At 47.3% G+C, this 135,532-nt stretch overlaps 5 protein-coding genes, 3 long non-coding RNA genes and 1 pseudogene across 15 annotated transcripts in view; 4 read left to right on the forward strand and 5 right to left on the reverse strand.

Moving 5' to 3' along the window:
- ACKR2 (atypical chemokine receptor 2) overlaps positions 1-3,031 on the reverse strand; it is a 65,490-nt gene extending 62,459 nt beyond the window's left edge. For 2 of the 4 annotated variants that reach the window (XM_054481195.2, XM_054481192.2), the window contains exon 1: positions 1,933-3,018. The gene's annotated coding sequence lies outside the window, so the exon portion shown is untranslated. Of the gene's footprint in view, positions 1-1,932 lie in introns of all 4 variants that reach the window. The other 2 variants (XM_054481193.2, XM_054481194.2) reach the window with 2 other exon arrangements.
- Positions 3,032-3,035: 4 nt separating this feature from the next.
- On the forward strand, positions 3,036-20,367 carry HIGD1A (HIG1 hypoxia inducible domain family member 1A). 2 transcript variants are annotated; one of them, XM_054481198.2, is made up of 4 exons: positions 3,036-3,175; positions 10,836-10,974; positions 18,504-18,638; positions 19,342-20,367. In XM_054481198.2, exons 2-4 carry the CDS (start codon positions 10,878-10,880, stop codon positions 19,389-19,391), a joined length of 282 nt encoding a protein of 93 aa, XP_054337173.1. In that variant the 5' UTR covers positions 3,036-3,175; positions 10,836-10,877; the 3' UTR covers positions 19,392-20,367. The 2 variants fall into 2 exon arrangements, with proteins under 2 accessions (XP_054337173.1, XP_054337174.1); XM_054481199.2 differs by having other exon boundaries at positions 3,169-3,439.
- Positions 3,448-10,829, forward strand: LOC129033136 (protein MIX23-like; annotated as a pseudogene).
- Positions 20,368-29,371: 9,004 nt separating the features above from the next.
- Positions 29,372-98,013, forward strand: CCDC13 (coiled-coil domain containing 13). Its single transcript, XM_054483342.2, has 17 exons — positions 29,372-29,492; positions 31,553-31,863; positions 46,654-46,880; positions 47,780-47,928; positions 52,286-52,428; positions 52,977-53,066; positions 57,650-57,766; positions 58,996-59,100; positions 61,853-62,014; positions 65,053-65,229; positions 68,937-69,143; positions 71,237-71,376; positions 71,875-71,958; positions 74,283-74,405; positions 91,503-91,657; positions 95,004-95,118; positions 95,666-98,013. The coding sequence occupies exons 3-17, from the start codon at positions 46,660-46,662 to the stop codon at positions 95,823-95,825; spliced, it is 2,148 nt and encodes a 715-aa protein (XP_054339317.1). The 5' UTR covers positions 29,372-29,492; positions 31,553-31,863; positions 46,654-46,659; the 3' UTR covers positions 95,826-98,013.
- LOC129034018 (uncharacterized) lies at positions 58,284-72,270 on the reverse strand. The gene is made up of 5 exons (XR_008501735.1): positions 72,187-72,270; positions 63,822-63,934; positions 61,638-61,984; positions 60,003-60,083; positions 58,284-59,128 (listed from the first exon to the last, which is right to left on the reverse strand). It is a non-coding gene; the product is annotated as an uncharacterized LOC129034018 (long non-coding RNA).
- Positions 81,562-85,234, reverse strand: LOC129034020 (uncharacterized). Of its 2 annotated transcripts, none has more exons than XR_008501737.1 (3): positions 85,203-85,234; positions 83,187-83,309; positions 81,562-82,688 (listed from the first exon to the last, which is right to left on the reverse strand). It is a non-coding gene; the product is annotated as an uncharacterized LOC129034020 (long non-coding RNA). The 2 variants fall into 2 exon arrangements; XR_008501736.1 differs by having other exon boundaries at positions 85,018-85,208.
- A 9-nt stretch (positions 98,014-98,022) lies between the features above and the next one.
- Positions 98,023-102,251, reverse strand: LOC129034023 (uncharacterized). The gene is made up of 3 exons (XR_008501738.1): positions 102,063-102,251; positions 100,574-100,657; positions 98,023-98,735 (listed from the first exon to the last, which is right to left on the reverse strand). It is a non-coding gene; the product is annotated as an uncharacterized LOC129034023 (long non-coding RNA).
- HHATL (hedgehog acyltransferase like) lies at positions 102,131-111,836 on the forward strand. Its single transcript, XM_054483347.1, has 12 exons — positions 102,131-102,213; positions 103,937-104,055; positions 104,666-104,733; positions 105,347-105,460; positions 105,590-105,784; positions 106,143-106,352; positions 106,814-106,985; positions 107,347-107,491; positions 107,615-107,650; positions 110,681-110,882; positions 111,281-111,422; positions 111,624-111,836. The coding sequence occupies exons 2-12, from the start codon at positions 103,950-103,952 to the stop codon at positions 111,746-111,748; spliced, it is 1,515 nt and encodes a 504-aa protein (XP_054339322.1). The 5' UTR covers positions 102,131-102,213; positions 103,937-103,949; the 3' UTR covers positions 111,749-111,836.
- KLHL40 (kelch like family member 40) lies at positions 111,665-120,247 on the reverse strand. 3 transcript variants are annotated; one of them, XM_054483344.1, is made up of 7 exons: positions 117,733-120,247; positions 116,205-116,365; positions 115,764-115,871; positions 115,419-115,604; positions 113,496-113,642; positions 112,033-112,620; positions 111,665-111,803 (listed from the first exon to the last, which is right to left on the reverse strand). In XM_054483344.1, the coding sequence occupies exons 1-6, from the start codon at positions 118,882-118,884 to the stop codon at positions 112,509-112,511; spliced, it is 1,866 nt and encodes a 621-aa protein (XP_054339319.1). In that variant the 5' UTR covers positions 118,885-120,247; the 3' UTR covers positions 111,665-111,803; positions 112,033-112,508. The 3 variants fall into 3 exon arrangements, with proteins under 3 accessions (XP_054339319.1, XP_054339320.1, XP_054339321.1); XM_054483345.1 differs by lacking the exon at positions 113,496-113,642 and having other exon boundaries at positions 112,033-112,100; positions 117,733-119,629; positions 120,200-120,245; XM_054483346.1 differs by lacking the exon at positions 113,496-113,642 and having other exon boundaries at positions 112,033-112,100.
- Positions 120,248-135,532: the final 15,285 nt, after the last annotated feature.

Raw genomic sequence — 135,532 nt, forward strand, 5'->3', positions numbered from 1 at the left:
AGTAATTGGCTTAAAAGGTGCTTATCCTTATAGCTTCAAGGGCAAGGTCTGACTCTTTTTGCACAGTACACAGCAAGGAATTTTTAAAGCAATAGCTAACATTTTTCATGCCAAGCATGGCGCTAACATGCTACATATATTTCCTCTTTAACCATCATTAGTGTTACCCCCCATTTTACAAGTGAAAAAAGTGACACTTTGAGAAATCAAGTCCAAGGTCATGGCTAGTATGTTGCCAACTAGTTGCTCTCTGCTGATGGGGCAGTAAATCTTATTCTCTGGAAATTAACAAGTTAGCTGACGTTAGTTTGAGGCATATACATTCCCTTCAGAAATGAATATGCTTTGGTCACTGCTGCCATTAGCCTTTGTATTTACAGAATCAAGAGACTAATGACTTCCGGTTGACCTTCATATTGAAGGCAGTGGGGTTCATCCTATAGTTCCTGACTATCCCTACTTATCTTTTAAACCCTCCAGTTATTGTAGCATTTACATCTTTCTTCATTTACCATTATTGAATTTCTATTGAGCACACAGGCAGCATTCAAGGAGATACCAGGATCATCCAGACAAAATATGTGCCTTCAAGGAGCTGAAAGCTACCATATAATCAAAGTATGAAGTTCTTTTTTTTTTTTTGATGGAGTCTCTCTCTGTCACCCAGGCTAGAGTGCAGTGGCGCGATCTTGGCTCACTACAAGCTCTACCTCCCGGGTTCACGCCATTCTCCTGCCTCAGTCTCTCCAGTAGCTGGGACTACAGGTGCACGCCACCATGCCTGGCTAATTTTTTGTATTTTTAATACAGACAGGGTTTCACTGTGTTAGCCAGGATGGTCTGGATCTCCTGACCTGGTGATCCGCCCCCCTCAGCCTCCCAAAGTGCTGGGATTACAGGCGTGAGCCACCGTGCCCAGCGAAGTATGAAGTTCTTAATCATCCATAGCATGAAATGTTTCTTCCATGCATCTTAATTATGAGACAAACGATTTTCAAAATCCTGAGCCCATGACATTTAGTTCCTATCTGTATGACAGAGCACTTGGTAGTCTGCCTAGTTTTGTAGTTATATCAAGAGACTCTAACTTAGTCCCAGATTTCTCCATGGTGCAGTTGTAGATGCTTTGCATCTGTGGACTAAGCTCTGATTTTTTTATCTTGCCCAAATTCCTATCTAAGGGGTCTGGGGAGTCATGCCCCACAAATCATAAATTATTATCAAATGGGTTTTATTTAACTCTATATATCGTGACTTACTTTCTAACTTGACTCTGGCATAACATTATGAGACAAGGAAGAAAATAAAAATATTTTACCCCAAAACATGTTTCTTTGCCATATCTTGAAATGGCCATACAAAGCTGTCCTTTGTGGGGAAAAATTCTCATCTGTAAAGAATCCCTATAACATAGCTAGATCTTTTTCTTCCAGGCCCCCCAATCCTAAAGAGATTAAAAGTCTAGCACCTTTCAAAGATCTGAATAGAAACATTTGTCATCTATTGTCTCTAAAGGCAGCCACTATAAGACTTCAAAAGAACCTTGGTCTCCACAATCTTTTATCTTAACCTGAACATTCCCTTTCTATTGATCCCAGGTCTTCAGACAAATGCAACCAATTATCAACCACAAAATGTTTAAATTTACCTATAGCCTGGAAGCCCCCTCCCCTCTCGCCTTTGAGTTGTCCCGTTTTTGGACCAAACCAATGTATTTCTTAAATGTATTTGATTGATGTCTCATGCCTCTCTAAAATCTATAAAACCAAGTGTGCCCGGACCACCTTGGGCACATGTTCTCAGGACCTCCTGAGGGCTGTGTCAGGGGCCATGGTCACTCATATTCGGTTCAGAATAAATCTCTTCAAATATCTTAGAGTTTGACTTTTTTCGTTGACCCACCAATTCGCCGGATTCTTACTCATTATTTACCTGACAAACACATTAGGAGCCCTGTCCCCGGAAGCTCTATGTCACGCGGGGCCTCTGACATCTCCTTCTTGAGAGAAAGGTCGCCTGGCCTGGGTGAGGTCGTAGTTCCCGCGATCCCGTGCTTGCAAGTACTGGCTGCCTCCTACTATAGTGTAAGCTCCAGGAAGGATCCCACGGGGGACCTGACAGCGCACGGTCCTGGACGACAACCGTCCTGGGAGCGGAATGGATGGAGCCCGCAGTCGTCCCAGCGCACTGGGCAAGCTCTGCTCCCACTATGGCAGGCCAGATCTCCATTAGCAACCAGAGCAGCTCTCACCAACGCCTCACTGTCATTCTGATGCATCTATAAGTTAAACATTGGAGAAACTGGTGCCTTAGGAGAACTGGAGACACTGGTGTCTTAGGAGAAAGGCTAGAATGTAAAGACAAGTCCATTAAGATCCCACCTGGGCTTTCTCAGCCCCTAGAGTTTAATTAAAATAATGGAGTTGTTCTTGCACACCTTGTACCAGGACCCACTTTAGATTATTTCCAAGGCTCTGAAGCAATTGTCTAGACACCTGACCCTATTAGGGTTAAAGACTGGATTGAGTGAAACACTTTGGCTTTCGACTTGTAAGTGCACTGAATGTATTTAAGCACTAGAAAAACTTGTATTAATAATTTTGAGTTGGTCTGGTGAGTTACTCCGACCTTCTCCCTGTAACCTGTTGCAGAAATAAACTCCGTTCTTTCCCAGTCTGTCTGCATCTCGTTACTGAACGGCGAGAACAAGCAGTCGGACCCGGGTGGGTCCGGGAACATCACCTCACCCGCAGCCGAAACCCCTCACCCCCATCCCTTCCCGGCCCGTGAGGCGTCCGCAGGCGGCGGCGCTCGGGACACGGCGTTCGCGGTGCTCGCCTCCGCTGCCAGAGGGGAAAAGGGCAGGAGAAATCTGAGGAGTCCCCGGGCTAGGAGCCAAAGCCCCTCAAGTGCCCGGTGGCGAACCCTGGGCGCCGAGCTCTCACGTCCGTCTCCGCCAGTACGCTAGAGCCGGGGTCGTGGGCGGGCGCTCACCGCCCCAGCTAATCCGGGACCCGCTCTGGGCTGCCCCACCCGCCGCGCACACGCACGCGTCGTTTTGCGGCCGCTGGCCTCTGATTGGCTGGGACGGCTGTGGGTGGGAGAAGCCGGGACGACTGGGTGAGCGTGCTGAGATCGGAAGCCGGTTGGCGTGTGAGAGATTTTCTCGCTCTAGGTAAGCGAAACAAGCTGGGGGACTGCGAGCCAGGGACTCGGGCCGCGGGGCGGGAAGAAGTGGGGCAGCGCTTGGCCAGGCCGAAAGGACTTTGGGGGTGGGGGCTGGGAGTCCGTGTCTGGAATGAGGGAGGAGAGGTGGAGTTGCCCGGACTCAGGCCCGGCCTCGAGCATGGGCGGATGAGAGGAGTCGGGAGCCGAGGCCTGGGGTCCTTCGGGTGAGGGGAGACGGAGCCAGCGAGGAGATGGAGCAGAAGCTTGTGGAGTGAGTTGCCGAGCGGGGAAGACTCGCTGATGGGGTGGTAATGAGAGACGGGGGCCAGGAGGGTATTGGCTGGGCCCGACGGCGGGGAGCGAGGAGCGGGAGCGTCCCCGGATCTTGGAACATTCTAAAGAGCGGGCTGAGCGGCGGGCGAGGCGGGGATAGGAGAGCGAGCGCGCTCCGGTCACGGAGTCCCGACAAGGTCACAGGAAGAGAGGCGGTGAGGAAGGTCGGGAGGTTGAGGGGAGGGCGTACTAGTAGAGGACCTTCCAGTCCTGGTCTTGCTTTTCTCCCCGACCTGGTGTTTCCTCCACCCTGGCAAAGTGATAAGGCCTAGGGCCCTGTGTAGTGCTTCTGTGACCGAATTAAATTTTTCTCCTGCCGAGCCGGCGGGTTAGAGATTACAAAGCACAACGTAAGGGCAGAATTAGGAGCAGCCGACATGATGCAGCAGTGATATTCGCCTTTGTCTTAAATTCCCGGAGTGGGAAGCAGCTATTTCCCTCTTCGGAGTAATCCCCACGACAGGGATCCCTGCTTCCGGGAAGTACAAAGGCACTTTCGAGTAAGACAGGTTTGGATGGAAAGTTCTAACAGGTTGAAGCGGTGACAACCTGGTCATGAAGCTCCAGCATGACACACATATTTGGAGTCCTGTATACTAGGAGTTCTCTTTGTGCACCAGAGTCACTTGAAGGGGCTTCTTAAAGATTCCTCCAGCTCTGCCCCAGACCACCTGAATCCGGATCTCCATGCTGGGGCCTTGGCAGCCATTTTAAACAAGCTGATGGGCGACTGATGCAAAATCAGTTTGAAGCCAGCGTTGCTTTAGATAGTAGTTCCCGTGACAAAATGACTGTGAAGAAAGATCCTTCATTCAGCCTGTTACGTCTCCTGAGGCTGGACGGCTCATCTTCCCTTAATGCCTCTTTAGGTTCCCTGTGGAAAGGTCTTCAGTCGTGTCTTACTAAGCGTACAGAATTAATTTGTGCTCTCCAAACTGACTTTAAATATCTGGTTACTGGTGCCTTTTTTAGCGTCTGTTCAACTTTCTGACAGAGATCTGGGACAACTACTGTGGGTGGATGAGAAAACGATAATGAAGGAAAGTCTGGCAGTGGGGTAGTGAAAAAAGTCTTTTCAAATCACAGTTGAAATTGTTAGATGAGTTAAGTCACTGAAGAAGATTCCGTTTAACTTAGGCATGACTTTTTCATATATTATCATTCAAAGAGAACAATGTGGGCTTCTGTTGAGTAATGGATTCTTATATTATCTAATCAGAATTCTTATCTGCAAATTTAATCTCATTTACATCAGCAGCATAAGATTGATGCTTTGGCAATATATTGTCAATCAAAAGAACCCAGGACTCTGTATCAGAAGAGCTGGATTCTAATCCTACCCCACCAGACATGTATTCCTTGTATTGAGCAATTCGTATAAGCCTCTCACAACCCTTTCCCCACCTGTAAAATAAGGCTGTTGGCTTGGATTATTCATCTGATTTGTTACTCTCAAATTATATGATTAGAACTTATTGTTCCTGATACTTAACCAGTTTTCAATTCAGGTGGCTATAAACCATGAATACTTTGGAAACTTCTACGTGGTAATTAGACAGTTATCAAAATTTTGTATTCAGAGAATACTTTAGATATGTACTATATGGGAATTATAATATTTTGACTACAGAATAACAACTGATATGTGTTGGATTTTTAATATTCATCTTTACTAATTTTATTCTGAAATGTACACATAAGGTATTCTGGAATCACAGACAGATTATCATTTGTCGTTTCAAGCAAATAATGACCATTTTGTTCCCCATACCCTGATTCTTACCGCAGGGGCTACTTTCTGAAACCCAGGTCAAATGCCCTATCCATACAAGCTTCAGAGTCTGTATCATAGATGAAGAACGGAGAAATAGATTTTCTTCTGTTCTTGATTTATATAGAGGAAAGAGACAACTAACCCCCTCCCTCCTGAAAGGAGGAAAAAAAAAACCAAAAACCTTTTGCTCCATTGACCTGTTGGAGAATTAGAGTCAACCAGATGTGAGATAATTATAAGAAAAACTACCAACTTTCTTGCTATTTTTTAAAAACCATTTATGTCCTGTTTTTGTTTGTTTGTTGGGCCCCTCAACAAGGGTTTTGCCTGTTGCCCGGGCTGGAGTGCAGTGGCTGGATCATGGCTCACCGCAACCTCCACCTTCCAGGCTCAAGCAGCCCTCCTGCCTCAGCCTCCTGAGGAGCTGGGACTACAGGTGTTCACCACCATGCCCGGCTACCAACTTTCTTGCTTTTAAAGACAATTCCCAAATGATTTTTTAGTTTAGAAATGATTCAGGCAAAAAAGGGGAAAACATGCTTTTATATCTGCAGAAGTTCCTAGTTTTTAAAAGTGGATTGTGGTATATAATAGTTTTGTCCCCTGTGTTGCAAGGAACTAAGACCTCAGGTTATTTCTGTTTTCATAGGTACAATATAAGAAACATAAAATAAATAAGCACTTAGGTACATACAGTTTGGCATTTTTCTTACTGATTAAACTCTACAAATCTGTATGATTGTTATTTTTTTCCACTCAGTATTCCTGAATAACCTAAGAATGCTTTCAGTTGTTGAGAAATGTAACTTCTAAATGTATGCAAGAAACATTTGTAGTGCACATATTATATATAGGGTATTGCACCAGCCAGTGGAGTTGGATACAAACAGAGCAGGTATTGGAGTCTGACTTCAAGGATTCTAGCAAAAGAAACAGACAAACTGGTGGTTATAAGGGTTATAAGGAAAGTACAAGGTCCTATGGGACTGCATAACCAAAGCACTTACAAACTTAAAGAGACAAAAATTTCTGAGAGGAGGTCAATTAAGATGTGAACCTGAGTCCAGTATGGTGGCGCCTAGTGGCGGTGTGAACTGTGAGGAGTTCGCCGAGTTCCAGGAATTACTCAAGGTGATGTGGACAATTGATGACAGACTAATACATTAATTAAACACTACGGTTCCAACAGCTTCCTTTGCAGGGAAAATTGATGCCAGCCAAACCTGTAAACAACTTTGAGTCTTTGATGGCAGCTCATGCCAGTAGGGACAGAGTCATAAAAAACTACATAGCCCAGACCTCAGCAGTAGTAAAAAACCTCTGAGAGGAGAGAGAAAAGAATTTGGACGATTTAATATTGTTAAAGCAACTCAGAAGAAAACAGACAAAGTTGAAATGGATGCAGTCAGAATGATAAATGACAGGAGCTGGAAGGAGTTTAATGAGTGCTGCTGAATTCACTTCAAGCCTCCAAAGAATGAATAAACAGAGATACTTTTTTTTTTTTTTTTAAAGGACCGGGTCATGTCATAAGAGCTAAGCATGACAAATGTCAACAGGGCGGGCTTCCTAGGATGAGTTCTGAGCCAATAGTCCAAGACCTTTTGTTGATTTCAGCCCCACTTAGCCAAGACCTCAAATATAAATAATTCTGATAATTATGGAGAAATCAACTGCTATTTTATACTGATTCTGTTAAAAAAAAAGTTTTGTAACTATTAAAATAATTTTCTGACTCAGTGTAAAAAAAGAAAAACCAAACCTGAAAAAAAAAATGGGAGGAGTTAGCTAGGAAAGAGTATCTGAAGGGGATGGAAAAGGAGGGAAACACTCACAAGTGGAGGAATCAGCTTGTGCAAAGGCTTGGAGGTATAGAGAGCATCTTAAAAATATTTAACGTGGTTAGAATGTGGGGTTGGGAAGGGAAATGAAAGGATTTGTGATAAACTTCCCCTTTGAGAAGGTCATGATTTTTTTTTTTTCTTTTTTAAAATTTGAGACAGGGTCTCTCTCTGTGGCCCAGGCTGGAGTGCAGTTGCACAATCTCGGCTCACTGCAACCTCTGCCTCTTGGGTTCAAACGATTCTCCTGCCTCAGCCTCCCAAGTACCTGGGATTTCAGGTGTGCACACCACCATGCCCAGTTAATTTTTGTATTTTTAGTAGAGATGGGGTTTCACCATGTTGTCCAGGCTGGTTTCGAACTCCTGACCTCAAGTGATCGCCCTCCTCGGCATCCCAAAGTGCTGGGATTACAGGCATGAGCCACTGCACCTGCCCGAGAAGTTTATGATTAGATATGAAGGCAACTAGTAAACATACTGACCTAAAATAAATACAGTGTTTAATCTCTCCATCCAGTCCATTTATGCAGTTTCTTCAAAGCCAGTCTCAAGTGTTTCTCCGTGAAACATACCAAACCTTCTTTAGCTAAAACACATCACTCTCTCTAAATTCAGACCTTGTCTGTGTTAGGCTGTTGACAATTAATCACACTGTGATTGAAACCACCGTTGCAAAATTATAACTGAGACAGTGAAAGAGATCTGACCTAGCCAAAAAAAGATGGAGCCAGGCATGATGGCTCACGTCTATAATCCTAGCACTTTGGGAGGCTGAGGCGGGCAAGTCACTTGGGGCCAGGAGTTTGAGACCAGGCTGGCCAACATGGCAAAACCCCATCTTTACTAAAAATACAAAAAAATTATCCAGGCATGGTGGTGCACGCCTGTTATCCCAGCTGTTAGGCTAAGGCACAAATCACTCAAACCTGGGAGGCAGAGGTTGCGGTGAGCCAAGATCGAGATCGTGCTCCAGCCTGGGTGACAACTAGACCCTGTCTCATAAAATAGAAATAGAAAAATAAAGCAAAGATGGTAACAGCCCTTTCCCAAAACAAACTCCCTTCTTGCTTGGGGACTAGACTGCCTTTGTAGGACTAATGAATTAGCCACAGATTAGAAATTATGGTTTAGGAGTTGTGCAGCTGGAAGTTATAAGATTCTAACCCTCCCTAAAATGCTCCTAAGATCAGTGCTTGAGATATTTTGCAGACTCTGCACTTGATAGACCAACTGGCACCACCCAGATCAATAAACTTGCTCATCTGATCTTATGTCCCCTACCTAGGAACTGACTCAGCACAAGAGGACAGCTTCAACTTACCATTTCATCTCCAACCCAACCAATCAGCACTCTATTCTCTGGCCTTCCCCCACCCACCAAATTATCCTTAAAAACTGATCCCTGAATGCTCCAAGAGACTGATTTGACTAATAATAAAACCCTGGTCTCCCACACAGCTGGCTTTGGGTGAATTGCTCTTTCTCTATTGCAATTCCCCTGTCTTGATAAATCAGCTCTGTCTAGTCAGCGGGCAAGATGAACCTGTTTGGCGGTTACATGATTTCTCTCTTTTTTTTTTTTTTTTTTAAAAACAACTAATTTTTGAACCATTAATTAATTTAGTGTTTATATTGTATTATTCAGATATATAGTGAGTATCTTGAGCCTTGAGCTTATTGAACCTTATATATAATAAAGCTCAGTGCTTAGGAGTTTATTCACTTAAGAAGTAATAGAGTACAAAAAGAAGGTCTAAGTCCAATCTAAATTTTCTTTTATTTAGCTAAGATTTTCTTCTATGTCAGATGACAGTTGTCCTCTTAATGAAGGTGAGGCTTATAGGGATGAATTCACTTTCTAAACTAAGCACACCACCCCCTCTGGAGTTGCATTTTTGTTGAGGACCTTAACTGCCACTGACTCCCCTTGAGTAGCAAGGTGTTGAATGAGAGGTACTTTTATCAAAGGGAGCATAATGCACATGAAAAACCCAGAAGTGAAAGTAAGATTTTATATGGGTGTTAGGATGGGCATAGACTTTTAAGTTTATTTTAATTGACACTAATTAGAGACTTGTATACTTGCACTATGCTTCAGCCCCTTATTTTATCTGTGAGTAAAGTTTATTGCAATTCAAAATAGTTCAGTGAAGAAAGTATACTTTGTTATTGTGGCTAAAATGAAATTGCGTTTGTTAATGCCTCATTGTGATAAAAGGGCTATTCACGGAGATGACTGTAAAGGAGGAAAGAGCCTTTGATCCCTGTGATAATGAAAATGAATCCTTTTTTTTTTTCCCCTATCCCCTTACTCATATGCTATCAGGCTAGATCTTGCCTTTGGGATACCATTTAAAGGAATTATAAAAAGAGGGTAGAGTTTTAAAGGGAAGCCTGGGGGTTATAAGGTATGTAAAGGAAGGCAGATCTGACGCTTAGAAGATAAGAAGACCCTGAGGGTAATTCAGTTTTGTGCTGCAGTGATGTTAAAAATGCTAATCATAGGGCCAGGTGTGGTAGCTCACGCCTGTAATCCCAACACTGTGGGAGGCAGGTGGATCACCTGAGGTCAGGAGTTCGAGACCAGCCTGGTCAAGATGGTGAAACCCCATCTCTACTAAAAATACAAAAAACATTAGCCAGGCATGGTGGCAGGCACTTCTAATCCCAGGTATTTGGGAGGCTGAGGCAGGAGAATCGCTTGAAGCTGGGAGGCAGAGGTTACAGTGAGCCAAGACCACGCCATTGCTCTCCAGCCTGGGCAACAAGAATGAAACTCCATCTCAAAAAAAAAAAAAGCTAATCATAAGCTGGCACAGTGGCTCACACCTGTAATCCCAGCAGTTTGGGAGGCTGAGGTGGTTGGATCACTTGAGGTCAGGAGTGAAACCCTGTCTCTAGAGAATACAAAAAAATTAGTCAGGCATGGTGGTGTGTGCCAAGTGGAGGTTGTAGTGAGCTGAGATCGTGCCACTGCACTCCACCCTGGGCAACAGAGCGAGACTCAGTCTCAAAAAAGAAAAAACTAATCATAGGTCATTAAAAAAATCTAAAAGCCTATGAAGGAGACATTTCTACCAATATTTAAAATAAAAGCTTTGTTCTTAAAATGAGTAAATAATGAGGTAGGTAGAAACTTTGGCTATTCAGAATAATCTTTTCCCCAGAGGTAACCACCATGGATAACAGATTACTGTAATAGATTGGAAACTAATCTGAAGTGAAAACTGAAGCAAGGAAGCATATTGGAATAAATAAATCAGCAGTTGAAAGCAATAAAGACTGCATTTAACTACACCAAAAAGTGCTAAGTAGGATTTCCAACGTGATATTGAAGGTTCAATAGGAGTTGTCAGTTTGGTTTGAGTAACTTAAAATGGTCAAGTTAAATAGTTGATTAAGGATGAAGATACCCAGAAAATTAGTAGCTACTATTTTAATTGATAAAAGTAACATCAATTTAAAATTTTTCACTATTTTTAATTAACATGGTGCTAAAAGTGAATGGGTTGCACGGGAGAAACGGCAAAACAATAGGGGGAATAAGTGTATACAACTCTCCCTTGAGGGTGACTATACATTAAAAATACAGTTAATTTCTAAAAATATTTTTTAACTTTAGGATTATGGATAACATGTACTAAGATTCTCATGGAAGTTAGGAATATTTTAAATACATCCAGATATTTAATAATGATCAGATGCTTTTAATTACAGAACCTCATAGAAATTCTTAGGGAGATTCTTCAAGCAATCACTATGTCAACAGACACAGGTGTTTCCCTTCCTTCATATGAGGAAGATCAGGGATCCAAACTTATTCGAAAAGCTAAAGAGGCACCATTCGTACCCGTTGGTAAGTTTGACTGACATTTTAGTAATCTTGAATATGGTAGAGCCGTGATAACTTGTTCATTGAGCGTATCCTGAAAGAATGTATTTTCCGTTTTTTTCTTATGTTGTTGAAATATGCTGAGATTGGCATGATATAAATCTCATCATAAAGATTCTTCTGTATGTATTCAGACTTTTTTTTTCTTTTTGGAGACAGGGTCTCTTTCACCTAGACTGAAATGCAGTGGGTCGATCATAGCTCACTGGCCCCACACCTCGACCTCTCAGGTTCTTGATCCTCCCACCTCAGCCTCCTAAGTAGCTGGGACCACAGGTGTGCACCACCATGCCCAGCGAATTTTTGTATTTTTGTATAGACACGGGGTTTTGCCATATTGCCTAGGCTAGTCTTGAACTTCTGGGCTCAAGCAATCCGCCCACCCTCAGCCTGGTGCTAGGATTATAGGTGTGAGCCACCACTCCAGCTCAGACTTCTTATTTTATTGAGTCTTATTTCAGTGAATAATGTTGTATTGGGGAACCTCCCAAGACCACCCTCAGGTTAGATGATTGGGCCAAGACTCATAAGACTCAAAAATGCTTGTTATAGTCATAGTTTATTACAGCAATGGGATATAGGTTAAAGTCAACAAAGACATATAGAATGAAGTCTAGGATAAACCAGACACAAAATTCTAGGTGTCTCCTTCCCAGGGAGTCCCACAGGGAGAGAGGGGGTGCATTTAATTCTTCAGTACTGATGTGATACGTGGCAATACATGCTAAGTCTTGCCATCCAGGGAAGCCCACCAAGCCTTGGTAACCAGGTTTTATTGAGGTGTCAGTAGTGACTGAAATTAGCTATTCAGTCTCCTATCCCCCAGAGGTCGGACTTGCAGGCATATTAAAATTAATTTAATATGCAGTTACAACAGATGAAAGGTGAAATTTATAATATGTAAATTAATCTTAAGAAAAAGTTCAAAAATTTTTAATTGTACAAAGAATTTTAAAATTACCTTTAATGCCACCATTTAGATATAACTATTGTTACCTTTTTGATGTACATATTTCTCCAGTTGTTTTTTCTTTTTTTATCTTCACAAATTCAGGATCATACTAAGATGCATATATGTATTACAATTTTTATCTCGTGTTTTTACCTATGTTATTCGAAACTCGACTTTTTTTTTCCCGAGAAGGAGTTTCGCTCTTGTTGCCCAGGCTGAAGTGCAGTGGCGCGATGTCGGCTCACTGCAACCTCCACCTCTTGCGTTCAAGCGATTCTTCTGCCTCAGCCTCCTGAGTAGCTAGAATTACAGGTGCCTGCCACCACACCAGCTAATTTCTTTGTGTTTTTAGTAGAGATGGGGATTTCATCATGTTGGCCAGGCTGGTCTCGAACTCCTGATCTCAGGTGATCCACCTACCTTGGCCTCCCAAAGTGCTGGGATTACAGGCGTGAGCCACCGTGTCTGGGCTAAAACTCCACTTTTTTTTTTGAAACGGAGTCTCGCTCTGTTGCCCAGGCTGGAGTGCAGTGGCAGGATCTTGGCTCACTGCAAGCTCTGCCTCCCGAGTTCACACCATTCTCCTGCCTCAGCCTCCTGAGTAGCTGGGACTACAGGTGACCGCCACCATGCCTGGCTAATTTTTTCTATCTTTTAGTAGAGACGGGGTTTCACCGTGTTAGCCAGGATGATCTCGATCTCCTGACCTCGTGATCCGCCCGCCTCAGCCTCCCAAAGTGCTGGGATTACAGGCATGAGCCACCGCGCCCGGCCAAAACTCCACTTTTAATGACTTAATTTATATGATATAAATTACTATTATATATAACATTATTATAATCCTCTTTGTAGAAATTTATGTGATTTCTAATTTTTCATTATTAACAATTAAACTACTGAGCATCCTTTTAGATGCTCTCCAAGAAGTTAAAGGACTTTGAAGTCTCTTGAAGGAATTTTTCTTCTGACCATATGATTAATAAGTTAGTTGCAAAAGTACATAAAACAGAAAGGTACCATGTCCTATGATCCCAATTCTGAAAGACAACAGCAGTCTACACAGCCTGTCAGTGTTTTCTTCTCCATGTGCTACCATAAACTATTATTTATAATTATTTTTAGGTGAAATATTTTTCTTTAGCCTTGTTCATTATCTTTTTATAACAATGCATATAGGAACATTTATATTTTTTAATAATTGAATCATTAATTTTGTAGATATACAATGTTTTGTAACAGTGATCTATAAAATTTTTTGGTTGTACATTCCCTCAGTAAAAAATAATTTGAGCACATACTTCCTGCCAGTGTGTTGTGTGTTTACCTATTTTTAAGTCATTTATAAGTACTTTTGTTCTTACACATTTGGTACATTATGAAATATGCAGAAAGACATTTCAAAAGGATAAGATACAAATATAAAATATTCTGCTCTTTAATGGGTTGTCATTTATACATATCCCGTCTTGGGAGTACATAAACCCTACACTGATTTAACCATTGCTCTATTGACGACATAGGAGTTGTTCCCATTATGTTGATTTTACAAACTGTTGGAAGAGTGTGTGTGTAAAAATTAAATATCCTTATATACTTAATTGTACCAAAACAATGATTTACACCAATAGGCTATGATGGGCTGGTTTTCTCATACTCTCAGTAGCACTAGATATTATCATTCTTTGAGCATCTTTTCATATGTATTGGTCATTCAGGCTTCTCTTCTGTGAATTAGCTTTTTTGTTTTTTTCTTTTTTGTTTTTGCTTTTGTTTCTGTTTTAACTAGATTGTCTTTTTCTAATTAAATTATAATTATGTATTTTAGGTGTTAATGTTTTCTTATATGTTGCAAGGTCTTCATGATCCTGGGATTACTTAGGTTCCTGTACTTCCTTATGTTGTCGATTTATCATTGAGATACTAATCTATCTGGAATTCATTTGTAGGTATGACATGAGGCAAAATCTAACTTTATACTTTTTCTGTATGGATACCTTAATTTTCTATCACAGTGATTTGGGTATCTGTTTTGCATTCTTTTTCCACTTATTTGAAATGTGAACTATGTCATATACTAAACATATGAGAGATTTGTTACTCAACTACTGTACGTATTTTGTTGCTTTGATCTGTCTGCTAGAAACTTAATGGTATGTTTAGATACCTCATAAGCCAGTACACTTTCACTATTCTACCTTCTCAAAAACAGCTTGCCTGTTTACTTTGAAATTAGCTTGTTAATTGCAGCTACTCAGGAGGCCAAGGCAGGAGGGTCACTTTAGCCCAGGAGTTCAGGGCTGTAGTGTATAATAGATCATGCCTGCGAATACCCACTGAACTCTAGTCTGGGAAACATAGGAAGACCCCGTGTCTAAAAAAAAAAGAGAGAAAAGAAAAAGAAATTGGCTTGCCCAATCCAAAACGGGGAAAAATGTCTCATTTTTACATTTGGATTACATTGAATTTATAAATTTGGAGAGAATGGAAATCTTAGAATGTGGTGCATCTGCTGATTTTCATTCAAACCTTTTGTGTCCTTAAATATAATTTTATTGTTTTCTCTAGGTCTAGAAGTTTAATTTCTCTAGATATGCTTTTTAATGTATTCATCAAAGTAATCTTTTTTCTTATTGGTTCTAGTTGTTTTTCTTTCTTTCTTTTGATATGGAGTCTTGCTCTGTCGCCCAGGCTGGAGTGCAGTGGCGCAATCTCAGCTTACTGCAACCTCCACCCCCCGGTTTCAAGCAATTCTTGTGCCTCAGCCTCCCGAGTAGCTAATATTACAGGCGCCTGCCACCATGCCTGGCTAATTTTTGTAGTTTTAGTAGAGACAGGGTTTTGCCATGTTGGCCAGGTTGGTCTCGAATTCCTGACCTCAAATGATCCACCTGCCTCGGCCTCCCAATGTACTGGGATTACAGGCGTGAGCCACTATGCATGGCCTCTAGTTGTGTTTCATTTGATTCTCTTGGATTTCCTATACACACAGTTAGATGATCTGCAAACCAGTAGTGTTTCTTTCTAAATTATGCCTATAGGTTTTTTTTAATGTGATTTAAAATTGTTTATGATATCCAGGCAACAACAGCAGTATTCACATGTATCCCTGTCTTATTCTGATCTTTAAAGGGAACTTTTTTTTTCTTATCTCTTTTTCATTTTTTAATAAAAAATAAGGCTGAGCACTTTGGCTCATTCCTGTAATCCCAGTGCTTTGCGGGGCTGAGGCAGGAGGATCACTTGAGCCTAGGAGTTCAAGACAGCCTGGGCAACACAGTGAGACCTGTCTCTACAAAAAAAAAATTTAAAAATTAGCTGGGCATGGTGCCACATGCCTGTAGGCCCAGCTACTTGGGAGGCTGAGATGGGAGGTTGCTTGTGCCTGGGAGGTCGAAGCTACGGTGAACCATGATCATGCCACTGCAGCCTGGGTGACAGAGCAAGACCCTGTCTCTAAATAAGTAAATAAATAGATAAAAATTAAAAATGGAATATTTTTAGTGTTTTAACACTAAGTACAATTTGTATTTGCTTTTGGTGTCTGAACTATATTCTAATTTACTTTTACTATTGAGATGTTCACATAGTTTCATCCTTCATGAATCTTAAGAGTTTTTTCTTTTTTTGTTCTTGTATGTTCTTCCAGTGAATTCTTTTTTTTTTTAATTTATTTTTTATTAACATTTTTTTTTTGTAGACACAGATCTCACTCTGTTGCCCAGGCTGGTCTCAAACCCTTGGCCTCAGGCAATCCTCCTGCCTCAGCCTCCCAAAGTGCTAGGATTACAGGGATGAGCCACTGCTCCTGGCCAGGATTTTCTTATGTAAAAGCAATGGTTAATTCCCAAAGTAGTCCAGGCATGGTGGTTCACACCTATAATCCCAGCACTTTGGGAGGCTGAGGCAGGCGGATCATGAGGTCAGGAGTTCGAGACCAGCCTGACCAATGTGGCGAAACCCCATCTCTACTAAAAATACAAAAATTAGCCGGGTGTGGTTGGCACATGCCTGTAATCCCAGCTACTCGGGAAGCTGAGGCAGGAGAATCACTTGAACTCAGGAGTTGGAGGTTGCAGTGAGCGGAGATTGCACCACTGCACTCCAGCCTGGGCGACAGAACAAGACTCCATGTCAAAAAAAAAAAAAAATCCCACAGTAAAAACCTAATGATCATGGTTGATAATATTATTCTAATACATTTTTAAAGTTGATAAGCTAGTATTTGGTTTAGGAATTTTATATCTATGTTTATAATTTATATTGCTTTGTAATTCTTTTCTCATGGCTTTTTTTTTTTTTTTTTTTTTTTTGAGACAGTCTCACTCTGTCGCCCAGGCTGGAGTGCAATGGCATGATCTCGGCTCACTGCAGCCTCTGCCTTCTGGGTTCAAGTGATTCTCCTGCCTCAGCCTCCTGAGTAGCTGGGACTACTCTCGCCACCACACCAGGCTGATTTTCGTGTTTTTAGTAGAGACGAGGTTTCACCATTTTGGCCGGGCTAGTCTTGAACTCCTGTTTTCAAGTGATTCACCTGCCTCAGCCTCCCGAAGTGCTTGGATTACAGGTGTGAGCCACCGCACCCAGCCTCTCATGTTATCTTAATTTTGTTTTGGTATCAGGGATTTGTTTTCTTGGGAAATATATTGGAAAAAAATGTATTGCTATGTTTTTAATGCCCTGGAATACTTTAAATAACATGAATTGAGAATGCCCTTATAATTTTTATTAGACCTTGTTAATGAAACTATTGGGGTCTTTATCTTTTGGGGATAAAGCATGGATTGCCCATTTAATTCTTTCTATGGTTATTGGTATAGAAAGGTTTTCTACAACTTCTTGAATCAAATTTAGGAATTTGTGTTTTCCTCGGAAATCATTCATTTCACCTAGATTTTCAAATTTAATTGGCAAAGAGCAATCATCTCTTATTTTTAAAAATCTCTTTACCACTTGTGATTATATCCACTTTCTCATTCCTAATGTCGTGTATTTATTTTCTCTTTGATCAGACTTCCTAGAGATTTTACAATTTTATTTGTTCTAAGAACCAGTACTGTTTTTATTTTTCAAATAATGTTTGATAGTTTCCTAATCTCTCAGTTTTTACTTTAATCTCCAAATCTAGTTATTGGTGCTCAGCTTCTCAGTGGTTAGAGGGCGGGTATGTGTGTGGCTGTTTTATGTTTTGACTGCTAAGTTTTGGCCTTATGGTAGTCGTCCAGGAAGAAAGCCTTTTTGGAAGTTGGAATTTTCTTCGTGGCCTAATAAATGATTGGTTTTGTCAGAGCTTCATAGACATGTGAAAGAGTGTGGGATCTCTGTTTTAAATTAAAATATTAAATTTTATTTATTTTTAAGAATTTAAGATTATTTAATGGTGCCATTCAATTCTGTAGCTTTAGTTTGGGGCTTCTTATTCTGTTGTTTTCTGAAAGAGACAGATTTTCCCATTTTGTTATCTTCTAATAGAGCTGATCTTGTGTTCCTAACAATTTTTGCTTCATTTATTTTGCTGCTATATTAGATTATTTTAAAGTTTTATGACTATTTAAAAATTTATATATATATATATATATATTTTTTTTTTTTTTTTGAGATGGAGTCTCACTCTGTCGCACAGGCTGGAGTGCAGTGGCATGATCTTGGCTCACTGCAACCTCCGCCTCCCAAGTTCAAGCATTCTCCTGCCTCAGCCTCCCGAGTAGCTGGGATTTATTTGACTGGATATTTTCCTCTAGGTTTTTGTATCAGTACCTGGGTGGCAGCTTGAGAAAGAGCCCTCCTGTAGTTCCAGTTATTAGGGAGGCTGAGCCAAGAAGATCACCTGTGCCCAGGAGTTCAAGGCTGCAGTGAGCTATGATTGTGCAGCTGCACTCCAGCCTGGGCAACAGAGCAAGACCCCATCTCTTAAAAAATAAAATAATAAATCTTAAAAAGAAAACATGTAAGGTCATGTCCTGAATGCTTTTGCCCTCAAAATGAATGAGAGTTTGGCTCTGTATAGAACTCTAGGATCATAATCCTTTTTACTGAAACTAATATTGCTCTATTCTTTTCCTTTATTTACTTCTTCCCAGTACAGTATCCCAAAGTTTGAAATATTCAGGCAATGTTTCTCAGTGGTAGTAATGTGTAGGATTGTCTCTGGTATATTAACTGATTACCTTGAGGGAGGGAAATAGGACAGAGAGGAAATGGAATAAATTCATTCTCTAGGTCAAGACCTTTGGCACACTTTTGTTCTGATAATCATAATCTAGGTTCCTGTTAATTCCCTAGCACTCTTTTAAAGGAGTTTATCTACTGGCCCCACAAACCCACATTTTTAAAGATAATCCTGACTTTCTGGATCTGCTATTGTTTGCTTAAAGATTTTTGGTTTTGACGGGGGAAAACATGAAAAACTCAATTTGTATGTTAGCTAATTAATGATCTGATAAAGAAGCCTCATAAAAATAATAGAATGTACATTCATTGATGGTAAAGTCATCTTGGTCCCTTCTCCTCATGCATCTGACATACTTGTTACTTTGTTTTACAGGAATAGCAGGTTTTGCAGCAATTGTTGCATATGGATTATACAAACTGAAGAGCAGGGGAAATACTAAAATGTCCATTCATCTGATCCACATGCGTGTGGCAGCCCAAGGCTTTGTTGTAGGAGCAATGACTGTTGGTAGGTTCCTATAGGAAATTTCAAATTTTCGTTCCTTATTGAGGTATTTCTTTACAAACAAAATAGGTAAATATTTTTAGCTGACCTTTTAGCAGTTTGAGAATATCACTTATATTCATTTTCATGTAAAAAATGAATTAATGAAGATAATTCAAGTAGTGACATAGTTTTTCTATAATATATTCTAAGATTTTAAAGAAAAAAAAATCTTGTCAATCACTGAGTTTATAATTTCTTTGAAGAGCCTAGACATGTAAATGGGGTTGGTAGTAACATCTGTTATCTGGGAGAGACATACAATTGCTATTTTATTGTATTTTTAAAGGAGAGATTCTTAAAGTGTTGGTATTACATGCTGCTTCTGTTGGCTTTATAATTCATTGACTTTATCTGGTATTATGTAGCAAGAGTGATTCCTTTCAAAGTTACCAGATAAATATTGATTGTTTTTTAAAAGAAATATTGTAACATGTGAAGTAGCCATACCAGCCCTTTGCTACTTGGGAAACTACTGTATGTAACAAGAGTTTTAGAGATTTAAGATGTTTAAGAAGGCAAGAGTATAAGCTTCCTAGGGTCTTGTTCCCCTTGTAAATATTCCATGCTAGCAGTGGTGCTACTTTCAGCTATTTTATGTACTGGTTTTTATTTTTGAATATTTAAGAAAATATTGAAATGCTTAACTAGCATTCTTTTTCTTTAGGTATGGGCTATTCCATGTATCGGGAATTCTGGGCAAAACCTAAGCCTTAGAAGAAGAGATGCTGTCTTGGTCTTGTTGGAGGAGCTTGCTTTAGTTAGACGTCTCATTATTGAAGTTACCTATTATTGTTGGAAATAAACTAATTTGTATGGGTTTAGATGGTAACGTGGCATTTTGAATATTGGCTTCCTTTCTTGCAGGCTTGATTTGCCTGGTGACCGAATTACTAGTGACTAGTTTACTAACTAGGTCATTCAGGGAAGTCAGATTAACTTAAACATGTCACCTAAATGCACTTGATAGTGTCGAAATGTCCACCTTCTTAAATTTTTAAGATGAACTTAGTTCTAAAGAAGATAACAGGCCAATCCTGAAGGTACTCCCAGTTTGCTGCAGAATCTCACATATTTTGGATGTTGTATAAGAGTCCTATTTGCCCCAGTTAATTCAACTTTTGTCTGCCTGTTTTGTGGACTGGCTGGCTCTGTTAGAACTCTGTCCAAAAAGTGCATGGAATATAACCTGTAAAGCTTCCTACAATTGACAATATATATGCATGTGTTTAAACCAAATCCAGAAAGCTTAAACAATAGAGCTGCATAATAGTAGTATTTATTAAAGAATCACAATTGTAAACATGAGAATAATTTAAGGATTCTAGTTTAGTTTTTTGTAATTGCAAAATATATTTTTGCTGCTGATATATTAGAATAATTTTTAAATGTCATCTTGAAATAGAAATATGTATTTTAAGCACTCATGCAAAGGTAAATGAACCGTCTTTAAATGTGTGTGTTGCTTATTTTTTCCATAAGAATTGTAAACATTGAACTGAACAAATTACCTGTAATGGATTTGATTAATGACTTATGAGCAAGCTGGTTTGGCCAGACAGTATACCCAAACTTTTATATAATATACAGAAGGCTATTACACTTGTGAAATTCTCTTGTCTAATCTGAATTTACAGTCCATGGCGATAACATGGTATATGTATTGTTATTAAAGTAAGTGACCCATGTCAAATGTCTTGTATTTATTTCATGAGGAAAAGCTTTCTGTAGAGGAACAAATTTGAGAACAAGTTTCAGGAAATTGTCTTTTTTGTTGTTGTTCTCTAATGTTCTGCTTTCTGTTTTGACGATTTTAAAAATATTTTACTCTATGGTGTGTTTTATTTCCTTTCCTTTTGTGGGTAATTTTTGTTCTATTGATTATCCATATAAATTTTTTTTTTTTTGAGATGGAATTATTCTCTGTCGCCTAGGCTGGAGTGCAGTGGCACAATCTTGGCTGACTGCAACTTCCACCCCCCGCGTTCCAGTGATTCTCCTGCCTCAGCCTCCCGAGTAGCTGTGATTACAGGCATGCACCAACACGCCTGGCTAATTTTTGTATATTTAGTAGAGATGAGGTTTCACCATGTTGGCCAGGCTGATCTTGAACTCCTGACCTCAGGTTATCCACCTGCCTTGGCCTCCCAAAGTGCTAGGATTACAGGCGTGAGCCACCACGCCCAGTTGATTATCCATATAATTATAACACTCTTCTATTTATTTTCAGTCACCAATAATATCTTTTGAGCAATATTTAAGCCTAGCATATTTCTTCCTTCCCTCCTCTACTAACCAGTTCTGGTCAATAATATTATTGGATTTTACTCTTATACTGTTTGTTTGTGTGTGTGTGTGTGTGTGTTTGTTTGTTTGTTTTGAGACAGAGTCTTGCTCTGTTGCTGAGGCTGGCGTACAGTGGCATGATGTGAGCTCACGGCACCCTCCACCTCCTAGCTTCAAGCGATCCTGATGCTTCAACCTCCCGAGTAGCTGGGATTACAGGCATGCGCCACCATGCCGGGCTAATTTTTGTATTTTTAGTAAAGGTGAGGTTTCACCATGTTGGGATGATCTCGAACTCCTGGCTTTGAGAGATCTGTCTGCCTCAGCCTCCCAAAGTGCTGGGATTACAGGCATAATCCACCACACCTGACCTACTTTTGATATTTCATTGAGATGTTAGAGTCCATGGCTTAATGTTGGACGTTATTGGAGTGTTGGTGTGTGTGATTGCTTCCATGCGTCTCCTCCAGTTGCCTGAGGGCATGATGGCCTTTCTCATCCAAAGCACATGGTACACATAAGTGTTCAGCGTTTGTCGAATTAATTAGAATTAAAAGGTTTGGGGCTTCTACATTCAGGATCCTGTCCCTAGAAGGTACGTATTTCTAGTTAATGAACAACAGTGACATCTGGTGGTAAGAGTTGGAATTTGACTCCACACTTAAAAGCCCCCTAAATACACTCGACTTCTGAATCACACAGACACATTTTTGGAGTGGAAGGAGTATCGGTCATGTAGGCCATGTCTCTTGCCTCACAGATGAGGAACTGCTGCTCAGTGTCAGGGACTTGAAATTTAGGCTGTATCCCCATGTACATCTATAGTTTTATCATAACTACCAGACCAGAACAACACTGAATGAACATAAAGTATTTTAAAGTTGTCGTGTCAGAGTGGAACTGCCAAATATTATTTATACACTTGGTCCCATTTGAAAGCTGTTTGAATAGAATAGGGAAATTTGAGAGAGGCAGCTGGGACATGCACCCTGACTGGTTTGCTACTTTTATCAGTGAATGATTTACCTGATACGAGTTCATGGAAGAACTAACACTGCTCATACAATCTAGTTTCCTTGCCTGCTTCCCCCTTAGTCACTGAATGAAGCAAAAGAAAGAATTTGTTTTTAGCAAGAAAAAAGTTAGAAAAATTTCCCCCTAAATTCAGCAGTAATAAGTGAGTCTACGGTGGAGGCCGGAGTCCAGTTGATCCCCTCAGAGGAACCTAAGAACAGGTCCTTGCAGTAGTATTCTGAGCTTCTTACATTGTTGGTGTTAGGTCTTCTCCTATCCTGAATGCAATTCTGAAGTGTTAGGACTGGCAAATTTTGCCATCACATCTTTTGAGTTATGGTCCTTACCTAATCTCACCTTGTCTACAAGCCTATCTATTGTCTTCCCCACAGTGCCTCTTCCTAGCTCACTCGTTTCTGTCAATGATATCCCCATCTCCCGCTGTCATCCCCTGAGCTCAAACCTCCTGGGCTCAAGCGATCTTCCCAACACAGCTCCCCAGGTAGTTGGACTACGGGCATGGGCTGCCACACCCAGCTGATACTTGTATTTTTTGTAGAGATGGGGTTTCACCATGTTGGTCAGGCTGGTCTCAACCTCCTGAGCCCAGGTGATCTGCCTGCCTCAGCCTCCCAAAGTGCTGGGGTTACAGGCGTGAGCCACTGTGCCTGGCTTATATATATGTATTTTTAAATTGAGAATGGGTCTTGCTCTGTCGCCCAGGCTGGAGTGCAGTGGCATGATCATAACTCACTGCAGCTCTGTCTCCTGAGCTCAAGCAATTCTGCCTCAGCCTCCCGAGTAGCTGGAACTATAGGCGCACACCGCCATACCTAGCTAATTGTTTCAGCCTTTATAGAAAGGAAGCTGAAGAGATTCCCACATACAAATGGTCTTTACTATGTAAGTGGTAAATTAAATACTATTAAGTGCACAAGGCATTGGGGACCTAGTTAATGAGATAAATGAATATTTACTAGGATCAGGTGACTCACCCAAATGTTTTGAAAGACTATGATGTGAGCCAAGAATGGAATTGAGAAATTTGAGGATAAAATAAATATATTAGCAACCTTGTGCTGAAGGCTTGGTGGAGAGCCAGGGTAGATCTCATCTATCAGAGAGGTCCCTTGGAGCTAAGAATTGACGAATCTTGGCAGAACACTGAGTTTTCTAATAAAGTCAACATATGATGAGTGGGACCACATCTATACAAACACATCTTAGACAAAATAGTTCCGTGGATAAAATAAGATTGACTGTAGCCAAATGGTGTTAAGCTAAACACAAAATGTGCTGGAGGACTCTGGGAGGCTAGTAGCTACCAAAGTCCAAATCCATGGCAAGTTGTACAGGCAGAACTTCCAGCACAAAGGGGTTGAACCTGGAGAAAATGAACAATTTTTATCTATGTAGGGCTCCTGATTGTGAAGTGGAATAATTTAATAAGGCTTAACCCTGGGCCAAAAATATCCTCTAAGCAGTTTGTTTCTGTTTGTTCTGAATCCATGCTCACAATATCTTTCTGATGACTCTTTTGGCTTTGTGGGTGCCTGATGCTGGGAAGGGAGAGTCTCTGGACATGGGTCCCAACCCACAGATATAAACAAGAGACTTAGTGTTCCTGGTTTATATGTCAGTTACACGTGACTGGTGTAAGTCTAGCCCCAAGAGATACTCATGGTATAATGACCAAATTGGATTTGGGGCCTGCAAAGCTGAGATCTAGAATGAGAGCTGTGAAATGGAGAGAGCCAAATGAGGCCTTGGTTTTAAGCTGTAGCAGAACTTACTTCCATTACCAGACAAAACAGCTAAATCTGTAGTAATTAATATATATGACTACTAAAATAATGAAGATAACTGAAGAGAATTTCACATTTTACAAAGCACTTTCATGACCTATTTGATTATCATGATAATAAAGGTACTATTACTGTTTTAAGAAGAAAGTTGAGGTTTGTGACCTGACTAATGTTGGAGTCAAAACTCAGGTATTCCCTCTGCCTCTGCCCCTGCCCCTGCCCCTGCCTCTGCCTCTCCCCTTTCTTTGGTCTCCCTCTACTTCTTTCTTCGGTCTCCCTCTACTTCTTTCTTCGGTCTCCCTCTGTTGCCGAGGCTGGACTGTACTGCCGTGATCTCAGCTCGCTGCAACCTCCCTGCCTCGGGCTCCTGTGATTCTCCTGCCTCGGCCTGCCGAGTGCCTGGGATTGCAGGAGCGCGCCGCCACGCCTGACTGGTTTTCGTATTTTTAGTGGAGACCGGGTTTCGCCGTGTTGACCAGGCTGGTCTCCAGCTCCTGGCCTGGAGTGATCTGCCCGCCTCAGCCTCCCTAGGTGCTGGGATTGCAGACGGAGTCTCGCTCACTCAATGCTCAGTGTTGCCCAGGCTGGAGTGCAGTGGCGTGATCTCGGCTCGCTACAACCTCCACCTCCCAGCCACCTGCCTTGGCCTCCCAAAGTGCTAAGATTACAGCCTCTGCCCGGCCGCCACCCCATCTAGGAAGTGAGGAGCGTCTCTGCCTCGCCGCCCATCATCTGGGATGTGAGGAGCCCCTCTGCCCGGCTGCCCCGTCTGGGAATTGAGGAGCGCCTCTGCCTGGCCGCCCCGTCTGGGAGGTGAGGAGCGCTTCTGCCCGGCCTCCCCGTCTGGGAGGTGAGGAGCGCCTCTGCCCGGCCGCCACCCCGTCTGGGAGGAAGTGAGGAGCGCCTCTGCCCGGCCGCCCCGTCTCGGAAGTGAGGAGCGCCTCTGCCCGGCTGCCACCCCGTCTGGGAGGTGAGGAGCGCCTCTGCCCGGCGGCCACCCCGTCTGGGAGGAAGTGAGGAGCGCCTCTGCCCGGCCGCCACGTCTGGGAAGTGAGGAGCGCCTCTGCCTGGCCGCCCCGTCTGGGAGGTGAGGAGTGCCTCTGCCCGGCCGCCCCGTCTGGCAGGTGAGGAGCGCCTCTGCCCGGCCGCCACCCCGTCTGGGAGGAAGTGAGGAGCACCTCTGCCCAGCTGCCCCGTCTGGGATGAAGTGAGGAGCGCCTCTGCCCGGCTGCCCATCGTCTGGGAAGTGAGGAGCGCCTCTGCCCGGCCGCCACCCTGTCTGGAAGGAAGTGAGGAGCGCCTCTGCCCGGCCGCCCCCATCTGGGAGGTGAGGAGCGCCTCTGCCTGGCCGCCCCGTCTGGGAGGTGAGGAGCGTCTCTGCCCGGCCGCCCCGTCTGGGAAGTGAGGAGCGCCTCTGCCCAGCTGCCCATCGTCTGGGAGGTGAGGAGCGCCTCTACCCGGCCGCCCCATCTGGGAAGTGAGGAGCGCCTCTGCCCGGCCGCCCCGTCTGGGAAGTGAGGAGCGCCTCTGCCCGGCCGCCCCGTCTGGGAAGTGAGGAGCGCCTCTGCCCGGCCGCCCCATCTGGGAAGTGAGGAGCGCCTCTGCCCGGCCGCCCCGTCTGGGAAGTGAGGAGCGCCTCTGCCCGGCCGCCTCGTCTGGGAAGTGAGGAGCGCCTCTGCCCGGCCGCCCCCGTCTGGGAAGTGAGGAGCGCCTCTGCCTGGCCGCCCCGTCTGGGAGGTGAGGAGCGTCAGTGAGGAGCGCCTCTGCCCGGCTGCCCATCGTCTGGGAGGTGAGGAGCGCCTCTGCCCGGCCGCCACCCCGTCTGGGAGGAAGTGAGGAGCGCCTCTACCCGGCCGCCCCATCTGGGAAGTGAGGAGCGCCTCTGCCCGGCTGCCCCGTCTGGGAAGTGAGGAGCGCCTCTGCCCGGCTGCCCCCGTCTGGGAGGTGAGGAGCGCCTCTGCCCGGCCGCCCGGTCTGGGAGGTGAGGATTGCCTCTGCCCGGCCGCCCCGTCTGGGAAGTGAGGAGCGTCTCTGCCCGGCCGCCCCGTCTGGGAAGTGAGGAGCGCCTCTGCCCGGCCGCCACCCCGTCTGGGAGGAAGTGAGGAGTGCCTCTGCCTGGCCGCCCATCGTCTGGGAAGTGAGGAGCGCCTCTACCCGGCCGCCCCGTCTGGGAAGTGAGGAGCGCCTCTGCCCGGCCACCCCCGTCTGGGAGGTGAGGACCGCCTCTGCCCGGCCACCCCGTCTGGGAGGTGAGGAGCGTCTCTGCCCGGCCACCCCCGTCTGGGAGGTGAGGACCGCCTCTGCCCGGCCACCCCGTCTGGGAGGTGAGGAGCGTCTCTGCCCGGCCGCCCTGTCTGGGAAGTGAGGAGCGCCTCTGCCCTGCTGCCCCGTCTGGGAGGAGAAATTCTCCTGCCTTGGAATGCTGTTGATCTATGGCCTTGCCCCCAGCCCCCTGCTCTCTGAAACATGTGCTGTGTCAACTCATGGTTAAATGGATTAAGGGCGGTGCAAGATGTGCTTTGTTAAACAGATGCTTGAAGGCAGCATGTTCGTTAAGAGTCATCACCACTCCCTAATCTCAAGTACCCAGGGACACAAACACTGCAGAAGGCTGCAGGGACCTCTGCCTAGGAAAACCAGAGACCTTTGTTCATGTGTTTATCTGCTGACCTTCTCTCCACTATTATCCTATGACCCTGCCACATCCCTCTCTCCGAGAAACACCCAAGAATGATCAATAAATACTTAAAAAACAACAACAACAACAACAACAACAAAAAACTCAGGTATTCCCACGTCTGACTTTGTTCAATTCATTTTTGTTTCTCATAGTAAGAGTAGGGCCACTGTTTATGTTATGTTTACTTATTGGTGGGAGAGAGAATTTCAGTGATGGGAAATATATTTGGTGACTATTATCATTAAGATAAATAAGCATGGGTAAAGGTCCCACTTTAAAGTTGGAACTACATGGAACTGTGGGGAGAACCTAATTTAGGGATTAGGGAAAAAAAGCCATTAGACCCACACAAGTATGCGCAGCTGATTTTTAAAACCTTTATTGTGGTAAATATACATATAAAAATTACCATTTTAACCATTTTTAAGTGTACAATACAGTGGAGCTAAGTATATTCAAAATGCTATGTAACCATCACCACCATCCACCTCTAAAGTCTTTTCATCAGCCCAAACAGAAACTCCATGCCCTTTAAGAATAACTTTTGGTTGGATGTGTTGGCTCACACCTATAGTCCTAGCACTTTGGGAGGTCAAGGCAGATCGCTCGAGCCCAGGAGTTCGAGACCAACCTGGGCAAAATGGCGAAACACCATCTCTACAAAAAATACAAAAATTAGCTCGGTGTGGTGGTGCGAGCCTGTGGTCCCAACTACTTGGGATGCTAAGGTGGGAAGATAACCTGAGCCCAGGTGGTCAAGGCTGTAGTGAGCTGTCATTGAGCCACTGCATTTCAGCCTGGGTGATAGAGTGAGACCCTGTCTCAAAAACAAAAACCCCAAAACCTCTCTACTTCCCCCGTTCTTCCAATCCCTAGCATCCTCTATTCTACTTTCTATCTCTATGAATTTGTTCATTCTAGGTACCTAATATACATGGAATCGTACAATATTTGCCATTTTGTGTCCGGCTTATTTCACTTAGCGTAATGTTTTCAAGGTTCATCCAGAATTCAGAATTTCATTCTTTTCTAACGCTGAATATTCCGTGGAGTATATATACCACCTTTTGTTTACCCATTCATCTGTTGAAGGTTGCTTGGGTTGTTTCTACCTTCTGGCTATCGTGAATAATGCTGCTATGAACATTGGCATACAATTACCTGTTTGAGTCCCTTCTTTATTTATTATTATTATTTTTTTTTTGTAGAGACGAAGTCTCGCTATGTTGACCAGGCTGGTCTCGAGTTCCTGGCCTCAAGCAGTCCACTACCTCAGCCTCCCAAAGGGCTGGGATTACAGGCATGAGCCACTGTGTCTGGCCAAGTCCCTTCTTTCAAATCTTTTGGGCATATACTTAGAAGTGGAATTGTAAATCATATGGTAATTCAATGTTTAACTTTTTGAGGAACCACCAAACTGTTTTCTACAGTGGATATACCATTTTACGTTCCCACCAGCTATACATAAGGGTTCCAAATTCTTCACATCCTGGCAAACACTAGTTATTTTCCATTTTTTGGATAATATCCATCCTAATGGGTGTGAAATGGTATCTCGTGGTTTTGGTTTGCATTTCTCTAATGGTTAGTGATGTTGGGCATGTTTTCATGTGCTTATCTGCCATTTGTATATCTTCTTTGGATTAATGTCTATTGAAGTCCTTTGCCCATTTTTGAATTGGGTTTTGTTGTTGAGATAGCTAACCTGATTTTTGACAAAGGTGCAAAAGCAATTCAATGGAGGAAGCATAGCTTTCCAACAAATGGTGCTGGGCCAACTGGACACCATAGGCAAAAAAGCAAAAAAGAACCTTGATCTAAATTTCATACCTTTATATAAAAATTACATCAAAATAAATCATGGGCATAAAACTCTAACACTTTTATAAAAATGGGGGGAAATCTTTGGGACCCAGGGCTAGGCAGAGAGTTCTTTCTTAGACTTGACATCAAAAGCACAATCCATAAAAGAAGAATTGATAAATTGGACCTAGTCAAAATCAAAGCCTTTTGTTCTGTGAAAGCCCAAGTGAAGAGGATTAAAAGATGAACTACAGATTCAGAGAAAGTATTTGCAAACTATGTATCCAGCAACAGACTAGTATATAGAATATATAAAGAATTCCTCAAAACTCGACACTTAGAAATTGGGCAAAAGACATGAACAGACATTTCACCAAAGAAAATATACAGATGACAAATAAGCACATGAAAAAGATGTTCAATATCATTATCCGTCATGTACATTAGAACCACAATGAGATATCACTACACACCTATTAAAACAACTAAAATAAAAATAGTGACAACATCAAATGCTGGCAAGGATATGAAGAAACTGGATCACTTAAACATTTCTGGTAAGAATGTAAAGTGGAAGTCACTCTGGAAAACAGGTTTGGCAATTTCTTCTAAAACTAGATATGCAATTACCACACTACACAGCAATTGCACTCTTGGGCATTTATTCCATAGGAATGAAAACTTATGTTCACACAAAAACCTATACATGAATGTTTATGGCAGCTGAATCATAATTGCTCCTAACTGGAAACAACCCAGATGTCTTTCAGTGGGTAAATGGTTAAACAAACTGGTACATTCATACTAGAACTACTCAGCAATAAAAAGGAATGGATTATTGATACACACAACAACTTGGATGAATCTCCAAGGAATTGTTCTGAGTAAAAAAAAAAAAAAAAAATCCATCCTAAAGAGTCTACATGCTGCGTTATTTCATTTACATAACATTTTTGAAATGACAAAATTTTAAAAATGGAGGACAGACTGGTGGTTGTAAAGGGTTAAGGACTAGGGCAGGAGGAGGGAGGGAAGTGTACATAGTTATAAAATCACAACAGAGAGATCCTTGTGATAGTAAGTATTTGGTATCTCTTTTTTTTTTTGAGATAGTCTCACTCTGTCGCCCAGGCTGGAGTGTAATGGCGCGATCTCAGCACACTGGCAACCTCCACTTCCTGAGTTCAAGTGATTCTCATGCTTCAGCTTCCCAAGTAGCTGGGATTACAGGTGAGCACCACTATGCCTGGCTAATTTTTGTTATTTTTAGTAGAGATAGGATTTTGCCATGTTGGCCAGGCTGGTCTTGGACTCCTGGCCTCAAGTGATCTGCCCGCCTCAGCATCCCAAAATGCTGGGATTATAGGCGTGCATGAGCCACCGTGCCTGGCCAGTATTTGGTATCTTGATGGTTGTGGTTACACAAACTGACACATGATAAATCAAAAGAAAAGTACAGTTAAATTGGAGAAATCTAAGAGGAGTAGGTTGTATCGATGTCAATATCCTGGTTGAATATTATACTAAAGTTCTGCAAAATATTATCATTGTGGGGAACTGGAAAAGTATACAGGGGATCTCTTATTTTTTACAACTGCATGTGATTCTATAATAATCTCAATATAATTTCAAATTAAAAAGCAAAATACAAAGGGCAGTGTCCTACAGATACTTCTGGTTAGAGAAACAAAGTGGGCTGGAATTAACAAACATCTGTATACTCTACATGAGGAAATACTGGTGACCCAGATTGGATTCGCCAGCTTCTTGGATGATAAAATGTCAAGCTTATAAACTAAAGAAAATTCTCAAGAGAATTTTGGGCAGAAAAAAAAATGGCATGAGAGCCTTAGTGGTGACCGTGGAAAAGTAACAAACCTAGAGGAAAATCATCCCTCTTTTTAAAAAACGGGTTACTGCAAAAATGATATCCTCGTCAAAAATAATCCTTGGATTGCTGGAGCAAATGTTACCCCCTTTCCCAAACTTTCTAATACATACATTCTAGAAAGTCAGTTCTGAAATTATCTTGCATCCTTAATTTTCTCACAGCATGTTCTTATTTTAATGAAAACCTGGCTTTCTGCTAGGAACCATGCTTTCCAGAAGCCCTCTAAGTAGACCTGGCTATTCCTTTTCCTATGCCACATAGTCCCATCGTGGTCATGAGGCAAACGAATGATACTCCTCACTACACACACCATATTTAAAAAACCCTAATCCTTTGAGGCTCACATCTACCTGAATCCTACTCTTTATCCTGTCTCTCTTTGCTGCCACCTGTATATTATAGGTCTCCCACCCTCAGCTCACCAGGCAGCAATTGGAGACCAACGGGAAAGATCCATTTTTCCTTTATCAGGAAACTTCGGGTTTATACCTGCAGTGCTGATGGCAGTCTAGTGCCCTATCTTATGTACGCATGTCTATGGGATGGGTATTCATTCACCTTATGAAGAAAAAAATAGAAAAACAACTACCAAGACTTTCAAATTACGAAGGCCTGGATAAATATTTGGGTAGGCGCTGTGGCTCACGCCTGTAATCCCGGCACTTTGGGAGGCCAAGGCGGGCGGATCACCTGAGGTCAGGAGTTCAAGACCAGCCTGGTCAACATGGTGAAACCCCGTCTCTACTAAAATTAAAAAAATTAGCCAGGTGTGGTGGCAGGTGCCCGTAATCCCAGCTACTCAGGAGGCTGAGGCAGGAGAATCGCTTGAACCTGGGAAATGGAGGTTGCAATGAGCTGAGATCGTGCCACTGCACTCCAGCCTGGGCGACACAGCGAGACTCTATCTCAAATAAATAGATAGACAGATAGATAGATAGATAGATAGATAGATAGATAGATAGATAGACAGATAGATAGAAAAACTCCCTTGAATCATCTTTCCTAGAAATTTGCCTCCCACCCCATATTGCCCTGAAATATAGTAGTGTCTTACATTGGAAGGTGCCATTTAAAAAAAAAAATACAAGTATTTTCCTTTATGAAAATAAACGATGTTCTTCATTTTAAAAATCCTCTAAAGTGTAAAAATAAAAACACAGCACTGCTATTCCACTACCCAAATACAACCACTTTTAATATTTCTATTTCGATCTTGTTTTAGTGCCTAGTTTGAAATAAACACAACTTTATTTATTTAGCATTGCTATATTGCGTCCTGCTTCCTTCACTCACCATCATAACATGGCCTTTCCCCACACCGTTTTACATTTTTCAAATATATCTGAATGGCTACTTTAAATTTCATGGTGAGATCGATCGCTTTTTAACTCCCCAACAGGAGAGCGGAATGGGCATCTCTGTGCAGAACGTTTGGTCCACAAAACTTTTTAAAATATATACTCCAGAAGATTAAAAATCTCCAGCGCACTCGAGATCATGCCCGCTTGGATCCAGCCCAGCGCGCCATCAGCGCCTCTGTCACTTTCAGAACTCTTGGCGCCCCCTCGGCCCCCGTAGAGCAGCGTTGAAAACGCTCAAGTGACGTCGCTTGTTTCCCTGGTGACGGTTGCCAGGGCAGCGCGTGCCGGCGTCCGGAGGAGGTAACCTAGCCGCGGCGGTCTTAGAAGGCAGAAGTGGAGAGAGACCGCTGTAAGTGCCGGGGAGAGCGGAAGGGCTTGGGCCAGAGCTGGGAAAGCCTGCAGCTGCCGGGGGCGCGGAACCGAGCCCGAGCGCAACCCCAGCCCGAGCGCGCTGCCACTGGCCGGGCGCTCACCGCGTGCTGGGCGCCCAGCGAGGACTCTTCCCCTTCGTCCTTTGAATCTTCACACACAGCCCTCTTCTTCCCCAGGCAGACGCTTATTTTCCATGCAGTACATGGGTTAGTGAGGCGCAGAGAGTGGGTCACCTGCCCCAAAGTCATAGCGTAGATGGCACAGTCAGAACTCGAACTCAGGTCCGCCTGACAAGCGCTGTCTGCTGGGCCTCTGCCACTGGGCCCTCTGGCACCGCACCGAGAGATGCGACCCGACGGTGTGCACTTTCCCATCTCCCAGTTCCCCTTCCAGGCCCAGCCCCCACAGGACTGGGGACTCGCAAGAGGGAGTTACCCTCCAAGCCCGGACTCCAGCCCTGAGAACCAGAGCATCACCCCGCTCCCATCCCAAACCCATCCCTAGGAAGATGCTAGCAGTGTATAGGGCGCCAAACTAGGCATCCGTCGGCGGCCTCCCCACACCTCCAGGCCCCTAGGCTGTTGTTGAGAATACTCGAAAAGAACACAGTAAAAGAAAAGAAAGAGAAGGAGAGAGGAAGAGAAAAACAATGAAAAAAGTGGCAGGCCGATGGGGCAAGGGGTCTCAGTCCTTCCTCACTGGTCTCTGTCACCTATGGTCCCACATCCTGTGGGATCTTGCTTCCTCATAGGACTCCTGAGCGGATGCCACTCTTCCCACTCCCTGGCTCTAAGTCGTACCTGAGCCAAGAGTTCTTTCCATGCAGCTCTAGCCTTTACTTTATTATTTTTTTAATTATTATTACTTTTTTTTTTTTTTTTTGACAGAGTCTCGCTCTATTGCCCAGGCTGGAGTGCAGTAGCGCGATCTCAGCTCATTGCAACCTCTGCCTCCCGGGTTCAAGCGATTCTCCTGCCTCGGGTTCTTGAGTAGCTGGGATTACAGGCGCCTGCCACCACGCCTGGCTAATTTTGGTATTTTTAGTAGAGATGGGGTTTCACCATGTTGGCCAGGCTGGTCTCGAACTCCTGACTTCAGGTAATCCACCCACCTCAGCCTCCCAAAGTCCTGGGATTACAGGCATGAGCCACCACGCCCAGCTTAGCCTTTACTTTTAAAAGAAAATTAATAGACTTAAAGCAGATTTTTGGAAGCATTAAGCAAAAAACAGTTCCTTTATACATTCCGTATTCCCATTTCCTCTGTTGTGAACATCTTACACATTGCACTGGTGTGGTACATTTGTTATCGTTGATACAACTATATTGGTATGTTATTACTAACTAAAGTCCATAGTTTACATTAGAGTTCATCTGTTGTTGTTGTTTTGAGACAGGGTCTCACTTTGTCACCCAGGCTGGAGTGCGGTGGCATGATCATGGCTCACTGTAGCCTCCAACCCCTGGGCTCAAGCAGTCCTCCCACCTCAGCCTTCTGAGTAACTGGGAACACAGGCACATGCCACCATGCCCGGCTAATTTTTTTATTTTTTGTAGAGATATGGTCTTGCTATGTTGCCCAAACTGGTCTCAAACTCCTGGCCTCAAGTGGTCCTCCCACCTTGGCTTCCTAGAGTGTTGACATTACAGCTGTGAGTCACCACACCTGGCCAGTGTTCCTTGCTTAAGGTTGCACAGGTCTACAAGTTGTGCTAAATGTGTAATGCTGTGTATCCACCATTAAAGTATACAGAACAGTTTCACCTCCCTAAAAACCCCCTAGGCTTTACTGTTCATTTTTCCTTCCTGCCAACCCCTGGAAACCACTGATATTTTTCATTTAGAAGGGATTTACAATCACTGATATCTTTTACTTCTCTGTAATTTTGCCTTTTCCAGAATATTATACAGTTTGCAATTATACAGCATGTAGCCTTTTCAGACTGGCTTCTTCACTTAACAATACACATTTAGGTTTCTTTCATGTGTTTTCATGGCTTGATAGCTCATTTCTTTTCATCACTGAATAATATTCCCCGGTATGAGTGTACCAGGTTATCTATTCACATATTGAAATACATCTTTTTTTTTTTTTACTGATTTTTGGTAATCATGAGTAAAGCCATTCTGTCCAGAATTGGTGGGTTCTTGGTCTCCCTGACTTCAAGAATGAAGCCGCGGACCCTCGCGGTGAGTGTTACAGTTCTTAAAGGTGGCGTGTCTGGAGTTTGTTTCTTCCTTCTGATGTCCAGATGTGTTTGGAGTTTCTTCCTTTTGGTGGGTTCATGGTCTCGCTGGCTCAGGAGTGAAGCTGCAGACCTTCGCGGTGAGTGTTACAGCTCTTAAGGTGGCGCATCTGGAGTTGTTCATTCCTCCTGGTGGGTTCATGGTCTCGCTGACTTCAAGAGTGAAGTTGCAGACCTTCACGGTGAGCGTTACAGCTCATAAAGGCAGTGTGGACCCAAAGAGTGAGCAGTAGCAAGATTTATTGCAAAGAGCAAAAGAACAAAGCTTCCACAGTGCAGAATGAGACCCCAGCGGGTTGCCACTGCTGGCTGGGGCAGGCTGCTTTTATTCTCTTATCTGGCCCCATCCACATCCTGCTGATTGGTCCATTTTACAGAGAGCCGATTGGTCTGTTTTACAGAGAGCTGATTGGTCCATTTTGACAGGGTGCTGATTGGTGTGTTTACAATCCTTGAGCTAGACAAAAGTTTTCCACCTCCCCACTAGATTAGCTAGATACAGAGTGTCAATTGGAGCATTTACAAACCTTGAGCTAGATACAGAGTGCCAATTGGCATATTCACGATCCCTTAGCTAGACATAAATATTCTCCAAGTCCCCACCAGATTAGCTAGATACAGAGTGCCAATTGGTGCATTCACAAACCCTGAGCTAGACATAGGGTGCTGATTGGTGTGTTTACAAACCTTGAGCTAGATACAGAGTGCTGATTGGTGCACTCACAATCCCTTAGCTAGACACAAAGGTTCTCCAAGTCCCCACTAGACTCAGGAGCCCAGCTGGCTTCACCCAGTGGATCCTGCACCAGGGCCCTAGGCGGAGCTGCCGGCCAGTCCCGCTGTGTGCCCCCGCCTCAGCCTTTGGGCGGTTGATGGGACCAGGCGCTGCAGAGCAGGGGGCTGCGCTGGTCGGGGTGGCTCGGGCGCGCAGGAGCCCACGGGGCAGGGGGAGGCTCAGGCATGGTGGGCTGTGGGTCCCCAGCCCTGCCCCGTGGGGAGGAAGCTAAGGCCCCGTGAGAAATTGAGCACAGCAGCTGCTGGACCAGGTGCTAAGCCCCTCGCTGCCCGGGGCTTGCCGGCCAGCCAGCTGCTCGGAGTGTGGGCCCATGGAGCCCATGCCCACCCAGAACTCTTACTGGCCAGCAAGCACCATGCACAGCCCCAGTTCCTGCCGGCGCCTCTCACTCCACACCTCCCCGCAAGCTGAGGGAGCCAGCTCCGGCCTTGGCCAGCCCAGAAAGGGGCTCCCACAGTGCAGCGGCAGGCTGAAGGGCTCCTCAAGCACCACCAGAGTGGGCGCCAAGGCAGAGGAGGCGCCCAGAGCGAGCGAGGGCTGCGAGGGCTGCCAGCATGCTGTCACCTCTCACTGTGAACATTTCATGTGCAAGTTTTTGTGTGGATATATTGTTAAACTCATTTAGGTAAATATGATTACTGGATCATATGGCAAGACTATGTTTAGCTTTGAAAAAGACTACCCAATTGTCTTGCGAAGTGGCTTTTCCATTTTGCATCCCCACCAGCAATAAATAGAAATTCTTGTTGCTTCACATTCTTGCCATCATTGTCAATGTTTTGGATTCTAGCCATTCTAATAGGTATGTAATGGTATCTCATTTTTGTTTTAATTTGCAATTTCCTAATTATATATGATGCTGAACATCTTTTCGTATGTCTACTTGCCATCCATATTTCTTTTTTGTTGAGGAGTTTGTTCAGATCTTTTGCCCACTTTCCTTTATTTTCTTTCTTTCTTTTTTTTTGAGATGGAGTTTCACTCTTGTTGCCCAGACTGGAGTGCAATGGCATGATCTCAGCTCACTGCAACCTCCACCTCCCAGTTCAAGCAATTCTCCTGCCTCAGCCTCCTGAGTAGCTGGGATTACAGGCTCCTGCCACCACGCCCAGCTAATTTTTATATTTTTAGTAGACACGGGGTGTTTAACCATGTTGGCCAGACTGGTCTCGAACTCCCAACCTCAGGTGATCCACCCACCTCAGCCTCCCAAAGTGCTGGGATTACAGGCATGAGCCACCATGCCCAGCCTTGCCCACTTTTTAACTGGGGTATTTTCTTATTATTAAATTATCAGAATTCTTTGTATATGTTGGATATAGTCCTTTGTCAAATATGTGTCTGGCAGGTTTTCTTCCAGTCTCTATGGCTTCTCTTTTCTTTCATTTTCTTGTTTTCTATTTTTTTTTATTTTTTGAGTCTTGCTCTGTAGCCCAGGCTGGAGTGCAGTGGAGTGATCTCAGCTTACTGCAGCCTCCACCTCCCGGGTTCAAGCGATTCTCCTGCCTCAGCCATCCGAGTAGTTGGGACTGCAGGTGCACACCAACATGCCCAGCTAATTTTTGTATTTTCAGTAGAGACAGGGTTTCACCATGTTGGCCAGGCTGGTCTCAAACTCCTGACCTCAGGTGATCCGCCTGCCTCAGCCTCCTAAAGTGCTGGGATTACAGGCATGAGCCACTGTTCCCGGCCTCTTTTCATTTTCTTAACAGTATCTTTCACAGAGTAGAAGTTTATAATTTTAATGAAGTTGAATTTATCAATTTTTTTGTTTCATGTATCATGCTTTTGGTATTGTATATGAAAACTCATAGCCAAACCCAAGGTCAGCTAGATTTTCTCCTGTATTACCTTCTAGAAGTTTTGCATTTTACATTTCAGTATATAATCCATTTTGAGTTAATATTTGTGACAGGAATAAGGTCTGTGTCTAGATTCACTTTTTTACATGTGGACATTCATTGTTCCATCACCATTGCCTTTGTTTCTTTGTCAAGGATCAGTTGACTCTATTTATGTGGGTCTATTTCTGGGCTCTTTATTTGGTTTCATTGATTCATTTGTCTGTTTCTTCACCAATACCACACTGTCTTAATTACTATCATTTTATAGTCTTTTTTTTTTTTTTTTTGAGATGGAGTTTTGCTCTTGTTGGCCAGGCTGGAGTGCAATGGCACGATCTCAGCTCACTGCAACCTCTGCCTCCCGGGTTCAAGCGATTCTCCTGCCTCAGCTTCCCAGGTAGCTGGGATTACAGGTGCCCACCACCACACCCGGCAATTTTTATATTTTTAGTAGAGATGGGGTTTTACCACGTTTGCCAGGGTCTTGAACCCCTGACCTCAGGTGATCCATCCACCCGCCTCGGCATCCCAAAGTGCTGGGATTACAGGTGTGAGCCACCATGCCTAGCCTAGTAAGTCTTAAGGTCAGGTAGTGTCAGTTTTCCACCTTTGTTCTTCTTTAATATTGTTTTGGATGTTCTGGATCTTTTGCCTCTCCACATAAACTTTGGAATCAATTTGTCGATATCCATACAGTAATTTGCTGGGATTTCTTTATTGCAATTGCATTGAATCTATAGATCAAGTTGGGAAGAACTGACATCTTAACAATATTCATTCTTCCTCTTCGTGTGCATGAGATAACTATTTGTTTAGTTCTTGATTTTATCAGAGTTTTATAGTTTATAGTCTTTTCTCAGAGTTTTATATTTCTCCTAATATAGATCTTACACATATTTTGTAAGATTTATACCTAAGTATTTCAATGTTTGTGCTAATATAAATGGCATTGCATTTTTAACTTGAATTTTCCATTGCTTATTGCTAGTATGTGGGAAACCATTTGACTTCTGTATATTAACCTTGCCTCTTGCAACCTTGCTGCAATCACTTATAAGTTCCAGGAGTTTTTTGTTCTTTTTTTTCTAATAGATTCTTTGAGATTTTCTGCATAGACAGTCATCTGCAACCAAGGCAATTTTATTTCTTCCTTTCCAAAATATATATCTTTTATTTCCTTTTCTTGGCTTATTCCATTAGGTAGAACTTCTAGTATGATGTTGAATGAGAGTAGAGAGAAGGGACATCTTGCCATGTTCCCAGTCTTAGGGGGAAAGCGTGTAGTTTCTCACTGCTAAGTATGATGGTAGCTGTATGTTTTTTGTAGATGTTCTTAATCAAATTAAAGAAGTTCCCCTCTATTCCTAGTTTACTTAGAGCTTTTATCATGAATGAGCATTGGATTTTGTCAAATGCTTTTTCTGTGTCTATTAATATGATTGTGTGACTTTTCTCCTTTAGCCTGTTGATGTGATAGGTTTATGTTAATTGATTTTCTAATGTTAAACCAGCCTTGCATACCTAAAGTAACTCCTATTTGGTCATGTGGTATAATTTTTCAAATACATCATTGGATTCAATTTGCTAATATTCTTGGAGAGGAAGTTTGTTTGTTTGTTTGGTTGGTTGGTTTTTTGTTTTTTTTTTTTTGAGACAGGGTCTCGCTCTTTTGCCCAGTCTGGAGTGCAGTGGTGCAATCATGGCTCAGTGCAGTGGGAGGAAGATCTGAGAATTACCTCCCCTCCTTTCACTTGACTGGCCCATCGAACTCTTTCTTTGCTGCAAAACTCGCTGTTTTCAGTGCATTGGTTTTCTGGACAGCAGGCAAGATGAACCTGTCAGGCTGTTACTTGCTTCCAGCTGCCTCTTCTTCCTCTTCCCTCTCCTTCCGTCTCTCCTACCTCCTCACTCTACACCTTCTCCTCATGCTGCTTTGTTCATACTCTAGGTCTCAACTACCTGAGGCTCCAGCTCAGACTTCCCTTCTGAACCCCAAAGCCACCCAGCATCTCAGTCAGCCAGCTGCCCACCCAGCATCTCAAAGTCCACCACCTTGTCTGCAGCGTGGAAAACTGCTTCTCTGTCAGGGCCTGCTATCTCCCCAATCACTCAAACCCAAACCGCCTAGGTTTCTCCCTTCTCCTTCTCTGCATAGTTGCCTTCAGTCCCTTCCATTTGGCAGCAATTCCTGTTCCCCCTTCTCCATCTCCACTGCTGCAGTTTTGATTTAGGCCCACATGGCTTCCCAGAGACCCCCTCCTAGCTAGGCCCTTTGCCTCCAGCTCTGCAGAAGGCAAAGCTGATCCTGTGTGCACCCTCTGAACATCTCCAACGCCTCAGGATAAAGTCCAGGCTCCTTAGCTGGGCAGATCAGACCCTTCTTCTGGTGCCTCCCCAAATGTGCCCTGCCCTCTGGCCATTCTGAACCCTTCGTAGTGCCCCACACTCATCACATTCTCTGCACATGCTGTTCTGGCAGGAGAGCCCGTTGCCCCCCACTCAGGCACTGTCCCTTCCCCACCCAGGTGAATTTCTTCTGCATTCAGCTTCAAATTGACTGAGATGCCTGTCTCTCCTACAGCTTCTCTCTCCCCACACAGCCTCTCAGAGTGCTTAACACCTCTCATTCTCAAACCAGCTGAACGTTAGGCTCACCTGGGAAGCTTTAAAAATACAAAAATGTTAGCTGGGCATAGTGGTGCACGACTGTAGTCCCAGCTGCTCGGGAGGCTGAGGCAGGAGAATCGCTTGAACCCAGGAGGTAGAGGTTGCTGTGAGCTGAGATCGTGCCATTGCACTCCAGCCTGGGCAACAAGAGTGAAACTCCATCTTAAAAAAATAAAAATAAAAATAGACACCCTGGCCACAGCCCAGATAATTAATTCCAAATCTCCACTGGCCTCATGAATAGCACAGATTAGATACTAATACTCTGGGGGCCTGTCTGGACCACAGGTGTCCTCTCAGTGCAGGCATTACTGTCTATCCCAGAGGCTTCGTTGGGCCAAGAGCACCACTTTTCATACAGTGATAATGATAATTATTTCCATGCATTCTTCCACTTAATCTCACAACCTCCCTGTGAAGTTCATAAAAGTATCAGAGTCCCATTTTACAAATCGGAAACGAAAGCAAAGAGGTTAAGTAATTTGCTTGGGGCACAGTGTACATTCAATGAATATCAGTTCCTCAGTGACTTCAAGTGCAAGTTGGGAGTGGAGAAAAGCTTTACAAGTTACTGTGTTCATTCATTCAGTGACAATTCTACAAACGTTAGTTGAAGGCCTTTTCTGGGCAAGATGCTGAGATTTAGCAAATGAATAAGGTATTAGGACCACTGCCCTTAAGAGGTCTCTTTGTAAAGGGAAGTAATGTAAATAAAATAATAGATAATTATAATACACTGAGGTTAAGTTTAGTGATCAAGGGGTGCCCTAGGGATTCTGGGAGTCCACAGAGTGCCCTGAGGGGAATCCTAGAGGCTAACTGGGAGTTAGTGGGAAGGTAAAGGGCTGCGATGGGGAGGCCTGGGAGGAAGGCCTCCCGGGTAGAGGAGTGGCTGAAGCCAGCCTCTGAGATGCCACTGGGCTTAATCCACAGCGGGAGCCACAAACCCAAAACATCTGCTGTGGCTGATGGGAAATAAAAGTGAATCCAGCAGGTTTAAGAGAAAGAACAACATTTATGTGCAGTGATAATGGGCAGCTGATATGCCAGCTGCAGCATCTGGAAGTGGCAGGGACAGTGGTTTAATGGAAAGAACATATTGTACACCAAAGGAACTCTCTGCATAGCAGCTGCTGTCCGTGTGGGACGATGGGCCCAGCATTGCCAGATCTGTAAACTTTTATAAAAGAAGGTGAACTATGGGCCCAGCATTGCCAGAACTGTAAACTTTTATAAAAGAAGCTGGTGTAAACCAAACATAAAATTCAGAGGCTCCCCCCATCCATCTGAATGGACTTCCTTCTCAGCCAGGGCACTCCAAAGTTAACCTGAAAGACCTGTTCAGGCCTTTCAGGGAGCAAGGGTTGGACATGCCTCATTATGCTCTCCTCCCTTTTGGAATTCAGGAAAAGTTTACCAACATGTAACATCAACACAGACCTTAAGTCTGATGAGAAACATTTACAGTCTATTCTCTCTGAAGCCTGCTACCTGGAGGCTTCATTTGCATGATCAAAACTTTGGTCTCTTTTATTCTAACCCAGACATTCCTTTCTATTTATAGTAACTCTTTCAACCAATTACCAATCAGAAAAATTTTAAATCTACTTATGACCTGGAAGCTCCCCGCTCCCAACCTTGGAATTGTCCTGCTTTTCTGGACCAAATCGGTATATATCTTAAATGTATTTCATTGATGCCTCAGGTCTGCCTGAAATGTATAAAACCAAGCTGTGCCCTGACCACCTTGGGCACGTGGTGTCAGGATCTCCTGAGGGCTGTGTCACAGGCCATGATCACTCATATTTGGCTCAGAATAAATCTCTTCAGACTGGGTGCAGTGGCTCACACCTGTGATCCCAGCACTTTGGGAGGCTGAGGCGGGTGGATCACTTGAGATCAGGAGTTCAAGACCAGCCTGGCCAACATGGTGAAACCATGTCTGTATAAAAACATACAAAAATTATCTGGGTGTGGTGGTGCATGCCTGTAGTCCCAGCAACTCAGAAGGCTGAGGCAGGAGAATTGCTTGAGCCCAGGAGGCAGAGGTTGCAGTGAGTCAAGATTGCGCCACTGTACTCCAGCCTGGGTGACAGAGCGAGACTTCATCTAAAAAAAAAAAAAAAAAGTACATCTCTTCAAATATTTTACAGAGTTTGACTGTTTTTGTTGACACTGGAAATCTGATATTGAAACTACAATTCTTTGAATGTTGGCAACAAATTCAAATCCTAACATAGTGTTCTGTAAGAGCCAAACAAAAATGTCTGTGGGATGTGTTAAACTAACTGTAGCCTAAAGCTGCCTTCTTATATATTCTAAGTTCAGCCTAAAGGTTTCTCTGTACATAGTAAACTGTAACCTAACTAGGAATTTAAACAGACTGCAGTCTACTCTTGTACCAGTCACAGAGTTTCAGCCAATCACAGGCAGCCAGCTATTCAAATTGTATTCAAAAAAGGCAAACAGCCAGCTGTAATCAGTCTAGCTGTTTCTGTACCTCACTTGTGCTTTCTGTTCATCACTTTCCTTTTTCTGTTCATAAATCTTATTCGACTAGGTGGCAGCCCTGGAGTCACTCTGAATCTGTTCTGGTTCTGGGGGCTGCTAGATTTGTGAATCATTCTTTGCTCAATTGAATTCTGTTAAATTTGATTTGTTTAAAGTTTTTCTTTTTTTATTTTGCAGACAGGGTCTGACTGTCACCCAGGCTAGAGTGCAGTGGCACGATCACAGCTCATTGTAGTCTCAACCTCCTGGGCTCAAGCTATGCCTCCACCTTGGCCTTCCAAAGTGCTGGGATTACAGGTGTGAGCCATCATGCCTGGCCTAACGTTTATCTTTTAACAGAGGATATAGCCTTTGGGCCAGCCATTATACTCACATGTATTGTTTATTGCAATGAAAGAATACAGGTCAAAATCAGCAAAGAGGCACATAGGGCAGAGTCCAGGAGACACCAGGTGCAAGCTTCCAGTTGTCTTCTCCCAGTGGAGTCATGTTGACAGTACTTACTTCTCCCAGAAACAATTTGTGGCAACTTACGTGGAGTACTGCCAGCCAGGGAAGCTCCCCTGAGTCTTGGTGTCCAGGGTTTTTATTAGGAGTTGGTTACGTAGGTACAGTTGACCTTAGTCACTTGGTCTCCAGCCCCCTGCAGCCTACCCCGCACCTGGCAATGAATCACATTGTTAATTAACATGGACTGGAATGGCCCAAGGTCCCCAGGTGAAGAAAAACACTCTCATCAGGAAGGATGGTCCAAGGGCTCAGAGATTCTCTCTTAGGAGCGGGTCAAAGGCCAAACCTGTTTTTTGGAATTTGTGGGTGTGGACAATACAGGTTTTCTGAGTTAATTCTTTATAGTTCCTCTTACTGGGCAGAGCTGCCTGGTAAGGAATTTCAACATAACACCAGCTTCTGCTTTTGTTTGACCTTTGCCAAACCCTGGGCTCAGCCCACAGCACATTAAAACCAGCTGGGCAGCAGTTATACCATCCCGTGCCTGGTCTCCACTCCAGACTAATTTAAATCAGATTCTCTAGGGGTGGGGCCTGGTTATCAGCATTTTTAGATTGTATCCTGGGGATTTGGTATTGAAGCAAGTTTAAAAGTAACTGGGTACAGGCTCTGGGACCACCCCGTGTGCGAGATGGAGATAAGTATATTGAGAAGGTACAGATAGAGCAGTTGAAGCTGTTTGGGGAGGTAGAGTATTCCTCCTGGCGGGTCAGAAAAGGACCATGCTATTCATGCTGGGTGTAGGAGGACCGGCAAGATTTAAGCCTTGGGGGGAGAAGGAGGTATAGGAACAGAGGAGCAAGTCAACACAACTAGCTAGAAGTTGGCATTGTGAAAGGGAAAACAGGCTAGAAGGACACAGAGGCCAAATCCAAAGCGCTTAATGCCATTGGACTTGGCTTTGTGGCTAAGGGGCATCTGCTGAAGCTTTTTGCACAGGAGTCTGTCAGGCTCAGAGCTGCGGTTTAGAGAAACTAGTCCCTCAGCAAATGTTATTCATTTGTTCAGCAAGTATTCATCCCATGCCTGCCATATACCAGGCCCTGCTACAGGCACTGAGGATACAGCAATGAACAACACAGTGCCTGCCATTGTGAAGCTGGTGGGGAGGGAGAGAGGCAGTCAACAAGTAAACAAATCAAAATATAATGTGTCAGATGACTCTCAGTGCCATGGAGGAAGACAAAACAGGGCAAGGGCATGGGGAGCGAGGGCAGGGATGCCTTCTACAATAGGATATGAGGAGACCTCTGTGATAAGGTGACATTTGAGAGGAAGTAGGTAAGGTAGATGTCTGGGGGAAGGACATTCCTGGAGAGGTAACAGCAAGTGCAGATATCCCAAGGTGGTTATGAGCCTGGTATCAGTGGGAATGGAGACACGGGGGCAGATTTTAGGACATTTATGGAAAATAAACAAGATTTATGATTAATTGGATGATAGGTAGATGATGTGGCTTGAGGTTGGTTTAAGGCAGGGATGCTTACCACTGGCTACACTTTAAAATCGTGAGGGGAGCATTTAATAATTCCAGTGTCTGTGCTCTATTATTTCATTTATGTGAAGTTCAAACAGACAAAACATCAAGAATGTACAAGAAACTGATCATTCAGTAACAGTGAGTGATTGTATTGTGACTGTAAATTGTATTGTCTAATACAATTTAAAAATGGGCAAAAAATGTGAATAGACACATCACAAAAGAAGATATACACATGGTCAGCAAGCACATGAAAAGATGCTCAACGTAACTAGTCAACAGAGAAATGCAAATTAAAACCACATTGAGATACCATTTTATTTTTATTTTATTTTGATTAATTTATTTATTTATGTTTTATTTATTTATTTATTTTGAGACAGAGTCTTGCTCTGTCACTCAGGTTGGAATGCAATGGCGCAATCTTGGCTCATTGCAACCTCAGCCAGGCTGGAGTGTAACGGCGCAATCTTGGCTCACTGCAACCTTGCCCAGGCTGGAGTGCAATGGCTCAATCTTGACTCACTGCAACCTCTGCCTCCCAGGTTCGAGTGATTCTCCTGCCTTAGCCTCCTGAGTAACTAGGATTACAGGCCTGTGTCACCACACCCAGCTAATTTTTGTATTTTTAGTAGAGATGGAGTTTCTCCATTTTGGCCAGGCTGGTCTCAAACTTCTGACCTCAGGTGATCCACCCACCTCAGCCTCCCAAAGTGTTGGGATTACAGGCATGAGCTACTGTGCCCTGCCTATTTATTTATTTATTTTTTAAGACAAGAGTTTTGCTCTTGTTGCCCAGGCTGGAGTGCAATGGCATGATCTCAGCTCACTGCAACCTCTGCCTCCTGGGTTCAAGCAATTCTCCTGACTCAACCTGCCAAGTAGCAGGGATTACAGGCACATGTCACCATGCCTGGCTAATTTTGTATTTTTAGTAGAGATGGGGTTTCATCATGTTGGTCAGGCTAGTCTCGAATTCCTGACCTCAGGTTATCCACCCACCTCGGCCGCCCAGAGTGATGGGATTACAGGCATGAGCCACCATGCCCGGCTGAGATACCATTTTACATACTAATGAGAAAGTCTAAAATTTAGACTGACCAGCCTAAATGCTGACAAGCATGGAGCAACTGGGACTCCCATTGCTAGTAAGAAAGTAAAATGGTACAACCACTCTGGCAAACAGTTTAGCAGTTTCTTATGAAGTTAAACATAAATTTACCATATAAGCCAGAATTTTCACTTCTACGTATTTTGCCCAAGAGCAATAAAAACATACATTCACACAAATACCTTCTTATACATGAATGTTCATAACGGCTTTATTCATAATAGCCAAAACTGGAAACAGCTCAGATGTCCAATAATAGGTGAATGTATAATCAAATTCTTGTTTATTTAAACAATGTAATATTACTCAGTAATAAAAAGGAATGAGCTTATAATGCGTGCAATGACATTGATGAATCTCAAAAAGGTAGTGCTGGGCAAAAAAGAAGCCAGACACAAAAGGCTAACTACTGTATGATTCTAGTTATATGAAATTCCAGAAAAGGCAAAACTGTAGTGAACAAAACCAGACAGGAGTTTGCCTGGGATTGGGATTGGGATTGGCGGGAAATTGACTGCAAAAGGGCACAAAGGAGGATTCTGGGGTGATGAAAATATTCTTTCATGATGATGGAGGTGGTTTACACAAGTGAATATATTTGTCAAAACTCATTTGTACACATAAAATTGGTGTTTTTTTTTTTTTTTGGAGACAAGGTCTCACTGTTACTCTCAATGGAATATAGTGGCACAATCATGGCTCACTGCAGCCTCCACTTCCTGGGCTCAAGCGATCTTGCCACCTCAGCCTCCTAAGTAGCTGGGACTACAGGCATGCACCATCACAGCCAATTTTTTGTAGAGATGGGGTTTTGCCATGTTACCCAGGCTGGTCTCAAACTCCTGGTCTCAAGCAGTCCACTCACCTTGGCCTCCCAAAGTGCTGTGATTGCAGGGCATGAGCCAGTGCACCCAACCTGGTGGATTTTATTGTACATAAATTATTCTTTGATAGACTGACTAAAAAGAAACCAGACAGAATTAATCTTAGGTGGTAGCGGTCAGAATAATGGTTACCTTGGGGGATGATTCACTGGAAGGGGCACAAAGTAGCCTGCTCAGGGACTGTAAGTGCCCTGTACCTTGATCTGGGTGGTCACCACAGAGGTATATGTCTATGGAAAGATTCACTGAGCCGTATGGTCAGGATTTATGTACTTTATTGCATGTGAATTATACCTGAATTTAAAAAGAAAAAGAAGAAATGATGGCCAAACCCCGTTCCTAGAAACTGGGATTTAGTTGGTCTGGAAATGGTCCCAAGCATTGTTATTTAGGAGTTCCTAGGGGATTTTAATGTTCAACCAGAGTTGAGAGTCATTGATTTAAGGGACAGGCAAGAGTCAAGTGTTGAGTCTGAGTGATGGAGACTATTCTGATGCCATGTGCAATCTGGTGGCGTGTTCAGGAACTGGGGAGGATGCTCAGTTCAACCTTGGCTTTCTAGTGATCTGAGGTGAGGGTGGAGCTTCCAAGCTTCTGCGTGGACGTACATGCAACGCGAAGCAGTAAACTCCAGGATTGGGGCTACAGACAGGGCGGACTGTGTGCTGAGTGCTCGGTGTGGAGTTTGCTTCAGCTCAGGCTTCTTTTCTGATGCCTAGGGCAGGATGGCAGCAGATGAAAGCTCACAGAACACTTTGCGGCTCCAGTTCAAGGCAATGCAGGAGATGCAGCACAAACGGTTACAGAAGCAGATGGAGAAAAAGAGGGAAAAAGAACTGAGCCTCAAAAGCAGAGCTGATGACCAAGAGGAGCCCTTGGAGGTTTCAGGTGGCCTCAGCCTTCTCCACGCAGGGGAGCCAAACTCAAAAAATAGCTTTGAGAAGAGGTAAATGCAAGTTTGAAATCTCTCAGGGGTGTGTGTGTGTGTGTGTGTACCACTGGAGCTATAGCAAAACTTGTAAAATGCAGCTAAAGTGATAAAAGGAAGCTTAGAGCCTTAATTATAGCTGCATTTAACAAGTTTTGATACAGCTTCTGTGGTCAATCCATTCTAAATGCTTTATAATACATATTATGATTTCTTCTTAACCCATAAATAATTTAGGAGTATAGGGTGTTTTTCTAGTTCCAAGCATATGATGAGTTTTGGGTTTTCTTGTTTTATTTCTATTTTTTATTATTGATTTCTAAAACAGTCACTTGCCATTTGAGAAAATAGTCTGTATAATGTTATTATTTAGAATTTGCTAAGATTCCCTTTATAGCCTACAATACTTTTTTTTAAGAGACAGAGTCTTGTACTGTCATCCTGGCTGGAATGCAGGATGATAGCTCACTGCAGCCTCAAGCTCCTGGGTTCAAGCAATCCTCCCACCTCAGCTTCTGGAGTCACTGGGATTACAGGTGTACACCACCATGCCTGGCTAATTTTCTTTTCTTTTCTTTTTAGAGACAGGGTCTTTCTTTGTTGCCTAGGCTAGTCACAAACTCCTGCCTTGGCTTCCCAAAGTGCTGGGATTAGAGGCATGAGCCACCACACCCAGCCCTGTAATATATTTTTATGCATGTTCCATGGATGCTTAAAAGAAATATGAATTATGAGTGGGTTTTTTTTTTATAACTCCCTATTGAAGCCAGCTAATGAACAACATTGAAATCTTTCTTCTTTCACGTGTATGTGTCTGCCTCTGCGTGTCCGTCTGTCCACCTAGGCAGTGGAGGCCTGACCCCTGCCCACCAGGGCCTTTGCCTTGGAGGAGCATTAATTCTGCCTTTGCCTTGTAGGGTGCTTGAAGATGAGATTGAACACCTTCGAAATGAGCTCAGGGAAACAGTGGATGAGAACGGGCGATTGTATAAGCTGCTGAGGGAAAGGGACTTTGAAATCAAACACCTCAAAAAGAAAATAGAAGAGGACAGATTTGCCTTCACAGGTAGCTCCACCATTGTTGTGACAGTCCTTGCCCCGCAGTCCAGGGACTTCAGATAGGGCAGACAGCAGGTTCCAGAGAGCAGGTTCCCAAGAGAGTGCCAAGAGTCAGTTGTGGTCAAGCTTGTCCAGAGGAGTCCTGGAAGTTAGGGAGAGGGTAGAGGAAAAGAGTGGCCCCAGGGAGGCCAGCCTACCAGAAAATGGGAGCACAGGGAGCAATGAGGGATTTAAAAATGGGCCAGAAGGGCCAGCAGGCAAGCATCATAGGCAATGTTGGTGACCCAGCTGGGACTAATGACAAGGGTTCGCCATCATGCTCGCAGCATGTTCAGGGGCTGGCAGGATCCTTTTCTCCTTGGTGCACTGGCTCACATGTTATGTTGTGAACATAAAAAGGCCCCAGCAGCCTGCAGTGAGCTATGATCACCCCCACTGCACTGAACCCTGGGCAGCAGAGTGAGATCCTGTCTTGAAAAAAAAAGAAAAAAAGCCCCAGTAGAGCCAGGTATGAACTCTACAGCACCTGCTGTTGCTGCTCCAGAAAGGTAGATGAGTCACCTGTTCTGGGAGGATATCATGGGACCCAACCACCAACAAGGTCTGGGCTGGGCCTTGGCCCTGTAAGTCTGGGCTAGACCTTAGCTGTTTTGGTGGAGACCTCATGGTGGCCCCATGAGTCTGGTGAGGACCTTGGCTTTGCAGGTCTGGGAATGACCTTTGATCCTGGTTGTGAGCTGGACATTGGCTCTGTGGTTATGAGTTTGACTTTCGCCCTGCTGATGTAGTGAGGACTTTGGACTTGATTGTCCTCTGTTATGTATATACCCATTGAGCAATTCCCAGATGGCTAATAAATAAGAAAGTATTATAGATGTCACCAATCACAGAGAGCAACAGGGCTGACTCAGCATCTACCAGACTATCCGTTCTTGCCTTTGAGAGTAAATGCGTTTGAGGATAGGTACGTTCATAGGACCAAAGCTCTGGTCAGTCAATGCTGAATTACAAAGCAAGGGGAATTTGGTATCCTAAAGACTCACAGTAGCCTAATGCACCTCCCTCCATTCTTTGACCTTTTCTGCCTGAAACAAAAAACACAAAGCCTGGCTAAGGAAGCCTACACTCAGCCTGGCTACAGATTCAGCTGTGGAAGGGGCCGCTTGCACTTTTGCAAGGCTGTAGAGAAGCTGATGGGCTCCAGGGGGAGCAGGAGATACATCTCCACCCAGCAGACCTGGGAAGCAGATCTGGGGTTACTCCCTCTTCCCCAGCCCCTCTCATTGTTAACTGTCTCTTGCAAGCTTTGCCAAAGCCCAGACTTGGTTGTGGTCTCATCTGACTGCCAGCCCTAAGTGTCCCTGAAAAGCACTTAAATCCAGTCTTCACTCTGAAGTCACCATTTCTGATTTCCATTCTCACGTTTTGGAGAGAAAATCTGACAAGCCCATTTATGTTTTTAATTTTTTTCTTTTTGAGACAGAGTCTTGCTGTGTTGCCCAGACTAGAGTGCAGTGGCACGATCTTGGCTCACCACAACCTCCACCTCCTGGGTTCAAGTGATTCTCCTGCCTCAGCATCCTGAGCAGCTGGGATTACAGGTGTGTGCCACCACACCCAGCTAATTTTTGTATTTTTAGTAGAGACAGGGTTTCACCATGTTGGCTAGGCTGGTCTCGAACTGCTGACCTTGTGATCTGCCCGCCTCGGCCTCCCAAAGTCCTGGGATTACAGGTGTGAGCCACCACGACTGGCCTCCATTTATGTTTTTAAACTGTGCTGCAAGTGACAGGCTACTGAGAGTTGATAGATTGGTTTCTTTTGGCTGGATTTTTAGTGATTCCTTTGGGTTTTGTTTGCTTACTATATTTTTTGTACAATTTTTTAGTGATCTAATGATTACAAAATATATATTACCTTTTCATAGTCTACATAGAACTAATATTTTACCACTTCAAATTGAATGTAGAAACTTTACCACTATTCAGGTCCCTTTACCTCTCCCTTTCTATTGCAGTTTTTATATGTATTATATCTATATATATTGAAAATCCCACCAGTCAATGTTATACTTTTTGCTCAACTATTATACATATTTTAAAGAACCCAAAGGAAGAACTATTCTATTTAGCCAGATAGTTAGCATTTCTGTGTTTGCCCATCCACTGCCACCCCCATTTATCAAGGGGTTGCAGCTTCAACAGTAGAGCTTGCCTGGAGACAGGGTTGGGAAAGAATAGGAAAAAAAAATACCCGGAGGATTTTTTCCATTCTGTCTGAGCCCCACTTCCTGCTCTTTGGACTAGAAAGACCTTCTCTTGGACCTCTTTCTGATGGCCAGTTCCAGAATTTGTGCTGATTTGAGTCCTGGGAGGAAACATACTACTGGACCATTGTAATTCTAGGTCCGGTTTCCTTCCCCAATATGCTTGCTACCATTTATGTCCGGAACCCTCAGGTAGCTGCTTCACACATCCTATCCAGGGCTTTTGGTTGTATTCAGTGAAAGAGACAGGGTAGAGTGCGCTTACTCCATCTTAACCAGAACCAGACCTCTGTTGAAATTGCATTTCTTTAACTGCTAGAGTTCATGATTTTCACAGTGATCCTTTACTATCACCACCCCCGTCACCCTCCTGACACACAACCTATTAAAGGAGCCAGGGAGCAAAGTGTACCATCTTGGTGCTGAATGGGGCCTGTCTCCCTCTAGATACTCCAGGGCTCCAGGTCTGTTCTGAGCCTTTTCTCTTGGTGTGTCCTTGTCTTCTTCAGCAGACGTGAGATTCCAAGGGCAGCTACTCCTAGTTGCCCCACTCACTGCCTCGCCCAGGCTGGCAGGAGCAAGCCTGGGCTGAGGTGATTTGAAAGCCATCAAGTGCCTGTTTGCTTTCTACCAGTTGTCACCCTTCTTCTTGTTCTGAGGCATATGATGGTCATGTTAAAAAGTAGGGCTAAAAAACAGGACTGCCAGTTACTCCCTGCTACAGTGTCAGAAGTGTTCAGGAAACTTGCAGACCGTCTGACCACATCTGCCATTGCACAGATGGGGGAGCTGCACTCCAGAGAGGGCAAGGGACTGTCAGGGCTACCCACCTAGTCAGTGACCATGCTGGACTAGCTCCCGCTGCTTGCCTTCCACACAGCTGTCATACCATGCAACTTCCCCATTCACATCCTCCAGCCACCTTCCACAGCCTCCTTCCCTTGCCCACTGCAAGTAGCCTTCCAGCTACTCTGGAGTCCTTGATGGTCCTCAGATACTCTAAGCACATTCCACCTCCAGACCTTTGTACTTGCCATTTCCTCTGCTTCGAATGTTCTTCCTAGGTGAGAGCACTCTTCATGGTTTGAGCCCTCAGTTCATTCACTCAGGTCTCTCTTCACACATCACCTCCTCAGAGAGCCTTTCCTGGCCACTCTATCTAAAATAGCATCACCTCCCTCGTTCTTACCCCCTTGCCCAGCTCCAGTGTATTTCCTAGCACTTATTCCTCCTACATATTAGAATACATATTTATTTCTTTGATATTTTAAATTATCTGTCTTCCCTACTTGAATGTAAACTCCATAAGTCTTTTTTATCCACCACTGAATCCCTAATACTAAGAGGACCCAGCACTTGGTAGAAAATAAATATTTGCTAAATGAATGTATGCCTTTCTATTGGGTAGGTGTTACCACCAAATTCTAAGAAACAACCACATAATCTCAGCAGCAGTAAGCATTTATTTAGCTTAAACATCTGGGGGTTGGTTGGGGATTGGCCGATCTAGGCCAGGCTTGGCTAGGTTGGTTCCACTTTGTTCAACATGTCTCTCTTCTATTCTTGAGACCAGCCAGCCAGGTATGTTCTTCCTGTGGAGAGGGCATAAGCAAACACAGCCAGTTTAACTGCACGAGTGCTTTTCAAGCCTCTACCTTATCTGCACCTTATCTGTTAACATGCTATTGGCCAAAGCAAGCCAAATGGTTGAGCCCAGAGTCATAGAAGGCCCAAGGGGACTACATCCTGCTCATTAGAGGGCACAACAAAATTACAGGGATATGGATATAATCCTATCACTGAGGATTACATGAAGCATCGGAGTGATAAACCTGAGTCTCACAGAATTAAAACTTTGCTTTCTGTTTTTATCATTTTCCTAGAACATACTGAACCTCTGAGTGGCTGCATTTCCACTCATTGGAGTTGGGTCCCAGGGCTGCTAGGTATATGGTGACCCTTCTAAGCTAGTGCCCCTTTATGAGCATTAATGCCAAGCAGCTTTAGCTTTTAAGACCCTGGTGCTGTTGGTGGTGGGGCATGAGTTTGATGTGTATGCCTGTGTTTTTAATTGACCTCACCATTCCTTTCATTTTAGGGACAGCCGGTGTAGCCGGAGACGTGGTCGCCACCAAAATTGTGGAGCTATCAAAAAAGAACCGGCTGTTGATGGCAGAATCAGAGGGTGCAAAAACCAGGGTGAAGCAGCTGACCAATCGCATCCAGGAGCTGGAGCGGGAAGTGAGGGGCCTTGGTCATTCTCCCTCTGGATGGGACTCCTAGCATGGGCAAGAGGGAACCTCCCTAGCTTCTCCATATGTAGCCAGGAGAGCTGAAGTTGGAAGGTTAAGAGGCTTTCTCAAGTCACGCAGTATATGGTGGTGCTGCATTTTAAATCCAATTCTGTTGCCCTCCAACAGGCTTCTTGGTGTCTCTGGCCTCATCTGTTCGCTGTAACCTGAAATCCACCATTCTTTTATGCCCCGCCTCCTAGACTATTGTTGGAACTTCAGGAGACAGATTATGAGTGTAGCATTATTGTTTATTAAGCTGTTAGTAAACCCTTGGGCTACTTTTATAGTGCGATTAGGGAATGGGTCAGACAATCAATTAAACCCTCTCCATTCCAGAGCGGTTTCTAAAAGAGAATACTGCCATTAATGATCCTAAAGTGAGCTAAAAGGACACACCACCAAGATAGGTAACCACACACACAATGGCACCAAAGTGCTTTCCTTGGGCTGCACAATCGCTGAGCAGAGTATTAAGCACGAGGTTTGCTTTTTCAGCTGCAGACAGCCCTGACCAGGCTGTCAGCCAAGGGGGCTACCGACTCAGGAGCCAAGCCACCGAGGGCCCAGATGGGAGACAGAGCATTGGTATGAATTCTCTTCTGTGCTGGGGAGTCTGTGAGGCAGCCATGAGCCTGGGCCTCCCCTCCTCCATGGGTGTGTAGGTACCTCTACCCAGGGTCCACCCCCAACCCCCAACCCCACTGCCGAGCCAGGTGCCCATTGTCTACCATTGCTGCATCCTCAGAGCAGACATCAGAGAACAGTACCGAGTGTATGGCCTGAGGCCAAGAATGCCGTGTCAGAAGCCATGGAGGGTGTAGCTCCAACTCTGTCTCCAGAAAGGAAGGCTGGGAGGAGCCTGAGAACCCTGGAACACTAGAGCCTGAGGATCAAGAGGGAAGGCCTGGTTCAACTGACCTCCCACTGTCAGCCCAGCCATCTCCTGTACAGCATCCTCACTGGGGACACATCCAGCCTCCACCTTACTTCAGGGACAGGGAGCTCACTACTGCCCAGTGGAATCCTGTTCTTTATGGGGCAGTTCATATTATGAACACTTTCCCCTTCGTGGAGCTCCAAATCTACAGAGTAAAAGTGGCTATTGGAAATGGGGACTTGTTCCCCAGAGCCCATTTTACTAAACCAGTGACAGTTCATGAAACTCAAGAGGTGGGAATTGCAGCTCCATGAAAGGAAGTCAGTCTGACCTAGTGGGTTGGTTTATCCCCAAATCAGACGGTAAATAGCATCAGAGTCTAAAGAACATTCCAGGAGGCTTTACCAAGGGTTTTCTTGGGAAGCCAGGCCAGTTGGTGAGAGAGGCAGCCAAGCCCCAGGACTCCCAATTTGGTGCTTGTTTTCTAGCCCCATCTTCCCTGCTGCCTACACCTCGGGATCAGACTGCGTGTGCCTTCCTCGAGGACAATTCAGTCCTCGCTGTGCAGTGATGGGCCCCTCAGGTTCCGGGGTGGATGGGCCCCTCAGGTTCCGGGGTGAATTTGCCTCCTCAAGAGTAGTCTTGTGTAAACCTGTCTCATTGCTGGGGAAGTAGAAGAGGGGCTCTGCCCTCTACAGGGGCTGGACTGAGTATTCTTCAGGGTCTTTGCTGGCTTCAGGGGACACTGCTAAGCTGCCCCTGGTTTATTCCATGCATTGAGCACCTCCACATTCCCAACTAGGGCTGCTCTGGATAGGAAACTGCTTGTTCAGCCTGATGGGATTTTCTAAGCCCTGTGACACAGAGAATCAAAAATAGAGCCTCGACCAGGTGAGGTGGCTCATGCCCATAATCCCAGCACTTTGGGAGGCTGAGGCTGGTGGATCACTTGAGGCCAGGAGTTCGAGACCAGCCTGGCCAACATGGTAAAGCACCATCTCTAGTAAAAATACAAAAATTAGCCAGGCATGGTGGCAAACGCCTGTAATCCCAGCTACTCAGGAGGCTGAGGCATGAGAATTGCTTGAACCTGGGAGGCAGAGTTTGCAGTGAGCTGAGATCGCGCCACTGCACTCCAGCCTGGGCGACAGAGTGAGACTGTGTCTCAAAACAAACAAACAAACAAAAAAACAAACAACAACAGCAACCACCAAAAAAAAACAGAGGCTCTGTCTATGGAGAATCCCAGAGGAGGAATGAGGAGTCATTCGAAGGCAGGATGTGGACAGGGCCTTCAGAGATGGCCCCAGTGCTCTAAGCTCACAGGGGAGTCCACCCTCCATTAAGGTTGCAGCTGGAGGGCGGGACGGAGGAGGGCGTCCCTGAGCTGGCCTTACTGGAGAAGGAAGATGGGGAAGGTGAACTGAGTGTCAGCTGGATAACATTTGACTGCAGCCCAGAGCTCACACGGGAGAAAAGGGGAATGTAAGCCAAAAAAGCTGGCGTGAAGTCACCCATAGAGGGAGCCCTTGAATGGCAGCTGGAGCAGGAGTTTTGACTTTATTCTGTGGCCACGGGGAGCCTGGGAGGTTCCAGGTTCTGAGAGAAGAGGGTGTGATGGGCTGCAGGTCTCAATTCATCAGCACCACGTGTTCTCCCTGGCATCTCCTGATCAGAGCCAGAGCAAAAGCAATGTTCCCCCTCATAGGCTGCTCAGGGTGGCCCAAGCCCGAGCCACACTCCAGAGGCCTGCAGGCTCAATCCGCATTCCAACCCTAGGCCTCCAAAGCACATTCCAGAGTGGCGCTGAACACCCTTCCCTCTGCTTGGGGCTTCAGGAGGCTGTGATGTGAGCGGCATTGGCATTATCTGCTCCCCATGGACTGCATTTTAGTTATTTTCTCAAAGAAAACAGCCTCGGGTAGGGGAGGGAGTGTACCCATACCCAGGTCCCCCACAAAGCCTGTGGAATTTCGCTCTGGGCAGAAAGAACTCTGAAATGGCTTAGAGGTAGGATTAGCTCAGCTGCCTAAGCCAGGAGGACGGGGCCTGATCCAGCCCTCTCCAGAACACCATCTAGCCCTCAGCCCATTTGCCAGCTGCCCACTCAAGCCAGGCTAGGCCTGCCAGCATTGCCCTCCATCAGGACCTGCCCCAGACAGCACCCTTGACATGTGTTGTCCTAGCAACCCTCACAGGTTCCCTGGAGATTGGCATTACATATCCCCATTTTACAGATGAGAAAATGAGGCTTGGACAGGGCATCACTGCCCAGGTTCTAGAGCCAGATCCAGTCTGTATGCTTTTTCCATGCTCTGAGCAGATCAAAGAGATGCTGCAGGGTCACTGCAGCCATATGGAAGCACATGTACTCCCACAGCTCTCAGCACCCCCACTGTCAGGGCCACTGGGGCTCATGGCACTGGAGATCTGACAGGCAGGGTGGGGCATGGCAGGGGGTGGAGGGGTGTTGCTTCCCAACCCAGGGCAGATTCAAAGCCACACATTCAACAGGAGAACAGGCAGGCACCCAACAGAGTATGCAGGGATGGCAGGCGGCCAGACAAGAGGAAGAATACAGAACAAAATATACTTTGAAAAAAAAGGATGGCCGGGCATGGTGGCTCACACCTGTAATCCCAGCACTTTGGGAGGCCAAGGCAGGTGGATTACCTGAGGTCTGGAGTTCAAGACCAGCCTGGCCAACATGGTGAAACCCCATCTCTATTAAAAAATATACAAAAATTAGCCAGGCATGGTGGCGGGCACCTGTAATCCCAGCTACTCGGGAGGCTGAGGCAGGAGAATCGCTTCAACCCGGGGGGACGGAGTTTGCAGTGAGCTGAGATTATGTTTCATGTAAGTTCCGAGTTGGCACATTCTGTTCACGTTGGCTGTTCTCTTTAGCCTGATGGTGGTGCTCTGAGGAAGCGGAACAGGAAAGTATTTGTATACCCATTCAATAGATGAGGACACTGGATGAGGCCAGAGTTTCTGGACCAGGTGTTCATGTCTAGTTTCTTTGGCCAGTGGTTTTTAGCTGGGCTTCCCAGAGCCTCTGGGGTCCATGGAACTTCCTGGACCCAGTATACTTGGATCTGTCTTTCACACTAGCATTCACAGGAGATTTTGTTTGTGCCTGCTAGAGAAAGGTCAGAAAGCCACTGTAGTACCAGCCCTGCTTCCTGAAGTTCAGCTACTCTGCCCTGTTGGGGCAGCAGCAGAGGCCTCAGCATCATTGCCTGATGGGATGCTCAGCCTGACAACCAACGTTCCTGTGGCCACAATGCCCAGCATTAGCAGCAGCTTAAATTGGAAGAGTCAGCCAGGGCAGGGGAAGGACGAGTGTTCTTTCTAATCCCACCTGTGTCGCCCCAACCAGCTGTATGCCTGAAGGCAAATTACCTCCCCTCTCTGGGCCTTATTTTCATCATTATGGAAGGGGTTTGAATGGGCTGACCTTGAAGGTCCCTTTGTCAAATATCTATGAGTCACAGGAGTGTCTATTGAAGACAGAGAAGTAGTCAGCCCATTTAAGAAAAATTTCCATCCAGATAGTTTAAATAAAACATTGGGTTAAAAAAAAAAGACATTGCTAAGAGTTTCAGCAGGCAGTTTTCATGGTTGCTGTAGTTCTTCAAGCCACAGAGATGAGCATTTGGAAATTAAAATGGGTCCTTATTTCTATTCAGTGGTCACTGCTAGGAAAGAGAGCCCAAGGCCCCTCAGCTGTCAAAAGACCAAGGCCCAAGCTGACGATTCTGGGAGAGGCAGACCCTGAATTAGGATGCCATGGCTCTCCTGCCACGCTGGGCTTGCCTTCTGGGAATAATGTGGTTTCCTCTTTATTCTGAGTGAAGATGGATTAGCTGTGATGCCAGTCTCTGAGCACAGCAGCGGGTCCACACCCAGGAAATGTCTGGGAGGCGTGGAGCCTGCCGCTTCCTCCAGATGCTTCACCTCTAGGGTAAGGCATACACCCACATGTGTGTGTGCAACGCTCTGCAAAAAGCTCAGTCCCAAAGTTAAGCTGCCAGGATTCAAATCCAGGTTCCACCTTTATTAACCAGGTAGCCCAAGTAGAGGACTTACCTTCCACCACCCTCTATTTCGCATCTATAAGGGGCTTACAAGAGAACCTACCTCACAGGGGTTTATGAGGATTAAATGAGTTCTTCCATGTCAAACACTTAGCACAGTGCCTGGCACAGACTTGGATAAATGGGGGCTATAATTACTATTCCCATGTAGGCAATAAATGACTACTTTATCTCCTGTCCTTCCCAACCAGCTGGAGACCCCAGAGGTGAAGGCCCTGCAGGACAGGCTGGCGGCCACCAACTTGAAGATGAGTGACCTCCGCAACCAGATCCAGTCTGTGAAGCAGGAGCTGCGGATGGCACAGAAGGTCTTTCAGAGCCAGGGCTTGGGACTTCTTGTGTGGCTGGGGCTGGACTTGGGAAGAGCACGGCTGGTACAGTGGATTCCATTCTGGAGCCGTGAGTGCTCAGTCCCTTGAGCACACTGCTTGCTCTGGGTCAGGCTCCAGTTCCAGTCCTTCCTCCCACCAGCCCTTGGTCCATACCCATTTGGTGGGCAGAGTCGCTGGCTACTTGAGCTTGCCACCCCCACCCCCGCAGCATACATGCCCTTGTGGTGCCTTCCCAGCTCTAGACTGAGGAGGACAGCGCTGTCCACCCAGGGAGAGTCCATTAAGCCTTCCCTGCACTACTTGTGCCCCAGTAGATCCTGGGTCTCCCCTTAATGTCACCCTTACTTAACTTGAAAGCCTGCTAACACCTGCCTTCTGCTCTGCTATCTGTAACAGAAAACGAATAGGTTACTTGTGTATTAAAGGACCCTTTCAAAGGAAAATGCTCAGACTTGGGACACAGGCCCAGCTGGTTCGTTATTTATTTTTATTTACATAGCGAATTCTCTGGCATTTGTCTTCCCTGCTGGAACCACTCAGACTGGCCAAGATTTCCAAAACAGTGTTCTATTGTGGAAACAAGCGCCAGAGACTTGGTACGCTGGATTGGGTTTCTGTGACAGGCTTCAGAGGGGCCCAGGTCACAAACTGGAGCGTATTGTTTCTGCCTCAAAGCCTTGAGGTTGGGCCTGAGTGCTACACTTCAACAACCGCAAAGCTGGGCTCTTCTTGGACCACAGCGCCCCAACTGACATTCAGTAGCCCACCTTTTGCTGCACTCAGAGGTCCACTTGTCTGTGGCTTTTCACAAGGGCCAGGGTCCTGTGGCAATGTACTTCCTATAGCCAGAATTAGCTCAGCACTAGGTGACAGGTGAGTGGGTTAAGGAAGCAGGAGTTGGTCAGTTTTGTGGTTCAGTTATCCCAGAATATGTCAAGAGCAAGGGGCCCTATCTGAGCATTGCTGGCAGTTTCTTGGCTGCTCTAAGCATTGCTAAGAAATGCCAGGGATGATGGGTTTACTACTTTCCCAGGGAGAGCTGCCCTTGGGACATGGAAAACTGACCTTTGAGGGCTATGCTCTGAGATGGGAAGAAGATTGTGTAGGTGAAGGCTGCTTCTGAATATGCTTCTAAATATGCAGCAGCATCAGGGTCTGGTGGAGCCCTCTCTTTTGGCCACACTGAAGGCCCTGCCTTATTTCAGGTTTTGGCCAGTGAGGTTGGGGAAGATGTCAATGTCCAGCAGCTGCTATCCTCACCAGGGACCTGGAGGGGTCGGGCTCAACAAATTCTTGTTTTGCAGAGCAAGGTGAGTGAGTCATCAGACTTCTCCTGGCCTGAACAAAGGATTTAAAATGCCTCAGAAAGACCTGCCCTGACCCCCTTAGAGACCTAAGCACACAGTACCCAAAAAAAGGCCTTTAGGTCTCACAGTGCACTCATGCAGGGCTGTTGTTTTACCTTCTCACCAACCAGCCTTATTTTAATTTGTTATTTAATGAACAAGCTCTTATATAACACTTACCACATGCCAGGCACTGGAGCTTAACAAATGCCAACGCCTTTGGTTTGATTTATTTTACTCCAGGCATCTTTTTTTTGTCCTAGTTTATGTAAATTTGCGTGACTGTTGTAATTGTAAGCTTTTTCCAGTTTTGTCCAGATGCTTGTAGTCTTTTGAAAGTTTTAATTACCCAATAAAAACTTAGCCTTGTCTCCCTCTTTATTGTCTGAATATTTTGGAGCATACCAAAAGCAGCTAACAGCAGGGGCTCTGGAGCCACACTGCTCAGATTCAAATCCCAGCTCTCCACTCACCAGCTGTGTGACCTTAAGCAAGTTGCTTTAGCTCTGTGCCTCAGTTTCCTGATCTGTATAACGGGGATAATAACGATGCCTACCCCACAGGATTGTTGGGAGAATTGAGTCAATACTTGTAAAGTGCTCAGCACAGGGCCTGGCATGGAGGAAGCACTGTATAAAAGTTAGGTGTGGGTTCTTTTCCCTTTGTCCCTTCAAACTGAGAAACATGTGAGAAGGTGTGTGATGTCCACTGTTTGCCAAGCATATCACCCTTGTTCCCAGGGACTTTGAGAGTCACAGTGGCATTTATCCTCAGTGTCTCCCATGGGATCCTTGAAGCCAACATAAAGGGGGAAAAACTCCAAGAAGCTAATAGATGATAGTGCATGGCCTTGGGGTTCAAGATACCTTAGTTTACGTTTGGCCACTGGTCTGCCAACTCTGACCTTGGGCAAACCCCTTCATCTTCCTATGTCTTCATCTTCACACCTGTGAAATGGGGTAACATAAAATAACATTTGTAAAGCACCTAGGACAGTGCCTGACCATAATAAGCACAAAACAACTTACTTCTTATTGTCATTAAGTTATATGTCAAATTCTTTTTTTTTGGGGACGGAGTCTCGCTCTATCGCCCAGGCTGGAATGCAGTGGTGCAATCTCGGCTCACTGCAAGCTCCGCCTCCCGGGTTCATGCCATTCTCCTGCCTCAGCCTCCCGAGTAGCTGAGACTACAGGCGCCTGCCACCACGCCCGGCTAATTTTTTGTATTTTTAGTAGAGACAGGGTTTCACTGTGTTAGTCAGGATGGTCTCGATCTCCTGACCTCGTGATCTGCCTGCCTCGGCTTCCCAAAGTACTGGGATTACAGGCATGAGCCACCACGCCCGGCCCTGTGTGTCAGATTCTTAAAGGTAACAGTGTTCTTTAATGATTAAATGGAATTGCCTCACAGCGCCACACGAGGGCACTGGTGGGTGCCTTCAAAGCTGTGTTCCTGCCCTTTGTCAGGGAGCCTAGCGAATTGTGCTTCCTTTCCTGGCTCGAGTTTACCAACGTTGTTTTGTCATTTGGTTGTGTTGACAGGGAAATCAGGGTCAGAAGGACCCTAGGAGTTGTCTGCTTCTACCCTAGCGTTATAAGGGTGATAAGGGCATTGTTCTGTGGGATGACAACTACCTGCCACTTGCTGAAGGCCCACTTGTGCCAGGCTGTGTTGACAGCTTCACCTAGACCATCTTGGGGTTTTGCAAAGTTACCTAATCCTAAAAATAACCTGTAGTATTTAAAATGCAGATTCCAAGTCCCTTCCCCTAGAACTGTAGTTTGTTGATCTGGAGTAAGCACCAAGATTTGTCAGTCCAAGAAGAACCTCGGAGGATTCTCAGGCTCAGACAACTTCACAATACTGAATCCTCATAACAGTGTTAGGCAGGGTGTACTCTTAGGCCCATCTTACAGATGAGGGAACTGAGATTCAGAGAGTTACCTGTGCGCAGTCACACAGTCTGTGAGGCTTTGAGCCAGTCTCTCTGTTTCCAAACCCTGCCTTCCCCTCTGCAGTATCTCCTGTAAGTGACTGCCATCTTTCGAGGAGCCCACCCAGTCTTAGGTGGTCTGTCTGTTAGAAAGTTCCTCCTTGCCCAGCACTTTGGGAGGCTGAGGTGGGCAGATCGCTTGAGCCCAGGAGTTCAAGACCAGCCTGGGCAACATGGTGAAACCCCGTCTCTACCAAATATATATATATATATATAAAATTATCCAGGCACAGTTGCCTGTGTCTGTGGTCCCAGCTGCTTAGGAGGCTGAGCTGGGAGGATTGCTTGAGCCCGGGAGGCAGAGGTTACAGTGAGCCATGATTGCACCACTGCACTCCAATCAGGGCAACAGAGCAAGACCCTGTCTCTAAAATAAATAAATAAATAAGAAAGTTCTTTCTTGAACTGAGACCTGCCATCCTATCCCTCCCTGGTTCCTGGGGCCACAGGTCTGCTTTCCAGCCTCAAACAGCCCCTCAGAGATAGGGTGATTTTTCTCATTCACCTTTTTTCTAAGCTGAACTTCCCTGGCGTCTTCCAATGTGTTGCTCAAGATGCCAGCTCAGATCGTCCCCCACCCCTAGTCCTCCTCAGATGGGGCTACCACAGCCATCTAGAGAGGTGGTTCCATCTTCAGTCCGTGGGGTCTTCTATCACACTTCTGAGTAGAAGAGGCTGGCTGCAGACCCATTGTGGAACGACGAGTTTTACCATCCTCAGGTTCGAGAGCTTGAGAAGCAATTGGGCCAGGCCCGGAGCCAGTCTGCGGGAACAGCCAGTGATGAGTTGTCTGTCTATCCAGACCCAAGGAAGCTGTCGGCACAGGAGAAAAACCTGCTGAGGATCCGCAGCCTGGAAAGGGAAAAACAGGAAGGCTTGGAGGTAACGTGTGCCTGAGGAGGTCAGCCGGGCATGTGGGAACGAGAGATCATGATGGTGCCTGCAAGGGCTCTGAGGCACATGTGGTCAGAAGTCTGAGCCACCCCTTCTAGGCAGGAGACACCTGAGGACCTGGATCACCTCTGCATGTTCCTCATGTCCTGTCAAACCAACCTGAGCTGCCTGACTGGGACCTCACTGTGAGCCCATTTAATGAACTTTTCGTGGCCCCATCCTAGCTGTTTTGGAGGTGCTGTACCTGAAATTCTCATTGTAAAAGGGAGAGGGAGAGGGTCACGGCCCCAGAAGTATGATAGGGTTAGATGGGGCTTAAAGGAGGAAAGTTCCAGGCTGATGAAAGAGGTGGGCAGGCTAGACTCAACACCAGGGGCCGCATCTCACTGCTGCATTGGGAGTGTCAGAACTCTAACTCTACCAGGTTTAAGCAACAAAGAGAAGTTATTGGCCCATGTAAATGAACAATCCAGAGGTGGCCTAGCTTCAGGTGCAGATTGGGGCCTTGCTCTCAGCACTTTCTCCTGGGTTGGCTTCACTCTCTTCCACAGGGACCCTGGGTAGTCCCAGCTTCTCTCCTCCAGTGCAGCCTCCACAGACAAAGGGTTTCTCTTTCCCAGTAATTCCAACAAAGTCCCAGAATTGAGTGTCTTTGGTCTAGCCTGGGTTATGTGACCATCCTTGAGCCCATCACAGTGGCCAAGAGTACAGGGTGTTTTGATTGGTCAAGCTTCAGATACCTGCCCCAAGGTTTGAGGGGATGAGTTAGCCTCCCCAAACTTGCAATGAGAGTGGGGAGTAGGGGGCCACTTTAAAGAAGGTAGCAGAAGCAGCATGAAGAGGTGCAGGCAGGCCATACAACAGGCCCATGTCGTGGCCCTGGCAGTGAGCTACCTAACAGTGAGGACTTGCCTTTTCATCTGGAGACTTTTGCCTGTGAGCACCAACTCTGGGTTAGGCCCTGTGTTAGGAATGCTGTAACCATGACCACACGGCACCTCCCAGCGCTGTAGACCATCAGCTGTGAGGAGGGAAACAGTGAGACCACAGAGGTGGGCAGGGCCTGCTGGGCTTTGTATGCCAGCCAGGACTTTTGGCCTGTATCTTGAAGGCTGTGGAGAACCACCAAACGGTTTTTGTTTTTTTTAGATGGAGTCTTGCTCTGTTGCCCAGGCTGGAGTGCAATGGTGTGATTTTGGCTCACTGCAACCTCCGCCTCCGGGGTTCAAGTGGTTCTCCTGCCTCAGCCTCCCAAGTAGCTGGGATTACAGGCACCTGCCACCACGCCCGGCTAATTTTTATATTTTTAGTAGAGACGGGGTTTCACTATGTTGGTCAGGCTGGTCTCGAATTCCTAACCTCAGGTGATCCACCTGCCTCAGCCTCCCAAAGTGCTGGGATTACAGGTGTGAGCCATTTGCCCAGCCCACCAAAGGGTTTTAAGTTGTGGAGGGAGGTGGTCAGCTGTGCATTTGGGAAAGGTCACATGGTTGGAGCAAGAGGAGGAATGGGTTGGAAGAGGAATGGAAGGCAGAATAGTAATCCTGGAGACATGACCAAGGATCTTTGCCAAGATAGTGGACTGTCATGGAAGGGCCAGACACCTGGGACAGTGAGGACAGACTTTCTAGGGCTCAAGGACTGATTGGACTTGGAAGAAAGACGAGGAGGAAGAGTTATAAAGGACTTCTAGGGAGTATAGTGGGTGGGTAAGGGAGACAGGGTGGGTTCAAGAGGAGAAAGGGAGTTGAGATTTGGAAATGTTGGGTTTGAAATGCACCTAGCTTGAACTTACATGTTAGTGCAGAACAGATTATGTTGAACAGTTGGGCTGACCATAAGCTGCAATGGCGGGTGGAAGGAAACAGCTTCCTGCATGCATTCCCTCTGCCAGGCACCCATAAGAGCCTGGAGTGTGTAGGCAGGAGAGCAACAGGTGAGTAATGGCTGCCTCCCTGCAAAGGGTTCATGTCCTATAGATTCATGTTTTACTTGTTTTGCATTTCTATAATTCACTTCATCAAGTATATGAAAATACTTTTCCAGCAAAAATTCACCCTCAGGATCAAGCAGGTGATGTCACCCACTGCCCAAGCTCCTCCTCAATGTCTCCATCTTGTCTTTATGGGTTTGCCTAATCTAGCCTCTGCCCCTTTACTCACTGTGCTCCAGCCACACACCTTCTACCCCAGGGCCTTTGCTCTTCCCCTCATCTCCTTCAGTCTCTGCTCAGATGCCACCTTTTCAGAAAGGCCTTCCCTGACCATATCCTTCTCGCTATTCCTGTTTCCTACTTTCAAATTAGCGTTTGTCACTATTTGACATTATCTGTCTCCTCCATTAGGATTATCAGCTCCTTGAGGACAAGGACTGTTTTGCTTTTTGCTGTCCCCCAGCATCTATAACAATACTAAGCCCATAGTAGGCCCTCAGGAAACACTTGAGAATGAAGGGATGAGTGAATGAGAGACTCCGAAGATGTGTGCTGCATGTGAGTTTCCAGTTGGTAGCTGACAAAGCAAGGTGCTGTCAGGGGTTGTGCCAAATGATCATGGAGGAAGTGGGAGAAAAGACCCTCCTTTCTCACTCTAGCTCCTGGTGGTGCAAGGTGCTGCAGTTGGAACCTAGCCTAGCACTCTTTTTCTAAAGTATGGCTTTTCTCTTTTCCCCTGCTTGGGGAGGGGCTTAGGGGTAGGACTGGCTGTGCTCTCTGGAGGACACACGCAGTTGGCCGGCGGCTTTCCTCTCATGTGCTAGGAAGCCTGTGTCTCAGGCTGAGGTTGGGAGTGCTGTCATCCGTTAGTGCTGTCATGTGCTAGGGCAAGGGTGGGAGGCTGCTGGCCACCTGATATCCCTGAGAGGCCTGGGCTGGGAGTCAGGGCCCTGGCTCTAGTGACTTGCTCTGTGGCATTCAACAAGCACCCCACCCCCAGCCCCGGGCCTTGCCGTTGAGTAGGAGCCAGGGAGCAGATGTGGCCAAGGTCCCACACAGCCCTGCTGCCCATGCCCTCACTTTCTAATTATAGAAACTTGCCAGTGAGCGGGATGCCCTCCACAGAGAGCTTGAAGAGCTAAAAAAGAAGTTTGAGGGCATGAAGTCTCGGAACAAGCTGCTGTCGAGTGAGATGAAGACCCTCAAGAGTCAGATGGGAACCCTGGTGGAGAAGGGTCGGCATGATGACGAGCTCATCGACGCCCTCATGGTATGGCCCCACCACTCAGGCAGGGCGAGAGCCAGGGGTGGTTCCCCAAAGGATGGGCCCCAGCCATGGCCAGAGTGAGCCCTCACTCACCCCTCAATGCCACCTGTGTAACCCCAAAGCCCATTGCGTCCAGATGGCCCCCAGCACCAAAGCCCTGCGCCAGGGACAGGAGCAGCTCAGGGAGGCTGCCTGAGGGCAGGTAGGGGGCTGTGATGGAGCAGCACCAGGCACAAGGCACTGGGCCTATGGACCCCAAAAGAGACAGAAATGTATTGGGGGAAGGAGGTGGGATTATACCCTGGGTTATTTTTCAGCAAGGAATGAAAGGGACAAGAGGAGCCAGTACCAGTTCTTATCTCTGTGGTGGCACAGAGCCCTTCTTCTTCTGGGCGTGTTATGATGCTTAGTCCCCAACATAACTTCCAGGATCATGTATTTTAATCGCACTTCACAGATGGGGAAACTAAGACTCAAATTCATTAGATAACTCATCTAAGACCATACAACTGAGTTCAAAGCAGGTTTACCTGACTATAAAAACTTCCTGGATTAAACGTATCTCAAAATAATAAGAGCTATTTATGACAAACCCACAGCCAATATCATACTGAATGGGCAAAAACTGGAAGCATTCCCTTTGAAAACCAGCACAGGACAAGGATGCCCTCTCTCACCATTCCTATTCAACATAGTGTTGGAAGTTCTGGCCAGGGCAATCAGGCAAGAGAAATAAATAAAGGGTATTCAAATGGGAAATGAGGAAGTCAAATTGTTCCTGTTTGCAGATGACATGACTGTATATTTAGAAAACCCCATCTTCTCAGCCCCAAATCTCCTTAAGCTGATGAGCAACTTCAGCAGTCTCAGGATACAAAATCAATGTGCAAAAATCCCAAGCATTCCTATACACCAATAACAGACAAACAGAGAGTCAACTCATGAGTGAACTCCCATTCACAATTGCTTCAAAGAGAATAAAATACCTAGGAATCAAACTTAAAAGGGATGTGAAGAACCTCTTCAAGGGGAACTACAAACCACTGCTCAATGAAATAAAAGAGGACACAAACAAATGGAAGAATATTCCATGCTCATGGATAGGAAGAGTCAATATCATGAAAATGGCCATACTGCCCAAAGTAATTTATAGATTCAGTGCCATCCCCATCAAGCTACCAATGACTTCCTTCAGAGAACTGGAAAAAACTACTTTAAAGTTCATATGGAATCAAAATAGAGCCCGCATTGCCAAGACAATCCTAAGCAAAAAGAACAAAGCCGGAGGGATCACAGTACCTGACTTCAAACTGTACTACAAGGCTACAGTAACCAAAACAGCATGGTACTGGTACCAAAACAGATATATAGACAAATGGAACAGAACAGAGGCCTCAGAAATAACACCACACATCTACAACCATCTGATCTTTGACAAACCTGACAAAACAAGAAATGGGGGAAGGATTCCCTGTTTAATAAATGGTGCTGGGAAAACTGGCTAGCCATATGTAGAAAGCTGAAACTGGATCCCTTCCTTACACCTTGTACAAAAATTAATTCAAGATGGATTAAAGACTTAAATTTTAGACCTAAGACCATAAAAACCCTAGAAGAAAAGCTAGGCAATACCATTCAGGACACAGGCATGGGCAAGGACTTCATGACTAAAACACCAAAAGGAATGGCAACAAAAGCCAAAATAGACAAATGGGATCTAATTAAACTAAAGAGCTTCTGCATGGCAAAAGAAACTACCATCAGAGTGAACAGGCAACCTACAGAATGGGAGAAAATTTTTGCAATCTACCCATCTGACAAAGGGCTAATATCCAGAATCTACAAAGAACTCAAACAAATTTACAAGAAAAAAACAACCCCATCAAAAAGTGGGCAAAGGATATGAACAGACGCTTCTCAAAAGAAGACATCTATGCAGCCAACAGACACATGAAAAATGCTAATCATCACTGGTCAACAGAGAAATGCAAATCAAAATCACAATGAGATACCATCTCACACCAGTTAGAATGGCAATCATTAAAAAGTCAGGAAACAACAGATGCTGGAGAGGATGTGGAGAAATAGGAATGCTTTTACACTGTTGGTGGGACTGTCAGCTAGTTCAACCACTGTGGAAGACCGTGTGGCAATTCCTCAAGGATCTAGAACTAGAAATACCATTTGATCCAGCAATCCCATTACTGGGTATATACCCAAAGGATTATAAATCATGCTACTATAAAGACGCATGCACACGTATGTTTACTGCGGCACTATCCACAATAGCAAAGACTTGAAACCAACCCAAATGTCCATCAGTGATAGACTGGATTAAGAAAATGTGGCACATATATACCATGGAATAATATGCAGCCATAAAAAGGACGAGTTCATGTCCTTTGCAGGGACATAGATGAAGCTGGAAACCATCATTCTCAGCAAACTGTCACAAGGACAGAAAACCAAACACTGCATGTTCTCACTCCTCGGTGGGAATTGAACAATGAGATCACTTGGACACAGGCCGGGGAACATCACACACCAGGGCCTGTCGGCAGGTGGGGGGCTGGGGGAGGGAGAGCATTAGGAGAAATACCTAATGTAAATGATGAGTTGATGGGTGCAGCAAACCAACATGGCATATGTATACCTATGTATCAAACCTGCACGTTGTATAAAACTTATGTATAAAACAACAACAACAACAAAAACACTTCCTTGGTTAGTAAGGCCATACTGCTTTCCTAACCCTACAGCTTGGACTTTTCTCTGTGGGACCTGAGGCACCAAAGTTTGGTGTCAGATTCCAAGTTGTGCCTGCAGGCCCGGGGGGGTGATCGTGTCTGGCTTGGCTGGGGTGTCTGGGGGGTGCTGGCTCAGGCACCTACCCATGATCATGATCATGATCACTTTACATGACAGGGTGGTGGGCGGGGCACAGAAGACCTGAAATCTAGGCCTGCCTCTGTCAGTATCTCAGTGTGTGACCATAGGCCAGTCGCATCCCCTCTCTGAGGCTCAGCAGCCAGTTTTAAAAATAAGTTGCAGGGCTGGATGTCCTCTGAGGTCCCTGCATGTCACCATTCTTTGTCATTGAAGGTGGCATGATGAGAGCTGCAAACTAGCCCATCATGCTATTCACCAGCAATATGCCCTTGGGCTTTCTGGGCCTCAGTTTCCTCCACTCTGAGGTGAAGACAACAGCCCCCACCTGTTCCAAGTCACTGACATTGTCCTTTCTGTTGGCCCCAGGCAAGAAGCCTTTGCCCAGGAGTCTCCTTGAGGGCTTTTCCTTGGGATGAGGCTTCAGTCAGGTGCTAATGGATCCCTGGCAGGGGTCCAGGTACTGCCTCCAAGGGCAGTCTCCCAGCCAAGCGGGATCAGGCTTTCCTTTTAGCTAAATATCTCCCCCACCGGGTGAGGAGTCACCATCTGATCTGCTTTCTGTTGTCTGAGAGCCCCTTGGATCTTCTTGGCCCCAAACTCAGAGAAGGAAGTTGAGGACAGGAAAAGTGCATGGTCCCCACCTGCCTGGTTCGACATCCCCTGATGGCAGGCAAGGAAGGTGTTCCTGCCTCTCGAGGGAACAGGATCCCACTGTTAGGTTCCTGCAGGCTGCTTTGGGGTGAGGGAGGCAGTCTGTTCTTGTCCTTCCCGGCCCAAAGGGCCATGGCTGACTCCACCTGCCCTCCTGCCTGGCCCCCCAGGACCAGCTGAAGCAGCTACAGGAAATCCTAGGCAGCCTGAGTCTGCAGGAAGAGAAGATGCGAGTGTCCCAGCACCACCTGGACCAGCAACTGAACAGCGAGGCTCAGCAGAGCAACAGCCTAGTCGCCCAGCTGCAGGCCATGGTGGCTGAGCGGGAGGCCAAAGTGCGGCAGCTGGAGATGGAGATCAGACAACTCAATGTGCACGTGAGTAGGGCACTGGCACAGCCCCTGAACCCATTTTCAAGCTGGGCAAGTCCATCCAGCTCCTTCCACTTCTTTCCACTTGCCTTAGCTCAGGCCAGACTTCATCCTTCCTGGCTCCACTTTGGCCACCTGTGTCTCTCTGGCTCCCCAACCCATTCTGCACACAAACCTGATTGTGTCCTTGCTCTACTTAAACTCTGTTCATGGCTTAACTGTCACCCTCCACCTCACCTGGTTCTCAAGGACCCAGGCACCTTCCAGTTTACCCTCTCCCATCCCCAGCTGTGGCCTTATCCTCAGGATTCAAGATGGTGGCACTGGCTCCAGCAGCAGGATGAGAGAAGGAAAGCCACACTTCATTCAGCTTCCAGGCACCGCGTGACTAACTCTTGCTGCCACCCCTCCTGGATCTTCTCTTCACCCCTCCCCTTTCCCCACACTCTGCTACCCAGGCACCACTCAGCTCCTCACATAGCCCTGCTTGCTCCGCACTCCCTCCCCTCCTCCCCCACGGCCTCAGTCTGGCCAGCTGCCCCTCAGCCTTTAGGTCTTACCTAGTCAGGAGCTCCTCCAGGAAGCCCCGGGACCCGTGTTCTGTGTTGTGTGCCCCTTCTAGGCACTCTCCTAACTCCCTGTGCACCCCCAAACCAAACTTCTCTCACACTGTGTAGTCATTTTCCTGTTTTCTCCCCTGCACTCTCTGTGAGGGAGCACAGACCGTGGTGCCTCAGTGCCTGGCACTGGAGCAAGCACACAGTAGATGCTCAATAAATGCTTGTCTAAGGCATGAGCTTGTAAAGATATTTTGTCTTGGAAGGTGTGTTGAGGGCACAGCTTGGGGCTGCTAGGAGTCAGGCACTTTCACCTCCCTGGGGTGGTGGTGGGGCTGGGTGGTGGCCTTGGGGAGAATTTCCTGACAGGCATGCAGGTCTCCCAGTGACAAAGGAACCTTGCAGCCTCTGGCCCACTGGGAAATTGACTGGCTCAGCCAAAGGCATGTTGCAAAGCAGCCCTGCTCTTTGTTTCTGGGGATCTGTGGTTTGTTCAGAGGTGAGAGCCCAAGAGCCCCTCGGCCCTGCCTCAGGCTGGCATTGGCTGACCAGCCTGGTTTGTCTTGTAGCCTCTATTCCCACAGGCCAGGGTAGCCTGGGGCCCCAGGATTGGCTGTGACAAAGTGCTGTGAGGCTGAAGGGGAGCCTGGGGGCACGAGGAAGTCTGGGAACAGAGCACATATGGCAGTGAGTGGGGACTCACCCTGCTCCCCATCCTGGCTCACTGGGGAGGGAAGTCTGAAGGGGTACACAGAAACATTCCAGCATCTTCACCTCACCACCACTGTCCTTTCTCCAGGCGCAAAGGAGAAGACCGTTCCTACCTCCGAGGTCACCAGCTGAATGGGGGCCAAGCATTACCCACCAGACTTAAGTCGGCACACGTTTCGAGTTTTCTCAAAATGGGTGGGGCTGGGGGACAAGCCAGGTTGTTAGGGGCTTACACCAGTTGTCCACTGTGGTGGCCTGACCTCCTGCTGGGGGTCCTCTAATGTTCCTTTCCAGTCCAGCCCCAGCAGGTATCCAGAAGAGGAAGGGGTTGAGGGAGGGGTGGGGGCCTGGCAGGCTTAGCCTCCACCCAAGGCTGCCTGCCCTCACTGAGTCCCTGCCAGCCTCTCTGGCTGCGGGTGTCTGGAAGGTCCAGGTGTTCCAGCTGAGGAAGGCAGCTTGCCTCAAGTCACACCTGGTGTTCAGCCACATGTGGGTGGGGCCGCCTGGAGAAGTGGACCCACTCAGAGACGTCAGTCTCTGACCTGTCCCACATGCGGGGCCATGCACCTCCCTCTGGAACCTGAATGTAGAACAGCTTCCTGGCCCAGTCACCGTCCTCACACCATGTAGCTTTCCTTCTGAAGAGAGGCATTATTAGATGTCATTATCATGCAAGTAGTGCCTTCACCAAACAGGCCTCGCTTTTCACTCCTGAAAAGAAGCCTCTTTCATATCCTCTGAAAGCCCCGAAATCAAGCCAAGGTCCCCTCCTGCCTTCTCTAGGCCTCTGAGCCAAAGCCCTGAGGATGGAACCCACATCTGTTCCTACAGTATCTTCAGAATAAAGGAGTGAGTGAGGGGTCCAGTGGTCACGAGGTCAGCCCTGCCTATACCCAGTTCCTGGAGGACCCAGGCCTGACCAAGTCCCCGGCCTCAGCAGGCGATCATGTTGGCAGGCTTGGATCTTCTCGGTAAGAAAACAATGGGAGGGAGGGGTTGGAAAGTGAACATTAATTATTCAGAAGAAAGGTTGTTTCTTGCTACCTCTGATGGGAAGCCACGGGTGCAATTTTAAGATGACTATGTTGTTGTTCTTCCAGTACGTGGGCCTCTCCTATGACATTAACTCTGCATCTGCAGAAATGAGCCGGTTAGGCCCAGATTTTATCACTTCAAGAGCTTGCTGGTTGCAGCTCTCTGTAAGAGCCTCTCTGAACTGGCCTCAAAAGTTTTCTGCCCCTGGCGCCCTCAAACAGATCCGTGTTGGGTTGTTCAAGGCTCTAGTGTCTCCTGTTCTGTCTCATTTTGAGCAAACAAGAGTTCTGGAAAGAAGGGCAGCAAATCCACAGGACTGCTGCAAGGGTTTCCTGGACCCCGCTGGCCACTGCTCCACCTCACATGCAGAGGTGAGGACCAGCAGGGCCTGGTCTGCCTTCCCAGGCTGATGGGCCCCTTCCGCCTTTACACAGCTCTGTGACCAGCCTGGGCCACACACTGGTGGAATCTGCTCTCACGAGGCCTTCCCTGCCCAGTCCCCACAGGACCTCACCTAGGTATGGACCCCCGACCCCCGGACTCTCACAGTTTTTTCCCATTCTTGATTGCTCAACCAGTATTGCCATCCCATTAAAAGGAGGGGAAACTGAGGCCAGGCAAAGTCCAGGGACTCTTCCAAGGTTACATAAAGACAGGGAGGATCAGGGAAGTCCTGTCCAAGATGATAGAGTAAGCAGCTTCAGAACTAGAATCTTGGCCTCTGACTCCCAGGCTAGGGTTCTTACCTGCTACCCGAGAATTAACCTGAGGAACCTTCCTGGGCCTGGCTTCTAGCACCTTCCCTCACCTTCTCTTGCTCATTGAGAATCAGCCTCTAAGGGGAGAATTTCACATGATATGGGTTCCCACTGATATCCCCTCAGCCCTCGGGTCCCCTCTTTGTTGATAGAATCAAGCCAGAGGGTGTAAATGGGCCCTTTGTTCCTACTGCCAGCCCATAGACAAAGGACAGCATTGTCCTGCCTCTAAGCCCTGTCCTGAGCCCTGCCCACTGTCCACTGGAGCCATGCTCCTGCTGTCAGCACTCCCCGCCCTGACCCCTCAGGCAGGTCAGCTCAGGTTCCAGGCAAAGCCTCCAAGTGGCCCCAGTCCCTCATCTCTGTGGCTCCAGGCAAACTGGTCCTTCTCTGGGCTGCTATCCCCGAAAAGTGGGGGACAGCATGCTGCTGACACTTGGCAGCATAGGGTCTGTGGGCCAAAGCTGCCCCACCCATCAGGCTGGGGTCACAAAGGCACTTGGGGAGAGTGGGCTGACACTGAGCCACAAGGCATGTGCCACACTCCTGAGGGTGGGAGGTCTTGTCACAGCACAGGGAGAATGGGGAGGCTCTGCCTCTCTGAGGTTTTAGTCACAGTAATGAGAGCAGGAAGATGGACAAGATGACCCCTTAGAGTCCCTTCCAGGCCGGTGTGGCTGTGACCTCTGCGCCACACAGAAATACAGGAGCTGCTGTGTGCCTTGGCTGCCCAGACTGCTGGTTCCCAGGCTTGTTTCTTCCACAACACACAAATACTTACTGAACTCAACCATGTGTGGGCCCTACCCTCATGGAGCTTACAGTCCCCTCCCACAGGTGACAGGACAGGAATTCACAGGGCAGAGTGATCCCAGAGAGTATGTCTATTCAGACTGGCATGGTTTGAACCCATTCCCTTCAGGTGACTCTGGTGGGGTGCCTGGGAGGAGGGCAGAGTGAAGAATCGGCCCTTTGCTCCTGCTCCTCCTTTTCCCACATTATAGAACTGGGGAGATGAATGGGGCTTTCCAAACTGCAGTGCACACACAGAGCCCCTGCGGATCAGCCAGGTCAAGTGCGGGTTCTGATTCAGCAGGTCTGGGGTAGAGCCTGGGATTCTGCATTTCTAACAAGCTGCTAGGAGATGCCAGAGCTACCGATTCGGAGACCACTTGTAGTAGCAAGGCCTTAGAGCATATTTAGGAGTCAAGGAGGGGTCTGCAGTTCTCGGAGCCCATCCAACCACCCCTCTCAATGTTTAGTGGGGGAACTGGGGCCAAGAGAGAGGAAGAGACCTGCGCAAGACCACAGAGAAGTCAGCCCTCAGGATCACATGCCCCAGCCCAGTTCTCAGTACACTGCCCAGCTCTGCAGCCTTCCCTATGCCCTGTACTGCTAGAAAAGTAAGCTCAGGGTCTCACTGGGAAAAGTGGGGGCACAGTGGAGAGCAGCTTGGAACTCACATGTGGGCTCTGGGGGGTTGAAGTTGAGGGGCAGAGTTTACCTCCTGTCCTGGCTCCAGCCAGCAGGTAAGGGGCTGGTAGGCAGGCCCAGTGGTAAGAGGGAAGCAGTGATGGGTTGGCTTAGGGCTGGAGAAAATTGAACAAGTCACAAAGCCAAATGCCCAGGCTCCAGGAAAGTGGGCTGGGCTTGGGGAACCAAGCCAGAAGATGCAGGAGGGCTGGGAGAGACTGGCAGGGACACAGAGACTGGGCACACCTGACACTGGGTAGGGCAGCCAGGCCCCAAAGGCCACACAGATACCCAGGGCACCCCAGGTCCCCAAGAGCCACCTGCCACAGCACCAGACTAATTCCAGGCCCCCACAGGGCTTGGATGGACAGAGGTACCAGTGTAACTCTAGTTCTGGTAGGTAGGTTCAGCTTTGGAGCCTAGGGACTTCAGCAGGACCAGGAATGGTGGGCAAAGAAGCCAGCAGGGGAGGACCTAGAGGGACTGGGTTTGCTTCCTTTGCTCTGGCTGACATTCGCCCTGAATGTCTTTCTAGTCCCTCCAACCATCACAGGGGTGTTATTTCTAGGCCTCGGATGACCTCTGCCCTCTGCCCTCCACCCTGGTCCCAGGTTCTCGGACTCCCCAGAACAAAAAGGCTGGCAGGCACAAGTGACAGAGATCAAGGCCCTCTGGCAGGCTGCCGAGGTGGAGCGTGACCGGCTCACCGAGTTTGTCACTGTCCTGCAGAAACGGTAACACATGGCACCCAGGGATCTCTCCCATAGGCCTGCATGGGGTGGGGACTGGGGCCAGGCCTCATTTATGACTGGGTCCCCCTCACCTGAGAGCTCGGCTCCCAGTGTTGGTCCAGGGCATTCCTAGCCACAACTCATGTGCCCCACAACCTTAGGGCCCTGTCATCACACTGTGTTTTGCCCTTAGGAACAGCCCCATTCTACATGCACCCAATGGGACTGTTGTATGGCATGTGGACATTGCTGGGAGTCTCGGGGGAGAGACACCCAGAAGTAAATCAGTCAAATCAATCCATCAATAATTAAAATCTGTGATGAGCCTGGCACTGTGCTTGGTGCTGCTGGAGGGTTTGGTGGGAAGAAAACACAAGCTAGACTGACATCTGGAATCGCAAAGAACAAGAGAGGTGCTGATAGCTGGGGAGGCAGGGAGGGAAGCACGAGGCCTGGGGCACTGGACCAGGAGGTATGGTTTTCTCTAAAGGGTTGTTGACAGACTTCCGTTCAGATAAATCAGTGCTCCTCGCTCAAATGATCCTTTTGGCAAGAATTGCAGGTGTCCAGGCCAACACATGGCTCAACCATGTGACCTCCACACTGAAAATATTAAGCACACCACTGAGTTTCTGCCCTAACAGGCCATATCATGTATCAGTCAGGGCTCTTTGATGACAGACAATGGAAAGCAATTCTGGCTGAATTCAGTGAAAGGCAGATTTTTGGAAGGTACTGGCAGACTCCAATGCAGAGAGCAGGAGAGGAGCCTGAGAAGGTGCAGGCATCTTGGGTAGCAGGAAACCCTGGGCAGTTCCCTGGGCCACTGAAATGGCACGGCCAAATGGCTTTTAGCTCTTGTGCCCATGTGTTCTGGGAGAGAAGGTTGAACTGGCCAGTGCTGTGCCCATGTCCACCCCACATGTGAGGGCACTCTGACTGAAGTTCCTCCGGGTGCTCACAGAATGCAGGAAGGGTAGTTTGCCAAAGGGAAAATGGGGGTACTGATAGCAAAAGAAGGAGCTAGGGGTGCAGGGAAGGACAAAACAAAGGATGCCTGCTACCTAAATAGTGAGTAGTCAGCTTTGCTTTCACATAGTACATAGAGAAGATGTGAATTTCAGACATACTCAAGTATATGAGAAAAGCAACATTGATTCTTTTTCTATAATTGGAATGTAATGGATAGTACAAGTCTTTAGCCTATCAAATAGTAGAAACATACTCAATGCAGGCTTTCTCTCTCATTTCTCTTGAGTTACATCCGAGTTTGGGAGTGTGTGAAAAAGGTGACTCAGTTAGCTATTGCTGCATAACAAACTATCCCAAACCTAGTGGCTTCAAACACAATGGTTTGTGCTTTCTCAGGATTCTGTGGCTTGGCTGGGTAGTTGTGCCCCACATAACGTCAGCTGGGGTCACTCACTGGTCTCATGCAGCTTGCACTTCAGCAAGGTTGCCTCAGTTATCCTTCATGTGGCTTCTGTCTCCATGTGAGATCTCATTTTCAGGGCCTCTCCACACAGGGCTGGGATTGGGGTGAGGCAAGCAGGGCACCTGGGGTATGAAATGTAAAGAGGTGCTCACACCCAGTCACATACATGCAACTCTCTGTCTGCGAATATGCTGGCCCTTTTTGGGTCCTTGGATTCCTCCTGCTACTCTGTGTCATTCTGGGGTGTTGGGGCTCTGTGAGGCTGTGCCAGGCCCATCAACCAAGACCTGTTGCCTTTTTTCCTTGAGGTTATTGCTAAGTCCCTGGGCTGTAACAAGAAAAGGGAACCCAGGCACCTTCTGCACTCAAATTCCCTCAAATCTATTTGGTTTAAAACTAAATGTTTTAAACTAAAACCATTTAGTTATAACTAAATTGGCCAATCATCAAAAATGATGATTCCTTTCAAAACTGATGATTGGCCAATTAAACCAAATTAACTATTTTAAATTAAAACTAAATGTTTTAACTATCCCAAAGTACAGGACCTTCCTTTCTCAGAGATCCTCAATATCTACTCCTTTCTTTATCTGCAGAGTCTGTCCCAGCCTTGCACGGGGGAGGGTAGGGGGAAGGGGTCTTTCTCTGCCTAGCTTCCCTTCTCCTCTATTCTGCCCTACAATTTCCAGCTGCCTCAGTTGCCCTCCCCCACCCAGTTCCCTAATCCTGTGTGCTCATCCCAGCAAGACTGCGGTGCTCTGCGTGCCTGCCCCCACCCCACACTGCAGTGGAAAGTGCCTCAGGCAGAAAGCCAGGACCATGAGCGAGCCGAGCTCATGGTCCTTCCTTTCCTCAAGTGTTGTATCCAGTGTGTGTCGTCCTGTTGTCCGTTGTCTGAAAACAAGTTCTTTCTTACATTTTATTAATTTTTCTAGTTACTTACAATAGGAGTTGGTTAGTCCACCATGACAAAAGTCACTAAATATGCCTCTTTTTTAAAAAGCACGTAGTTGGCTTTGTTCTTAAATTCAATCTGGGAATTTCTGTGTTTGAACAGTATCGTTTAATCCATTTTGATTTTGGTAATATTTAATCACTTTAATTAATATTTTCTATTTGCCATGATTTTTCTTTGTTCCTTTTTTTCTCCTTTCTTCCCTTATATTGGACTGATCAAGTTTTATTTCTCTTACTTCTTTACAAGTTTGGAAGTTAGACATTCTATCTCTGTTCTTTTAGTGGTCAGCCTTAACTTTTAACATCAAACTCAGCAATCTAAAGTTAGTTGGTTTTGCTACTATCACTTTAAGCAAAATAATAAATTTAGAATGTTTTAACTTTGATTTCTCCGTTTGTGCCTTTCATGTTACTGTTTCCTAATATTTCTCTTCCACATTCTTTTTTTAAACCCTGAAATTAAAGCCTCCAAAGTAAGTCTTGAATATTGAATAGTCAATATTCATTTCCTTTTGCCAACATGTTTGAAAATGTCTTCACTCACTGTTACTTCTTGCATCTCAATCTTCCTTCTAGGTTCGCTTTCCTTCTTACTGAGATGCCCTTTAGTTCAGTGAGGCCATGCAAATAGTAAACTCTCTGAGTATTTGATGATTTTTATTTTATTTATTTATTTATTTTTCTTTTCTGTTTTTGAGACCAAGTGTCTCTCTGTCACCCAGGCTGGAGTGCGGTGGCATGATCTCAGCTTACTGCAACCTCCACCTCCCAGGTTCAAGTGGTTCTAGTGCCTCAGCCTCCTGAGTAGCTGGGATTACAGGCGCCCTCCACCACGCCCAGCTAATTTTTGTATTTTTAGTAGAGATGGGGTTTCACCATGTTGGCCAGGCTGATTTCGAACTCCTGACCTCAGGTGATCCGCCTGCCTCAGCCTCCCAAAGTGCTGGGATTAAAGGCGTGAGCCACCACGCCTGGCCTGTTTATTTTTAAATGTCTTTATTTTGCCTGTCTTGAATAAGAATTTAAGAGAAATTTGGGCATAGAATTCTAAATAGATGGGTATTTTTTCTCAGCACTTTGAGGCTATCCCATTGTTTTTGTCACCTACTATTGCTAAAAAGAAATCTGCTATCAGTTTTATTGTCATTCCTTAATAGATTTGTCCTTTCTCTCCGTTGCTTCTTCAGATTGTGCTTTGTCTTTGAAGCTTTGAAATTTCACTGTGATACGTATATAAATATACGTATATACACACACACATATGTATATATGTAATATGCCCATATATTTATATATGTATATATGTGTGACTTTACATATATGTAAATATATATTTTTATATATACATGTAAATATGTGTGTATATTTTTGTATATATGTATATGTAAAGTATACATATGTAAATATAAGTAAATATGTTATATGTAATTTTATCTACTCAGAAGTTAGTGTTCTTTTTCAATCCAAGGACTTTATATATTCCCAAGGACTGCTATCCACATATTGCCTCTTCCTCACTCTCCCTATTCTTTTAATCTAAAATTCCTAGTCAATATATGTTAGGCTTTCTTATTCTTTCCTCCACATCTCTTCACCCTTACTATTTTGGGCTGAATTCTGGGTGATTTCTTCAAATCAGCCTTGTAGGTCACTAAATATCTTCAGTTGTGCTTCATCTACCATGAAACCTATTTTGATAACTGTGTTTTTCAGTAAAAGCTCCTGTTCTCAGCCAGGCACAGTGGCTCACGCCTGTAATCCCAGCACTTTGGGAGGCCGAGGTGGGTGAATCACCTGAGGTCAGGAGTTTAAGACCACCCTTGCCAACGTGGTGAAACCCCATCTCTACTAAAAATCCAAAAATTAGCCAGGCGTGGTGGCAGGCACCTGTAATCCCAGCTACTCGGGAGGCTGAAGCAGAATTGCTTGAAGCCGGGAGGCAGGGGTTGCAGTGAGCTGAGATCACACCATTCTACTCCAGCCTGGGCAAAAAGGGCAAAACACCCCCGTCTCAAAAACAAAACAACAACAACAAAACCCTCTTGTTCTCTTATAGCATTTGTTCTTTCATTACAATTTTGCTTTCTCCTTTTAATAATTTTGAACTTATTCCCTTTAGAGTTTTCTACCATCTTCATTAATTAGGATCCTAAGTAATATCTGTCGGCTCTCCCCTTGTAGTAAATTATTTCCTTGTGTGGTTTCAATTTTTGTGATTTTATGAGCTTATCTTCAGTGGGGCTTTCTTTCTTGTAGGAGTTCTTAGGTGATGATAGTGTTTCTGTGGAGGTGTTCTGCATTTGTTTCTGTGAAGCTTTTAGGGTTTCAGTGGTCTCTGATTGGTACTTTATGTGAATTTATTGGCTTAGATTTCCTGAACACATGAATGCTGCCCTTGTGTTTCAATTTCACATGATTGGTGCTTCCTCCCCTCCTCCCCATTTCCCAAGGCCCTGATAGACTACAGGCTTCCTTACTACTTTCCTGAACTTGTAGATGGATATTATCTTAGTCCTCTTTTTTTTTTTTTTGAGACAGGGTCTCACTCTGTCACCCAGGCTGGAGTGCAGTGGTGTGATCACAGCTCACTGCAGCCTCAACTTCCCGGGCTCCAGTGATCCTCCCACCTCAGCCTCTGGAGTAGCTGGGACCACAGGCACATGCCGACATGCCTGGCTAATTTTTGTATTTTTATAGACTTACATTAAATGCATCTTTACATTTTTATGGGAGTATATCTGTATCACAAATTCCTAAAAAAGAAATGGCTGAATCAAAGAATATGCACATTTAAAATGTTCACAAATCATGACAAATTGCCTTTTAAAATGAATCAATTTATATTCTTACCAATAATGTGAACTGTTTTCCCCCATACCCTCACAGTTACTATGTTTTATTAATCTTTAACATTTTTGCCAAACTAACAAGGAAATGCTAATATCTTATTGTTTTTATCTGTTTTGCTATGACCAAAAGTGAGGATAAGTATATTTTCCACATAACTTTTATGTGTTTTTCTTTTAACTACCTATTCATGCCATTGCACATGTTTTAGAGTTGTTTATATTTTTATTTGACTTATAAAAGAACACTTTATGTATTATATATATGGTATTATGTATATAATGTGTAATATTATGTATGTTTGTCTTCATGAAGATTTTGTGTCATTGTGCTAAATTCATTCTTAGCATTCTTAGGTAGGGGGAAGCCTCCTTATCTGAGTATTTTTTACCAGCATCCCCACAGCTACAGTCCCCATGAAAGCAAAATTTTTAACATCAAAACAGTCATCATTTGACTATTTAATATTCTTCACTTCGCATTGGCATTGGGTCACTTTGGTCAGACTCTTGAAATACAATGAAAATCAGTTATGAAGCAAAAAGGTAAATCTTTCAAAATATTTGGAATTTCATGAGGTTGATGCACATGAGTTTGGAGAACTATTAGAATGGCAATCAAAGACATTGACAAATTAGGATCTAGCTGAGTTAGGCCTGTTAACAATTGAAGAAAATCAGTGAGACCAGAGATTGGTCAAAAGAGAATAATCAGAATACCAAAGGGTCCAAGAGGTCTTGAAGCTTACGGACATCTGTAGATCCCAGGCAGGAGGAGCAGCCTCAGGTCTGGAGAGGTGGGGAGGACAAAGAAAGGGCTGGTTTTGGTGGGTATTTGCAGGAAAAGTTGTAGAGCCTGCTGATAGATTGGAAGCTGAAGATGAGGAAGAAAGAGAAGGCAAGGGTGACCCCCGGGTTATCTGGGCTGCGCAACTGCATGAGTGAGGATAACATTTATTGAGATGTGGAAGGCACATTATAGGGGAGAAGGAGAGAAATCAAGAGATTGCTTATTCCTAAAATTTTGTGGGAATTCACAATGCGGTTTGCTATTTTATATGATGTTTTGCTGTTGGTTTATTTCCCCTATTATAAATGGAGTTAAACAAAATGCATACATTATTGAAATTTATAACAGAAAAGTGAAAGCCCCTCCCCCACAGTTGAGTCACTAGCTGCCACATATTCCCTTTTGTTTTCAGTCAAGTGGCTGAATTATATTATCCTTATATTTATTTGTTTTTAAATTTTTAATTTGTTGTAAATTTTTAAATTAGATCATGTATTATGCATAATCTTCTGCTACTTATTTTACTTAGTATATTGCATTTTCATGTCAGTACGTATTCCTTTTATGGTTATAGAATATTTTATTGTATAAATCCACTATTATTTATTTACCATTCTTCTATTGATAGGTTATTAGTTTCTGATTTTAAAATACTTTATTGTGTTGTTTCCTTCTATCCTCATTTTACTTTGAGTTTTTAAAGTCAGGAATCGCTACTGATTTTACTAATGCTTCTTCAATATCTATTGGAAGGATTACCTGATTTTTTCCTTTAATCTAATTCCGATGTTGAATCTTACAGCTCTAGTGTTCTTGGAACTATGTTGTGTTACTCTCTTACAATGCCATTCAATTTAATTTTTTTCTTTTTTCCTCTATTTTTACTGTGGTAGGCAGAATTCTAACATTCCCACCCCCGATATACATGCCTTATAAACTTCTCTTCCCTTGAGCGTGGGCAGAACCTGTGAATATGGTAGGATATTATTGCCACAATTATGTTAACTTACATGGCCAAGGGGATTTTGCAGAGCTATTTAAGGTTATTCATCAGATGACTTTGTGTTAATCAGACTCTCTGAGTGGGCCTGACCGAATCATATGAGTCCTTTTAGTCTGAGTCTAGCTGTCAGAGACAGAGGAAGCCAGAGTGGAGGCAGCATTTTCTTGCTGGCCTTGAAGACATTCTCCTGCAAACTGTTACAGGAAAGGGGGTTTTGATCCAGACCCCAAGAGAGGGTTCTTGGATCTCATGCAAGAAAGAATTCAGGGTGAGTCCACAGTGCAAAGTAAAAGCAAGTTTATTAAGAAAGTAAAGGAATAGGCCAGGTGCGGTGGCTCACGCCTGTAATCCCAGCACTTTGGGAGGCCGAGACGGGCAGATCATGAGGTCAGGAGATCGAGACCATCCTGGCTAACAGGGTGAAACCCCGTCTCTACTAAAAATACAAGAAAATTAGCTGGGCGTAGTGGCAGGCACCTTGTAGCTGGGAGGCTGAGGCAGGAGAATGGCGTGAACCCGGGAGGCGGAGCTTGCAGTGAGCCAAGATAGCGCCACTGCACTCCAGCCTGGGTGACTGAGCGAGACTCGTCTCCAAAAAAAAAAAAAAAAGTAAAGGAATAAAAGAATGGCTACTCCACAGGCACACCGCAGTCCCCGGGGCTGCTGGTCGTCCATTTTTATGGTTATTTCTTGATGATATGCTAAACAAGAGGTGGATTATTCATGCCTCCCCTTTCTAGGCCATATAGGGTAACTTCCTGATGTTGCCATGGCATCTGTAAACTGTCATGGCGCTGGTGGGAGTGTAGCAGTGAGGACGACCAGAGGTCAGTCTCATTGCCATCTTGGTTTTGGTGGGTTTTGGCCAGCTTCTTTACTGCCACCTGTTTTATCAGCAGGGTCTTTATGACCTGTATTTTGTGCCAACCTCCTATCTCATCCTGTGACTTAGAATGCCTTAACCATCTGGGAATGCAGCCCAGTAGGTTTCAGCCTTATTTTACCCAGCTCCTCTTTAAGATGGAGTTGCTCTTGTTCAAATGCCTCTGACATTTTCCCCCCATCCCTTTTATAGGAGAACCATTAATCCCTAAGGGTTGCAGAGAGACGAAGATCCATCTTTTGTAACTTCTCCAGGCTGAATAGGGGCGATGATATTCCTCCCTCTTGTGTTCAGGGTAGTGAGGAGCTCAGTCAGAAAGCATCAGTATGGTGAGGGCCATTCATAACTCTTGAGTCCAACAAAAGGTGATATCTGGAAGATTAATAAGTGTTCAATTTAAGAAAATATTCAGTAAGCTTATCCTGCATTCCTATACAAAGAGTACAACAGCAATATATTCCACAACAGTAAAGCAAGGTAAGTAAAATTATCCCAAGTAAACTAAATTAGAAGGCTTTCCATGAACTGGCCAACTGTTGGAACCAAGCTGATATGGGGTTGCTAGCCAATTCCAATACATGCCCAGAATTAGAATACTGATCCAGATTTTTACATGACCTATCCCTCGTGTTTCGTCTGGACAGCAGTCAGAGATCACTGGCTGGTTCACAGGAATAAACAAGGTCAGTTGCCCAAGGGGTTTTTATTGGCTCTACAAGTCAAATTTGATTCCTTAAAGGAAAGCACATCATTCCAGTCAAAGTTTTGGTAAAATAACCAATTTCTCCAATTGTGTCCTGTTGCAAAAGAAAATAGATTTGTATTGCACTTATGCAAATAACTACGTTGCCATAAGTTAAGAATACTCACACATAGTTTCCAAATTCTGGAGAAATCAGGTAGAGAGAAACAAATATGTTCCAAATTTTGTTCACAGGAGTATGCTTTACTCAATTGTTAAAAGCTGTAAATAGCTGAAAAGTTTCCTTGACTCTGAAAAACAAAACAAAGGATCAGCAACGTTTGAAACAAAATTAAAAAGATTACTTTAGACTTCTTCAGTTTAGTACATGCAGTTAACTTCTGTTTGATATTCAGGAACATTTCAGCTCTCGTCCTGAAAGTTTTTTCCTCTATTCTAATGTTACAATTTCCAAAGTTATCAGAAACTTGCATTCAAGAACATCTGTCAAAGTCCTGTAGTTGATTATAAACCACCTTCTAAAGAGGATTAAAACAAGACAACAATTGTAGATGATAAAAAGTCTTAGGACAGCCACTATTAAATCCACAATTGACTAGGAAATTTTGGTTACCTCTGTGACACACAATGATTTTATGTAATAATTATTAATAACACATTAAGTCATATCAGAATTATAGGAGTTTTAAAAATAATTTTGGAACATATACCAGTGACACATTTATACAAATATAGTCTGACGAAAGCCAAACACTATTTCATATTTGACAATGCTTTCTATATGATTTTTATACCCAATAAGCGAAATGTTACTGTTGCATTAGTGCGTTATTGATGTCAAATCCAATTCTTAATAAAACCTTATAGATAAATTTATTTAATCTTAATCAGTTTGAACATAAGGTGAGATTCTTACAAACTTTGTATAACCCTTTACAAATTTTTGTTAAAGAGATCATAGGCAGGTTTTTGCTCTAAGAAAAACCTGTTGTGCTTTTATTCCAATGTTTAATTGATGGAAAAACTGAATAATACCCCTTTAACTTTAGTCAGTATGTTCACACACAGAATTTCTTTTACAGTTAATTTTTCACAAACCTTCCACCCCTTGCTTAAACCTTTAGTTTTATTCTAACTTAAAACAATCCTTTAACCTTTAATCTAGGCAAGAAAAATCCACATTCCCGTGACTTCTTATAATTTTTCACCAAAAACACATTTCACTTTCTTTACACACCTCGCATGTAAAACTGTTTCTTCAGTAGTCTCAATTACATGTTACAGTGATAACTCTTAGCAATTTTTACTTTTGGTGAAAACCTTGGTAAGTTTGGGATTTTAATTATGTACTAGTATGGAGCCTAGGACACCAAACGGAAGTGCAGATAAGATCTGACTCTTTCCAGCGTCTAACTTCTAATGTGTCCCAGGCCTTAACTAGCTGTAAAGCAGGTAAGTCATACAGTTAAGAGTCATAATGGCATTTTACGAGGCATTTAGGAGGCCTAACAACCTTCAAATTATACAACATTTCTTGCATAAATTCCCTTTTTTTAAGCAACTAGTCATTTTACTTTAGGACAAGAATTTACCATACAACATCCTTTCTTACATAAAATCTCTTTTCTTTATAATCATCTTTGCATAGCTAGGGGGCATGGCTAATTCCACATGTCCCCAGGCCTTATGTAGAATCTAATGCTCCCAAGTAGGTAAATTGAACAATTTTCAAAGGTCAAAGAAGCAGTTTATGATCTTAAAGAATTTAGTAAATGTAGTATCTGACCTGCATAATTTAGACTAAATGTTTACATTTTTGAAGATATTTTTATTTTACCAATAATCTTTAAAACTCTATTTCCCAAAAATTACTTAAGTCACATGAACTAAAAGACATTATGCTTTTTATTTTTCTGATAAAATATTTAAGCTCTTATTATTTTCAAACCAATTAGTTAAAGCTCTTTCATGTATAAACATCACACGCATAATACATACACATACAGACAGAAGATAAAGGATTCATCCCCTAAGCTGGGAATGGAACCCTGAACCCAGGCTGCCATTGTGAAAAGAGAAAGCATGGCCACATGGTTACAAGGTCAAGCTCCCAAGGATTTACAAGACAAGAAGGAAACCTCATCCAGGTTTTTCAGGGATCTGCAGCAAAGTTTGTAACTGACCAGTTTGCTGGGCCGTCTTGAAAAGCAGGCTTATGGGTGTCCTAAGCCTGTGTTCCATCATAAGGTACCCCTCTTTATGATGGAACAATACAGAAAAACACATAAAGCACACCAGATTCACTGCAGCTTAAGACTAGCCTCACAAATCCTTTTTCTAATTAATTAAAATTTTACAGGAGATAAACAATGATTTTTACCAGTCTGCACAGAGAGAGAGAGAGAGAGAGAGGAAGCATTGCCTGAGGCAGAGTGGGGAAGGTGAGGCGCTCAGAGAGGCCAGAGAAAGACCCACCCATTGCAGAGACACTGAAAAGTTCAGGCGGCTGCTTGTCAGTAGTGAAGGGATCTTTTCCAGCAGTCCCATCCACTCTCAGCTTTCCCTTTTAGGGAAGAAAAAGCTCCCCATGTCCCACAGTCCTGTACGTGCCTAATCTTGTCACCCATAGCCATCAGCGAAGAGTGCAAGACAGATTAATCCAAAGAGAATAGCAGTTAACATCCTGTAATGCCAAACCCATTTTTAGCTGAAAAGGACTTTACCGAGAGGAACTTTACTGAGAGGACCACTAACCCCCTACATCTTAGAAGGGACTCTAACCCTCCTAAGTTGGGCCTCTAACCCAAGGTCAGTCAAGCATCTTTGTTTTTTATTAAGAGGGGCCTCTGACCCACTTTGTCTTAGGAGAGACTCTAACTCCCCTAAGTTGGGCCTCTAACCCAGTCCCATCCTTTACCCGGGTTTATGTACCCCACTTACCCAAAGTCGTCCAATCAGTGCTGAAGTCTATTTCCTTTGGGTTGGGGGGTTCTCCTCAGTATCATCCCTTCTGTGGTTCACCAGAAAGATGTTACTGGATCCCACCACTTACCCAAAGTTAGCCTTTGGGTCAGGGGTTTCCTCACTATAGTCGCTTCCGTGGTCACCAGAAAGATGTTAAGGACCCCAACACTTACCCAAAGTTAACCTTTGAGTTGGGGGTTTCCTCACTTTAGTCCCTTCAGTGGCCACCAGAAAGATGTTACAGGAAAGGGGTCCTGATCCAGACCCCAAGAGAGAGTTCTTGGATCTCATGCAAGAAAGCATTCAGGGCGAGTCCACAGCGCAAAGCAAAAGCAAGTTTATTAAGAAAGTAAGGGAATAAAAGAATGGCTACTCCACAGACACAGCAGTCCCCAGGGCTGCTGGTTGCCCGTTTTTATGGTTATTTCTTGATGATATGCTAAACAAGGGGTGGATTATTTATGCTTCCCCTTTCTAGGCTATAGAGTAACTTCCTGGCATTGCCGTGGCATCTGTAAACTGTCATGGCACTGGTAGGAGTGTAGCAGTGAGGACATCCAGAGGTCACTTTCATCATCATCTTGGTTTTGGTGGGTTTGGACCACCTTTTTTACTGTAACCTGTTTTATCAGCAGGGTCTTTATGACCTGTATCTTGTGCTGACCTCCTATCTCATCCTGTAACTTAGAATGCCTTAACCATCTGGGAATGCAGCAGTAGGTTTCAGCCTTATTTCACCCAGCTCCTATTTAAGATGGAGTTGCTCTGGTTCAGACGCCTCTGACAAAACCACTGTGCTTTGGAGAGAACATGGCGGTGGATGGTTGTGGTATTATGCAATAACAACACAAAATGGACGAAGACACACCGTTAGACCCAGCTGGGTAACATACCTGAACTCCAGAATAAGGAGAAAAATCTAGGAGCTGACAACCAACCAAGTCATTAGCCAGCAAGAAAATGGAGACCACAGTCCTAGAACTATAGGGGACTAACTTCTGCTAACAACCTGAGTGAGCTTGGAAAAGGATCCCATGCCTCAGATGAGATAGCAACTCCTTCTGACGCCTTGACTTCAGCCATGTAAGACACTGACAAATTAGCTAGGCCAACCTTGGACTTCTAACCTACAGAAACTGTGAAATAATAAATCTGTGCGGTATATGTATGTTTTAATTGTGGTAAACTATATACACCAAACATTTGTCATTTTAACCATTAAAAGTATACAATTCAGTGGCACTGATTACATTAACAATACTGTGCAACCATTATCACTATTTCCAAACTTTTTCATAACCACAAACAGAAACTCTGTTACTATTAAGCAATAGCTCCTCATACGCCACCCTCTAAGCCCAGCATCTAGTAACCTCTTTACTTTTTTTTTTTTTTTTTTTTTTGAGATGGAGTCTCTGTCACCGAGTCTTGAGTACAATGGCATGATCTTGGCTCACTGCAACCTCTGCCTCCCGGATTCAAGCAATTCTTCTGTCTCAGCCTCCCAAGTAGTTGGGACTACAGGCGCCCACCACCACGCCCAGCTAATTTTTGTATTTTTAGTAGAGATAGGGTTTCGCCATGTTGGCCAGGCTGGTCTTGAACTCCTGACCTCAGGTGATCCACCCGCCTCAGCCTCCCAAAATGTCGGGATTACATGCGTGAGCCACCATGCCCAGCCAGTAACCTCTTTTCTATGAATTTGCCTATTCTAGATATTTTGTATAAGTGGAGTCATACAATATTTACCCTTTTGTGTCTGGCTTATTTTACTTGGCACAATGTTTCCAAGGTTCATCCGTATGGTAGCATATGTCAGAACTTCATTCCTTTTTATGACTGAATAATATTTTATTGTGTGCATATACCACATTTTGTCTATCTATTCATCTGTTGATGGACACTTGGATTGTTTTCACCTTTTTGGCTATTGTGAATAATGCTACAAGAACATTGCTGTACAAGTACCTGTTTGAGTCCCCGTTTTCAATTCAAGAAGTGGAATTGTTTGATCATATGGTAATTTTATGGTTAGCTTTTTTAAGGAGCCACCAAACTTTTCCACAATGGCTGCACCACTTTATAGTCCCACCAGCAGTGTACAAGGGTTCTAATTTTTCTATATGCTCACCAACACTTATTTTCCTTTTTTTCAATTATAGCCATCCTAGTAGGTTTGAAGTGATATCTCTTTGTGGTTTGGATTTGCATTTCCCTAATGGCTAATGATGTTGAGCATCTATTTATGTGCTTATTGGACATTTGTATATTTTCTTTGGAGAAACACAAGTCTTTTGCCTACTTTTTAATTGGGTTGTTTGTCCTGTTGTTGAATTGTAGGAGCTCTTTATGTTTTTTGGAAATTTTTTATTGTTTTAAGCCACTGTTTGTGGTAACTTGTTATGCAGCAGTGCTAATACATTTACCCTATTATTAACTGTGAAATCAAGTTTTTTGTAAACTTATAGGAAGCCATCTATTTCTTCTATATTGTGGAATTGTCAGAATAGCAAAAATGATTGGTTCCTTGGAGGTTAGATAGAACTTTCTTGAGAACCTGGCTTGACCTGATTTTTTTTTTTTGGAGGTAGATCTTTGACAATCTTTTTTCAAATTTAGATTTTCTGTGTCTTCTTGAAGTAATATTAGTACATCTCTTGGTTACTTACAGAATTAAACATAATAATGCTTATGCAGTGCCTTAACACAGTAGTTGGTACGTGGACAGCACTCAAAAAAAGTGTTAGCTGTGCTGTTGTTATAAGATTTTTCTGCTTGTCCTGGAGTTCAGGTATGTTACCCAGCTGGGTCCAAGGATGTGTCTTAGTCCATTTTCTGTTGCTATAACAGAATACCACAGACTGAGCAATTTATAAAGAAATTTATTTCTCACAGCTCTGGCGGCTGGGAAGTCCAATATCAAGGTGCCAGAGTCTGACAAGGGCCTTCTTGCAGCATCCCATGGTGGAAGGCAAAAGGGAAATGGCATGGGGAAAGTTGAAGTGGAGACAAAGTTATCCTTTATCAGAAACCCACTCTCATGATAACTAACACACTCCACTACTGACCAGTGGAACTTTCTGTGATGATGGAGTTATTCAGTATCTGCACTGACCAATACAGTTTAAGAACTTGAAATGTCACTAGTGTGACTGAGGAACTGAATTTGTAATTTAATTTTCATGAACTTTATTTTTTTTTCTTTTTGTTACGACAGAGCCTCGCTCTGTTGCCCAGGCCGGAGTGCAGTGGTGGGATCTCGGCTCACTGCAACCTCTGCCTCCCAGGATAAAGTTGTCCTCCTACCTCAGCCTTCCAAGTAACTGGAACTACAAGCACGCGCCACCGTGCCAGGCTTATTTTTGTTTTTTTTTTGTAGAGATGGGGTTTTGCCATGTTGTCTACACTGGTCTTGAACTCCTGGGCTCAAGTGATCCACCCACCTATGCCTCCCAAAAGCACAGGCGTGAGCCATCATGCATGGCCTGAAATTTAATTTTTTTTTTTTTTTTTTTTGAGACGGAGTTTCACTGTTGTTGCCCAGGCTGGAGTACAATAGCACAATCTCAGCTCGCTGCAACCTCCACCTCCCTGGTTCAAGCGATTCTCCTGCCTCAGCCTCCCAAATAGCCGGGATTACAGGAGCATGCCACCACACCTAGCTAATTTTTATTTTATTTTATTTTTTGTATTTTTAGTAGAGACGAGGTTTCACCATGTTGGCCAGGCTGGTCTGGTCTCAGACTTCTGACCTCAGGTGATCCACCCACCTTGGCCTCCCAAAGTGCTGGGATTACAGGTGTGGGACCCCGGGCCCAGCCCCTGAACTTTAATTGTAATAGCTACATGTGGACATGAACCTCGCAGTCGCTGTGTTGGGCAGCACAGCTCTATCATATTCTATCACATTTTATAGTATGAATATGTTACCACTTATTTGTTTGTCCCCTGATGATGGGCCTTTAGGTTGTTTTGGGTTTTTGCTTTTGCAAATAAAATCTCAAGGAATATGCTTAAATATGTGTTAGTAGCTGTTTACTGTGTTACTATACAGCTTTTTATTAGTAGTTGTATACTGTTCAAAATTGTTGTCATTCTGTTCCTTTTGACCCTTCACCAAGGTGGAAAGATCACTTCCTCCAACACTGTCAGTTTCAAGGCTGCCCCTCTAATTTTCAGGTGTGCATGTAACTGTTCACTTGGGTTAGATCTCAAGGAGTTCTAGTTCTGGCTTCCTCACTGAATGAACCTTTAGTATCACAGAAGTCTGAAATGGCACACCTAGCCACAGGAAGGACCTAAGCTCAACCTCCAGTGGGATTAAACAAGTGCTTCATGTGAAATAACATTTATGACAGGCATGTAGAAAACAAAACAATAAGCTTAAGATAATCACTAACTCCAAGAAAAGCGAACAATTAAATGAGAAAGGACATATGACACTGTGCATCATGGCTCTAACTAATTGTCCTAACGTAGACAGGCTTTTGGTGTCTATGCCCTTTGCTCCCTGCTGTTATGCCTGTGAGTGCTTTATGTTACATGAAAAAGAGATTTTGCAGATATGATTATTGTTATGGACCCTAAAATGGGAAGATTATCCTGGATTATCTGGTGGGCTCAATCTAATCTTTTGAGCCCTTAAAAGCAGAGAAATATCTTCGCCTGGGATTATTCAGAGAGATGCTGTGGAGGAAGTCAGAGAGGGTAGTGAGATTCAAAGCATGGTAAGGGTATCTAGCTGGCTTTAAAGATGGAGGGGGCAAGGTGGCTCCTAGAAAGTGAAATTGACCAGCAGCCTGCAGGGAACAGGGACCTCAGTCCTTCAACTACCTGCAACTGGATTCTGTCAACACTCTGAATGGGCCTGAAAGTGGATTTTCCCCCAGAACCTACAGATAAGAGCCCAGGTCAGCCAACCCCTTGATTTCTGCTTGTGAAACAGAAGCAGAGAAACCCACTGAGCTTGCCAGGCCTCTGACTTACAGAACTGTGAGATAATAGATTTGTGTTGTTTTAAGCTGCTAAATTTATGGTAATTTGTTATAGCTGTGATAGAAAACTGATACCTAATATCAATTCATCCAAAAATGTATAGAGGTGATTCTGTTTGGTAGGGGGAGAGTACTAAAATAAAACTAAATTCTCATTTTGCATGACAGGAAGTCAAAAGATTATATTTAAACCTTATATAAACCTAAAAATAGCAACATAAGCATCTGTAGAAATATGGCAGTAAATATTAAAAGAAACAGCTAGAAGTGTTATAAGTGATTGCTTTTAGAGAGCAGGAATTGGGAATGATGGGGCTGGGAGTGGACTGATAATTTTTAAATTTTAACCTTGGAGAGAACCATATGGTGTTTAAATGCATGTTTCTGTGTTACTGCAATGAAAATGAAGAGGTCCCATCACCACCAATGTAAGATGTGCTCATCTCTCTAAGGGCCTGAGCAAGTGGCGTGGGGCCTGCCCCTTCCTGCCAGGGCATGTAGCATCCCCTCCTCTCTAATCACCAGGGTGGAGGAGAGCAACAGCAAGCTCCTGGAGTCAGAGAGGAAGCTGCAGGAGGAGCGACACCGCACCGTGGTGCTGGAGCAACATCTGGAGAAGATACGCTTGGAGCCAGGGAAGGCGTCAGCCTCCCAGAGAGCAGCTCCCAGGACCAAAACAGGTAGGGGCCAGGGCAGTAGTCTCAGTGCAGCGGGTAGGGGCAGTGTTGCTGCTAACAGAGGAGCCAGGCAGCTGCACTGTTCAGCCCATCAGTGAGCATGTGGGAAGCAGAGCTTCCATCAGGGCGGAGCTCTGCCTGCCCCCACTGTGGGGTGTTCTTTTCCCCGGGCCTCTCAGTCAGAAGCAGGAGCCCCAGAGCTCCATTGCCTCGTGTGGCCCTGGCCTGGCCACCTGTAAGCCCTCAGCATGAGGTGGCAGTGCTGAATACCCCCAACCACCCTAGCCCTCAACCCTCTATCCTGAGCTGACTTCGTTCAAAGTGGGGCACAGCTGGTTTGCTGGGGAAGCCCAAGCAACAGTGGCTGAAGCAGGGGAGGAGTCCCTTTGTGCCTCCTGCAGTGGTCAAGTTGATATAAGCAGTAAGTAGCCTCACCAGAGGTTTGGGGACCCAAGCTCCTTCTGTTTTGTGGCTCCACTATTCTCAACATGCAGCTTCCATCTCCTGGTCTACAATGACTGCCTGAGCTTTCCCATCAGCAGCAGGAAGGGGAGAAGGGAAGGAGACAAACTTCTCCTTACCTTTTACAGTTGCATATGTCACTTCTGCTCTTATCCCATCAGCCAGACAGTTGGGCATAGCCAGGTGCAAAGGGAGGCTGAGAAATGCTGTCCTTAACTGAAAGGTCTATCGCTCTAACACAGTGGTTCTCAAGGTGCAGTGTTCAGATGAGCAGCATCAGCATCTTGTGGGGCTGGGGCGAGCTGGAGGATGCCAGAGCCAGAAGCCATTTCTGGGATGGCTGACTCCCAGGGAGGAAGGGTCTCCAATGTGGAGGGGCTGGGCCTGCCTCTCTCGGACCTCCCATCCCACCCATCCCAGCCCCCTCCAGGCTCTGGAGTGGAGGTGCTGCTGCCCCCACTGCACCCTCTTTCAACACCCCAGTAGCCCCCCAACCCCTCCCCAGCCAAGGATGGTCAGACCCTTGGTCTCAGTGCTCAGCCCAGATGAGGTCAGAACGTTTCAGAAGGGTGTGCCAGAAGTAGGGCATAAAGAGGGTGTTGGGGCCACTTGCTTTCTCTTCTCCCACCAGCAGGGCCAGGAGCTTCTGAGAATCCAGGCTGGGAAGGAAGGGTCTCTGGGGCTTAGCCTTGCTGACCCTCTTGGACTCTCAGGAATATGTAGGAGTGTGGCTTCTCCAGGCTGGGGCTTACCTCCTGCAGGGTAGCAGGACTTCCAACCAGGGAGAGCTAAGCCACAGCAGGCAAGTCACTTTGTTCCCTGCTGGACAGTGAGGGCAGCTGCCTGAGGGAAAGTGTCCAGGTGGCCTCTGCTGCCTACTGGCCTGTAACATGGGCAAAATCCTGCCCCTCTGGTGAGCAGAGCACCACTTACCCACCTCCCCCTGGCCCATCCGTAAAATGAGGAGGCTGGATTTACAATTCAGTCCCCCATGGCAGTCTCACTCCAGTGGGGGAGCTAGACATCTGAGCAGAGATGGAGGAACTGGGAGGGGATGTGGGATATGGCCTGCAGATCCCCGAGGGAAGGACAAGTGTCAGTGCTTGGAAGCTTAGCTGGATGCTTGGAGGAACAGGGAGGAGGCAGGGAGGCTGGAGTGGTCCAATCACACAGGGCCTTGAGAGCCAAATAGAATTCACTGAGGCTGCCAAAGCTCTAGAGGCAGAAACTATTATCCCTTTTTTTCAGCTAAGGAAACCAGCTCAGAGAGGCTGATAGTTTGCCTGAGGCCTCTCAGCAGAGGGCAAAGCCAGGTCTGCTGATGCCAAGTGATTTACTATGGGTCACACCACCTCTGAGGGCCTTTTCAGTCCCGAGGTTTTCTGATGCTGTGATTTTGCCCAAGTTCGCCACCAGTTGAGCTTTGTCTTTTTTTTTTTGGAGACAGAGTCTCACTCTGTCCCTCAGGCTGGAATGCAGTGGCGCGATCTCAGCTCACTGCAACCTCCACTTCCCTGGTTCAATCAATTCCCCTGCCTCAGCCTCCCAAGTAGCTAGGATTACAGGGGTTTGCCACCACACCCTGCTAATTTATGTATTTTTAGTAGTGATGGTGTTTTACCATGTTGGCCGGGCTGGTCTTGAACTCCTGACCTCAAATGATCCACCCCCGCCTCGACCTCCCAAAGTGCTGGGATTATAGGCATGAGCCACCGCACCCGGCCAAGGCTCTTTTTGATTCCCTGTGTCACAGGGCTTAGAAAATTCCATCAGGCTGAACAAGCAGTTTCCCATCCAGGGCAACTCTAGTTGGGGATGTGGAGGTGCTCAGTGCATGGAATAAGCCAGGGGCAGCTTAGCAGTGTCCCCTGGAGCCAGGAAAGGCCCTGAAGAACACTCAGTCCAGCCCCTGTAGAGGGCAGAGCCACTCTGCTGCCTCCCCAGCAATGAGACAGGTTTACACAAGACTAGTCTTGAGGTGCATGCCTCCATGCCTGGCTAATTTTTATGTATTTTTAGTAGAGACGGGGTTTCACCGTGTTGGCCAGACTGGTCTTGAACTCCTGACCTCAAGCAATCTGCCCTCGCTTGGCCTCCCAAAGTTCTGGGACCACCCGACCCCGGGCCGCTTTGTCTCCTTTTTGTGAGCATTCTGTATCCTTCAGCTCCAGGACCCTGGATCCCCTGCTTCCTAGTATGAAGCTGCTGGCCTGGATGGGGACCACTGGTATGAGGGCATCATGTACAGTGACAGCCTAGATTCGGGCTCAGCCTGCAGGCCAGACCTCAGGCTCAACTGGCTTCTCTTTTTGAAAACAAATTACCAGGCTGGGCATGGTGGTTTACGCCTGTAATCATGGCACTTTGGGAGGCCTGGCCAACATGACAAAACCCTGTCTCTGCAAAAAATACAATAATTAGCTGGGCATGGTGACAGGCACCTGTTGTCCCAGCTACTCGGGAGGCTGAGGCACAAGAATCGCTTGAACCCTGGAGGCGCAGATTGCTGTGAGCTGAGATCACGCTACTGCACTCCAGTCTGGGTGACAGAGCAAGACTCTGTCTCAAAAAAAAAAAAAAAAAGAAAACAAATTACCAGAAACTTGTAAAGTATAAAGATGGAGACAGGGTGGTAAAGAACCACCCTGGTACAAAGCGGGCAGAGTCAGGGCTGTAGCAGAGGCCAAAGCCAGGGGCAGAGGCATACAGAGGAGGCATCAGGGAGGGCTTCGGAGGGAGGCAGAGCTCAGAGTTGCCCTGCACCCCGAAGGCGGTGTAGCGTTTCACCATGTGGAAGAGCAGGCAGTGGGCAATGGGGGGAGGAGAAGCAGGGTGCTAGCACAGGGCTGTGGCCTCCTCACAGAAAGTGGTTGCTACTGCCCCACAGGTCTGCCCACCTCTAACAACAGGCATAACCCAACCGGGAGCGAGAAGAAGGACCCATCCTTTGCCCAGCTCTCCGATGTGCCCGTGGAATCCCAAATGGAAGAGCTGACAACCAGGTGCTCCCCTGCCCCGCCTTCCTGAAAGAGTAGGGTTGTCTTTGAGAGGAGGTGCCTCCATGGGCAGAGGGACTGTGTCCCTCCCCTTGCACTTTTGATTCATTTGCCCAGAAGGCTGGTCCTGTTTGGTCCTGGGTTCTAGGCCTGCAATTCAGGGACTGGCCTTCAGAGGACAGAGGGCCTGGCCCAAACCCCAATGACCCATAGTCCAAGAGAAATTTTATCAAGCATGGATCACTGAACCCAGTTTCTCACTACGTTAAACCTTTTAAGATCCCACGCAGCCATGGGAAGGGAAAGACGGGAACCTCTACAAATTAGAACTCAATTTGTAAGGGGCCTTGAGGTAGCTTACATTGCAGGGAGCCAGGCCCATAGAGAGGAATCCATGGAACCCACAAGAGTCAGTGAGAGGAGGGGATGGGTCAGAGGGAAGCCTGAGCCTGAAGAGCAGCCATGCTGGCAACCACATTCCCAGGGCCCTCTGTCACCCACGCACACCTGTATGCAGCTCCAGCCACACTGAGCACTGTCTCCTGTGGTCCAGGCTGGCCATCCAGGTGGAGGAGAATGAAATGCTAAAGGCTGCCCTGGGCAGTGCCCTGCGGGGAAAGGAGGAGGACTTCCGGATGTACCACGAGATCCTGGGCCAGGTGAAAAGTGTCTTCCTGCAGGCCCTGCGACAGCAGAAGACAGACAAGCAATAGGATGACAGCCCAGTGTCGGCCTGGCCGGGTGGGCAGCCTCCGGTCTTGAGAGGATAAGACTCTGTCTGAGGACTCCATCTGCTCCGGGAAGCCAGCCCAGGGCAGCCAGCTCAACCACTTCTTCCAGAAGAGGCTCCTTAAGGATGACCAAAACCAATGTCTTAGGCCAGGAAGGCAGAAGAGAAACCCTGGTGGGACACTGCAGGAGACCCTGGGCCGGCTGGGTTACAGCAGTGGGGAGGCCCAGTGGCCCACTGGCAGAGGCGAGAGCTCTGGGACAGCAAGGCGGCTGTGAATGGACAGATGCAGTCCCTCGGGCAGGTGTTCATCACCCTTGTCCTAGGTACTAGCCCTGGATGTCCCCATGGCTTCAGACACAGAAGAGCCCTTGGTTACCCTAACTGGGCATATCCCCCATGCCACTCAGCCCCGCCCTATCCCCTCACCCCCATTCCGGCTCCATCTGTAGCCATCCACACCCTACACAGACTTGGGGCACTATGCTCTCAACCAGTTTGTCAGCCCACTCCTCAGGACACTTCCTCAGGTGCAAACCCTTGGACTGGTAATAATAATAAGTATTTTCATAATCACTGCAGCTCCCAGTGAGTGAGCATCTACTGTGGCAACCTGACCCCATCCAGTCCTCTAATAACCCAGGGGTTTGTTGTCTTATTTGACTGATGAAGAAACTGAGGTTCACAGAAAGAAGCTGAGCTAATATTTAACTGCAGTCTGCCTGACCCCAAAACCAGGGTCTTGCCGTTCAGAGATTACCCAGGGTAGGCGCACCCACCCACCACTGAACAACCCCATCCCTAGGCAGCTGCTCCAAGAGGCATCTTTGTTTGCTCACCAAGACTGCAGCTGATGGAGGCTGGTGGCAGAGGGCCGAGGTGGGGCTCGGCTGGAGCTTCAGGCAGAAGGGTTTTGAGGTAATGGGTCCAGTCGAAGGTACGGTGCACCTCCCTCGCCATGGTGAACTTGGAGGGATGCTGCAGGGGCACCCTAAGATCCGCAGGCCTCTTTATGACTGTCACGGTGTTGCCCTTTCTCAGCTGTAACTATGGACTTATAGCTACGGGAAGGAGTGGCCCCAGGGAGGGTCACTCATAGCCACACACCCCAACTCCGACACCCTGGCCACACAGGTGCACCCACAGCCCCACACAAAGATGCAGATGCACACACATACCTCAATTCAGGAGCATGCAACTGTACGTGCACACAGGCACCTCCATGTGTGCACACTCATGGACACACAGGTGCAGATGAGCACACACATGTGAAGACATAGCCACTTGTGTGTTGCTTGTACAGTGATGCACAAATGCAGGTGCACATACTATGAAAACACCCCCTTCCCCAGGAAAAGCCACTGGGGCTCCTGGGACCATCTTCTCAGCTCCTTCCTTGGAAAAGCCCACTGGGGCTCCTGGGACCCTGTTTTCTCAGCCCCTTCCTTGGGGATGGGGCTATGCAGGGACCCTAGCCAGCCCCTACTCCTCAGGGAGCCCCTGACCCTCCATGGGGTCACACGGATCTAGAGATCCCACAGCAAGTTAGAGCAAAGGCCATCGGGATGAACTGATGATTCTGATGGGGTCCTAAGGGTCTCTGGGAAGGAAGAGTTTTTCTCTGGTTCCTTGTGAAGGAAAATGGCCAGGCAGAGAGCCAAGAGAGAGAGGGTCTGTGCTGGGAGGGGACAGTGTGTGACAGCGAGGGGTGGGCTGGATGCAGATTCTGAACACAAAGGAGTCAGCACCTTCTCCTGCAGGCCCTGAGGAGCTCCAGAGGGTGATCTGAGTATGTAGGGTACAGGTTCTGGCCTCAGTGCAGTTCCAGGGAGTGAGAAGCAGGCATAGGACCAGCCATCCTTCCTCAAGATCACCTCAGGGAAGGTGCAGAGATGGCGTGACCCACACTCCAGCCACTTCAGGGTGGTTCTGCTGCCCTTCCTGGGCTACGACTGAGAGAGGAAGGAGCATTAAGTCATGGAGTCTGGACAGGTGGGGCTGCCTGGGGCATACTTCTCTCCCCACTTATCAGCTGTGTGGCCTTGAGCAAGTTATTTAACCTCTCTGATCCTCCACATTCTTATCTATAAAGTGCAGACAATAATAGAATCCTCCCTCAGGGGTCTGTTATTAATATGCATGTCAAAGAATAACCCAAAGACGTTTCACTAATTATTAGCTCTCTGTTTATTTCTGTACAAGGAACATGTATCTATAGACTGATTTCAACAAGAGTTATATAAGAGAGAGGGGAGAGAAAAACTGCAGACAGGCATGGGAAATCTTGTTTGCACATTTTTGGGTGAACTGATTTGCTGGTGTCTCGCTTTGGCCAACTCTGTATGTAAAGACGAGTGTTTCAGCTTTCAGATTCCACGGGCAACCTTGACAGCATTGCTGTGGTGCCATGTGCGGGAGTCCCTGTCATGTCTGCTGGTACCTGCCACCAGGCACCTCCCTACCCCCAGCTTGGTTAGATCAGGTCTGCTCCATTCCCTCATTGGAACCCTCTGCAGGGTTCACTGAGATAAAAAGTGTCCATTGCTTACAGCAGCTGCTCGCACACAGTAAGCGCTCAATAATTATTCGCTCTTAGTGTTCCCTCCATTCGTTCAACCAGAACTTGTTGAGCAGTTCGCCCCAGGCACAGAGGTGCCGAGGTGAGGCAAACACAGTCCCTGGCCTCCAGGAACTCTCAGGTCAGCTGAGGAGAGAGACAGACTGGTCACAGGTCACCATTCCATCCAGCCAGTCGGCCACCAGGCAGTCAGTGAGTGCCAACAGCATGCCAGCTTCTCCAGGCCTGGGAGGGACCTGGAGGTGAATCTGACTTGCTTCCTCCTTTCAGGGAGTTTCCAGTCCAATCAGAAGTGTGGGAAATGCCATGATGGAGCTGGGTGGGGAAGGATGCAGGACCGGGCTGCAGCACCACAGGGCTTCCCCCACCATCCCCACCCCGTCCCTGTGGCAGTTCCCAAGTTCCCAACCTCCTTGATCAGATCTGGGTGGAGAGGGGGCTGTCAGGGAGTACTGTGTCCTTCACATCTCCCTGAGGCAAAGGAGCAAGGAGGGGTAAAGGGAAGGTGGGGAGAGCCTGGGAGAAGGATTTTCAAGGGAAGGAGGTCATCAAAGGGGTCAAAGATAGGGACCCTGAGAAACCTAACCTAGGTGGGCCCGGTGCACAGCCAGGCAGCTGGTCTGTCCAGGTTAGTACCAGTTCCTCTCCTGGGTAGCACCATCTGTCCCAGGCACCCTGAGAATGACCTCCCTGTCCCTCAGGCAGGTGGGCAACAGGTGTGCTGGATAAGACACCAAGGGCTCTGGCCAGAGCCATGAAGAGGTAGTTGGAAGGGAGGGTGCAGGTGCCCTGGCAGGTTGAGGGGCAGGGGCAAGTAAAGAGTTAAGTGGTGGAGTTGCCTCACGTGAGGGCTCTCCCTACCACACCGCAGGCAGGTGCTGCAGGTCTTGGTGCTCAGGTTCCAGCACTGACAGGTGAGACCTGGCTGAGCTGTGGATGTAGTTTGGCTACTGTCCCCATGGGGGCCTCTGGGGCACCGCAGCTGAGCTGGGCAAGGTTGCAGCCTGGCTCAGGCTTAAACACACTACATTGTCACTGGGCCCCTCCCCTGCTCCCAGGAGCCCAGGGCAGGGTGACCTCCAGTGGGTGTGCTCCTCTGGACCCCCACATCCAGGGGCCAGAACAAGCTTCTCCTCCCCACCCCCAGCCAGCCCACAGCCAGCCCTGAGCACAAAGAAGTTGGCCTTCTCCCCACAGGTGTGCCTTTACATACACTGTCTCTCCTATATCCCTGAGCCTTGCACACACACAACACAGATATATACACAACACACATATACACACGTAGCACACAGCACACACAAGCAATACACAGGATACACATACGCAGCAAACACATGCCATGAACAACCTACAACACAAAACGTACACACAGACCCACACACAACTGATACAAAACACAGTTGCACACATACATGCAAACACACAGGATACTTTCCTCCCATTTTTACTTTGAGCAACAACCAACCAAAAAAAGTCTGAAAATTGAAAAGGGACTCAGATTTGAGAGAATTATCCCCACTCCCCACCATATCTTTCCCAGTGGCCCTTGTGGCATTTGGGAAGCTGGCCCCAGGGCCAAGTGCTGGTCTTAGCTCAGTCAGCTCCCTGTCCCTCACGAGGGTTGGCCTTGCCAGATGCCCTCCCCCGCCACCCCCTTCAGACACAGTGGAGCTGGCCTCAGGCTGTCCAGCCACAGATCCACGGGACTTCCCTAGCCCTCCACCTCTCTTGCCATTTCCGCACACCACACTCCCTGCAGACTCTGCTGTGTATGGGTCCCCCGGGGAAGGCCTCACTTCTGAGTGTGAATCCAGCCTCTCTGGGCCTCTGGGAGTCAGGGTGTCTGTGGCTCTCTAATAGCCTCTGTTTATGAGCAAGGCCCTTGTCATGGAGTGAGTCACCGGATGCCCCCCGCCACCCCAGTGAGGGCCAGGGCCAGCGGTATGCCCATTTTACAACTGAGGATCTGAGGCCCTAAGAAGTGGGTCACACCAGCTCAGGGTCAAGTAAATTGGCTGAACTTGTGTTCTTAACTGGGATCAAACCACCCTGTCTGCTCCCTTGAGCCATTATCTTGAAGCCTCGTGAGGGCCCCAGTGTGGGTGCACGAGGTTGTCGCCCCTGCAGGGCAGTCAGTGCAAGGAGCTCACGGGGCTGATCCAACTACTTGGCTTCCTCATGTGCCAGGTTCTTCTTCTCCCAACTGCGGACAGTGGCAACATCTTCCCTATGGGCTGTGGTAACATTAAAAAGTTAATCCATGTACATCTTGGCTACTATGATTAACTTACTCATAACAACCATTGACTCCGCCTCCCCGAGGAAGCCCTCCTTAACCCTGAAGTCTGGCTCAAGTATCCTTCCCTTCCTGATGCCGGCCTCTCTAGTGCCCATTACCCACCACAGCCCTAACCCAGCATCCACACTGTGCAGTAGTCACCATTCATGCTTCTCAGGGTCGGGGACCACAGACACGGGCCTCTGTGCCCTGTGTGGAGTGTGTATGTTGGGGGTCTCCTTGCTGTTCTCCAGGCCAGCGTGTCTGCGTGCTCGGGAGGCAGCTCACTGCCTAAGTGCAGTGTCTCCCCTTCCTGGGCCCTGGTGGGTGGGGAGCAGCGCCTCCCTCCTGCCTCCTCAACTGAGCCTGCAGCTGGGGTCACAGGATCAGCAGGGGCTTCAGGAGCTGTCCTGTGACTGATCACAGCCACAAAGCTCCTTCTACCCCCGAGAGCCTCCCTACAAGCACACACGTGAACAGGTCTCCATAGATAGCACAGACACATACAGCTGCCCGAGACTTGGCCTCAACTGAGAGGGCACTGTCAGAGTGCACCTTCAGGATACCCCTCCCCTCAGGTATCCAGGGCTGAGGCCTTGGATGCTCCCTTTCAGAATGAGGGCCCTGTCCTACCAGGACCCCCAGTTGGTTAGGAACACCCCTGTCTTCCTGTCTGCCTCCACTCTGCCATCGAGAGGATACCAGCCATTCCAAGTACCCACAAGCCTTGCCAAGTGACCCTGTTAGCACCCCATCCATCCAGGACACTCCCGATGGGACAGGGCTGACTTATGGGGACCCCTCTCAGCCACATGTCCCATGCCAGTTTCAGTCCCATCAGGCAAGTCAGCCCTCCCTCAGGCACTGATGCATGGCCAGCCAGGACTCACGGCATAATGAAAAGGACCAGGTCACGGGGCGAGACGAGTCTGCCCTGGGATAGCCCTTAGGAGGTCATATGTAAAAGTAGGAGCTGGAGTCCCCGGAGCCCAAGCGTGAAAGTGCGTGCATGTTGTGAGTGTGTGTGGCTGTGGTGGGGGCAGGGCTTACAAGCCTGGAGAGACTGGTGGGACCACCAGGAGTCTTCCTGGAAGAGGGAAGTCCTGGGTAGCAGTGAGAGAGAGGCACAGGCTCTCTAGGAGCCAGGGGAGGCAGGCTGAAGAGAGGCCCAGGTGTCCCTGTCTGAGCCTATGCTACTGGACACCCTCCCCCCACCCAGCACCCGCCCCCCTTCAAGGATCCTCCCTGCGGCTCCCTGTGGCCAGCAGCTCTGCAGCACTCGGCTCTGCTCCACTCTGCTCAGCTCCGCTCCAGGAAGGCCACCTCCTCCTCCCCCTCCTCCTCCCTCTGTCACCACTCACCACTCATAACCTCAAGGGGGTGGGGACCCCAGGGCTGAACACACCCCACCGTGGCCCCAGAGCTCAGCCGGTCGGACGGACGGACAGTTGGACACCGGACCCCAGAGCCTGTGGTGGGCAGTGTGCCAGGGTCCCTTGCGGCCTCCTCAAGGTCAGTGGCAGCTGGGGATGCAGCTACTCTGGGGCTCTTGAGACTTGTGGGGCCCCCAGGCCCTCATCCCAAATCACAGGCCCCAAAAGGGGCTTTACCCCAGGGGCATCTGGGGCAGGCAGGACCAGGGGAAAAGTATGCCCCTGTGTCCACAGGCCAGCCCTGGTCCGGGGGTCTATCAGGAGACACCCCAGGCTGGGGGCCAGCTCCTTGCAGAGGCCTCGCTGGGGACACCCCGCACCGGCCATGGGGAGCTAAAATTGGAAAGTGGCGAGTGGGAGGCAGCTGACAAACCTATTTCGCGGGCTCTTCACCATGCTCCGGTTTCAAGCTCCTGCTCCATTAACCTGATCCCCAGGGCCTCTCCACCCCCACCCAGCTGATGAGGAGGTGCTTCCACCCTCAGGCCGGCAGCACAGCCATCAGGCCGGCAGCCTCTGCTGTGGCCAGGGGCAGTGGTGGTCTTCTCTTACCCCAGATTCCAGAGGGGGTCACTGAGAAACCCGATCCTAAAGGGAGTCAGGCAGAAGTCTGTCCCAGGTCTGCTGTGTGACCTTGACAGGTCCCTGCCCCTATCTGGCCCATGACCCCTCCATCTGTACAAGGAGACTGTCGGTTGCTGGGGGGCCCAGGGGAGATGGCTGCAGGGCTGGGGATGAAGATTTAGGGGAGGGTCAAGGGTGGGCAAAAGGGCCACATCAGCCACCTCTTGGCCCCGTCAGCCCAAGAGGTGCCTGGACATGTTCCTCCCTTCCTCCCTTTAATTTGGGCCCTATTTCTGTATCCATGGAGTCCTTGGGAAGCCCCTGCACCAGGCTGAAGCAGGGTAGGAAGGGTAAAGGTGCTAGCTGAGCTGTAGTACGGCCCAGCAGTTCTCCAGGGGACAAGCTAGGCCCCTGCTGGAGGGAGTGGCGAGACTCAACCAGGGCCTGATTCTGGTCAGCACCTTGGACAGCAGCCAGTGCCCTCCCTGGCCCCGCCTGGCCCCACATCCGCTACTCCAGGGCACCTCCTCAAATAGCACAGCCTCCAGCTGGTGCCCAGGGCCTGAATACACAAAGCGCTGAGAGAGTGGGGCAGTGTGGTCACGGACACAGGCAGGGACTGGGATGTGACAGGCTGGAGCTCAGGGACTTGTTGGGGGAATGGGGGTCAGTGACAGGCTGGAGGCTTAATGCAAGGATGGAGGCTTGGCTCTAGGGGCAGCACCTGGGGTGGTCATGGGATCTCAGGGAGGGGAGTGGGAGTCAGAGAAAGGGTCTTAGAGAGGCTGGGGCTTTGTGAGGAGCTAAGGGAGACACTGATCGGGGTGGGGACCCTGCAGGCAAAAACCTGATTGTAGTGACAGAGGTGGGGTTTCTCCGCACGACGGTCATGGGGGCCTTGGCAGGAGCGGTTTTGGCAGAGGGTGGGGCCGGTGCCTCTAGAAGGTATGAAGATGTAAATGAAGGTGAGGGAGGCAGGCTGCGAGTGAGGGCTCTGCTGGCAAGAGCCTTGATGGGTGGGGTGGGGACAAGAGCAGCAGCTGGGATGGGGCACTGGTGTTCGGTGGCCTGTGAACTGTGGGGGCCACAGGGGCGGGCAGAGTGATGGTACAAGGTCCCCAAGGGGCTGGAGGGGCAATTTCTCTTCAGAGTGGGATCCCCACTGGGGTGGTGGGACCATGAGGTGGGGCTAGGCTGGGCTGGAAACTGTAATTCCCTCACCCAACCTGTCTCTCCAGCCCTGTCCAGGCTATGGGCATCAAGACAGCATTGCCGGCGGCTGAGCTGGGCCTCTACTCTCTGGTGCTGAGTGGGGCCCTGGCCTATGCTGGCCGGGGCCTCCTTGAGGCTTCACAAGGTAATGGCTGTGCCCCAGGGCAGGTGGACAGGACCCTTCTTCCCCTGGAGGCCTCAGGGTTCCAACCAGCAAAGCCAGAAAGTTACAGGCTCCAGACCCAGCGTACTCCTTCTAGAAGACGGCTGGATCTCCCTTTTCAGCCCGGGGTTCTCATCTCAGATAGTCACCGGAGGCTGGGTAGAGCCAGGTTCAGTCACAGGAACACAGAGATGCAGAAACACTGACAGAGAAATGGACACAGAGTCACACACATAGACACACACACACACACAGAGGCCTGGACCCAGACACACACACACACAGAGACCTAGACCTGGACATACACACACACACACACACACACACACAGAGACCTGGACCCAGACACACACACACACACACAGACATACACACACACCCCAACACACACACACACACACACACAGTCAGAGGCCTGGACCCAGACACACAGTGAGACCCAGAAAGAAGCAGATGCAGCGCCAAAGAGACCCAGACCCGTGCCCCGCGCCTTATGCCCTCGCTCCCCAGGGTGGGGGCAGCCTTGTCCACAGGGGAAGGTGGGGCAGGGGATGTGGAGGCCCCTCTCCCTGAGGCCACACTCTGTTCTCAGATGGGGCCCACAGGAAGGCCTTCCGGGAGTCTGTGCGACCCGGCTGGGAGTACATTGGCCGGAAGATGGTAGGTCCCCCACATCCCAGGGTCCCTCCCATCCCGAACCCTTCTCCGCTCTCCGCTGTTCCAGATGTTGTCAAGTAACAGAGAGCTTCTCACAGCTCGGGGGCCTCTGGCTTGAGCTTCAGTGCCTTCAGCTTCTTCACTGGCCCCTCCTGTATCCTCCTGGGACATCAAGTTTGCCCGGGCCCTACTCACTTGGGAAATGGGTCGCATTAGTGGAGTGTGCTTCAGTGGAGCCTCCAGCACCTCCCTTCCCAGAAACAAAGCAGTAAAGGGGGAATGACAGGCAACGTGCGGAGCAGAGGGGGAGCTTCGAGGGACCCGGCAGCCCCCATGGTGCCCTTCACTCCTCTCTACCCTCCTGCCTGGGTACTTCCTTCACAGAGGAGTATGGAGACCTGCAGGCACTGCTCTTGTGTTTGCATAAAGAGGACACGTTGGGTTTGGCTAGTGGTAAAAAATAATACTTATTATTAAATTTAAAAATGATAATAATAAAAGAAGAACATGAAGGCTGGGAAAGGTGCTGGGGCTCTGACCAGCCCAGGTTCCAGCTCGTTCCACCCCCTCTCCCACCCTCACCTGCCTCACCTCCTTCTGCCCCGGACTGCCCCAGGATGTGGCTGATTTCGAGTGGGTGATGTGGTTCACCTCCTTTCGCAACGTCATCATCTTCGCCCTCTCCGGACATGTGCTGTTTGCTAAACTCTGCACGATGGTTGCCCCACAGGTGAGCTGGACCTGGGCCACCCAGCCTCACCCTGCCAGCTCCTCTTTCACCACAAGGGTTGTGGGAACCCCTTCCTGGGGTCACACCCCCATTTATATGGCGAAACTGAAGCCTTCTCCCTGTCCACAGCTCCGCTCCTGGATGTATGCTGTGTACGGGGCCTTGGCTGTGATGGGCACAATGGGCCCTTGGTACCTGCTGCTGCTGCTTGGTCACTGTGTGGGCCTCTATGTGGCCTCGCTCTTGGGCCAGCCCTGGCTCTGTCTTGGCCTTGGCTTGGCCAGCCTGGCCTCCTTCAAGATGGACCCCCTAATCTCTTGGCAGGTGTGAACTGGTGCGGGCGTAGACGGTGTAGGGATAAGATCCCAAACCTCTCACTTCATCCAAAGTCCTTGCACCCCAAGTATCCCCAAGTATTCTCTTCACTTTTTCACCTGTCTTCAAGCCTTTGGGTATGTCCTGGCCACAAACCCAAAGCACCTGCATCACAGGAGGAACTGCCAGATCATCCCCTGCTCCTCGCATTGCTGGGATAGAGCAGTGGCCAAAGTTAACTGGCTCTGGAAGAGAGGAAGGGACAGGACCAGGCTGGGCCCCTATGGGAAGCTAGGGAGTGGGGAATAGGTTTTCCAGAGACAGGAGGCACCCTAGTGAGCTGGTGGCCTGTTCTTTCCCCCTCCAGAGCGGGTTTGTAACAGGCACTTTTGATCTTCAAGAGGTGCTGTTTCATGGGGGCAGCAGCTTCACAGTGCTGCGTTGCACCAGCTTTGCACTGGAGAGCTGTGCCCACCCTGACCGCCGCTACTCCTTAGCTGACCTGCTCAAGTACAACTTCTACCTGCCCTTCTTCTTCTTCGGGCCCATCATGACCTTTGATCGCTTCCATGCTCAGGTGAGGGGACACCCTGTGGGCTTCTAGAACAGGGCTGAATCTCCCTTTTCAGATTGGGGTTTCCATCTCAGATAGAATTCCCCAAGCAGGATGTATCCCCATCCTCAGACATGATTCCAGGATGAAGCCATGTCTTCCCTCCCTCCTCAGACCCCAGGATGAGGCCACCTTTCCCCTCCAGCAGAGACCCCAGGGTGGAGACATGTCTCTTTCTCAGACAGGACTCCCAGGTCATGAATGTTCTCCTCCCACTCAAATGGGGCTCCCAGGACAGAACTGGGTCTCCCGTGGCTGGCTGTGAATCCTCTTCAGACTCCAGGATGACCTGTGTCTCCACCCTCAGGCAGGACTCCTGGATAAAGCCATGGCTCCTCCTGCCCCAAGTAGTTGGTGAACCCCCCTCAGACAGGGCTCCCCAGGCAGGGCTTGTCTCTTCCCTCAGACCCTTCGCATCCCCCCAGGTGAGCCAGGTGGAGCCAGTGAGACGCGAGGGTGAGCTGTGGCACATCCGAGCCCAGGCAGGCCTAAGCGTGGTGGCCATCATGGCCGTCGACATCTTCTTTCACTTCTTCTACATCCTCACCATCCCCAGTGACCTCAAGTTCGCCAACCGCCTCCCAGACAGTGCCCTTGGTGGGTCCACAGAAGAGAAATGGGGGCAGGGCTGCCACCCCAGGAAAACAGACCCTCTGCACCCCCACGGTGCCACAGTCAGGGAAGCTGAGGCACGCAGGGCACAGCACCTGAGGGCATGGGAGCAGGGGTTTATTCTTTCTAATGCATGGGTCTTGGCATTAGCTTCATCCTGTGGGGCCAGAGCAGCATCCCACAGACCCCACCCACTTCACCAGGCATGGCTGATTTCCACAATATGGGGGGTCTCCGTGGGGCGGGCGGAGCCTGGTGTCTCCCCAAGGAAGTGGTGGGACAGGGTCTCCATGGGGGCAGGCCCCAGGCAATTGGACTCCAGGCAGTGACGGTGCCCTGCCCCCAGCTGGCCTAGCTTATTCAAACCTGGTGTATGACTGGGTGAAGGCAGCCGTCCTCTTTGGTGTTGTCAACACTGTGGCGTGCCTCGACCACCTGGACCCACCCCAGCCTCCCAAGTGCATCACCGTGCTCTACGTCTTCGCGGAAACGTGAGTGCTGGCCAGGACGGGGGAGGCTCACCCCCTGGGACCACACCTTCCCCTAGCCTCTTCCCCCATGCCTGGGGAGCTCTGCACCTGATGGGCACATGCCCATCTGCTTTCCTCTTACAGGCACTTTGACCGTGGCATCAACGACTGGCTTTGCAAGTAAGTAGGAGTGGGGTGGGGGTGGTCACAGCCATCCTGCCAGGTGTCTGAGCAGGGCAGTGCCAAGATGGGTCCACATTTTAAAAGATCACCCCTGGGCCAGGGGAAGCAAAGAGGGCAGTGAGGAGGTATTGGCAGAGGTCTGGGTGAAAGATATAGAAGTTAGGACTTGAGTGAGGGCCCCTGAGGTGGAGAGAGGTGGTGGGAGGAGGGTCACACAGTCAGCAGCCTGGACAGGATGTGGCCATGAAGTGTGGGTGTTGGGAAGGAGAGGGAGATGATGCTCAAATTCCTATCTGCAGCCTGGGAGGATGGAGGGCAGTTTCCAGAGAGGGCTTCAGTTTAAGAAATGTCTAGTCGCAATCTAGGAGACATCCCTGTGGAGGTTCAGGGAAGTGGTTGGGTCTGAGGGTCTGGGTTTCTGAGGGTCCAGAGGACTGATGGAACTCAGAGCGTCCTGAGTGTGGGCAGGTGGTTTTTAGGCTTTGGGAGTGGGTAAGTCCTCAGGAGAGGGAGTGGTGTGAGAAGAGGAGAGATGGGGATGGCCGAGATTCAGCCTGCAAGACCTCTGCTTGGAAGGAAAAGGAGCTAGCAGAAAGGACTGGAAAGAGTGGTTGGAGGGGCAGGAAAAGAATCAAGGTCATGTGCCACCCTGGAAGCCAAGGGAAGACCATCCAGGCATGGTGCGGGCAGCTGGGTCAGATGCCACTGAGCCTCAAGGAAGCTAGAGACCGAGGATTAGTGCTGGTGACATGGAGGTTTTCAGCCTTTCATGGGCAAGGCAGAGGCAGGTAAGGGGGGAAAGTCAACTGAGGAGTAGAGGAGTGTGTGATGACTCCTGGAAGAAGCCTGGGACTGCAGCGGGAAGACAGGAGTGGCTGAGGGAGAAGAGGGATGTGTTAAAGATAGGAGAGAATGGGACATGCTAAGAAGAATTATTCAACAGAGAAGCTGGTGATGCAGGATACAGGGGTGATTGATGGAGTGAGGTCCCTGAAGAGGAAGGAGGTGATGGTGTCTAGTTCCAGGCAGAGGCCTGGCTTCAGTGGGAGGAGGAGGAAGAGAAGCCAGTGTGGATGCAGAGGAAAGCAGGTTAATGTAGACAAGTAAGGGAATCCACCTGAAGGCTTCGGCCTTCTCCATGAAGCAGGAGGCACAGCCATCAGCTGAGAAAGCCAGGACTGGGACGTGGAGAGAGGCAACATATATGCTTACCCCCACAACCCAGCCTGGATCCCCCCACTCATACTATCTCTCCACTCATACTTGTGGGGAGATAAGGACACAGTGGCCCTTGCAGAGCACAGGAGAAGCAGCTGACTAGAGAAATCTTGGCACTGAGCGCCCAGGTGGTATTGGAGGTGGCGGGCTTATGAACTCCAGCATGTGAAGATGTGAGATTTCCCCCATGGGGCTTAGCTGCCTGGGTGTAGCTGAGGAGAAAGTAGGTGATTGGGCTCTCCCGGATGGATGACAAGGAAGAAGTCAGGAATACAGGTTTTTAGATTATTTATAGTGATGACTCATTGGATATAAGCCTGCTAAGGACGGTGGTGAAGATGGGAGGGTCACAAGATCAATGGGATTGAAGAACTGAAGCTGGGGGGCCAGGAGGTCAAGAGGAGTTGGGCAAAGAATGGGAATTAGAAAGGAGTGAACTTTCAAGGGCTGACAAAGTTGGGGCATGGCCATGGGTGTGGGTGGCTGAGGTGGAGTGGAGAAAAAAGCCATTGGAAATGAGGAGGTCGAGGAATGGAGAGGCTGGTTATTCCTGGGTCTTCCACTGAACTTATTTAACAAATATTTATTGAGCACCTACTATGTGCCAGGCATTGTTCTAGGCACTGGGGATACAGCAGTGAACATGGCAAAGACCCTGAACTCATGGAGCTTACAGTCTAGTGGGGAGAAACAGACCATAAACAGGTAAACAAACATAAATAAGATAATTTTAGAGAGTGGTAAGTGTTATGAAGAAAATAAAATTGCAATGGGATAGAAGTTGACAACAGGGTAGAAGCTTCTTTAGTTGGGGTCTAGGCGGGCTTCTCTGAGGAGATGATATTTGAATTGAGATTTGAGTGATAAGGAGATGTGGAGCAGAGAATACCAGGTAGAGGGAACAACAAGGGCAAAGGCCTTGAGACACAAACCAACTGTGTGGGGGGTGTAAAGGTAAGAAAGGCCAATGAGGCCAGCATAGTGAACTGGGGGAGCATGGTGGCTGATGAGGTCAGAGAGGGAACAGAAACCAGACCACTTGGGATCTTCTAGCCAGAGTAAAGAGACTGAGTTTATTCCAATTGTAATGGGAAGCTATTCAGAGAGGTTAATCATGGAAGTGATGTGACCTGAGCTACACTCTTAAAAGATGCCTCTGGCTGCTGTGTGGAGAATGAACCATGGGGGCAAAAGCCGAAATGAGAAGACCACTTAAGAGGCTCTTACAATAATTTATGTGAGAAGAGAGATCATCTTGACTAGGGTGGTGGTGGTAGAGGAGGTGAGCGGTGGTCAGGACTGAGAGGAGCCAACAGAATTTGCTGGCTTGCTTGGATGTGGGTGATGAGGCAAACTGAGAATCCAAGATGGCACCAAGGCTTATACCCTGAGCAACTGAATGGATGGTGGTGCCATTCACTGAGATGAGGACGGAGCGGGGTTTGAGCAGGGATAGGGGAATCTGTCAATCAAGTGACATGGCTAGTAGCAATTGGATATACAAATCAGGAGAGACTGGGCTAAAGACACAGATTTAGGGGTCATCGACATAGAGATAATACTTGAAATCTTGGGTCTGGATGAGATCATTTGGGAAGTAAATGAACAGAGCTAGAGAAGCCATAATGTCCCAGGCTGAGCCTGCCACAATTTGAAGTTGGTTGGAGGAGGAGCTGCTACCTGAGGTCAGGAATGTTGAATGCACCCAGGGTGACAGCGTTGAGGAGGTCGCCCTGTTGTGTGTCCTCTCCCATCTCATCCCTGCCCTTTCCCACAATCCCAGTGGCCCTTCTCCCATCTTTCCTGCAGATATGTGTATAACCACATTGGTGGGGAGCATTCCGCCGTGATCCCAGAGCTGGCGGCCACAGTGGCCACATTTGCCATCACCACTCTGTGGCTTGGGCCTTGTGACATTGTCTACCTGTGGTCATTCCTTAACTGCTTTGGCCTCAACTTTGAGCTCTGGGTGCAAAAACTGGCAGAGTGGGGGCCCCTAGCACGAATTGAGGTGAGCAGGGAAGACCTGGGGCTGGGACTGGCTGGGTCATGGAGGGCGGGGGGGCACTGCTGCTTTCTGGAGTTGTCCAACCACCTGGCCCCCAATCCAGAACTTTCTCACCACCACCCTCCTGGTTGTCAGGGCAATGGCTCACTCTGTTGGAATCTGCCCCTCCCTCCCTTCTAGGAGGAATGGAGCACCTGGGCCTTGCCATGTTGGTCAGGCCTTGCCCTCTCTCTGGACCTGTTTCCCCATGTTTACCAAGGAGGGAGAGCTGACCTGGGGCTCTCCGAGACCCAGACATAGCCCCAAGACCTGACTGGCCATGTGGGTAAGGCTGCTGACCCACCACGTCCTCTTTTCTTTGGCCTCTTGTCCTGCTGCCCATGCTTTCCTGGACCGGATAGGCCTCTCTGTCAGTGCAGATGTCCCGTAGGGTCCGGGCCCTGTTTGGAGCCATGAACTTCTGGGCCATCATCATGTACAACCTTGTGAGTCTGAACAGTCTCGAATTCACAGAGCTGGTTGCCCGGCGCCTGCTACTCACAGGTGAGGGACAGGGGTGTGGGGATACAGAAGGTGCCAGGCATCAGCCTCAAGGACCGTGACCTTCCAAAATGCCTCCTATCTCCCTCATCACCCCCGGGACTCAGCAGGGAGGGCCCATCAAGCGGGGAGAGGGGTGGGAAGACAAAAGTCGCTGAGGAGGCAGTGCTGCTCCCAAGCATCTATGACTCCCTCCCCACACAGGGTTCCCCCAGACCACGCTGGCTGTCCTGTTTGTCACCTACTGTGGCGTCCAGCTGGTAAAGGAGCGTGAGCGAACCTTGGCACTGGAGGAGGAGCAGAAGCAGGACAAAGAGAAGCCGGAGTAGGAGGAAGCGGGTAGTGGGATGGGCTCTGCTCAGCTATTCTTGGGCCAGATGGGGCCTGACCAATAGAATAAAAGACTTTTCTACAACAGCTTGGCTGCTCCCTGACCCTTCTTCCCACAGTCCCCTGGCTCCACGTCCATGGTGGCTGAGGAGCTGGAGGCTCTAGGCCTCAGGCAGGGGAGGGTTCCCACCCACTGGGTGGAGGGGACACCAGATGGAGAGCAGAGACCATCGACCTTGGCAGCCCAACAGCGGAACACTGAAGCCCCAAGTCTTCAACACACCTGCTCACTGACTCTTGGAGCACTGATGCAGACCCTGAGCTGCTTGCTCAGAAGGCGCTTTATTCTTCCTAAAGAAGGAGACATATCTGCACTGTACACTGCACTTGATGGGGATGCTCCCATCGGACAGACGAGAAGACTGAGTCCTGTGGGGAACTTTGCCAGCACACTCAGCCAGGCTGGGGCAGGGCCAGGACACGGCCTGGGATACTGCCCTGTCGTTCTGGTTCATGGATCAAGACAACCTAGGGGGATATGGCAACACTGGAGAAGTTTGGGCAAGTTTCTCATCCTTGCCCAAAAGTCCAGGACTAAGCAGCACTTCCCTTTCCTTGGCTGACACAGCCCCTGAGGCGCCATAACTGGATCCAGGTAGACTCTGGCCTCTCCTAGCCTCTTTTCTGGAGCCCCCACAAGGCCAGGCCAGTGAGGGTTGCAGGATGGGAGGGGTACTTAATTCAGTCTCCCTGAGCTGGTCACATCTTAGTCAGGCGCAGCACATTGAGCCGCACTGGTAGGAAGGTGGCACCTGCCGCGTAGGCGATCTCCCGCAGGACACCCTCCCACTTCTTCTCCTCCTCGTTATACCTGGGGATGAGAGAGAGTGGGGACAAGGATGGGGAGCTTGATCAGCTGAGTCCAGAGTGGAACGCAGCAGAGAGGGGTGGCTGAGAGCACTCGGCCCATCTCTAGGGAGATCTGCTCCTGAAAATCCCCAGGCTCTGGGAAAGGAGACCTCCACAAGACCCACCCCAAGGAACACCCACCCCACACTCCAGGAAGGGTCTTCCTCCCCAGGAAAGATCACCTCTCAAGGGGTGTTCCCATATTCCTCAAAGTTCCCCTCCAGGAAGGTCTACACTGCCCACACCACTCCATCAATGTCCTCTCCTTGAGAATTTCCATGCTCCATTTCTACTAAGTCTCAAGTCCCAGCCTCCGGCAGCACTGCTCCCCAGGGGCTGCCTGCAGTAGTGTGGATGGCTGCAGGTTCAGGAAGGAGATACCCCAGAGGCTAAAGCTTCCTTCCCCCACCCCCACAAAGGACCAGCCATAGAGAGCAATGATTCTGAAAGGCCAGGGTTCCAACTGCTTGCCAGCCCTAGTGGCAGCCCTCCCTCCAGACCAAGCACCCGGAAGGCAAGAGAGAGGAAAATCCGGCTTCTATTTGGGCCCTGTTTCTGTGGGTCTATGACCTAAGCTTGGGTCTGCTCCCGTCTGCAACATTGTTGCTGCTCCACAGTGGGGCATGGTGCCATCTGTGCAAGCCCAGACTTTCCCAACAAACTGGTGAGAAACGGCTGAGCAGGGTATGTTGGCTGTTCCTCCCTACAGGACTCCCTAGAAGAGGGATCCGCTTTGCCCCCAGAGGAGCTTGCCCAGTGCCTTGGTACCCCACCATGGTGCTATGGGGTGTCAGCCTTGCTCATGATGCCCCCTTGCCTCCCCGGGGCAGGACTCACCTCCAGATGTCATTGAGCTCTGTGGGAACCAGCTCTCCGGACTCCGTCTCCAGTGTGGCAAAGCCACCAATGGCATAGAGGGTACCCACCAGGCCGACCAGGCTGAGTGAGCTACGCTCCTGCGGGAAGGCCTCGAAGGGTGCCCACCTGGGCGTGTGTGAGAAGGTGCATCATTGGGGTGCCTCGGCAAGCCCAGTGACTGTCCTTGCCACCCAGCACCCACAGCTCCAACTGCAACCCTTTGCAATCCAAGTCCCAGGCGCCCATGCCCCCAACCCCATTCCCCTTCCCTGTCCCTCTGGTCTTCCCTTCCTTCCCCATTCTCTTGCTCCTCCACTTTCCTTTCTTTGTCCTCTTGCCATTCTATCCAACCTGTCCAGCAAAGTCCACCATGGATCTCCCCACTGCCCCTACTCCTCTCCTGAACTAACTCACCCTCCAACTCACAACCCCAGCCCCTAGCAGGCCCCCAGCCTTGCCCTGGATGCAGTCCTCTTGCCCCTCAGCAGCCCCTGCAGCCCCACACCCCTTGCACACCTGCTCCATCTTTCTTCTCCCTTCACAGCCCAGTTGTTCTCAATGTATCTTCGCTGCCCTGGCTCCTGCCTTGGGCCTTAGTCCCATCCTCCAAAACTGCCGTTCCTGAGGTCCCCAGCCACTGCACACGCACTGAGGTTCTACAGCACACAGCCCTGCTGACGTGACTTTCCTCACCTTCTATCTCTTCGGCCTCACCTTCGTGGCCTCCTTCCTGGATAATGCAGCTGCCTCCACCATCAGGGCTTGGACCTCAGCTCCTCCCATTTATACTCTCTCTCGTGGGAGCTTGGCCCCTCCGTGTGCTACTGACCCCCAGATCTCTCCCTCCAGCTCAGCCCTCTCTCTCCCGGGTGGGGTACTTTTGGACACCTCCAGGCACTTCAAGTCCACATGTCCTAACTGGACCCTCACTTTCCCTACTCAATCCTAATGATTATCCAGTAAATGGTCTCCCACCCTCACTCAGAAGCATGTACTTCTCCCCCTCTCTAAGCCCTGTTCCTTCCACCTCCTAGACTCTTGCTACTCAAAGTGTGGTTCATGGCCCAGCAGCATCAGCATCTCCTGGGGGTGTGTTAAAAATGCAGACTTACAGGCTCTCAGTCCTCCGCATACCGAGAATCAGAATCTGCACTTTAACGTGATCCCCAGGAGATTTGCATGGCCATCACAGTGTAAGAAGCCCTGGCCTGTCTTTGTCTGCTGCATCCCCTCAGCCCCATCCCTGCTGTGCCCCCAGCTCCAGGCCTTCATCACCCCTGACCTTCCTGACCCCTGGGAAATCCCTAATCTGCTCTCTATATCAGCTGCCATGAAGTACTTTAGTAGAACACAGATGAGATACAGTCCCTCTCCTGCTGGCCCCCGCTCCAGCCCCAGCACCGCCATCCCACCTCCATCACCCATCCACCTCCACCCAGCTGGAACAACACCTTCCCTCCTATGGGCCTTGAGTTTTTTCTCCTAACTGCCTCAGCACCACCTTTCCTTAGTCTGGGGCAACCTCCTCCCACCACCCTCACCCCTTTTGCGAGCTGAGTCCAACTGTCTCTCAGTTCAGTTTTCTCCTTTCTGGTGTCCCAGGCAGGGCAGCTTCTGTCTTGTTCACTGCTATATCCCTTGCACCAGGCCATTGCCTGGTATGAGTGCCTGAATGTGGAATCTGGCATCTCCTCCCCTAGCCCTGGGAGCCCCCTCCTGCAGACCAGGCTGGCCATAACCCTTACCCCGCCTCCCCACCTCACTGCCGATCAGGAGAGAAGGCCTATACTGATGTCCAAACTCAACACTGGAGACCCAAGACAGGGACTGCAGCTCCTGCTGGGGCTGACAGAAGCCCAAAGCCACACAGTTGTCCTTGGCGGAAGGGACAAACTTTCGTACTTGTTGTCTGTGATGCTGTACACTTCAGCAGAACTGGTCAGCCCTGTGTCGGTGACCCCAGCTGCCACAATAATGCGGCCATCATGGACAGTGGCCCCAAAGAGTGAGCGGGCGGTCTGCATGGGTGCCAGCTCCTTCCACTCGAACTTCTTGGGGTCATAGACGCACATCTTGTTGAGGCACTTCCTGTGGGGTGGAGGGTGGGAATGGGTGGAGAGAAGCAGAAGCCCAGCCACGCCTCCCTGCAATCGCCTGCCGGGGCAACCAGGACAAACCCCTGACAGCCTGACAGCCTCTAGGAGATTCTACCTCTGCTCCGCAGACTCGCTCCAGGCCCAGCCTCACCTGTCACTGCCTTTGCCGCCAATTACGTAGACAAGGTCCATGTGGGAGAGCACTGCGTGGCCATACACCGCGTAAGGCAGCGGGTCCGATTCACCCCATTTGAATGACCTGGAGGAGACGGGAGTGGGGGTGGGGGTGGGCACCCATCCAGGCTCAGTTCAGTCCCTGTCTCTGCACCCATCCGCCCATCCACCTAACACATATTCGAGATGCGTCAGATCCATTGCTGGAACTTCCCAGGCCTCTCAGTTCTTCGATCCCACCCTGCCCCCCAACCTCCCCGCCCTTATCCGAGCCCACCTTCACTCTAAGCCCAAGGCTCTAGCTCCAAATCCCACCCCAGGCCCTAGACCAGCTGCGGCCTCCATGCCCCAGACCAGCTGCGGCCTCCATGCCCCACTCACCCCCCAGGGAGCTCAGCCCCACCCCAGCCATGCTCACAGCCTGTCGTAGCACATGACCGAGTCCAGGCAGCGCTCGCCGTCCTTGATCTCTCTGCCACCGACCACGTAGATGGAGTTGAGAGCTTCTCCCAGGCCAAAGAGGCAGCGGGGCGAGGGCAGCGGTGGCATCCCCAGCCACTCTGAGTCCAGATGGTCAAACTGCAGGCCGGGTGTCCAGTCAGCTACCGCCCCCTACTCCCCCAGCCTCAGCCCAGCCCCACTCAGTCCCACTGCCCCAGATCCCAGAGGAGGTCGGGATCCCAGGTAGGGCCAACACAGCCTGGAGGCGCCCTGAGAGACAGTGCCCCTCCTACCATCAGGCTGAGAGCAGATGAGCGTCCCCCACACCCAGGTAGGCTCCTGGCAACCACCATTATAGCAGGCGGTAGGGCACCACAGCACAGAAATGAGGGGGAGCTCTGTGAGGGAGGTCCAGCTATGGCCTTGCTTTCCCAGGCTGAACAACTCCCAACTGAGGCCTGCCTGCCCCCTCCTCTCCACCCCATCCCACTGTTCAGGAAACTTCCAAATACAGCCCTGCCTTTCGCCCTGTAAAATCTACAGTCCACAGCCTTGTCCACCTCTACAGCCTTATAATAAAGATATTAATACTAGGGGTTCATCTTTTTGGAAAGTTTTCTGAGGGCTGAGCACTGTGCTGATGAGCACTTTACAAGCATCATTTAACCTTCCAACAACCTTATCATGCAGGAAGAAGAATATTCCCACTTACAAACAGAGGCCCAGAGAGAATAAACAATGTGCCCACACTGCTGAGCTAGTAGCTGGTGAAGCTGCCCTCATCCCCCAGTGCAACTGTAAGGCCTGTGAGCTTAACCCTGGCACCAAGCGCCTGTCACCCCTCTTGCTGGTCAGTCCTCCCTGAGCCCACCACTCACCAGGCTCAGCCCCAGTTCTATCCCTTGCTTATCCTTCCTTGGCCAGAAACACTGCCATCTTCCCCTTCACATCTCCAAATCCCACCCCACTGGCAAGGCTCAAACTTATATGGCCAGTCTCCAGGAAACTGTCTCTGCCCTTTGAGATCTCACAGTCACACCCCAACTCAGACCTGGCACTTCACTCTGCTGAACCCTCCTGGGCCTCAGTTTCCTCATCTGTACAATGGGAGGACCAGACAGGATTGTTCCTTTTTCTGGGACGCTGCTGTGAGCTCCAGGCCTGGCCTTCACGCAGAGGCCCTGCCCAGGATCCTCACACCAACCTTGCTCCTCCTCACTGTGCCCCACCCCAACCCCTGTGCAGGGTCAGGGCCTCCAACATATGCCAACTTGGGGCTACCACACCCCTGAAATTAAGATACCAAAGTTATGCTGCTTTTTGGCAGCTGCCTATGTGTCTTCAACCTTCAAGTAGGTGGCTATCAGTCAACTTCCCCAGTCTACATCTCACCCTAGACTCAGTGGCATTCCCTTGTGTAGACACAAGCCCCTTCTGGGCCCCAAGACTGCCCCCAGTGCCTAGAGCCCAGCATTAGCTGGCGGCTCCCAAGGCTGGTCAGGCACCTGCAGGAAGTATGCGCTCATGGGGTCCTCTTTGTTGTCTTCGTTGTAGAAGAGGCCTCCAGCCACGAAGACCTGGTTCTCCTTGGTAACCAGACTGACGTGGTTTTTGGGGACCTGGTTGGAGAGGGAAGCACAGTAGCACTCGTTGGCTGCTGGATCGTAGGCCACAGCGCCCTCCTCACTGATCATGAAGATGAGGTCCTGCAGGAACATGCCGAAGCGCAGGGTGTCATTGAGGATCCCAGGAAGGATACGTTCGGCCTCCTCATCCTCCTCCGCTTTGGCTTTGCTTGTGCCCTTATCAGCCTCCTTGGCCCCGGCTCCGTCCTTCCCCTTCTTTTTCTTCCGCAGCGTGGTGATGCGGCCCTCGTGTGCATCCTTCACCATCTGCACCTTGCGCAGCAACTCAGGCTGGGCACGCACGAGAGGGTGGCGCTCCACGCGGCTTTCCAGAAAGGCGCGCGGCAGCAAGCGGCAGCGCACGCTTTCGAAGACGGTGGGCAGCGCGCGCTGGCGCTCAGCCTGCGCCTCGGCGTCGCCGCTACCCGCCCACCGCATCACCGCCTCGAACACTGCCTCCTCCTTCTCCACGTTAAGGCCGTCGCTGGAGATGATGGCGATGAGCTCGTCGGCCGAGAGTCCGAGGAAGTCAGCGTCGCGCGCCACCAGCGTGAAGTGAGCGCAGATGAAGTCGCGGGCAGCCACGGCGAGACGCGCGCAGTCGAGCAGGAGGCCGAGACGGAAGACGGCCAGGCAGTTGGAGAGGCACAGGCGCTTCTGCAGGAAGGACACGCAGATGGTGAAGATGGAAGGGATCTGGAAGCGGTGCGCCGCGGCGAACAAATCCTGCACGCTCGCCTCATCCAGCGCGATCTCTGACGTGTACAGGTAGTGCAGTACCTGGGCCACCACGTCCGGGGACACCTCCTCCAGGTTCAGCTCGCCCGCGCGCTCCGGCTCGGCTAGAAAGCGCGCCCGGAAGTAGGGGCTGCAGGCGGCCAGCACCAGGCGATGGCACGGGAACTCTCGCTCGCCCGCCCGCACCACACAGTCGAGGAACTTGCCATGGTCCAGCATGTCTTTGAGCCCGTCTTGCAGGAGCGTCTGCTGGTACAACCGCTGTTCTTCCGCCTGCTCCAAGCCCAGCGCCATGGTGGGTGGCCTAGGGTGCGGTGGCGGTGCCAAGGGGGCTCCTCTCTGTACCCCTGCTTTCCTGCTGGGGCTTGCTTAGACTGCGCAGCTGTCTTCGAGGGGCTATATATAGAGGTGGCTGGGTCCCTGTAAGGCGAGCCGCCTGGCCTCCTGCACATGACGCACAGGGGACAGCTGGGCAGAGGCCCCCTCCCGGAGAAAGACTTGACTCAGCCCCGGGGGCTTATGGGACGGGGGTGGGGTGTCTGGGCCCTTCTGAAAGATGAGGGCCTGGCTGCCTCATTTCTAAATGGAGCACGGAGAGGCCTTGACTCTGGATTCTTTGGTCAGGAGATGCCCCTAGGGGAGAAGGTGGCCTAAGCTCTGACCCCCCAGTCCAGAGACGGGAAGGCATTGGAGCCTCTCTTCCAGGGTCTCCCTTCCTTCATGCTTTCTGGGAACATCTGTCCTGGTGCCTCCTCTTCCTCCCCGGAATATGTCTCACTCCAGCTACCCCTGGATACAGGGTGCTTGGTTTTTCTGGTCAGAACTTGGACATGGTGTTCACTTTTTGGCGGCTCTGGTGCCCTGCCTTTATTTTAAGAGGCAGGGTCTCACTATGTTGTCCAGCCTGGACTTGAACTCCTGGGATCAAGCCATTCTTCTGCCTCAGCCTCTCTAGTAGCTGAGATTACAGACATAAGACACCATCCCCATTGCCTCACCTTTAAAACGGGAAGAGCTTTTCCTCTTTCTGTCCCTCCTCCTTGCAAGAAAGCAAGAAGATACCTTAGGTAAACAAGGTTGCCACTTTCCTATGAGGCCTGGGGCAGGGCATGTCGCTCTGTTAAGCCACAGTTTCCCTTCCTACACAATGAGGAGGTGGCAAAGTTAGATGCTAAGGACCTCAGTTCAACTCTGCTGGAGGTTTAGAAGCACCAAGGTACTGTGTCCTGGGAGTACACTATTAGAGAGTTTTAACACTTCTAAGGTGTCAGATGTGCTAGAAAATTAATTTCTTAGGATTCTACTATTCTAGGTTTTTAAACCCCCAGGGTTTTAACATTCTAGGGAGTGACATTCTGAATTCTAGTGTTCAAAAAGTAACACTACAAGTTTAATATTTCAGGACTTTAGCTTTCTCTACTCACTATTGGTGCATATTAGGCCAGACCTGAGACTGCCTGGCCATGGGGCCCCTGCACCTTGTCTATGGTCTGAGGGACCAGGGTTGAAGCCCAGGACAGCCAGTCTTGATGCCTACCTTGTTCTGGACTACTGACACCCCTCCCCACACCCTCCCCACCCCGCCCCACTGCCAGACACACACACACACCCACACACATCAGCCTCAGTCACCAAGATTAACTTGTTCCCAAAGTGCCAGAGGCTGCAGCTGTGTGTTAAATTTAGCCCCCAGGACATTGGAATGAACTATTATGAGGCACACCCCCAGCATTCCTCTGAGTCACTTGTTTATAACGTCAGGCGGGGGAGTGGGGGAGGGGGGTGGGTATAGGAGAGATGACAGCAGGCTGGGCTAGGACTGAGTCACCTCCCTTTTGTGATCTCAGCAATATCACTCTCTGTCCCTTTTTTTTTTAGATGGAGTTTCGCTCTTGTTGCTCAGGCTGGAGTACAATGGCGCAATCTCAGCTCACTGCAACCTCCGCCTCCAGGGTTCAAGCAATTCTCCTGCCTAAGCCTTCCTAGTAGCTGGGATTACAGGCGCCCACCACCACTCTTGGCTAATTTTTTTTTTTTTTTGTATTTTTAGTAGAGACGAAGTTTCACCATGTTGGCCAGGCTGGTCTTAAACTTCCGACCTCAGGTGATCCGCCCGCCTCGGCCTCCCAAAGTGCTGGTATTACAGGCATGAGCCACCGCGCCCGGCCTCTGTCCCTCTTAAATGGTGCATCTGATCATCACTTGCTCACCCCACCAGCGGGTCCCAGAGGGACACAGCACCTGGGCAAGCTCTGGAGGTGGTCCTGTCCCTCTTGCTGAAAAGGCAAGGGCTCACTCAGGGAGGGCAGGTGGTGAGCTTCCAGCCCAGCCCTGGACTGCAGGGCATTGCTAGCAAGCACAGCCAGTGAGGAGACGAGGCTTGAGAGGCTAGGCACCTTGGCCAAGTCACACAGCGGACATGGGCTGCGCCAGGATTTGAAGCAGATCGGAACCCTTCCCTACCTTGCTGCCTCCCAAGAATTAACAAAAATGTTCATCAATCGTAGTCTCATTTTCGAAGACCAGGCCAGAAGATACTGACTGAACAATTAACTTAGATTTATCAGATGACTTAATGAAATATTTTTAGATTATGATGGATCCCATAGTGCTCACTCCCTACCAGGCATTCAAGTAGAACATGTGTATGTGGCTCATTCATTCATCAAGAACCTGTGCACTGCTTTAAATGCTGAAGAGTCAGCAGTGAGCAAATCAGGCAGGAATTCCGGTCTTCATGGAGCTTACATTCGTCAGGAGGTTGGGGCAAGGTTGGTAGGGGAGACAGAAATGAATAAATAGTTATACGGGGCATCAGATGATGGTCATGGCTGTGGAGACAAGTGAAATGGAAGGCACATGGGAAGTGGGAGGAGGAGGTGGTAACGATTTTGAATGGAGTAGTCAGGATGGACTCACAGAGAGGATCACATTTGAGAGGGGTCAAACCATGGAGGATTCCCGGTGGGGGAACAGCTGGAGCAAAGGTCCTGAGGCAAGAAAGTGCCTGGCACGTTCCCAAAACAGCACAGAGGCCAATAGGGCTGGAGCAGTGAAGGAGGAGGTGAGTAGGAGGAGGTAAGGGGAGAGGTTAGAGTAGGGGATCATGCTGACCCCCCGTGGGCCAGCATCAGGACTTGGGTTTTCCTCTGAGTTGAAACGGGGAAACACTGTGTTTTGCTTTTTATTTTTATTTTTTTGAGGCGGGGTCTCGCTCTGTCGCCCAGCCTGGAGTGCTGTGGTGTGATCACAATTCACTGCAGCCTCGATCTCCTGGGCTCAAATGATCCTTCTACCTCAGTCTCCTGAGTGGCTGGGACTACAGGCACCTACCACCACACCCAGCTAATTTTTAAAATTTTTATGGAGATGGAATCTCACTATTTTGCCCAGGCTGGTCTCGAACTCCGGGCCTCAAATGATCCTCCCACCTTGGCCTCCCAAAGCGTTGGGATTACAAGTGTGAGCCACCATGCCCAGCCTCACTGTTTATTTTTAAATTATTATTGTGGAAAATACAAATACATACAAAAGTAGAGAGGATAATATTCTGACCTCTCATGTACCCATCTCCCCACTTCGATAACTGTCAAGTCTTCAAGTCATGGCCAACCCTGTTTCATCTCTATCTCCACCCACTCTAATCAACCCAGAGGTTGCATGTGGGCGTAGAAAAAGAGGGGAGAAAGGGTGACTCCAAGACTTTTAGTGGAATCCAAGGGAAGATGTCATCTCATTTCATCCTTTTAATTTTTACTCATTTAATCTTCACACCAAAATTATAAGGTAGGTATTATTTTTCCCATTTTACAGAAATTGAAATTTAGATGGCCAGCAAATAGGAAGCAGTCTAATATTTTAAAAATAACTTTAATGAGGCATAAGTGGCATGTGATAAACTGCATGTATTTAAAGTGTACAATTGGATAAGTTTTGACATATGTATATAAATCCGTGAAACCACCACCACCACAATCAAGACAGGGAGCACATCTGTCACCCACGAACTTTTCCTCATCCCCTTTTAAAATCTCTCCTCCATCTCTTCCCACACACCCCAACCCAATCACTGATCTGCTTTCTGTCACTATAATTCATTTGCATTTCCTAAAGTTTTATGTAAGAGGAATCATACAGTATGTACTCTTTTTTTGTCTGACATCGTTCACTCAGTATAATTATTTTAAGCTTCATCCAGGTTGTCTACTCATATTTTTAACTGATAGCTTCTGCCTTCATTAAGAATCTCAGTATATCACAGGGTCATTTAAGAGAAACACAAAGTGGGCCGGATGCGGTGGCTCACGCCTGTAATCCTAACACTTTGGGAGGGCAGGGCAGTGGGTGGATCACCTGAAGTCAGGAATTCGAGACCAGCCTGATCAATATGGTGAAACCCCGTGTCTACTAAAATACAAAAATTAGCTGGGTATGGTGGCATGTGCCTGTAATCCCAGCTACTCGGGAGGCTGAAACAGGAGAATTGCGTGAACTCAGGATATTTGGGTGGCAGATATTTGTCACACTTGGTGGCCTTCCTGCATCTCCTAAATAGTCTTCCTATGTTTTGGACAGTTCCCACATAAGTAGTCCTTCTCACCTGTGGTAGAAACCAGAATTATTTTCCCAGCTTCCCCAGGAACACAGACATGCCACTGAGCTCAACCCATCGTATGCGCCCATCCCAAAACTTCAGTTTGGAACAGGAAGCAGGAAGCTGCAGCATCCATATTTTGGCGAAGGGCTGATGGACAGCAGTGTTGGAACTTCTGGAGTCTACTTTCCATTGTCCACCATACAAGCTGAGGGATCTGTCCCTACTGGCTGTGGTTTGGCCATTGTCTGGGCTATGTAGCCCGCAATCCTGACTCGAGCAGTCCTGAAGTTTCTGTAATCTGTCTGATACCACACCAGCCAGTGAAGATTCTGTGGTCTGCTGCTAAGAGGACTGTGTGATGTTGAAAACCATTTCAGGAGTATTCCAGCAACAGGTGCTCAAGGGTGAGCTTGAGAATTCGAGAGAACTTCTAATGGCCTGCTTGCTTCTTCACTGACTTCTGGGTTAAAGGTGGCCTATGATGCAAGAAGTTGAGATGCTGGAAATGCCCTTACGTTACATAAAGGGATCCAAAAACAGGCAGCCCAGAATGTTGGAGTGGATTTATTAGGTATGTCATCCATCCCCACCTGTGTTTGCTGAGAGGGCTTAGAGGACACTTTTGCCCATCACTGAGGAACTTGTTGGTGAGGAATGCTGGCAGATTTGACCTGTCAAGGGTGTAGGTGGGAGCCTTTGCCTATGAAGTGGCCTTCCTGCTTTCAGGGAGGATAATGGGATCTCAGGGTCGACAGTGGCCAAGGAATGGCTCATAAGCACCAAAGGCAAAATGGGCATGGTTACTGTAATAAGCAGCAGGGCTGGAGTGGGTGGTAATCAGATGGTCTGACCTACAGAGATCCTTGGGAGTGACTAATGGATCGTGGGTTTCCTAAGAATTGAAATTGATCATTCTACTAAAGTTTTACTGATATGTATTCTGCATCTGGATTTGCCTTCTCTGCCTGCCACATTTCTGCTAATCCCTCTATCCATAGACTTCATGCCTTTCTCATTTTCATGGAATCAAATTCAAGCCTGCTTCTGATCGAAGATCTCATTTTGTAGCAAGAGAAGTGAGGCAAGCCTTCCAGTTAAAGGTGGCAGATAAAATACACATTTTTATTTTGCTTCCTTTTGAAAGCTCACTACAATTAAAGTAGATGGTAAAGAGAAAAAAATATATAGCATAAACTCTCAGGAACATAGTATACAACATACTTTACAGGGACATAACAATACCACCACGGATTCTGGAAAGCAGGTGATGTGTGATGAGCAGCGTAGCAGTCCTGACTCTAAGTCAGCAGTGGGAAGCCCAGATGCAACTCTTCTATACCTCAGAATCCACAGAGAAGGTCCAGAATTGGCAACACCAGGTACCTTTAAACATACGGGAGAATGAACCACCACCTGGTAGAAGCCAGGTGTTTCATTTCCAAAGAAGATAAACCAGAGGGCTCTTGACTAAGACACTCAGCAGAGGTGAAGGCAGTGGTGCAGTGTGAACACTGGGTAATTAAGAGAAACTCCATGTTCTAAATGGAAAACCCTACTCCCACTCAGCTCCCAGAAAGCTGGCAGGTCAGCTATGACCTCCAAATAGAGAATTGAAATTGAGGGATCTGACAGCCCAAGAGGAAACAAAAAGATATCAGTAAGCCTGGTCAAATAATCCTACAGTGAAGCCCTCTAATTAACAAGGCCCTTCACACATGCTGAGTTTCCAGTGAGCTCTTTGGCGATTGATACGGTTTGGCCATGTCCCCACCCAAATTTCATCTTGAATTGTGGCTCCCACAATTCCCACGTGTCATGGGAGGGGCCCCGTGGGAGGTAATTGAATCATGGGGGTGGGTCTTTCCCTTGCTGTTCTCATAATGAATAAGTCTCATGAGATCTGATGGTTTTATAAAGAGGAGTTGCCCTGCACAAATTCTGTCTCTGCCAGCTGCCATCCATGTAAGACAGGACTTGGCTCCTCCTTGCCTTCTGCCATGATTGTGAGCCCTCCCCAACCATGTGGAACTGTGAGTCAATTAAACCTCTTTCCTTTCTAAACTACCCAGTCTCAGGTATGTTTTTGTCAGCAGTGTGAAAACGGACTAATACAGCGATCTACTTTTTAAAATGTTTGAAAAGACGACTTCTGGCCTGAACAAAATGGTGTAAACTTGTTTCTCCCTGCTCCTTCCTGTCAAGTACAACTATAAACTGTGAAAACAATGCAGGAGGCAATCAGAAGATAACATTGAAAGCTGGCAAGGGAATTATGCATTAGTTTGGGACCCTAAGAATAAAGGAACAACTCGGTGGCAGGATATCTTATGTACCCCCACTCAGTGGAAGAAGATGACCCAGGCCTGGTGTTTCCCAACCCCCAGCCTATCAACAGAAGGCAGCCAAAAAGGCTCAGCCCTCTTACAATTTGAAGAGGAGTCCCTCTGACAACTCCACATGAGCCCAGCACCACCAGAGGGGAGATTACTCAGGTGCCCCACTAACAATTAGCAGCCAGGGGAAGCACTCTCCTTTCACACTGGGCCCGAAACTCACCTCCCCTGCCAAGAGACGCTGGGCAGCCTGACCTGGGAACACCCCTTCTGCCCTCTCAGGCAGCACCAGCAGGAACCAGCAGGATCTCCAGCAGCACCAAAGAAACCAAGCTTATGAAAAGAACACCACAAAGCCTCTGAAAATTAAAATTGTCATTGGAACCTCAGCCCACTGGAACCTCAGTTCTCAGACCAGGATTTGCATGATAAATGTAAACAAGGCGACTGATGTTGCAACCAAGGAACTAAGTAGGACCCAGAGTCTCCTAACATGATGGCCAAAATATCTAAGACACAACTGAAACTCACCTGTCACACCAAGAATGAGGAATATCACAACTTGAATGTGAAAAGAATCAACTGGCACCAACACTGAGATTAACCAGTTGTTAGGATTATCTGGCAAGGATTTTAAAGTGGCCATCATAATAACACTTCAACAATTGATTCAAATTTTATTGGAATGAATAAAAAAATTTAAAATCTCACCAAAAAAGAAGTTATATAGAAGAACCAAATGGAAATTATAGAACTGAAAAATACAACCACAGAAATAAAAGCCTACTAGATGGCCTCAATAGGGGAGAGATGACAGAAGATAAAATCAGTGCTTGATTGAGGACAGATCAATATAATTTACCCAGTCTAAACAACAAAGACATAATATAGTGGGAAGAAATGATATATGTGTGTGTGTGTGTGTGTGTGTGTGTGTGTGTATAGAGAGAGAGAGAGTCAGTCTCAGGGGCCCATAGGACAATAACAAAAAAAATCAATGTTTGTATCACTGCATATCATTGCAGTCTCAGAAGGAAAGGAGAAAGAATGAGGCTGAGAGAATAACTAAAGTAATAATGCCTGAAGACTTCCAAAATTTGGTTAAGACACAAACCAGCACATCCAAGAAGCTGAGAAAACCCCAAACAGAATAAACCCAAAGAAATCCATGCCAAGACACATCATAATTAAACTTTTGAAAACTAAAGACAAAGAAAAAAATATCAAAAGCAGACAGAGAGAAACAATACATCACCTGTAGTTAAACGCCAATTCAAATGACAGTGGATTTATCATCCAAAACTATGGAGGCCATTTGGGAGGCCTAAGCGAGCAGATCACTTGAGGTCAGGAGTTCAAGACCAGCCTGGCCAACATGGTGAAAACCCATCTCTACGAAAAATACAAAAATTAGCCGGGTGTGGTGGCACACGCTGGTAGTCCCAGCTACTTGGGAGACCAAGGCAGGAGAATTGCTTAAACTCAGGAAGCGGAGGTTTCAGTGAGCTAAGATCATGCCACTGCACTCCAGCCTGGACTCTAGCACTCGCTGGACACAGCGAGACTCCGTCTCTAAAAAAAAGCAAAACTATGGAGGCCAGAAGGAAGTGGTACAACATATTTCAAGTGCTGAGGGAACCATCAGCTGTGAATTTTATATCCAATGAAAGTATCTTTCAGGAATGAAGGGGAAGTAATCCCAGGAAATCCCCATAAAAAGCTTACAGGAACTAATCAATGAGTTCAGCAAAGTTGGAGGATATAAGATTAACACACAAACATTAATTGCATTTCTATTTACTAACAATGAACATGAAGAAAATGAAATTTAAAACTTAATACCATGTACAGTCACTCAAAAGAAAATGAAATATTTAGGCAAAACACATAGAGGATATGTATGCCAAAAACTACAAAATGCTGTTTAGACAAATAATGGAAGAACTAAACAAATGGAGAGACAGAGTGTGTTCATGGGTTGGGAGACAACATAGTAAAGATGTCAATTCTCCCCAAACTGAATTATAGGTTTCATTCAATGCCTATCAAAATTCCAGCAAAGTTTTTAATAGATTTAGACAAGTGTATTCTAAAATTTATATGGAAAGTTAAAGACCCTCGAATAGTTAGAATAATCTTGACAAAGAAGAATAAAGTGGGAGGAATCACTCTACCTGATATTGTCTTCCTATATAGCTACAGTAGGCAAGATCATATGGTATTGGCAGAGGGATAAACATATAGATCAATAGACCCGAACAGAGGACCCAGAAATAGATCCAAATAGGCTCAACCGATTTTTGACAAAGATGCGAAAGCAGTTCAAAACTTTTCAACAAATAGTGCTGGAGCAATTAAACATCCATAGGGGAAATAATAACCTCAACCTAAATCTCACAACTTATACAAAAATTAACTTGAAATGGATTGTGGACTTAAGATGTAAAACACCTAAAATGACTTTGAGCCAGGTGTGGTGGCTCATGCCTGTAGTCCCAGCTCCTCGGGAGGGTGAGACAGGAGGAGGATTACTTGAGCCCAGGAGTTCTGGGCTGTAGTGCACAGTGCTGATTGGGTGTCCACAGTAAGTTCAGCATCAATATGGTGACCTCCTGGAAGTGGGAGACCACCAAGTTGCCTAAGGAGAAGTGAACTAACACAGGTTGCAAATGGAGCAGGCCAAAACTCCCATGCTGATCAGTAGTGGGATTGCACCTGTAAAAAGCCACTATACTCCAGCCTGGGCAACACAGCAAGACTATTGTCTCAAAAAGAAAAAACTTGAAAAAGAAGGAAGTTAATGGTCTCACACTTCCTGATTTCAAAACTTACTACAAAGCTACAGTAATCAAAACAGTGTGGTACTGGCATAAATGCAGATACATAGATAGTGATAGTTAATTTTAGGTGTCAGTTTGACTGGACTAAGGGATGTCCAGATACCTGGTAGAACATTATTTCCAGTGTGTCTATGAGGGTGTCTCTGGAATAGATGAGCATTTCAATCAGTTGTGTATTGTTGATGAGAATGTAAAATAGTATAGGTGCTGTAGAAAACAGTATGACAGTTCCTCAAAAAATTAAAAATCAGCCAGGCAAGGTGGCTCATGCCTGTAATCCCAGCACTTTGGGAGGCCAAGGCAGGCAGATCACGAGGTCAGGAGATCGAAACCATCCTGGCTAACATGGTGAAACCCCATCTCTACTAAAAATACAAAAAATTAGCCAGGCGTGGTGGCGGGCGCCTGTAATTCCAGCTACGGGAGGCTGAGGCAGGAGAATGGTGTGAACCTGGGAGGTGGAGCCTGCAGTGAGCCGAGATCACGCCACTGCGCTCCAGCCTGGGTGACAGAGCGAGACTCTGTCTCAAAAAAAAAAAAAAAAAATTAAAAATCAAATTACCATGTGATCTAGCAATTCCACATTTGAGTATATACCCAAAAGAATTGAAAGCAGGGCCTTGAAGAGATATTTATATACCCATGTTCATAGCAGCATTATTTGCGATGCCCAAAAGGCGGAAGAAACCCAAGCGTCCATTGATGAATTAATTAATAAGCTAAATGTGGTATATATATTATTCATCCTTAAAGAGGACGGAAATTCTGACACATGCTACAACATGGATGAAGTGTGAGGACATTATGCTAAATGAAATAAGCCAGTCAAAAAAGACAAATATTGTATTATTCTGCTTATGTGTTAAATGCATAGAGATAGAAAGTAGAATGGTGGTTGCTAAGGGCTGTGGGCAAGAGGGAGTAGGGAGCTACTGTTCAATACGTACAGAGTTTCAGTTTGGAACGATCAGAAGAGTTCTGTGGACGGATGGTGGTGATGGCTGCACAACAGTGAGAATGTACTTAATGCCATTGAACTGTACACTTAAAAATGGTTAAGAAAGTAAATTTTATGTTGTATGTATTTTACCATAATTTTTTAAAAAAGAACACAGAGACCCTTGGCAATCCCTGTACTGGACATGACTCAGAGAATAAGTAACTGAGCATCTTCTAAAAAATATTTAAAACCAAAGTATAAAAATTCTAGGAAAAAAACACAGGAGAATATTTCAGTATTTAGGGCTATGGAATAAGTTTTTACACTTAACACCAAAAGCATGATATATAAAAGGAAAATGTGATCATCTAGATCTTACCAAAATAAAAATCGTTTGCTCAGCAAAAGACCATGTGAAGAGAATAAAAAGACAAGCTACAGATTGAGAAAAATATTTGCAATATCTAGACATACAAAGATCTCCCAAATTCTAAAACATACAAACAATCCAATGAGAAAATAGGCAAAAGGCATGAACCAATGTTGCACCAAAAAGGATATACAGATGGGAAATAATTTAATGAAAGGATGTTCAGTATCATTAGTCATCAGGGAAATACAAATTAAAACCAAAATGAGATATCACTACATACCTCTCAGAGTTGCTAAGATTTAAAAAATAATGACAACACCAAAATACTTGTGAGAATGCAAAGAAATTAGATCATTCACATTGCTGCTGGGAAGGTAAAATAGTACAGCCATGGTAGAAGACACTTTGGCAACTCCTTAAAAAACTAAATATGCAACTATGCCATATGACCTAGCAATTGCCCTCCTTGGCATGTATCCCAGAAAAATGAAAACTTCTGTTCACACAAAACCCATCCATGAATGCTCATAGCAGTTATATTTGTAATACTAAAAAGGTAGAAACAGCCCTGCTCACCTTTCATGGGCGAATGGTTAATAAAAACCAGTACATACCAGCCATGGAATACTACTCAGCAATTAAAAAAAAAAAAAAAGAATGAACTCTTGGTACACACAATGACTTGGATCAATCTTCAGGGAATTAGACTGAGTGAAAAATGTCAGCCCCAAAAAGTTACATACTATATGATTCCATTAATATAACATTTTTGTCATGACAAAAATTTTAATGGAGAATGGATTGGTGGTTGTCCGTGGCTAGGGATGGAACGGGTGGTGCAGAAGGGATTGTGGTGTGTAGTTAGTTATAAGATGGTAACAGGTATCCTTGTGGGGTGGAATCGTTCTGTATCTTGATTGTGGTTGTGAATGTATGAACCTGCACCTGTGATAATGTTGTATTGAACTACATACATACACACACACACACACACACACACAAAGGAATACAAGTAAAATTTGGGGAAAGATAAGTGGATTGTGTCAATGGCAATGTCCTGGTTGTGATCTGCACTAGAATTTTGCAAGTTGTTACTGCTATGGTTTGAATGTGTCCCCTCCAAAATTCAGATGTTGCCTGTGTGATAGTATTATGAGGTAGGGCCTATAAGAGCTGACTAGGTCATGGGGGATTCTCCCCTTGTGAGTAGGGATGAAGGCCCTTACAAAAGAGGCTTTACACAGTGTTCAGCTCTCTTGCCCTTTGGCCTTCTGCCATGTGAGGGCAAAGGAAGAAGATCCTCACCAGATCCCACAGCTCCACTGGCCAGTGCCCTAGTGGGGGCTCTCTGTGGTGGCTCTGAGGCTCTTTGGGGCATCCTTTTAAATCCAGGTGGAGGAAACCATGCCTCCAGAGCCTGTGCACTGTGCTCCCTGGTGGAGATGGCACCTCACAGATGCTACCAAGGTTTACCACCTGTGCCCTGTGGAGAGACAGCCACTACAGCCTACATCACACCTGGGCCCACTGGAGCTTCACCTTGGACAGCTGAGGAGTGCTGTACCAGCGTCAGGGAGCAGAGGTTTGGGTTGGCACAGGGCAGTGAGGGATGAGGTCCCTTAGGCACCCAAGGCCCCTCTTCTGACAGAGTTCTGCCCTCCAGGCCTTGGCACTCTAGGCCTGTAATAAGAAAGGCAGCCCTGATGATCTCCAAAATGCCTTCAGAGTCATTCCTCCATTGTCCCCTTGACAAACAGGCTTCCACTAATCCATGCTACTCTCCTTATCAAACTCTTGCTTGGGCACACCCTTGGTGTTCTTTCTCAAACCCACTGTTTCATTCTTTACAACAAGGCCAGGCTGATAATTTTCTAAATCTAAGTTCTGCTTCACTTTTGATTATAAAATCTATCTTTAATTCATTTCTCTCTTCTTGTATTTTACTGCAAGCAGTCAAGAGAAGCCATGCCACATGCTCAACACTTTGTTTAGAGATTTCTTCTGCTAAATATCTTATTTCATCACTCATAAGTTCCTCCTTTCACAAAACACTAGGAAACAAACACGATTCAGCCAAGTTCTTTGCCACTTTATGACAAGGATAGCCTTTCCTCCAGTTTCTAGTAACATGTTCCTCATTTCCATCTGAGACCTCATCAGAATGGCCTTTACCATACACGTTTCTATGAACATTCTGATTATGACTACTTAGGTAATCTCTAAGAAAACTGAGGCTTTCTTTATAGTTCTCTTCTGAGCCCTCACCAGAATAGCCTTCATGGTCCATTCATGACAATATAGGGTTTTTTCCTAACCTGTTCCTCCAAACTCAACTCTTCCCAGCTCCAAAGCTGCTTTCACATTTTAAACTATTCGTTATAGCAACATCCCCACTAAGTACCAATTTCTGTCTTAGTCTGTTCAGGCTGCTATAACAAAATACCTTTAACTGGGTAGTTTATAAACAATAGAAATTTATTGTTCACCGTTCTGAAAGCTGAGAGTCCAAGATCAAGGCACCAGGAGATTCAGTATCTGGTAAGAGTTTTGTCTTCTTCATAGATGGCACCTTCTATTGTCCGCATATGGCAGAAGGAGCCAACTCAGTGTCTTTGCAAGGTGAAAGGACAGGTAGCTCCCTTCAACCTCTTCTATAAGGGCCAGTAATCCCACTCATGAGGCAGAGCTTCCTGACTTAATCACTCCCCCAAAAACCTCACCTCTTTATACTGTGGCATCATGTTTTAGGTTCCAACAGGTGAATTTGGGGTTTGGTGGGGGGACACCAGCATTCAGACAATAGCACCATCTTGACCTCATGACCTGTGGCTAAGTAGGATGGAACATCTTCCTGTTTTGTCTTCCTTGATGTGTATATTAAGAAGTCAGGGCTCTGCAGAGAAACAGAATCAATAGAATAAAGAGATATAAGAGGGGGTGTATTATGGGCATTGGCTCACATGATTATGGAGGCCGAAAAGTTCCACAATCTGTCCTCTGCAGGTTGGAGACCCAGGAAAGCTGGTGATGTAATTCGGTTTGAATCTGAAGGCCTGAGATCAAGAGGAGGTGATGATGTAACTCCCAGTCCAAGGCCAAACGCAGGGGAACCTGGAGTTCTGATGCCTGAGGGCAGGAGACAATGGATGTCCTGGCTCCAGAAGAGAGTGAACTCACTTTTCTTCTGCCTTTTTGTTCCATCCAGGCCCTCAATAGATTGGATGGTGTCCACTCATATTGGATGAGGGGGGATCATCTTTACTCAGTCTGCTGATTCAAATGGTGATCTCTTCCCAAAACACCCTCACAGACACATCCAAAAATCCTGCCCTTACCAGCTATCTGGGTGTCCCTTCATTCAGTTAAGAGTACACCTAAAACTAACCATCACACTGGAAAAGATGTATGTATATATATTAATTTTTCCCTCTCATAGTCTCCTTCTGTTTCATAAAGAGCCTGGTTGGTGATGGTTCCATTTACAATACAGTCCCTACATTTCAGAACACCAAATGGGATCACAGGAAAGGAGTGGCTATTACCAGCAGATCCTGGATTTGGAGCTAGATGCAGTCAGTGATGAGAAATTACGGTGTCCCCTTTTGGGAAGAGGATGAATACGTTTTTATTTATTATGAGGAAGGTTGTTAATCAATAGCATTTTGTTGTTCCTGTTGTATGGAAGAGGGTGTATACTGTTGTTGGGCTGTGAAGGGCTAGATTGTGGGGCATGTTTGTTATACTTTGTGGCCACCCAGCATGTTTGCAAAGCCTTTTTCTGATTGGGAATGAAGTACATAGGGCATTCCACCTACGCAACGTAGAAAACACAACTTGCTTCCCCAGCCTCCCTTGCAGCTAGTGAAGTAAGAGGTGGGACTCAACTCTGGAGGTGGGGCTTGGACACCAGACCTAATGAGGACTAGCTAAAACAGGGATGGGGTGGAAGAAGCAGCTTTCCATAAGACATGCCCACAAGTGTGCCATGTCAGTTTACCATTGCCATGGCAACACCTGAAAGTTACTGCCCCTTTCTATGGAAGGTACCAACCTTTTCCTAGAAATTTCTGCATAATCCCCCCTTAATTTGCATGTAAGTCAAAGTGGGTATAAGTATGACTGCAGTCCTGCCTCTGAGCTGCTATTCTGGGCACACTGTCTATGGGGTAGCGCTGTTCCACAGTACCAGTACCTCTGCTGCTGCTTCACTAAAAGTCGCTAACACATCCGGCTCATCCTTGAATTCTTTCCTAGGTGAAGCCAAGAACTCTCCCAGGCTAAGCCCCAATTTTGAGACTCGCCTGTCCTGCATCACTAGGGCATAAATGTGACAGATCTGCTACTTAGACACACCCACATAAGACTGATTCAGGTGAGAGGAAAGCAATGAAATATACTACAGACTCGTGTTCTCTGAGGGTGGGGCAGAGAGGGGTTTAGTTTTGGTGGGAGGGGCAGTCGAGACAGAGCTTCTTATGAGTAGCCTTCAGCATTGTTAGTTCCAAGCTGGGATGACAGTCACGCCTCCCCTGGGGCAAGTGGTACAGGGTGGTTTGGGTTTGTTTTTGGCTGCATAACCCCAAAGGCTGAGTCTCTGGTTCTCCTAGAGATTTAATTGGCTCTGTTGTTTGCAACCAATAGCCCTGGTTCACCACCCACTGCCATGCTCTCCTGGATGCCACTGTGTACCAAGTACTGTGCTGAATGAAGGGGACGTGGCATTGTTCAGTACTTAAAGAACGTGGCTTTGGGATCAGACAGACTTGGGTTCGAATCTGGCTCCACCACTTTCTGGCTGTGTGCAAGTGGCTTTACCTCTCTGAGCTCCTTTGCTTAGGTTATCAGCAGTCTCAGAAGGTTATGGTGAAGAGTGACCACAAAGTGTCCCCAACACATGAGAGTCATAGTCTTAGGCCACAGCTCCCCAGGTACACAGGCATAGTTTTGGCCAAAGGGGTTTCCAGAAGCCCTATCTCTAGCTGGAGAGAGGCAGGAGTGAGGGGGAAGTTCAAGGTGGGGTCCTGTGGAGCTGCTTTTCCTTCCCTGTGTGGGATCCCATTCTCTTCTCCATTCTCCACAGGTCCCAAGGCTGTCATCTGTGGTGACAGGAGGTTCATCCCACCTGCAGCCAGTGGAACCTTAGGAGACAGTGCTCCTCTATTTTATTGCTGACCCTCCAGAGACTTTAGAAAGCAGCTCTACAGGCTGGATATCTCTCAACCTGACCTCTGGAGACTGCAAGGCCCAAGTGTAGGAAAGGATATGGCTACTCACCAATCTTTTTTTTTTTCTTTGAGACAGAATCTTGCTCTATCACCTAGGCTGGAGTGCAGTGGCGTGATCTCGGCTCACTGCAACCTCCGCCTCCCAGGTTCTAATGATCCAATGTTCCTTTTGCCTCAGCCTCCTGAGTAGCTGGGATTACAGATGCATGCCACCACGCCTGGCTAATTTTTTTTTTCAGTAAAGATGGGGTTTCACCATGTTGGCCAGGCAGGTCTTGAACTCCTGACCTCAAGTGATCTGCTCGCCTCAGCCTCCCAAAGTGCTGGGATTACAGGCGTGAGCCACCGTGCCTGGCGGCTACTCAACGATCTTTCCAGCTCTCCTCTCCTTCCGGCCACACAGGAGAGTTGCCTGTCCACACCCCCCTGAAGTAAGGCATGATGCCAGAACTTGCTTTGGATGATGACACAGAAACAGCAGTGATACACCACTTCTGGACGGCAGCACCGAAGAGCCAAGGTGTGATTCTCCACCCTGTCTTTTCCCTGGCTCTGATCAGTCTAGAGGCCCATGTTGATATGGAGGTGCCCCAAGGTCAAAGCCTGGAATTCTGGGCCACCAAATATAGAATGA

Source organism: Pongo pygmaeus, chromosome 2 (genome assembly GCF_028885625.2).
Source record: "Pongo pygmaeus isolate AG05252 chromosome 2, NHGRI_mPonPyg2-v2.0_pri, whole genome shotgun sequence".
Classification (NCBI taxonomy): domain Eukaryota; kingdom Metazoa; phylum Chordata; class Mammalia; order Primates; family Hominidae; genus Pongo; species Pongo pygmaeus.

What these genes read in the sequence shown, in the direction of transcription:
- HHATL (XM_054483347.1), top strand. Translation starts at nt 103,950, where the DNA reads ATGGGCATCAAGACAGCATTGCCGGCGGCTGAGCTGGGCCTCTACTCT. An exon ending in CCTCCTTGAGGCTTCACAAG is followed by an intron (nt 104,056 to 104,665) that starts GTAATGGCTGTG and finishes CTCTGTTCTCAG; the next exon opens with ATGGGGCCCACAGGAAGGCC. An exon ending in ACCCCCTAATCTCTTGGCAG is followed by an intron (nt 105,785 to 106,142) that starts GTGTGAACTGGT and finishes TTCCCCCTCCAG; the next exon opens with AGCGGGTTTGTAACAGGCAC.
- KLHL40 (XM_054483344.1), bottom strand. Translation starts at nt 118,884, where the DNA reads ATGGCGCTGGGCTTGGAGCAGGCGGAAGAACAGCGGTTGTACCAGCAG. An exon ending in TGAGCGCATACTTCCTGCAG is followed by an intron (nt 116,366 to 117,732) that starts GTGCCTGACCAG and finishes CCCGGCCTGCAG; the next exon opens with TTTGACCATCTGGACTCAGA. An exon ending in GGCGGCAAAGGCAGTGACAG is followed by an intron (nt 115,605 to 115,763) that starts GTGAGGCTGGGC and finishes TCCACCCCACAG; the next exon opens with GAAGTGCCTCAACAAGATGT.
- HIGD1A (XM_054481198.2), top strand. Translation starts at nt 10,878, where the DNA reads ATGTCAACAGACACAGGTGTTTCCCTTCCTTCATATGAGGAAGATCAG. An exon ending in GGCACCATTCGTACCCGTTG is followed by an intron (nt 10,975 to 18,503) that starts GTAAGTTTGACT and finishes TTTGTTTTACAG; the next exon opens with GAATAGCAGGTTTTGCAGCA. An exon ending in TGTAGGAGCAATGACTGTTG is followed by an intron (nt 18,639 to 19,341) that starts GTAGGTTCCTAT and finishes CTTTTTCTTTAG; the next exon opens with GTATGGGCTATTCCATGTAT.
- CCDC13 (XM_054483342.2), top strand. Translation starts at nt 46,660, where the DNA reads ATGGCAGCAGATGAAAGCTCACAGAACACTTTGCGGCTCCAGTTCAAG. An exon ending in GGACAGATTTGCCTTCACAG is followed by an intron (nt 47,929 to 52,285) that starts GTAGCTCCACCA and finishes CTTTCATTTTAG; the next exon opens with GGACAGCCGGTGTAGCCGGA. An exon ending in GGCAGGCTTGGATCTTCTCG is followed by an intron (nt 71,377 to 71,874) that starts GTAAGAAAACAA and finishes GCCTTTACACAG; the next exon opens with CTCTGTGACCAGCCTGGGCC.